The 110,151-nt window shown below is 48.6% G+C and overlaps 2 protein-coding genes and 1 pseudogene across 2 annotated transcripts; 2 read left to right on the forward strand and 1 right to left on the reverse strand.

The window, feature by feature from the left end:
* The first annotated feature begins 20,213 nt into the window (after positions 1-20,213).
* LOC129693917 (C-type mannose receptor 2-like) lies at positions 20,214-76,164 on the forward strand. Its single transcript, XM_055630650.1, has 18 exons — positions 20,214-20,285; positions 22,459-22,530; positions 25,331-25,402; positions 29,832-29,903; positions 32,694-32,765; positions 34,066-34,137; positions 36,211-36,579; positions 38,419-38,495; positions 40,771-41,263; positions 42,448-42,564; positions 45,258-45,383; positions 48,265-48,633; positions 50,499-50,600; positions 54,055-54,411; positions 57,550-57,660; positions 63,132-63,488; positions 64,653-64,772; positions 69,416-76,164. The coding sequence occupies exons 1-18, from the start codon at positions 20,273-20,275 to the stop codon at positions 69,934-69,936; spliced, it is 3,492 nt and encodes a 1,163-aa protein (XP_055486625.1). The 5' UTR covers positions 20,214-20,272; the 3' UTR covers positions 69,937-76,164.
* A 15,528-nt stretch (positions 76,165-91,692) lies between these two features.
* LOC129693915 (late histone H2B.L4-like) lies at positions 91,693-92,741 on the forward strand (annotated as a pseudogene).
* A 3,063-nt stretch (positions 92,742-95,804) lies between these two features.
* Positions 95,805-96,662, reverse strand: LOC129693916 (late histone H2B.L4-like). The gene has a single exon (XM_055630649.1). It carries the CDS (start codon positions 96,660-96,662, stop codon positions 96,285-96,287), a length of 378 nt encoding a protein of 125 aa, XP_055486624.1. The 3' UTR covers positions 95,805-96,284.
* Between the last annotated feature and the right edge of the window lie 13,489 nt (positions 96,663-110,151).

The following is a 110,151-nucleotide window of genomic DNA, read 5'->3' on the forward strand; positions in this document are numbered from 1 at the left end:
TCGCAGTCTCCTGACCTTCGTTTCCTTTAGTTTTACTTAGTTTTGTCCCCTGATGTGAGGAAGGACATTCTTGCTATTGAGGGAGTGCAGCGTAGGGTCACCAGGTTATTCCTGGGATGGCGGGACTGTCATATGCCTGAGACATAATGGAGCAGCTGGGCTCTTGTACACTCTGGGAGTTTAGAAGGATGAGGAGGGCATATTTAGAGGCATGAAATATCTTCCGGTGTTTGGGGGAGTCCAGAACCAGGGGCCACACACAGTTTAAGAATAAGGGGTAAGACATTTAGAATGGAGACGAGGAAACACTTTTTCTCACAGAGAGTTGAGAGTCTGTGGAATTCTCTGCCGCAGAAGGCGGCAAATTCCCTCGATACTTTCAAGAGAGAGCTAGATGGGGCTCTTAAAGATAGCGGAGTCATGGGATATGGGGAAAAGGCAGGAATGGGGTACTGATTGTGGATGATCAGCCATGATCACATTGAATGGTGGTGCTGGCTCGAAGGGCCGAATGGCCTACTCCTGCACCTATTGTGTATTGTCTATTTAGAGATACAGTGCCGAGTCCAGTTCGAACCAGCGTACACTAGCACTATCCTACACACACTAGTGACAATTTTTAATGTTATACACAATACACAATACAATTTATTTGTCACTTGAATCTCATAGAGGCTCAAATGAAATATTGTTTCTGCAGTCATACACACATGAAAAAAAAGACCCAAGACACAACACAATTTACACAGACATCCATCACAGCGCATCTCCTCCTTGCTGTGATGGAAGGCAAAAAAACTTATCTCTCCCCTGCACTCCCCATTCCCCTCCCGATGTCAGAGCCCAAGTCAGATCCCCCGGCGGGCGACAACAATTGTCCCGCGGTCATTAACGCTGCGCCGGGTGATGCAAGGCCGCGCTCCGGGTCTTGTTGTTGGAGCCCCCGGCGGGCGCTAGCAAAGTCCCGCTGCCGTTGAAGCCGCGCCGGGCGGTGATGTAAGGCCCCGCTCCAGGTACTCCTCGACTCCGCGACTCAGGCAGGAGAAGTCGCCGTTGCGGAAGCCCCGAAAAGCGGTCTCCCAGCAGGGACCCGCCGGCTCCCGATATCACTGTCCACCGGACCCGCGGGCTCCCGATATTACTGTTTGCCCGACCTGCGGTTGGAGCCTCCGAATCTCCGGGGGTCGGGTCACAGCCGCGCGCCACCACCGCTCCAAACTCGGCCAGCTTCGTGACGGTGAGTAAAGTCCGCAGCTCCGCGACTGGAGCCCCAGGTCGTTCCTGCTGGAGGCCGCTCCACGTTGCAGCCCCAACGACAACAGAGACCCGACAGGGGAAAGGTCGGGCTCTCCGTGCAGGGGAAAGATTTTAAAAGTCCCCCCCACCCCACACACACACACACACGCACGCACACACACACACACACGCACACACACACACATACCCCATCAAAAATAAATAAAAACTACATTAAAACGGGACAAAAAATAACAAAAAGACAGACGGACTGCAGAGGCTGCTGCGATGTGAGTCGCTCCACCCACTAGATGCCAAACCTATTAACCTACAAAGCTGGGTACAGCAATACTTTACTGGACTGTATGTCAGGAAGTGAATTTCACTGTGAATTTGCACTAATAAAAGCACCATTGGGCCATTGGGGTGACTGGTCTGTTTGTGTGAGTGAATCCTGTGAAAAGTGCAGAGCTCGAGTCTGTAATAACCTTTGAGAAAATGTCGCCCTGTTTCAACAGGACCAAAGTCACCAACCACTACACCCGTGGCCTGGACATCAACAGCAGTAAATCGATCAGAAACAGGTAAAGATTTTCCTAATCCTACATATCTGGAACGGGTGCTGCTCTGGTTAAAAGAGTTTGCAAGAGATTCAAATGCCCTTCGGCCCAACTTTCCCATGCTGACCCATTGATGCTACCTGTCGTACCACCTGTCCACATTTGGCCCATATCCCTCCAAATCTTTCCCTTCTCATTTTACTCCACAGTAATAGGGCCATGGAGTCATACAGAACGGAGACAGGCCCTTCGGCCCAACTTTCCCATGGTGCCCCATCTACGCTAGTCCCACCTGTCCGCATGTGGCCCATGTCCTTCTACGGAATGGACACAGGCCCTTCGGCCCAACTTCCCAATACTGACCAAGGTGCCCCATCTATACTAGTCCCATCTGTCTGAATGTGGCCCATATCCTTCTAATCCTTTCCTATCCATGTACCTGTCCAAATGTCTTTTCAATGTTGTTATAGTACCTTCCTCAACTACCTCCCCTGGCAGCTCATTCTAAATATGCACTGCGCTCTGTGTGAAAAAATTGCCCCTCTGGTTCTGATTAAATCTTTCCCCTCTCACCTTAAACTTGTGTCATCTGATGTTTGAATTTCCCTATGCTGGATAAAAGACATAGAAACATAGAAACATAGACAACAGGGGCAGAAGTAGGTCATTTGGCCCTTCGAGCCTGCACCGCCATTCAATATGATCATGGCTGATCATCCAACTCGGTATCCCATCCCTGCCTTCTCTCCATACCCCCTGACCCCTTTAGCCACAAGGGCCACATCTAACTCCCTCTTAAATATAGCCAATGAACTGTGGCCTCAACTACCTTCTGCAGCAGAGAATTCCACAGATTCACCACTATGTGTAAAAAATGATTTTCTCATCTCGGTCCTAAAAGGCTTCCCTCTTATCCTTAAACTGTGTGACCCCTAGTTCTGGACTGCCCCAACATCGGGAATAATCTTCCTGCATCTAGCCTGTCCAACCCCTTAAGAATTTTGTAAGTTTCTATAAGATCCCCCCTCAATCTTCTAAATTCTAGCGAGTACAAGTCGAGTCTATCCAGTCTTTCTTCATATGAAAGTCCTGCCATCCCAGGAATCAGTCTGGTGCAGTCACCCTATTTGTTCCCCTCGTTACCTTATACACTTCTGCAAGACCCCCCTGCACTCCAAGGAATAAAATCTTTGATCTAATACTCCAAGGAATGAAGTCATGGTCCAAGGCTCATGATCTTATCCATGTCTATAAAGGATTAATGTAGCTGGGGCATTTTGGTCAGTTTCTCATCCTCCTGTGATCCAATGAATTATGTCCTATCCTACCTAACTTCTCCCTTATACCTTATTTCTTTATTTTTTAAATGATTTAAATTGAATTTAAAAAAGGCTATAGCCAATTCTAGGGCGGCATGGTGGCGCAGCAGTAGAGTCGTGCCTTACAGCGCTTTCAGCACTAGGGACCCGGGTTTGATCCCAACTACGGGTGCTTGTCCGTATGGAGTTCATGACCACGTGGGTTTTCTCCGAGATCTTCGGTTCCCATCGCACTCCAAAGACGTGCAGGTTTGTAGGTTGATTGGCTTTGTATCAATGCAAACTGTCCCTAGTGTGTGTAGGGTAGTGAGGATCACTGGTCAGCATGGACCCGGTGGGCCGAAGGGCCTGTTGCCACACTGTATCTTGAAGTTAATGGATAGATTTATGGTAGAGATAGATAGATTCTCGATTAATACGGGTGTCAGGGGCTATGGGGAAAAGGCAGGAGAATGGGGTTAGGAGGGTGAGATGATTGAATGGCGGATTAGATTTGATGGGCCGAATGGCCTAATTCTGCTCCGATCACTTATGACCTTATGAACCTCAGGCCCTCGAGTCCTAGCAACATCCTCGTATATCTCTGCACTATTTCCAGCTTATTGTCAACCTTCTAATGGCAAGGTGACTAAAATTGAACACAATAATCTAAGTTTAAGAAAGAACTGCAGATGCTGGAATAATCGAAAGTAGACAGAAATGGTGGAGAAACTCAGCGGGTGAGGCAGCATCTATGGAGCGAAGGAAATAGGCGACGTTTCGGGTCGAGACCCTTCTTCAGACCGATGTGGGGGTGGGGGGGACGGGAAGAAGAAAGGAAGAGGCGGAGACAGTGGGCTGTGGGAGAGCTGGGAATGGGAGGGGAAAGAGGGAGAAAGCAGGGACTACCTGAAATTGGAGAAGTCAATGTTCATACCGCTGGGGTGTAAACTACCCAAGCGAAATATGAGGTGCTGCTCCTCCAATTTACGGTGGGACTCACTCTGGCCATGGAAGAGGCCCAGGACAGAAAGGTCGGATTGGGAATGGGAAGGGGAGTTGAAGTGCTGAGCCACCGGGAGATCAGGTTGGTTATTGTGAACCGAGCGGGGGTGTTGGGCGAAGCGATCACCAAGCCTGCGCTTGGTCTCACCGATGTAGAGCAGCCGACACCTAGAGCAGCGGATGCAATAGATGAGGTTGGAGGAGGTGCAGGTGAACCTCTGCCTCACCTGGAGCGACAGCTTGGGCCCTTGGATGGAGTGGAGGTGGGGAGGTAAAGCGACAAGTGTAGCTACAATAATCTGAGGCGGACTTGCCAAGTCGATGCCAGCTTCCTCCGATGCCCATTCCTCAAGGATTCCTTTTTAGTGTTAGTTTAGTTTAGAGATACCGCATGGTAACAGGCCCTTTGGCCCACCGAACTACTGTTCTGTTAATTCTATGCACAGAGAAGATGGTGAGCGATAAACAAAAAAGAAGGCAGGCTTCTAACTAGAGTTGCCAACGTTCCCACTCCCAAATCAGGGATAAAAGGTCAAAATACGGGACAAATTCCCGACGGCAATTCGTTGACCGACTGGGCCGTGGCTGGGTGAATGATGAGTTGTCCCGGGTGCTGGACTGGACTGTACACAAAGCCCAGCCGGCAGGGCCAGCTGTGAGGAGTTTTGGTCCGGGGGCTGCCCGCACAGTCCAGCGCCCCGTCCAACTAACGAACCGATGATCGGCCGTGAGAAGGAAGGGTGGTGGTGTCGGTGGTCAGTGAAGGTCCGGAGAACAGACAGGTGGCCGGGCTGCCGACTGACCGACCGACGGGGCCACGGGCGAGGCGCTGCTGCTGCTGCTGCTGCACTCCATGGGCTGCACTACGTCGGGACTGGTGAGGCGGGGGCCAGACGGGGCGCTCCGACCCGACAGTCCCCTCGACCCGAGTAGTAGCGGTCAAATACGGGGCAAGGGCAAAACCAATTTAGCCCAATATACAGGATGTCCCAGCTAATACGGGACAGCTGGCAACACTAGTTGTAACAGACTTTTTTCGTTTGACAGAAGCCCCCAAAACATCAACCAGTAAGCAACCAGAGACCAAATCGACTGAACCCCCAACAAAGAAAACAGGTGAGAACATCTGCATCCTATCAAGGCTGTTTTAATCAGGGAGTCATCGAGTTTTTAGTTTTAGAGATACAGCATGGAAACAGGCCCCTTGGCCTACCAAGCCCAAGCTGACCAACAATCGCCCCATACACTAGTCCTATCCTACACTCTATGGACAATTTACAAAACTCAAGGGCATGTTCAGAGTCATAGAGTCAGTATTGCATTTGACCCAACTTGCCCACACCGGCCAACGCGTCCCATCTACACTAGTCCCGCCAGCCTGCGTTCGGTCCATATCCCTCCAAACCTGTTCTATCCATGTATCTGTCAAACTGTTTCTTAAATGTTGGGATAGTCCCAGCCTCAACGACCTCCTTGTTCCATACACCCACCACCCTTTGTGTGAAAAGGCTACTCCGCGGATTGCTAATAAGTCTTCACCCCTTCACTCTAAACCGATGCCCTTTTAGGCATGCAGGTGCAGCAGGCAGTAAAGAAAGCGAATGGCATGTTGGCTTTCATAGCAAGAGGATTTGAGTATAGGAGCAGGGAGGTTCTACTGCAGTTGTACAGGGTCTTGGTGAGACCACACCTGGAGTATTGCGTACAGTTTTGGTCTCTAAATCTGAGGAAGGACATTATTGCCCTAGAGGGAGTGCAGAGAAGGTTCACCAGACTGATTCCTGGGGTGTCAGGACTGTCTTATGAAGAAAGACTTGATAGACTTGGTTTATACTCTCTAGAATTTAGGAGATTGAGAGGGGATCTTATAGAAACTTACAAAATTCTTAAGGGGTTGGACAGGCTAGATGCAGGAAGATTGTTCCTGATGTTGGGGAAGTCCAGGACAAGGGGTCACAGCTTAAGGATAAGGGGGAAATCCTTTAAAACCGAGATGAGGAGAACTTTTTTCACACAGAGAGTGGTGAATCTCTGGAACTCTCTGCCACAGAGGGTAGTTGAGGCCAGTTCTCATTAATATATTATTGTTGGCTATATTTAAGAGGGAGTTAGATGTGGCCCTTGTGGCCAAGGGGATCAGAGGGTATGGAGAGAAGGCAGGTACGGGATACTGATTTGGATGATCAGCCATGATCATATTGAATGGCGGTGCAGGCTCGAAGGGCCGAATGGCCGAGTCCAGCACCTAATTTCTATGTTTCTATGTTTCTATGATCCTCGATTCACCTACTCTTGGCAAGAGGCTCTGTGTTTCATGCTGTATCTGAGTTTCCATGCTGTATCTCTCATAATATTATTATGACTTTCAGAAGACATTTGCACAGGACTTCCGGTGGGGCTGTTGCTAGCTAACTCCGCCCACGGTCTGGCTGTTTTTTTAATTTTGTTATACAGACGGCTGTGCGGGCGCATGATGATGCACGCAACTGTCATCTAAGGCCCTAAGGGGAGTGGGCGGAGGATGATGTGAGGTGGAGATCCCAGCAGCAACTAAATGGGCCGAATGGCCTGTTTCTGTTCTGTGCTCAAAGAACAAGGTGAGAGGAAGCAATTAAACAATTGGACTGGCTTCTAAAAATATATCTCTCTTTTGGCAGTAGCCCCAAAAACGTCGACCAGCAAGGAACCGGAGACCAAACCAACCCATTCCCCAGCAAGGAAAACAGGTGAGAATATCAGCATCTATCATAGGTAGACAAAACAAGCTGGAGAAACTCAGTGGGTGAGGCAGCATCTATGGAGCGAAGGAATAGGCAACGTTTCGGGTTGCGACCCTTCTTCAGACTGATGTTGGGGGGGGGGGGAAGGGAGAAAGGAAGAGGCGGAGACAGTGGGGTGAGGGAGAGCTGGGAAGGGGAGGGGAAAGATAGAGAAATCAGGGACTACCTGAAATTGGGGAAGTCAATGTTCATACCGCTGGAATGTAAACTACCCAAGTGCATTTCTCCAATTTCAGGTAGTCCTTGCTTTCTCCCTCCTTCCCCTCCCCTTCCCAGCTCTCCCACAGCACACTGTCTCTGCCTCTTCTTTTCCTTTTCCTGCCCCCCTCCCCATAGACAATAGGTGCAGGAGTAGGCCATTCGGCCCTTCAAGCCAGCACCGCCATTCAATGTGATCATGGCTGATCATTGAATTCAATTCAATTCAATTCAATTCAATTCAATTCAACTTTAATGTCATTGCACAAATACAAGTATGGGTACAACGAAATGCAGTTCAGCATCAGTCCGTTGTAATAGTGCAATATAGGAATAAAAGTACAGAATAAGCAAACAATGTGGACAGAGAGACTGGAGAAATCTATCGGCGGGACTCCGAGTTCAGCAATGTGATTGTGTTGTTGTAGAAGCTGTTCCTCATCCTACTAGTACGAGACCTGAGGCTCCTGTACCGCCTCCCTGATGGGAGGAGGGCAAACAGTCCATGGTTGGGGTGTGAGGGGTCTTTGATGATCTTCCCGGCCCGTCTCAGACACCGTTTTCGGTGGAGGGCATCCATGGCAGGGAGCGGGGCACCGATGATGTGCTGCGCGGTTTTCACCACCCGTTGTAGTGCCTTCCTGTCCGCTATGGTGCAACTGCTGTACCATACCGTGAAGCAGGTGGTCAGGATGCTTTCGATGGTACTGCGGTAAAAGTTGGTCAGGATCTGGGGGGACAGGTGAGCTTTCTTTAGTCTCCTCAGGAAGTAAAGGCGCTGCTGCGCCTTTTTGATCAGCTTGGAGGTGTTGAGGGACCAGGACAGATCCTCCGAGATATGTACCCCGAGGAATTTGTAGTTGGAGACGCGCTCCACCTCAGTCCCGTTTATATGGATCTATGCTGCCCGTCTGATCTTCCTGGAGTCAACAATAATTTCCTTCGTCTTCTTGGAGTTGAGGACGAGGTTATTGTTGGCACACCAGGCTGTCAGGTGCTGGACCTCCTCCCTGTAGGCTGACTCGTCGTTGTCACTGATCAGCCCTACCACCGTGGTGTCGTCGGCAAACTTAATGATGGCGTTGGAGCCATTCTTAGGGATGCAGTCATGGGTGAAGAGGGAGTAGAGGAGAGGGCTGAGCACACAGCCCCAATCAGTACCTCGTTCCTGCCTTCTCCCCATATCCCCTGACTCCGCTATCTTTAAGAGCCCTATGTAGCTCTCTCTGGAAAGTATCCAGAGAACTGGCCTCCACCTGAGGCAGAGAATTCCACAGACTCACAACTCTCAGTGTGAAAAAGTGGTTCCTCATCATTGACAACTTCTCTACATTGGTGAGACCAAGAGCAGGCTTGGCGATCGTTTCGCCCAACACCTCCGCTCGGTCCGCAATAACCAGCCTGATCTCCCTGTGGCTCAGCACTTCAACTCCCCCTCCCATTCCCAATATGACCTTTCTGTCCTGGGCCTCCTCCATGGCCAGAGTGAGGCCCAGTGCAAATTAGAGGAGCAGCACCTCATATTTCGCTTGGGTAGTTTACACCCCAGCGGTATGAACATTGACTTCAGATAGCCCTTGCTTTCCCTCTCTCTCCATCCCCTTCCCCTTCCTAGTTCTCCTACTAGTCCACATCAGTTTGAAGAAGGGTCTCGACCCGAAACATCGCCTCTCCCTTCGCTCCATAGATGCTGCCTCACCCGCTGAGTTTCTCCAGCATTTTTGTCTACCTTGGATTTTTCCAGCAAAAGCTCTTAAAAACTCAGCATCTATCATGGCTGTTTTTAATGAGAGAATGATCGCGTGTTAGAGAGTAGGAGGGAGATAGATAAAGTGACCGATTGTTGGCCTTTCTCCAGAGTAGACGACTCAGGTTTAATGTGTAGGAAGGAAGGAAATGCAGATGCTGGTTTAAACCGAAGATAGACATAAAAAGCTGGAGTAACTCAGCGGGGCATCTCTTCAGTCTGAAGAAGGGTCTCGACCCGAAACGTCACCCATTCCTTCTCTCCAGAGATGCTGCCTGTCCCGCTGAGTTACTCCAGCATATTTGGACACGTGTGCGGACGTGGAGTCGAAGGACGAGAAGCTGAAGCAAGGAAGTGGAAGCCAAATAACCGAACGGAAAACGAGGCCGAAAAGCCAACTCACAGAAAGGCCGCTCTGCCGAAACGCCAAAAAACGGACATGATGTCGCCGGGCGGGGGGCGGGACTTGCCAGCGATTGTTCCAGACTCTCCGCGTCCATCACATCACTGGCCGGTGGGGGTGGGGAGTCATTTTCCCACTCAAGCCATAGGTGACTGGGCTTTTCGGGAGAGCGGCCTTTCGATGAGTTGGCTTGTAGGCGATGCAGCCTTTCGGTGAGTTGGTGTTTTGGCACAGTGGCCTTTCGGTTCGTTGGCTTTTCGGCTGTGTACGCTTTCGGTTATTTTGACTATCGTTCGGCCATTTGGCTACCACTTCTTTGCTTCGGCTTCTCGCCCGTCAGCGCCACGTCCGGGTACCGTTTGGACATAGGTTAAAATTGGGAGGAGAGAGATTTCAAAGGGGGCACTCAGCGACAAGTTTTTTCACTCGGGAGGGGATAATCCAATATCTGAAATGACCGAGTTACCGGAGGAAGATATTGGCCAGCACTGTGGCGCAGCGGTAGAGTTGCTGCCTTGCAGCGCCAGAGACCCGGGTTTGATCCTGACCGTGGGTTCTCTCTGTACGGAGTTTGCACGTTCTCCCTGTTTAATTAGGCCGTAGGGGCATCTTTGTGTTTGGTTTTTGTCACCGCGTTTTAGGAAAGATGTCGGCGAGCTGGAAAGGGGTGCAGAGAAGATTTACGAGGATGTTGCCGGGACTCAAGGACTTGAACTATAGGGAGAGGTTGAGCAGGCTGGGACTCTATTCCATGGAGCGCAGGAGGATGAAGGGTGAACTTATAGAGGTGTACAAGGTCGTGAGAGGAATAGATCGGGTTGATGAACGGGTGAAGTCTCTTGCCCAGAGTAGGGGAATCGAGAACAAGAAGTTTAAGGTGATCGGGGAAAGATTGGACATAGGTTTAATCCTCTGGTTTAATCTAAAGATTGGACATCACAAAGATTGGACTTAGGAACATGAGGGGTAACTTTTTTTACTCAAAGGATGGTGGGTCTATGGAACGAACAGCCGGAGGAGGTTGCTGAGGCAGGTACTATAATAAGATGATATTTAGACAGGTACATGGACAGGTAGAATAAAAGTACCCATGCAGGTACAGCAGGCAGTGAAGAAAGCGAATGGCATGTTGGCCTTCATAACAAGAGGCGTATAGGAGCAAAGAGGTCCTTCTGCAGTTGTACAGGGCCCTAGTGAGACCACACCTGGAGTATTGTGTGCAGTTTTGGTCCCCTAATTTGAGGAAGGACATTCTTGCTATTGAGGGAGTGCAGTGTATATTTACAAGGTTAATTCCCGGGATGGCGGGACTGTCATCTGCTGAGAGAATGGAACGGCTGGGCTTGTACACTCTGGAGCTTAGAAGGATGAGAGGACATCTCATTGAAACATATAAGATTGTTAGGGGTTTGGACACGCTAGAGCAGTGGTTCCCAACGTGGGGCGTACGCCCCACAGGGGGGCAATTTGATTTTTAAGGGGGGCAATTGAGCAATTTGGAGGTCTGGGTCCAAATTTTCGATTTTTATTTTTTTGGATTTTCCATCAGGTAGTTTATGTTTCAGATGTTATTTTGAGTAAATAATTTTTTTTGGGTAAAAAAGGTCTTTATTGTGTAGTTATTACATAATCACCGCGCCATCGCTCTTCATGCACGTCGCACGAAGCGCGCAAGGCCATGTTCTTTTGAAGCTTCTTTAAACCAAGGTATTGGCGTTTTAAGCTTCTTCAGCTGAAACGGAGTTCACTTTTTAAATGATAAGAATTATATATCACCACATGGGGGGGGGGGGGGGGGGGCAGGATTTTAGAGGTGATTAGGTTGGGCATGGCCAAAAAAAGGTTGGGAACCACTGCGCTAGAGGCAGGAAACATTCCCGATGTTGGGGGAGTCCAGAACCAGGGGCCACACAGTTTAAGAAAAAGGGGTAAGCCATTTAGAACGGAGACGAGGAAACACTTTTTCACCCAGAGAGTTGTGAGTCTGTGGAATTCTCTGCCTCAGAGGCCGGTTCTCTGGATACTTTCAAGAGAGAGCTAGATAGGGCTCTTAAAGATGGCGGAGTCAGGGGATATGGGGAGAAGGCAGGAACGGGGTACTGATTGGGGATGATCAGCCATGAATACATTGAATGGCGGTGCTGGCTCAAAGGGCCGAATGGCCTACTCCTGCACCTATTGTTTATTGTCTATTGATAGGACAGGTTTAGAGGGATATGGGCCAAATGCAGGCTGGTGGAACTAGTGTAGATGAGGCATGTTGGTCAGCATGGCCAAGTTGGGTCAAAGGGCCTGTTTCCACACTGTGTGACTAACTTTTATGCACTAAGTACAAGGTGGGAAGAACATATAAAAGAAGGCAGGCTTCTAAAATACTTGTCTCTTTGGACAGAAGCCCCCAAAACATCAACCAGTAAAGGACCAGAGACCAAACCAACCCATTCCCCGACAACAAAAACAGGTGAGGATGACTGCTTTTTATCAAGGCTGTTTAAATGCCTTCGTGGTTTTAGTTTTTGTGAAACAGGCCCTTCGGCCCATCGAGTCCATGGTGACCAAGAACCCCCGTACATTAGTTTTATCCTACACACTCGAGACAATCTACAGAAGCCTTTAAACCTCCGTACCAGCACATCAATAGACAATAGACAATAAGTGCAGGAGGAGGCCATTCGGCCCTTCGAGCCCCCACCGCCATTCAATGTGATCATGGCTGATCGTCCCCAATCAATAACCCGTGCCTGCCTTCTCCCCATATCCCTTGACTCCACCAGCCCCTAGAGCTCTATCTAACTCTCTCTTAAATCCATCCAGTGACTTGGCCTCCACTGCCCTCTGTGGCAGGGAATTCCACAAATTCACAACTCTCTGGGCGAAAAAGTTTTTTCTCACCTCAGTCTTATATGGCCTCCCCTTTATTCTAAGACTGTGTGTGGCCCCTGGTTCTGGACTCGCCCAACATTGGGAACATTTTTCCTGCATCTAGCTTGTCCAGTCCTTTTATAATTTATACGTTTCTATAAGAGAGCCCCTCATCCTTCTAAACTCCAGTGAATACAAGCCTAGTCTTTTCAATCTTTCCTCATAGAAACATAGAAACATAGAAATTAGGTGCAGGAGTAGGCCATTCGGCCCTTCGAGCCTGCACCGCCATTCAATATGATCATGGCTGATCATCCAACTCAGTATCCCGTACCTGCCTTCTCTCCATACCCCCCCTGATCCCTTTAGCCACAAGGGCCACATCTAACTCCCTCTTAAATATAGCCAATGAACTGGCCTCAACTACCCTCTGTGGCAGAGAGTTCCAGAGATTCACCACTCTCTGTGTGAAAAAAGTTCTTCTCATCTCGGTTTTAAAGGATTTCCCCCTTATCCTTAAGCTGTGACCCCTTGTCCTGGACTTCCCTAACATCGGGAACAATCTTCCTGCATCTAGCCTGTCCAACCCCTTAAGAATTTTGTAAGTTTCTATAAGATAACCTCTCAATCTCCTAAATTCTAGAGAGTATAAACCAAGTCTATCCAGTCTTTCTTCATAAGACAGTCCTGATATCTCAGGAATCAGTCTGGTGAACCGTCTCTGCACTCCCTCTATGGCAATAATGTCCTTCCTCAGATTTGGAGACAAAAACTGTACGCAATACTCCAGGTGTGGTCTCACCAAGACCCTGTACAACTGCAGTAGAACATCCCTGCTCCTATACTCAAAACCTTTTGCAATGAAAGCTAACATACCATTCGCTTTGTTTACTGCCTGCTGCACCTGCATGCCTACCTTCAATGACTGGTGTACCATGACACCCAGGTCTCGCTGCATCTCCCCCTTTCCCAATCGGCCACCATTTAGATAATAGTCTGCTTTCCCGTTTTTGCCACATATGACAGTTCCGCCATCCCAGGGATCAATCTCGTGAGCCTTTCCAAAATGGTTCTTGATTCCCCTACTCTGGGCAAGAAAATCTATGAGTCCATCCATCTGATCTATTCCCCCCCCCCCCCCCCCCCCGTGATTTAACAAGACCTGCAAGAGCATCCCTCATCCTCCTGCGCTCCAAGGAATATAGTTCCAGCCTGCTCAACTTCTCCCCATAGCTCAGATCCGAACGACATCTTCGTAAATCTTCTCTGTACCCGTGCCAGCCTGACGAAGTCTCATTTGGGCCGAAGGGTCTGTTTCCAAGCTGTGTGACTACCTTACTCTAATGTCGATGAACCAGGTGAGAGATAATCATAACATACTTTTTTTCATTTGACAGTAGCCCCCAAATCATCAACCACCAGACAGCCAGAGACCAAAGCAACACATTCCCCAGCAAAGAAAGCAGGTGAGAATGTCTGCATCTTATCAAGGCTGCTTTAATGAGAGTCAATAGACAATAGGTGCAGGAGTAGGCCATTCGGCCCTTCGAGCCAGCAGCGCCATTCAATGTGATCACGGCTGATCATCCCCAATCAGTACCCCGTTCCTGCCTTCTCCCCTTATCCCCTGACTCCGCTATCTTTAAGAGCCCTATCTAGCTCTCTCTTGAAAGTATCCAGAGAACCGGCCTTCACCGCCCTCTGAGGCAGATAATTCCACATACTCACAACTCTCTGTGTGAAAAAATGTCTCCTTGTCTCCGTTCTAAATGGCTTACCCCCTTATTCTTAAACTGTGTGTGGCCCCTGGTTCTGGACTCCCCCAACATCGGGAACATGTTTCCTACCTCTAGCGTGTCCAAACCCTTAATAATCTTATATGTTTCAATGAGATACCCTCTCAGCCTTCTAAACACCAGAGTGTACAAGCCCAGCCGCTCCATTCTCTCAGCATATGACAGTCCCGCCATCCCGGGAATTAACCTGGTGAACCTACGCTGTACTCCCGTAGTGGGGATCGAACCTGGGTCTCCGGCGCTGCGTGCGCTGTATGGCAGCAACTCTACTGTTGTCGTGGGCTCGATGGGCTGAAGGGCCTGTTTTCCTGTTATGATTCAATTAAATTATAACCCTGTGATGGACCGTTAACTATTTTTATCTCTTTAGTAGATCTTCCAAAAGCAACTGTTACCACTGTATACAGAGCGACTACACAACACACCACAAAACTGGAAACAGGTAGAGTCTGAAGAAGGGTCTCAACCCGAAACGTCACCCATTCCTCCTCTCCAGAGATGCCGCCGGTCCCACTGAGTTACTCCAGCTTTTTGTGTCAACCTTCGGTTTAAACCAGCATCTGCAGTTCCTTCCCGCACAAAGAAAGTAGAGGCTGGAAATAGAAACATAGAAACATAGAAAATGGGTGCAGGAGGAGGCCATTCAGCCCTTCGAGCCAGCACCGCCATTCATTGTGATCATGGCTGATCGTCCCCTATCAATACCCCGTGCCTGCCTTCTCCCCATATCCCTTGGTTCCACTCGCCCCTAGAGCTCTATCTAACTCTCTCTTAAATCCATCCAATGACTTGGCCTCCACTGCCCTCTGTGGCAGGGAATTCCACAAATTCACAACTCTCTGGGTGAAAAATATTTTTCTCACCTCAGTCTTAAATGGCCTCCCCTTTATTCTAAGACTGTGTGTGTGGCCCCTAGTTCTGGCCTCGCCCAACATTGGGAACATTTTTCCTGCATCTAGCTTGTCCAGTCCTTTTATAATTTTATATGCTTCTATAAGATCCGCCCCCTCGTCCTTCTAAACTCCAGTGAATACAAACCCAGTCTTTTCAATCTTTCCTCATATGACAGTCCGGCCATCCCAGGGATCAATCTCGTGAACCTACGCTGTAAAAACAGAAAAGGCTGGATGTAGATAAGAAACATTTTGCCAGGATTGAACCCGGGTCTCCGGCGCTGTTAGGCCACAACTCTATCGCTGCGCCACCGTGCCGCCCGGAGTTATACAGCATGGAAGCAGACCGGAACACCGGTGGTACAGTTGCTGCAAAATGGGTCTGTCCCACTTAGGAGATTTTTTGGGCGAATGCGGACGACTGCTGTAAAATTTTCAACATGTTGAAAATTTTTCGGCGTCAATTTTTACTGTCGTAGGTTGTCGCCAGATGTCGTAGGTGAATTCCATTAAAATTAGTCCCTGGCAGTCACCTAAAGAGTCGCCTAAGTGCGACAGGCCCATTACAGCGCTTACAGTAGCAATGTTACAAAATTTTGAGATTTTAAAAATCAAGTCTGCAATTTATCCCATCAGATAAAGCATAACAATAAGTTTAATTTGACACCAAATTCACTTTCATATCTCAAGTATTAAAAAAGTTATGGCCATTTTCATACTCGGAAATTAGCATCTTGTTCCCTATTGATTTTCAATGGACATTACAAAAAAGCTGTGATCTTGGATAGTCAAACGCCCATTTCTTAAGGAAAGATTAACATTTTTAAATAGCCTAAGTGTCCAAAGATTATTCACAGATAATTCACAATATAACATGATTTTTATATCTAATTTACATTAATTTATAGGCCAAATGGAAGGAATTTAGTGTTCAATTGCTGTAAATAAATGCCCATTTAAATCGGCTTTCTAGTGGGTTCATGTGAACGCGCTGGTTTAGAACGTTGACATCGCGCTGGATTAGTGCCCTCAAATGCCGAGAAAAATACTGCGGGCTATAAAAAGCCCAAAATGAACTACTCGCTATAGATAATTTGATATACAGGGTTATATATATGCCCCATTTAATGTAAAAATAAGGTACATACCTTTAATTGTTTGCTCTATAAAACCCTGGGGCTGCGAGAGGTTGCGGAATGAGACAGTAATTTTAAAACTATTATAACTATATTATCGAGGCCTATAAAACTAATAATACCTTTTGCGACCGGGTCTTGCAGCGATTTTTCGTTAATGATTTACTAGGCTGAACATCTGCGATTAGTACAGCCTAGTAAAAATCGCGTTTTAAACCCGCCCCCTCCCAACAGCGCCAAAATCGCGGACATGGCTGTGGGCAGATTCCCAATGACGATTCAGGTAGGTTTTGTAACATACCTACTTACAGCGCCAGAGACCCGGGTTCGATCCTGACTACGGGTGCTGTCTGTATGGAGTTTGTACGTTCTCCCCGTGACCTGCGTGGGTTTTCTCCGGGATACTCAGTTTCCTCCCACACTCTAGAGACGTGCAGGTTTGTAGGTTAATTGGTGAATGTAAAATTATAAACTGTCCTCAGTTTGTGTCCCACCTGCCCGCGTTTGGCCCATAACCCTCCGAACCTGTCCTATCCATGTACCAGTCTATCTATTCTTTAAAGATTGTGATAGAACCTGCCTCAATTACATCCTCCGGCAGCTCGTTCCATACACCCACCACCCTTTGTGTAACAAAGTTACCCCTCATGTTTCTATGAAATCTTCTCCCCCCCCACACCCCCCATCGCCCAGCTCCCCCTCACCATACACCTATGTCCTCAGGTTTTTGATTCCCCTACTCTGGGCAAGAGACTCTGTACCTCTGTGTCTCTAGCTGATCTATTCCCCTGATGATCGATGGTCGGCATGGGCTGAAGCACCTGTATGGATGCTGCATGTCTAAACTCAACTAAACTAAATCAAACTAAACCAAACTAAACTAAGCTAATACGATTCTGCTTCAGTGTTTGGTACCGAGACCATTAATAAGAACGTGTTGAACAAACGGGATCTGGGGGTCCTTGTTCATCAGTCACTGAATGCAGGTACAGCAGGCAGTGAAGAAAGCCAATGGCATGTTGGCCTTTATAGCAAGAGGAGTTGAGTACAGGAGCAAAGAGGTCCTTCTGCAGTTGTACAGAGCCCTAGTGAGACCACACCTGTTGTGTGCAGTTTTGGTCTCCAAATCTGAGGAAGGCCATTCTTGCTATTGAGGGAGTGCAGCGTAGGTTCACAAGGTTAATTCCCGGGATGGCGGGACTGTCATATGCTGAGAGAATGGAGCGGCTGGGCTTGTACACACTGGAATTTAGAAGGATGAGAGGATATCTTACTGAAACATTTCAGATTATTAAGGGATTGGACACGCTATAGGCAAGAAACGTGTTCCCGATGTTGGGGGAGTCTAGAACCAGGGGCCACAGTTTAGGAATAAGGGGTTGGCCATTTAGAACGGAGACGAGGAAAAACATTTTCACCCAGAGAGCCGCGAATCTGTGGAATTTTCTGCCTCAGAAGGCTGGGAGGCCAATTGCTTTTAAGAGAGAGCTAGATAGGGCTGTTAAAGATAGCGGAGTCAAGGGATATGGGGAGAAGGCAGGAATGGGGTACTGATTGTGGATGATCAGCCATGATCACATTGAATGGCGGTGCTGGATCGAAGGGCCAGATGGCCTACTCCTGCACCTGTTGTCTATTGTCTATTGTAAAGCATTTATAAAGACCATCCTGTAAAGAGGAAAGGAAGGCTTACAATTTCTGTGTTCTTTTACATTGGGGCAGTCTGCAGTTGTGGCATCCATTCAGTGTTACTCCACAAGTGAAAGCCAAGAGATGAACAGACTCAACTGTGGCCCACTCAGAGCCGGGTTTACCATTAGACTTCATAGGTTGAAACCAAGGGCCTCGAAATCTAGAGGCCCTCAGGCGAAGGTGTATAATATTTTTGACACTGTCATAGGCCTTTCTTACATGAGCTTTCACAACACACTATAGTCTCTAAACAACCCTTCAGTCATTTACCTTGCCCTCCATTTCAGAATAACAGTGTTTTAAGCCGATAACTCGACACTAGCACTGGCAATAAATAAATAAATAAATAAATAAGTGCGGCTTTCCAGCCCCTTATCTCATTGGCCACGCTCGGCTGCAAGTCGCTGTCAATCTGGTGGACCATCTTCCTCTAGTCGTGGGGGTGGGGGATTGGGAGGGGCCTCACAAGTGGAACAGCCTAGGGCCTCTCTTCATCTAAATCCGGCCCTGTGGCCCACTAAACCTTTGTCTCTTTTTCGCAGAGCTCCCCGAAGCGTTGGTCGACAGTGAGTGGGTGGCGGTCCCGAGCGTAGAGACGGCGAACATGTTGGGAGGAGGTAAAGACTGGACTGAAGATGGGATGGGATGTTCCCACTATTGGGAGAGTCTCGGACTAGAGGGCACAGCCTCAGAATTAAAGGACGTTCTTTTAGTAAGGAGATGAGTAGAAATGTCTTTAGTCGAAGGGAATGCGGGGAGGAAACCGAAGATCTCGGAGAAAATCCACAAAGGTCAAGGGGAGAATGCGCGAACTTCGCACAGGATGTGGGAGGAAACCAGAGTACCAGGAGTAAACTCACTCGGTTAACATGCAAACTCCACATGGACAGCACCTGAGCACCAGGTCTCTGCTGTTCATAAGTCCGTAACTTCCAGGAGCACAATTAGTCCATTCGGCCCATCAAGTCTATTCTGTTATTTAATCATGGCAGATGTATCTTTCTTTCTCAACCGCATTCTCCTGCCTTCATAATTCCACCAGTGGCAGAGTCTAGGACTAGACTCTCGAGACTCTAGACATAACCTCCGAATTAAAGGGCATTCCTTTTGGAAGAAGATGAGGAGGAATTTCTTTAGTCAAAAGGTTGTGAATCTGTGGGATTCTTTGCCACAGAAGGTAGTTGAGGCCAAGTCAGTGGATATGTTTAATGACCCTGTCCCACAGTGCAAGTTCATTCCAAGAGCTCTCCCGAGTTAAAAAAAAAAATCAAACTCGTGGCAAGCACAGAGAATAAACATAGCGGGTACGTCGGAGCTCGGGGACGTCTCTTAGTGGCTCGTAACGCTAACGGCAGGTACTCGGGAAGACTCGCTAACGGCAGGTAAGCACGGGAAGACTCGTGAAGATTTTTCAACATGTTGAAAAATGTCCACAAGAGCCCCGAGTACCGACGAGCAGCCATTACCGTAAATCTCCGAGTTCGAATCAGGTCAAACTCAGGAGAGCTCTTGGGATGAACTCGTACCATGGGACAGGGGTTTAAGGCAGAGATAGATCGATTCTTGTTCAAGAAGGAACTGCAGATGCTGGAAAATCGAAGGTACACAAAAATGCTGGAGAAACTCAGTCTGAAGAAGGGTTTCGGCCCGAAACGTTGCCTATTTCCTTCGCTCCATAGATGCTGCTGCACCCGCTGAGTTTCTCCAGCATTTTTGTGTACCTTAGATAGATTCTTGATTAGTACGGGTGTCAGAGGTTACGGGGAGAAGGCAGGAGAATGTTTTTTTTGTATCAAAAAATAATTTATTTTTTCAACACGATACAAAAACCAAACCCGTGGTGACAATACCTGCCGCCATGTTACAAAATCATCAAACAATCATGTTACAAATATTCGAATAACTACTGTACAACCCTGGTAAAGGGGGCGAGCATCTGGCTCAGGCAAAGCCGTCATGATCACATTGAATGGCGGTGCTGGATCGAAGGGCCGGATGGCCTACTCCTGCACCTGTTGTCTATTGCCTATTGTGAAGCATTTATAAAGACCATCCTGTAAAGAGGAAAGGAAGGCTTACAATTTCTGTGTTCTTTTACATTGGGGCAGTCTGCAGTTGTCGCATCCATTCAGTGTTACTCCACAAGTGAAAGCCAAGAGATGAACAGACTTATGTAGCCCACTCAGAGCCGGGTTTACCATTAGGCTTCATAGGTTGAAGCCAAGGGCCTCGAAATCTAGAGGCCCTCAGGCGAAGGTGAATAATATTTTTGACACTGTCATAGGCCTTTCTTACATGAGCAGTCACAACGCACTGTAGTCTCTAAACAACCCTTCAGTCATTTACCTTGCCCTCCATTTCAGAATAACGATGTTTTAAGCCGATAACTCGACACTAGCACTGGCAATAAATAAATAAATAAATAAGTGCGCCTTTCCAGCCCCTTATCTCATTGGCCACACTCGGCTGCAAGTCGCTGTCAATCTGGTGGACCATCTTCCTCTAGTCGTGGGGGTGGGGGATTGGGAGGGGCCTCACAAGTGGAACAGCTCTTCATCTAAATCCGGCCCTGTGGCCCACTAAACCTTTGTCTCTTTTTCTCAGAGCTCCCCGAAGCGTTGGTCGACAGTGAGTGGGTGGAGGTCCCGAGCGTAGAGACGGCGAACATGTTGGGAGGAGGTAAAGACTGGACTGAAGATGGGATGGGATGTTCCCACTATTGGGAGAGTCTCGGACTAGAGGGCACAGCCTCAGAATTAAAGGACGTTCTTTTAGTAAGGAGATGAGTAGAAATGTCTTTAGTCGGAGGGAATGCGGGGAGGAAACCGAAGATCTCGGAGAAAATCCACAAAGGTCAAGGGGAGAATGCGCAAACTTCGCACAGGATGTGGGAGGAAACCAGAGTACCAGGTGGAAACTCACTCGGTTAACATGCAAACTCCACATGGACAGCACCTGAGCACCAGGTCTCTGCTGTTCATAAGTCCGTAACTTCCAGGAGCAGAATTAGTCCATTCGGCCCATCAAGTCTATTCCGTTATTTAATCATGGCAGATGTATCTTTCCCTCTCAACCGCATTCTCCTGCCTTCATAATTCCACCAGTGGCAGAGTCTAGGACTAGACTCTCGAGACTCTAGACATAACCTCCGAATTAAAGGGCATTCCTTTTGGAAGAAGATGAGGAGGAATTTCTTCAGTCAGAAGGTCGTGAATCTGTGGGATTCTTTGCCACAGAAGGTAGCTGAGGCCAAGTCAGTGGATATGTTTAATGGCCCTGTCCCACAGTGCAAGTTCATTCCAAGAGCTCTCCCGAGTTAAAAAAAAAAATCAAACTCGTGGCAAGCACAGAGAATAAACGTAGCGGGTACGTCGGAGCTCGGGGACGTCTCTTAGTGGCTCGTAACGCTAACGGCAGGTACTCGGGAAGACTCGCTAACGGCAGGTAAGCTCGGGATGACTTGTGAAGATTTTTCAACATGTTGAAAAATGTCCACGAGAGCCCCGAGTACCTACGAGCGGCCATTACCGTAAATCACCGAGTTCGAATCAGGTCAAACTCAGGAGAGCTCTTGGGATGAACTCGTACCATGGGACAGGGGTTTAAGGCAGAGATAGATAGATTCTTGTTCAAGAAGGAACTGCAGATGCTGGAAAATCGAAGGTACACAAAAATGCTGGAGAAACTCAGTCTGAAGAAGGGTTTCGGCCCGAAACGTTGCCTATTTCCTTCGCTCCATAGATGCTGCTGCACCCGCTGAGTTTCTCCAGCATTTTTGTGTACCTTAGATAGATTCTTGATTAGTACGGGTGTCAGAGGTTACGGGGAGAAGGCAGGAGAATGTTTTTTTTGTATCAAAAAATAATTTATTTTTTCAACACGATACAAAAACCAAACCCGTGGTGACAATACCTACCGCCATGTTACAAAATCATCAAACAATCATGTTACAAATATTCGAATAACTACTGTACAACCACGGTAAAGGGGGCGAGCATCTGGCTCGGGCAAAGCCGTCTTCCGCCTGGTGCCATGACTCGCAGATGGCCAGCTTGGCCAGGCCCAGGAGCAACCCAACCAGGATATCTCCGGCCCTGCCCACTCCCTAGGTCCCGTCATCAGTCCTTCGGTCACTGACAGCAGAGCCCCTCCTCCCTCTATGGACCCCTTGGTGGAGTGGCGGTGACCCTTGCCCTCGGGACCCTGGCTGCAAGGGACGCTCCATTGGTCCCTCAGGAGAATGGCGTTAGGGGGAGAGTTGGATCAGCCATGGCAGAGTCGACTTGAAGGGCCGAATGGCCTAATTCCACTCCTATTCCTTATGACCTTAACCTTTCCCTCCTTCTGCCTTAAGGGCCTGTCCCACTAGAAAACATAGAAACCAAGAAAATAGGTGCAGGAGGAGGCCTTTCGGCCCATCGAGCCAGCACCGCCATTCATTGTGATCATGGCTGATCGTCCCCAATCAATAACCTGTTCCTGCCTTCTCCCTATATCCCTTGATTCCCCTATCCCCTAGAGCTCTATCTAACTTGTTCTTAAATCCATCCAGTGATTTGGCCTCCAATGCTCTCTGTGGCAGGGAATTACACAAATACTTACGCGACTATTTCGGCGACTGCCGGCACCCGCCATAGGTCAGCGAAAATGTTCAACGTGTTGAAAATTCGTTGGCGACCAAAAAGACACTACGACTCTTTGGGCGACTGAGGAGACGACTCACGACCATGTCGCGGGGTGAAGCCTGTATGGTCGTGAGTAGTCGCCCAAAGAGTCGTACCTTGTTTTGGTCGCCACTTGAACTTCAGCATGTTGGAAGCATGGCTTTGTGACTCTTATCTTCTTCCAACAGGTCTGATGCAAACCACTGTCGCTAACGAGCTGGGGACCTCAATACCACAACCTACGAACAAAACCGAATCAGGTATTAATGGTACACAAAATTGCTGGAGAAACTCAGCGGGTGCAGCAGCATCTATGAAGCGAAGGAAATAGGCGACGTTTCGGGCCAAAACCCTTCTTCAGACTGATGGGGGGTGGGAGGGGAGAAGGAAGGAAAAAGGGAGGAGGAGGAGCCAGAGGGCGGGGGAGGATGGGAGGAGACAGCTAGAGGGTTAAGGAAGGGGAGGAGACAGCAAGGGCTAGCAAAATTGGGAGAATTCAACATTCATGCCATCAGGATGCAAGCTGCCCAGGCGGAATATGAGGTGCTGTTCCTCCAATTTCCGGTGTTGCTCACTCTGGCAATGGAGGAGACCCAGGACAGAGAGGTCGGATTGGGAATGGGAGGGGGAGTTGAAGTGCTGAGCCACCGGGAGGTCAGGTAGGTTATTGCGGACTGAGCGGAGGTGTTCGGCGAAACGATCGCCCAACCACCGCTTAGTCTCCCCGATGTAAATCAGCTGACATCTAGAGCAGCGGATGCAGTAGATGAGGTTGGAGGAGATGCAGGTGAACCTTTGTCGCACCTGGAACGACTGCTTGGGACCTTGAATGGAGTCGAGGGGGGAGGTGAAGGGACAGGTGTTGCATCTCTTGCGGTTGCAACGGAAAGTGCCCAGGGAGGGGGTGGTACGGGAGGGAAGGGAAGAATTGACAAGGGAGTTGTGGAGGGAGCGGTCTTTGCGGAAGAGGTATTAATGGTGTTCCGTTCTGGGCACCATGCCAGAGGAAAGATGTTGTCAACGGGAAAGGGTACGGGGAAGATATACGAGGATGTTGCCAGGACTACAAGGTCTGAGCTACAGACAATAGACAATAGGTGCAGGAGTCGGCCCTTCGAGCCAGCACCGCCATTCAATGTGATCATGGCTGATTATCCCCAATCAGTACCCCGTTCCTGCCTTCTCCCCATATCCCCTGACTCCGCTATCTTTAAAAACCCTATCTAGCTCTCTCTTGAAAGCATCCATGTACCCTGCCTCCACCGCCCTCTGAGGCAGAGAATTCCACAGACTCACAACTCCCTGTGAAAAAAAGTGTTTCCTCGTCTCCAATCTAAATGGCTTACCCCTTATTCTTAAACTGTGTGGCCCCTGGTTCTGGACTCCCCCAATGCCGGGAACATGTTTCTTGCCTCTAGCGTGTCCAAGCCCTTAACAATCTTATATGTTTCAATGAGATAACCTCTCATCCTTCTAAACTCCAGACTGTACAAGCCCAGCCGCTCCATTCTCTCAGCATATGACAGTCCCGCCATCCCGGGAATTAACCTGGTGAACCTACACTGCACTCCCTCAATAGCAAGAATGTCCTTCCTCAAATTAGTTGGTGGTGCTGGCTCAAAGGGCCGAATTGCCTACTCCTGCATCTATTGTCTATTGTGTATTGTCTAAGTCGTGCGGGTTTGTAGGATAACCTACGTCAACCTACGACAGCAAAATTGTCGCCAAAAATGTTTCAACGTTAAAAATGTTGCCGTCACCCAAACAATCGCCTAAGTGGGACAGGCCACAACACTATCCTACACACACTAAGGACAATTTTACAGTTATACCCAGCCAACTAGAATGCTGTACGTCTTTGGAGTGTGGGAGGAAACTGAAGATCTCAGAGAAAACCCATGCAGGTCACAGGGAGATCGTACAAACCCCGTACAGACTGCACCCCTAGTCGGGATCGAACCCGGGTCTCTGGCGCTGTGAGGCAGCAACACTACCCGAGCCACGGAATGTCCAGTGGGTGGTCTGCCTTCAACGTTCATTCCACTGACCAATTTCAAAAGGACCACAATGAAATGAATTGCAGAGGCTAGTTGCAAAGTGCTGACATAGGTTAAAAAAAACATGTCTAATACGATCAACCAGGGTTGAATTTCCTTTTCATTAAATTTGTTTTATATAACGGCTTGAATTTAAATTCCCTAGTTGTTGTGGTGGGATTTGAACTCTCATCTCTACTTTCAGATGCTGGCTCAGAAATGTAACCCTTTGCTATCGAACCCTTGAACGAGGATGTTGGCATCTGGTTTTCTTCCCTTATTTCCCCCTCTCTCTCGGCTCCTCTGATTTGCAAGACTCTGTGAATCACTTTCCCTCCCTCTATACCGCACAGTGGCGCAGTGGTAGAGTTGCTGCCTCACAGCCCCGGAGACACGGGTTCGATCCTGACCACCGGGTGGTGTCCGTATGGAGTTTGTACTCCCCGTGGATATTCCTCTGGTTTCCTCCCAAACTCCCAAGAAACATATAAGATTATCAAGGGCTTGGACACGCTAGAGGCAGGAAACATGTTCCCGGTGTTGGGGGAGTCCAGAACCAGGGGCCACACAGTTTAAGGATAAGGGGTAAGCCATTTACAACGGAGACGAGGAAACACTTTTTCACCCAGAGAGTTGTGAGTCTGTGGAATTCTCTGCCTCAGAGGGCGGTGGAGGCCGGTTCTCTGGATACTTTCAAGAGAGAGCTACATAGGGCTCTTAAAGATAGCGGAGTCAGGGGATATGTGGAGAAGGCAGGAACGGGGTACTGATTGTGGATGATCAGCCATGATCACGTTGAATGGCAGTGCTGGCTCGAAGGGCCGAATGGCCTACTCCTGCACCGATTGTCTATTGTCTATTGTCTAAGACATGTGGTTTTGTAGGATAATTGGATTTTGTAAATTATCGCTGGTGTTGAGGATAGACCGAGTGTGAGCGGGTGATCGCTTGTCGGCATGGACTTGGTGGATCCCGGAGAAATTTGTGTCAAAATGTGAAGTAAAATACTCTACTCTTTTGACAGGTCAGCCGCCAACATCCACAGTAACTGAGACAAAGCACTTGGCTGTGAAACCGACCAACATGTCCAAGACGGGTGAGTCTGCATGACCCATAAGCAATAGGAGCAAAATTAGGTCATTCGCCCCATCTAGTCTACTCCACCATCCAATCATGGCTTATCCCGGGCTGGCGGGACTGTCATATGCTGAGAGAATGGAGCGGCTGGGCTTGTACACTCTGGCGTTTAGAAGGATGAGAGGGCATCTTATTGAAACATGTAAGATTATTAAGGGGTTGGACACGCTAGAGGCAGGAAACATGTTCCCGATGTTGGGTGGAGTCCAGAACCAGGGGCCACACAGTTTAAGAATAAGGGGTAAGCCATTTAGAACGGAGACGAGGAAACACTTTTTCTCACAGAGAGTTGTGAGTGTGGAAATCTCTGCCTCAGAGGGCGGTGGAGGCTGGTTCTCTGGATGCTTTCAAGAGAGAGCTAGATAGGGCTCTTAAAGATAGCGGAGTCAGGGGATATGGGGAGAAGGCAGGAACGGGGTACTGATTGGGGATGATCAGCCATGATCACATTGAATGGCGGTGCTGGCTCGAAGGGCTGAATGGCCTACTCCTGCACCTATTGTCTATTGTGTTTTGATCTATCTCTCCCTCCTAACCCCATTCTCCTGCCTTCTCCCCATAACCCCTGACACCCGTACTAACCAAGGATCTATCTCTGCCTTAAAAATATCCACTGACTAGGCCCCCACAGCCTTCTGTGGCAAAGAATTCCACAGATTCACCACCCGCTGACTAAAGAAATTCCTCCTCATCTCCTTCCTAAAGGAATGCCCTTTAATTCTGAGGTTATGTCCTAGACTCTGCCACTGGTGGAATTATGAATAGAAGGCAGGAGAATGGGGTTGAGGGGGAAAGATACATCAGCCATGATTGAATAACGGAATAGACTTGATGGGTCGAATGGTCTAATTCTGCCCCTGCAAGTTACGGACTTATGTACACCCTCGTACACGGACTTATGTACACCCTTAACTACGTAGGCGGCGCGACTCTCGTCAGCAGCGGCCTCTGCAGCCCGTCCGCGTTTTTATTATTTTTTGTCTATGTTTCTATGTAGTTTTTGTTATTTTTTGTTGGGGTATGTGTGTGGGGGGGTGGGGGGGGGGGTGGGAGGGAGGGGGTAACTTTTAAATCTCTCCCTGCACGGGAGACCCGACCTTTTCTGTCGGGTCTCCATTGTCGTTGGGGCTGCAACGAGGAGCGGCCTCCAACAGGAAGACCGGGGGCTCTGGTGCCGACGACTCACCTCACCGTCGCGGAGCTGGCCAAGTCCGGAGCGGGTGGAGCGGTGGTGGAGCGCTGCTGCTGCTGCTGCTGCTGCTGCTGCTGCCCGACCTCCGGAGATTCGGAGGCTGCAACTGCGGGTCTGGCGGACGGCGGCACCGGGAGCCCGCGGGTCCCTGGAGGGAGACCGCTTTTCAGGGCTCCTGCAATGGCGACTTCTCCCGCCCGAGTTGCGGGGTTGAAGAGCTCCTGGAGCGGGACCTTACAGCACCGCCCCGCGCGGCTTGGAATGGCCGCGGGACTCTGCGAGCGCACGCCGGGGGCTCTAACACCAAGAACCCGGTGTGCGACCTCGCACCACCCGGCGTGGCTTTAATGGCCACGGGACAATCGCCATCGCCAGCCGGGGGCTTTGACTTTGACTCTGACAGCGGGGGGGGAGAGTGCAGTGGAGAGATAATTTTTTTTGGCCTTCCATCACAGCGATGTGATGGATGTTTATGTAAATTATGTTGTGTCTTGCGTCTATTTGTTTGTAATGTATGGCTGCAGAAACGGCATTTTGTTTGGACCTCAAGGGGTCCAAATGACAATTAAATTGAATCTTGAATCTTGAATCTTGAACCAGAGACCTGGGTTCAATCCTGATCTCAGGTGCTGTCCATGTGGAGTTTGCATGTTATCCCTGTGAGTTTTCTCCTGGTACTCTGGTTTCCTCCCACATCCTGTGCGGAGTTTGCACGTTCTCCCCGTGACCTGCGTGGGTTTCCTCCGAGATCTTCGGTTTCCTCCCACATTCCAAAGACCTACAGGTTTGTAACTGAATTGGCTTGGTATAAATGTAAAATTGACCTTAGTGGGTGTAGGATAGTGTTAGTGTGTGGGGATCGCTGGTCGGCGTGGACTCGGTGGGCTGAGGGGCCTGTTTCCCTGCTGTATCTCTAAACTCAATCCTATCACTGGCTGACCTATCATCTACCTTATTGGAGATCCTCAGACTATCATTAATCTGAATTTACTGGACTTTATCCTGCACTAAATGCTATTTCCTTTATCCTGTATCTGTCCACTGGGGCCAGCTTGATTATAATTGTGTGTCATCTTACGCTGACTGGATAGCATGCAACAAAAAAGCTTTTCACTGTACACGTGACAATAATAATACACGAAGCTAAACCAAATGACGGGGTACCACCACTGGCCACCACTTCCCATCTCCTCCCCTGTCCGCTTTCCGCAGAGACAGCTCCCTCCGTAACACCCTGGTCAATTTGTCCCTTCCCACCCAAACTACCCGCTCCCCTGGTACATTCGCCCGCAACCGCAGGAAATGCTACACTTGTCGCTTTACCTCCCCCCTCGACTCCATCCAAGGACCCAAACAGTCTTTCCAGGTGCGGTAGAGGTTCACCTGCACCTCCTCCAACCTCATCTATTGCATCCGCTGCTCTAGGTGTTGGCTGCTCTATATCGGTGAGACCAAGCGCAGGCTTGGCGATCGCTTCGCCCAACACCTCCGCTCGGTTCGCAATAACCAACCTGATCTCCCGGTGGCTCAGCACTTCAACTCCCCCTCCCATTCCCAATCCGACCTTTTTGTCCTGGGCCTCCTCCATGGCCAGAGTGAGTCCCACCGCAAATTGGAGGAGCAGCACCTCATATTTCGCTTGGGTAGTTTACACCCCAGCGGTATGAACATTGACTTCTCCAATTTCAGGTGGTCCCTGCTTTCTCCCTCCTTCCCCTCCCCTTCCCAGCTCTCCCACAGCCCACTGTCTCCGCCTCTTCCTTTCTTCTTCCCGCACCCCCCCCCCCCACATCAATCTGAAGAAGGGTCTCGACCCGAAACGTCACCTATTCCTTCGCTCCATAGATGCTGCCTCACCCGCTGAGTTTCTCCAGCATTTTTGTCTACCTTCGATTGTTCCAGCATCTGCAGTTCCTTCTTAAGCATAAACCAAATGATGTGCCGATCAGTTAGTTCATTTATCTCTCTGGTTTAGAGATGCAGTGTGGAAAAAGCCCTTTGGCACAATGACTCCATGCCGACCACCGATCACCCGTTCACACTAGTTTTATCCAACACACTCATGACAATTTTACAGAAGCCAATTAACCTGCAAACCTGCACACGTCTGCTGAATGTGGGAGGAAACCGGAGCACCCGGAGAAAACCCACGCGTTCACGGGGAGAACGTGCAAACTCCGTAGAGACAGCTCCCGTAGTCTGGATCGATCCTGGTTCTCTGGCGCTGTGGGGCAGCAACTCTACCGCTGCGCCACCGTGCCTCTCTGTAATTGTCCCCAGTGTGTGGACTAGTAATAGAATGTGGGGGGTGGAGAGTTTGATGAGAATGTGTGGAGAATTAAAAGGCAAGATTACGCAACTGTGGCGTTGCATAGAGTTGCTGCCTCACAGCGGCAGAGACCCGGGTTCGATCCTGAATGCGGGTGAAGGAGTTTGTACGTTTTCCCCGTGACCTGCGTGGATTTTCTCCGAGATCTTCGGTTTCCTCCCACACTCCAAAGACAAACACAGGTTTGTAGGTTAATTGGCTTGGTATGAATGTTAAATTGTCCCTCGTGCGTGCAGGATAGTGTCAATGTGCGGGGATCACTGGTCGGCACGGACTCGGTGAAGGGCCTGTTTGTGCGCTGTGCCCAGAGTTTAGAAAGAGGAGGGGGGGAGGGATCTTATAGAAACATATAAAATTATAAAAGGACTGGACAAAGCTAGATGCATGAAAAATGTTCCCAATGTTGGGCGAGTCCAGAACCAGGGGCCACACACTTAGAATAAAGGGGAGGCCATTTAAGACTGAGGTGAGAAAAAACTTTTTCACCCAGAGAGTTGTGAATTTGTGGAATTCCCTGCCACAGAGGGCAGTGGAGGCCAAATCACTGGATAGATTTAAGAGAGAGTTAGATAGAGCTCTAGGGGCTAGTGGAGTCAAGGGATATGGGGAGAAGGCAGGCACGGGTTATTGATAGTGGGACGATCAGCCATGATCGCAATGAATGGCAGTGCTGGCTCGCAGGGCCGAATGGCCTCCTCTTGCACCTATTGTCTATGTTTCTATGTCTCTAGTCTGAACTAAACTAAACCAGAGTAAATGGATTTTTGGTAGCCAGTATGGACTTATTGGGCCGAATGGACTGGTTCCGTGCTGTATCTTTCTATGATCCACAAACGATCTCTTGAACCTTTCTTTTCTTTTCGACAGAGTCAGCTGGCGTTTCCATTCCCTCTGAAGAAGGTGTATCAGCTGAACAGATCAACAACCCATCAGAAACAGGTGGGAACAACAACCCCCCCCCCCTTTGAATTCATTGTCATGTGCCCCACATAGGACAATGAAATTATTGCTTTGCTTCAGCACAACACAACATAGTAGGCATGAATACAGAGCAGATCAGTGTGTCCATATACCATTATATAAATATATACACACATGAGTAAATAAACTGATCAAGTGCAAATAAACAGATAATGGGCTATTAATGTTCAGGGTTTTATTTGAGTTGAATTTAATAGCCTGATGGCTGTGGGGAAGTAGCTATTCCTGAACCTGGACGTTGCAGTCTTTAGGCTCCTGTACCTTCTACCTGAAGGCAGCGGGGAGATGAGTGTGTGGCCAGGATGGTGTGGGTCTTTGATGATACTGCCAGCCTTTTTGAGGCAGCGACTGCGATAGATCCCCTCGATGGTGGGGAGGTCAAAGCCGATGATGGACTGGGCAGTGTTTACTACTTTTTGTAGTCCTTTCCGCTACTGGGCGCTCAAGTTGCCGAACCAAGCCACGATGCAACCGGTCAGCATGCTCTCGACTGTGCACCTGTAGAAGTTAGAGAGAGTCCTCCTTGACAAACCGACTCTCCGTAATTTTCTCAGGAAGTAGAGGCGCTGATGTGCTTTCTTTATAATTGCTTCGGTGTTCTCGGACCAGGAGAGATCTTCAGAAATGTGCACGCCCAGGAATTTGAAGCTCTTGACCCTTTCAACCATTGACCCGTTGATATAAACGGGACTGTGGGTCCCCATCCTACCCCTTCCAAAGTCCACAATCAGATCCTTAGTTTTGCTGGTGTTGAGGGCCAGGTTATTAAATGTCAGGGATGTCTTAGCCTCCAGCAGAAACAAATATTTCCCAGTCTTTCAGAATGGAAATAGGTCATTTTCTCAAGCTTTTATGGGCGCAGGGGTGCCTAACAGCACCTGAGACCCAGATTTGACCCTGACCTCGGGTACTCTTTGTAAGGAGTTTGCACGTTCTCCCCGGGCCCTAGTGAGACCACACCTGGAATATTGTGTGCAATTTTGATCTCCTAATTTGAGGAAGGACATTCTTGTTATTGAGGGAGTGCGGCATAATTCCCGGGATGGCGGGACTGTCATACGCTGAGAGAATGGAGCAGCTGGGCTTGTACACTCTGGAGTTTAGAAGGATGAGAGGGCACCTTATTGAAACAAACACGATTATTAAGGGTTTGGACACGCTAGAGGCAGGAAACGTGTTCCCGATGTTGGGGGAGTCCAGAACCAGGGGCCACACAGTTTAAGAATAAGGGGTAAGCCATTTAGAACGGAGACGAGGAAACACTTTTTCACCCAGAGAGTTGTGAGTCTGTGGAATTCTCTGCCTCAGAGGGCGGTGGAGGCCGGTTCTCTGGATAATTTCAAGAGAGAGTTAGACGGGGCTCTTATAGATAGCGGAGTCAGTGGATATGGAGGTGAAGGCAGGAATGGGGTACTGATTGGGGATGATCAGCCATGATCACATTGAATGGCGGTGCTGGCTGGAAGGGCCGAATGGCCTCGTGGGTTTCCTCTGTGTGCTCCAGTTTCCTCCCACACACCAAAGACGTGTGGGTTTGTAAGTTAATTGACCTCTGTATATTGTCCCGAGTGTGTCTGATAGTACGGGTGATCGTGGGCCGAATGGCCTGTTTCCACGCTGTATCTTTAAACTAATAGAAAGCAAAAATCTTTAAACAGTTTTTCACTCTTCAGCTAAAGTCATTTAATCAACCATCATGTTAATCTCGTCTTGTTGGGAGATTGATCTAAAACTTCTGCCACAGGTGATTATGGCCATTGCCAGGATAATTGCAACTATCTCTGAAGTTGGTGGGTCTGATCAGTCAAATTCATAGAGTCATAGAGTGATACAGCGTGTAAACAGGCCAACATGTCCCAGCTACACTAGTCTCACCTGCCCATGTTTGGTCCATATCGCTCCAAACCTGTCCTATCCTTGTACCTGTCTAACTGTTTCTTAAACGTTGCAACAGTCCCAGCCTCAACTACCTCCTCTGGCAGCTTGTTCCAGACACCCACCACCCTCAGTGTGGACAATAGACAATAGACAATAGGTACAGGAGGAGGCCATTCAGCCCTTCGAGCCAGCACCGCCATTCAATGTGATCATGGCTGATCATCCACAATCAGTACCCCGTTCCTGCCTTCTCCCCATATCCCCTGACTCCGCTATTTTTAAGAGCCCTATCTAGCTCTCTCTTGAAAGCATCCAGAGAACCCGCCTCAACTGCCCTCAGAGAATTCCACAGACTCACAACTCTCTGGGTGAAAAAGTGTTTCCTCGTCTCCGTTCTAAATGGCTTACCCCTATTCTTAAACTGTGTGTGTGGCCCCTGGTTCTGGACTCCCCCAACATCGGGAACATGTTTCCTGCCTCTAGCGTGCCCAAACCCTTAACAATCTTATATATTTCAATGAGATATCCTCTCATCATTCTAAACTCCAGAGTACACAAGCCCAGCCGCTGCAGTCTCTCAGCATATGGCAGTCCTGCCATCCCGGGAATTAACCTGGTGAACCTACGCTGCACTCCCTCAATAGCAAGAATGTCCTTCCTCAAATTAGGGGGCCAAAACTGCACACAATACTCCAGGTGTGGTCTCACTAGGGCCCTGTACAACTGTAGAAGGACCGCTTTGCTCCTATACATGACTCCTCGTGTTATATTAAAAGTTACCCCTCAGTTTCCTATTAAACCTAAGACTCGTGTCCCATGAGAAAACTTAAAAATATGTCTTCCTATGAAGCTTTTCTCCTCTTTCAACAGAACTACAGCAACTATATGTGAGTGAAGAGCTGGTCAACTCACACGAACATTCGACCAACCGATCTGAAATAGGTAAGTTCCCAACCAAATACAGAAACAAGAGGCAGCACGGTGGCGCAGCGGTAGAGTTGCTGCCTCACAGCGCCAGAAACCCGGGTTCAATCCTAACTAGAGGATGCTGTCTGTACGGAGTTTGCACGTTCTCCCCGTGGGTTTTCTCCGGATGCTCCGGTTTCCTCCCACACTCCAAAGACGTGCAGCTTTGCAGGTTACTTGGCTTGGTATAATTGTAAATTGTCCCCAGTGTGTGTGTGTAGGATGATGTTGGTGTGCAGGATCGCTTGAGGGCGCGGACTCGGTGAGCCGAAGGGCCTGTTTCCGCTGCGGTAGAGTTGCTGCCTTACAGCAGCTGACACCCAGGTTTGATGCTGACCTCGGGTGCTGTTTGTAAGGAGTTTGCACGTTCTCCCCGGGCCCTAGTGAGACCACACCTGGAGTATTGTGTGCAGTTTTGGTCGCCTAATTTGAGGAAGGATATTCTTGCTATTGAGGGAGTGCAGCGTAGGTTCACCAGGTTAATTCCCGTGATGGTGGGACTATCATATGCCGATAGAATGGAGTGGCTGGGCATGTACACTCTGGAGTTTAGAAGGATGAGAGGGTATCTTATTGAAACATATAAAATTATTAAGGGTTTGGACACGCTAGAGGCAGTAAACGTGATATATTGGTGAATCTCTGGAACTCTCTGCCGCAGAGGGTAGTCGAGGCCAGTTCATTGGCTATATTTAAGAGGGAGTTAGATGTGGCCCTTGTGGCTAAGAGGATCAGAGGGTATGGAGAGAAGGCAGGTACGGGATACTGAGTTGGATGATCAGCCATGATCATATTGAATGGCGGTGCAGGCTCGAAGGGCTGAATGGCCACTCCTGCACCTAATTTCTATGTTTCTATGTTTCTATGAAACATGTTCCCGATGTTGGGGGAGTCCAGAACCATGGGCCACACAGTTTAAGAATAAGTGGTAAGCTATTTAGAACGGAGATGAGGAAACACTTTTTCACACAGAGAGTCGTGAGTCTGTGGAATTCTGTGCCTCAGAGGGCGGTGGAGGCCGGTTCTCTGGATACTTTCAAGAGAGAGCTAGAAAGGGCTCTTAAAGAAAGGGGATATGGGGAGAAGGCAGGAACGGGGTACTGATTGGGGATGATCAGCCATGATCACATTGAATGGCGGTGCTAGCTTTTAGGGCCGAATGGCCTACTCCTGTACCTATTGTCTATTGTGTATTGGGTACTCGTGCAGTAAGACTTGTGTCCCATGAGAAAACCAAAATATGTCTTCCTATGAAGCTTTTCTTCTCTTTCAACAGAACTACAGCAACTATATGTGAGTGAAGAGCTGGTCAACTCACACGAACTTTCGACCAACCGATCTGAAATAGGTAAGTTCCCAACCAAATACAGAAACAAGAGGCAGCACGGTGGCACAGCGGTAGAGTTGCTGCCTCACAGCACCTGAGATAATACACAATAGACAATAGGTGCAGGAGTAGGCCATTCGGCCCTTCGAACCAGCACCGCCATTCAATGTGAACATGGCTGATCATCCCCAATCATTACCCCGTTTCTGCCTTCTCCCCATATCCCCTGACTCCGCTATCTTTAAGATCTGGGTTCGATCCTGACTACGGGTGCTGCCTGTACGGAGTTTGCACGTTCTCCCCGTGACCGCTTATGCTCCAGTTTCCTCCCACACTCCAAAGACGCACAAGCTTCTAGGTTGTGGGGGAAGGAACTGCAGATGCTCATTTATACCAAAGATAGACACAAAAAGCTGGAGTAACTCAACGGGTCAGACAGCATCTCCGGAGAAAAGGAATTTTTGGTGACATTCTGGGTCTGAGGAAGGGTCTCGAACCGAAACGTCACCAATCCCTTTTCTTCCGAGATGTTGTCTGACCTGCTGAGTTACTCCAGCTTTTTGTGTCTATCTCAGGTCTGTAGATTAATTGGCTTCGGTAGAAATTGTAAATTGTCCCTAGTGTGGGTAGGACAGTGCTTTTGTACGGAGGTGAATGCTGGTCAGATGTTATATCTCTGGTGGATACCGGACTGATAGAGTCACAGAGTGATACAGGGTGGGAACAGGCCCTTCGGCCCAACTTGCCCACACCGGCCAACAGACTGATATCTCTTGTGTGACAAAGAACTGCAGATGCTGCATAAAATCGAAGGTAGACTCAAAATGCTGGAGTAACTCAGTGGGTGAGGCAGCATCTATGGAGGGAAGGAATGGGTGATGTTTCAGGTCGAGACCCTTCTTAAGACTGATTTTGGGGGGGCGGGAAAAAGTAGGCAGAGACAGCAGGACTAGTAGGAGGTAGACAAAAATGCTGGAGAAACTCAGCGGGTGAGGCAGCATTTATGGAGCGAAGGAATAGGTGATGTTTTGGGTCGAGACCCTTTAGACTGATGTGGATTAGTAGGATAATTGGGAACGGGAGGGGAAGGAGGGAGAAAGCAAGGGCTATTTGAAGTTAGAGAAGTCAATGTTCATACCACTGGGGTGTAAACTGCCCAAGCGGAATATGAGGTGCTGCTCCTCCAATTTGCGATGGTCCTCACTCTGGCAATGGAGGAGGCCCAGGACAGAAAGGTCGGATTGGGAATGGGAGGGTGAGTTGAAGTGTTGAGCCACCGGGAGATCAGGTTAGTTAAGGCGGACTGGCGGAGGTGTTCAGCGAAGCGATCGCCAAGCCTGCGCTTGGTCTCACCAATGTAGAGCAGCTGTCAATGATGAGGAACCACTTTTTCACACAGAGAGTGGCGAGTCTGTGGAATTCTCTGCCTCAGTGGGCGGTGGAGGCCGGTTCTCTGGATGCTTTCAAGAGAGAGCTAGATAGGGCTCTTAAAGATAGCGGAGTCAGGGGATATGGGGGAGAAGGCAGGAACGGGGTACTGATTGTGGATGATCAGCCATGATCACATTGAATGGCGGTGCTGCCTCGAAGGGCCTAATGGCCTCCTCCTGCACCTATTGTCTATTTCTAAAATGTTAAATGCAAATTGCCACATCTAATAATAATGGGGTTAAACATAATTGCCATATCTAACAGGTGGCTTGCTAACCCACCCGGTCCTCGTACAGTAAGGAGCTGCCTCATCAACCTTTTCCTTCGAAAAGTTGAGGGCGCGGTTTGGTGAGCCCGATGGGCTATGGGAACATGTTGAAAGTTCCACCGATTGGCAAAGTCTTTAAACTTTTGGCTGGTGAATTGGGGATGATCAGCCATGATCACATTGAATGGCTCGAAGGGCCGAATGGCCTACTCCTGCACCTATTGTCTACTGTCTATTTTCAGTCTGAAGGTGAGCTGGAATTCCACGTACAGAGAAGTGGCTCCTGAGCTTTTGGACGACTATCTCTGAAGAGATGGTTGGCCGAGAGTCAGTCTATTGTCTGTTGTCTATTGTCACCTGGAACTGATATCGCTTCTGTGATGTGATCTCCCGAGGTCTCAACCTGGTTTCCAAGCTGACGGGTCGGGAGTACCACTTGGTGTTGGACATGATGAGCTGGGTGGAGGCGCGCGCACACTGCCAGAGGAGTTTCACCGATCTGGCCAGCATACCCAGCCCGGAGGAAGAGGAGATGATCGAGGTCTTCGCTGCCCGAGGCACTTGGCTGTGGATCGGACTTCACAATGACGACCAGTCCCCGGACGGCTGGCGGTGGACCACGGGGGAGAGCTTCAACTACACCAACTGGGCGCCTTGGTACACGCCAGAATTCAACGCCACCGTGCCCATCTGTGTGTACATCGACATTGACCAGTGGATGGACACCCACTGCGATATCCCTCTTCCCTTCGTCTGTTACACAGGTATTGCCGCCTACGGAGAGACAGAAACACAGTAACATAGAGAAAGCCACGCAGATCTAAGGGTCCTTGTTCGTCAGTCAATGAAAGTTAAAGCCCTGTCCCACGGTACAAGTTCATTCCAAGAGCTCTCCCAAATTAAAATAAAAATCAAACTCGTGGTAAGCACGGGGAATGAACGTAGCGGGTACGTCGGAGCTCATGGACGTCTCTTAGTGGCTCATAACGCTAACGGCAGATACTCGGGAAGACTCGCTAACGGCAGGTAAGCTCGGGAAGACTCTTGAAGATTTTTCAACATGTTGACAACGTTGACAACATGTTGAAAAATCTCCACGAAAGCCCCGAGTACCGACGAGCGGCCATTACCGTAAATCTCCGAGTTCGAATCTGGGCAAACTCGGGAGAGCTCTTGGAATGAACTCAAAACGTGGGACAGGGCTTTAAGCATGCAGGTACAGCAGGCAGTGAAGAAAGCGAATGGACTGTCTCTTGGCTTTTATAACAAGAGGAGTCGAGTATAGGAGCAAAGAGGTCCATCTGCAGTTGTACAGGGCCCTAGTGGGACCACACCTGGAGTATTGTGTGCAGTTTTGGTCCCCTAATTTGAGAAGGACATTCTTGCTATTGAGGGAGTGCAGCATAGGTTTACAAAGTTAATTCCCGGGATGGCGGGACTGTCATATGCTGAGAGAATGGAGCGGCTGGGCTTGTAAACTCTGTGGAGTTTAGAAGGATGAGAGGGTATCTAATTGAAACATACAAGATTATTAAGGGTTTGGACACGCTAGAGGCAGGAAACATGTTCCCGATGTTGGGGGAGTCCAGAACCAGGGGCCACACACAGTTTAAGAATAAGGGGTAAACCATTCAGAACGGAGACGAGGAAACACTTTTTCACCTAGAGAGTTGTGAGTCTGTGGAATTCTCTGCCTCAGAGGGCGGTGGAGGCCGGTTCTCTGGATACTTTCAAGAGAGAGCTAGATAGGGCATTTAAAAATAGCGGAGTCAGGGGATATGGGGAGAAGGCAGGAACGGGGTACTGATTGGGGATGATCAGCCATGATCACATTGAATGGCGGTGCTGGCTCGAAGGGCCGAATGGCCGACTCCTGCACCTATTGTCTATTGTCTATGTGAAATAGGGCTATTCGGCCCTAAGAGCCAGCACCGCTATTCAATATGATCATGGCTGATCATCCAGAAGCAGTACCCCGTTCCTGCTTTCCCTCCCATATCCCTTGATTCCGTTAGCCCTGAGAGCCACATCCAACTTTCTCTTAAATCCATCCAGTGAATTGGCCGCCACTGCCTTCTGTGGCAGAGAATTCCACAGATTCACAACTCTCTGGGTGAAAATGTTTTTCCGCGCTGTATCTCTAAACTAAACCCAACGGCATGAAGGTTCCACAATGGTGGCGCAGTGGTAGAGTTGCTTCCTTAAACCGCAAGAGACCCGGGTTCGATCCCCACAGCTGTCGCTGTCTGTGTGGAGTTTGCACGTTCTCCCCGTGACCTGCGTGGGTTTTGTCCGAGATTTTTGGTTTCCTCCCACACTCCAAAGACGTGCAGGTTTGTAGGTTAATTGGCTTGGTGTGGTGTAAATTGTCCCTGGTGTGTGTAGGGTAATGTTAATGTGCCGGGATCGTTGGTCGGTGTGGACTAGGTGGGCCGAAGGGCTTGTTTCCGTGATGTATCTCTAAACTAAACTAAACAAAAAGCCACCCGTGGGAGAGAGGAGGAGGAGGAGGATTTGTCAAAAGGCACAGAAATATATGAATTAGGAGTCGGAATGGTCTGTATCCAAATTGAGGTGACCTGTACGATGTGCTCTTTCAACAGAACCGTCACCAAAATTGATCGACCCCGACACAAACGTAATACCTGGAACGGCTGCTAATCATTCGGAAACAGGTAATGTAAATGCGAGATAGACACAAAGGGTGGGGCAGCGGTAGTGTTGCTGCCTTACAGCGCTTGCAGCGGCGGAGGCCCGGGTTCGATCCTGACTACGGGTGCTGTCTGTAACGGAGTTTGTACGTTCTCCCCGTGACCTGTGCGGGTTTTCTCCGAGATCAGAATCGCATTTTATTCACCAAGTATGTTTTGCAACATACGAGGAATTTCATTGGTAGGGTCAGCCATACAATTAAAAGAAACAGATCACTTCAAAAAACATATTTGAACATGAACATCCACCACAGTGACTGCTACACATTCCCCACTGTGATGGAAGGCGAAATAAAGTTCGAATCCCTTCCTTTAGTTCTTCCTCGGACGTGGGCCTCGAGCCTCCGTTGACGGGACGATCTTGACTACCGTAGCCGGCGGCGTTCGGGCCCTCTGCGTCGAGGCGATCAGCTCCCGCATCAGGGGGGGATGTCAGCTCCCCCGCGCCGGGCAATCTAACCTCGTGTCGGGGCAGGTTGAGCCTTCCGCGACGCTGGAGCTCCCGGCTTGCCGCTCCCGAGACTGCGAGCCCTTGATGGTAATTCCGCGGTGGGAGCGATCCCAGGCAAGGGATCAGCTGCGATGTTAAGTCCGCGCCCCGCGGTGGGGTTCGAAGTCAGTCCGAAGTGGCTTCCAGCTCCATCGATGGTAGACAAAAATGCTGGAGAAACTCAGCGGGTGCAGCAGCATCTATGGAGCGAAGGAAATAGGCAACGTTTCGGGCCGAAACCCTTCTCGGCCATTTAGAACGGAGACGAGGAAACACTTTTTCTCACAGAGAATTGTGAGTCTGTGGAATTCTCTGCCTCAGAGTGCGGTGGAGGCAAACCCTTCTTCAGACTGATGGGGGGTGGGCGTGGGGAGAAGAAAGGAAAAAGGAGGAGGAGGAGCCCGAGGGCTGGTAGTCCGCAGAGCCCAGAGAATGTGATCCGAATATTAATCACATCTCCGGGAAGGTAGGAACTTGAAAAGAAGTTTCCCCCGATCCCCTCCCCCCTCCCCCCACATAAAACAAACTGAACATTAAAACAAAAACTTTTAACAAACTAAAAAATAACAAAAAGAGTGAAAAGAAGAACAGACTGCCGGCTGGGCAGCCATCTCCCCGGCGCCCCTGGTAGTCAAGATCTTCGGTTTCCTCCCACACTCCAAAGACGTACAGATTTGTAGGTAAATCGTCTTGGTATACTCGTGTGTGTAGGATAGTGTTCATGTGTGTGGAAAAGGGCCTGTTTCCGCGCTGTATCTCTAAAACTCAAACTCAAAACAAAATGCTGGAGTACTCAGCAGGACAGGCAGCATCTCTGGAAAGGAGGAATGGTTGATGTTTCGGTCGAGACCCTTCTTCAGTCAACCTCATCTTTCCTTAGTTTACCGCCCTCCAAGTTGTGAATATCTCAGGTAGACAAAAGTGCTGGAGGAACTCAGCGGGTGCAGCAGCATCTATGGAGCGAAGGAAATAGGCAACGTTTCAGGCCGAAACCCTTCTCCCATGTTTTCCATGTTATAGAGTGATACAGCGTGGAAACAGGCCCTTCGGCCCAACTTGCCCACACCGGCCAACACGTCTCAGCAGCACGTTTACAGTTCAGTTTATTGTCACTTTTCCTGCTTTTCCCCCATATCCCTTGATTCCATTAGCCCTAAGAGCTAAATCTAACTCTCTCTTGAAAACATCCGGTGAATTGGCCTCCACTGTTTTCTGTGACAGAGAATTCCACAGATTCACAACTCTCTGTTTATTGAACTTTTGTTTTTTTTTTCTTTTTCTTTTTTCCCCCGTTATATACAATGTTTACATATTCACATATTCTGTTGTGCTGCAGCAAGAAAGAATTTAATTGTCCCGTGCGGGCCATTTGTTGACCCTGTCCCACGGTACGAGTTCATTCACGAGCTCTCCCGAGTTTAAAAAAAAATCAAACTCGTGGTAAGCACGGAGAATGAACGTGGCGGGTACGTCGGAGCTCGGGGACGTCACTTAGCGGCTCGTAACGCTAACGGCAGGTACTCGGGAAGACTCGCTAACGGCCGGTAAGCTCGGGATGACTTGTGAAGATTTTTCAACATGTTGAAAAATGTCCACGAGAGCCCCGAGTACCGACGAGTGGCCATTACCGTAAATCTCCGAGTTCGAATCGGGGCAAACTCTGGAGAGCTCTTGGAATGAACTCGTACAGTGGGACAGTACAGGACACTCTTGATTCTTGACTCTCTGGGTGAAGAGGTTTTTCCTCATCTCAGTCCCAAATGGCCTACCGCAAACTGTGTGACCACCCTCTGGGTCGGGACTTCCCCCCAACATCGGGAATATTCCCAAGTTTCTCTTTGGCAAATGATGACATTTTTTTTCTACCGTGTTTCCTAGGCTCGTTGCAGGCGAAGGCATCTTTGGGCAGAGGATATCATCTGATCAAAGAGTTGAAGACGTGGTCCGAAGCTCGGGACTACTGTCAGAACAGATTCACGGACCTCGCCAACATCCTGAGTTGGGAGGAGTGGGAGGTGGTGACGCGTTTCGCCATCCCCAGCGTGTGGCTCTGGATCGGGCTGTACAACGACGACCATTCGTCCAACGGGTGGAAGTGGACAACAGGAGAGAAGTTTCGTTACACCAGCTGGGTGCCTTGGCATCCGCAGGAGCTCAACGTTACCTTCCCCAGCTGTGTGTACATAGACCAGGAACAGTGGGTGGACACCCAATGCGATGTCCTATTGCCCTTCATCTGTTACACAGGTATTCCAATCACAATAGAAACCGATAGGAACAGAAGTTGGACATTCGGGCCTTCAAGTCAAAAAGGCATTTGGTACATTGACCTTCATCAGTCAGTCAGAGTATCAGTCTGAAGAAGAATCTCGACCCAAAACCTTTCCTACATTTATTATATTTGTGGAAGGTAGACAAAATTGCTGGAGAAACTCAGCAGAAGTGGCAGCATCTATGGAGCGAAGGAAATAGGCAGCTTTTTGGGCCGAAACCCTTCTTCAGACTTCCATAGATGCTGCCACACCCACTGAGTTTCCCCAGCAATTTTGTCTACTTTCGATTCTCCAGCATCTGCAGTTCCTTCTTGAACAAGATATTATATTTGTGGAATTCTCTGCCACAGAGGGCAGTGGAGGCCAAATCACTGGATGGATTTAAGAGAGAGTTAGATAGAGCTCTAGGGGCTAGTGGAATCAAGGGATATGGAGAGAAGGCAGGCATGGGTTATTGATTGGGGACGATCAGCCATGATCACAATGAATGGCGGTGCTGGCTCGAAGGGCCGAATGGCCTCCTCCTGCACCTATTTTCTATGTTTCTATGTATGTGTAATCAAGGTCAAATCTCACCCCGGTCACTCCGGGAGATGTGATGAAGATGAGTCATAGACAATAGACAACAGGTGCAGGAGTAGGCCATTCGGCCCTTCGAGCCAGCACCGCGATTCAATGTGATCATGGCTGATCATTCACAATCAGTACCCCGTTCCTGCCTTTTTGGCCCACCCACTCACTCATTCATGATGGGGTTCCTACACGCAAACCAAAGATCTCTGAGAAAACCCACGCAGGTCATGGGGAGAGCGTAGAAACTTGGTACAGACAGCACCCGTAGTCGGGATCGAACCCGGATCTCCGGCGCTGCATTCGCTGTAAGGCAGTGCCACCGTGACCTCTACCGCCACTGTGCTACTCTTTGGAAACACATGGGTTTTCTCCAGGTGCTCCGGTTTCTTCCCACACTCCAAAGACGTACAGGTTTGCAGGTTAATTGTAAGTGTAAATGTAAAAAAAATTGTGTGTCGGGTGGTGTGAGTGTGCAGGGATCGCTGGTCAGTGTGGACTCGGATGGCCAAAGGGCCTGTTTGTACCCTGTATCTTTAAACTAAAAACTGAAATAAGGCTTTCAAACATGCTATCTACTCTTTATAGAGCTCCCCGCACCTTCTAGTGCTGAAGAACCAGAGGCCTGGAATTCACAGACTACCTTTATATTGGACTCGGATGAGGACTTAGACGCCTTCTTAACAAATCTATCTTCTACTGGAGGTAAGAATATATCTTCTAAGCTTTTAAAAAGCAAGGATATGCAAAAATTAGTAAACACTGCCCAGTCCATCATTGGCTTTGACCTCCCCACCATCGAGGGGATTTATCGCAGTTGCTGCCTCAAAAAGGCTGGTAGCATCATCAAAGACCCACACCATCCTGGCCACACACTCATCTCCCTGCTGCCATCAGGTAGAAGGTACAGGAGCCTGAAGACTGCAACGTCCAGGTTCAGGAATAACTACTTCCCCACAGCCATCAGGCTATTAAACTCAACTCATACAAAACTCTGAACATTAATAGCCCATTGCACATTGTCTGCTTATTTATGTGTGTATATATACAGTATATTCAATTGTATATGGACACACTGATCTGTCTGTATTCATGCCTACTATGTTCTGTTGTGCTGAAGCAAAGCAAGAATTTCATTGTCCTATCTGGGACACATGACATAAACTCTCTTGAATCTTATATCAAAGTTTTGAACCTAAGTTTTAATGGAAAGATAATACTGGAGCATTTTATTGGGATGCCGCTCATCGCAGTTTGAGACTAGCTCCATCCAAGACCACAAGAAATTGCAAGGAGTTGTGGATGCAGCCTGGACCATCACACAAACCATTCTCCCTTCCATTGACTCCATCTACACTTCACGCTGCCTCGGCAAGGCCAGCAGCATCATCAAGGACCAGTCTCACCCCGGGTCACTCCCCCTTCTCCCCTCTTCCATCAGGCAAGATTGGGGATGATCAGCCATGATCACATTGAATGGCTCGAAGGTCCGAATGGCCTACTCCTGCACCTATTGTCTATTGCAAGAGATACAGAAGTTTGAAAACGCACACCTCCAGATTCAGGGACAGTTCCTTCCCTGCTGTTATCAGGCAACTGAACCGTCCTTTCACCAAGTGGAGAGTGGTCCTGACCTCCCATTTACCTCATTGGAGACCTTCGAACTATCTGGCACCAAACGTTACACCCTTTATCCTGTCCCTATACACTGTGGACAGCTTTATTGTAATCATGTAAAGCTTTTCCGCTAACTGGATAGCGCTCAAGACAGAAGCTTTTCACTGTACCTCAGTACATATAACAATAATATACTGATATAAACTAAACTGAACTAATCTGATCTAAACTAAAGCAAAACATCTCAAGTTATTAGCTAGTCCATTATTTATTGTACTTTATATATATATTTATTGGCTTGGTAAAATTGTGTGTAGAATAATAATAATATAATAATAATAATGTTTTGTTTATAGGGACAATGCATATTAATTAACATTTTGCATGTAAATATGTGAGATTGTAGCTAATCAGCAGCTTATTTCCGTCTCTAGTCCCAGGCAAAGGTAGGTGTCTTGCCCAAGGACACAACGACAGTACACACTCCAAGCAGGATTCGAACCGACCACCTTCAGGTTGCCAGCCGAACACTTAGCCCATTGCGCCATCTGTATAAGTGTGTGGGGTTTGCTGGTTGGTGTGGACCAAATGGCCTGTTTCCTCGCTGTATCTCTAAACTCAACCAAATTAACCTGCACTTCCTTGTACTGTACCTCCATATGTGGAGTTCATTGCCACAGACGGCTGTGGAGGCCAAGTCAATGGATGTTTTTAAGGCGGAGACGGACAGATTCTCAAGAAGGGTCCCGACCCGAAACGTCACCCATTCCTTCTCTCCAGAGATGCTGCCTGTCCCGCTGAGTCACTCCAGCTTTTTGTGTCTATCTTCAGTTTAAACCAGCATCTGCAGTTCCTACCTCCACAGATTCTAGATTAGTGCGGGTGTCAGGGGTTATTCAAGATTCAAGAGAGTTTATTGTCATGTGTCCCAGATAGGACAATGAAATTCTTGCTTTGCTTCAGCACAACAGAACACAGTAGGCACACATAAATAAATAAATAAATACAGAACAGATCAGTGTGTCCATATACCATTGAATATATATGTACACACACATAAATAACCAGATCAAGTGCAATGGGCTATTAATGTTCAGAGTTTTGTTTGAGGAGTTTAATAGCCAGATGGCTGTGGGGAATAGCTATTCCTGAACCTGGATGTTGCAGATTTCAGGCTCCTGTACCTTCTACCTGAAGGTAGCGGGGAGATGAGTGTGTGGCCAGGATGGTGTGGGTCCTTGATCATGCTGCCAGCCTTTTTGAGGCAGCGACTGCGATAGATCCCCTCGATGGTGGGGAGGTCAGAGCCGATGATGGACTGGGCAGTGTTTATGACTTTTTGCATTCTTTTCCGCTCCAGGGCGCTCAAGTTGCCGAACCAAGCCACGATGCAACCAGTCAGCATGCTCTCTACTGTGCACCTGTAGAAGTTCGAGAGAGTCCTCCTTGACAAGCCGACTCTCCGTAATCTTCTCAGGAAGTAGAGGCGCTGATGAGCTTTCTTTATAATTGCATCAGTGTGCTGGGACCAGGAGAGATCTTCAGAGATGTGCACGCCCAGGAATTTGAAGCTCTTGACCCTTTCCCCCATCGACCCGTTGATATAAACGGGACTGTGGGTCCCCCTCCTACCCCTTCCAATGTCCACAATCAGTTCCTTGGGGTTGAGGGGGAAAGATAGGTCAGCCGTGATTGAATGGCGGAGTAGACTCGATCGGCTGTATGGCCTAATTCTGCTCCCAGAACCTATATACATTTTTTCTTTTAAACTCTCTCAACAGAACTGCCAGTATTATCCATCACAGATGAAGAAGCGGCTTTAATTGGGCAATTCGGGAATATGGTGGGAAGTGAAAAGATCCTAAGCCAATCTCTGCACCATAAATCCAAGTCGCCTTATATGGAAGGTAAGAATGTTCCAACCCTTTTTTTAAATTTCAAGCTTTATTCGGAATTAAAATGAACACCCCTGCAAACACTCCTCCTATTTTCTCAATTTCTAAGACAATAGACAATAGGTGCAGGAGGAGGCCATTTGGCCCTTCGAGCCAGCACCGCCATTCAATGTGATCATGGCTGATCATTCCCAATCAGTACCCCGTTCCTGCCTTCTCCCCATATCCCCCTGACTCCGCTATCTTTAAAAGCCTGATCTAGGTATCTTTTGAAAGCTTCCAGAGAACCGGCCTCCACCGCCCTCTGAGGCAGAGAATTCCACAGACTCACAACTCTCTGTGTGAAAAAGTGTTTCCTCGTCTCCGTTCTAAATGACTTGCCCCTTATTCTTAAACTGTGTGTGGCCCCTGGTTCAGGACTCCCCCAACATCGGGAACATGTTTCCTGCCTCTAGCGTGTCCAAACCCTTAATGATCTTAATGATCCCGATAAAATAAAATTTAAAAAAGTGTCCGGAGAACCGGCCTCCACCGCCCTCTGAGGCAGAGAATTCCACAGACTCACAACTGTCTGTGAAAAAAATTGCCTACTCCTGCACCTATTGTCTATTGTCTGTGATCTTGTACACCTGAGAAAGATCATCCATAATCTTCCTGCGCTCCAAGGAATAAAGAGCTACCTTAATCCTAACCCGATCCTTAATCAAAATAGATTGTCACTCTTGTGGCCCCCTGGGGTGATACACCTCCCCTTGTTTGAGGAATGTCCCCACAGGTCTCTGCCCCCCAATGCCCGGCAGCTGAAGAACCTTGGAATGTGGTCCTCCCCCTCTGAGTCTTGGTGTTGGCTGCACCGAGCTTCAGTGCGTCCCTCAGCAAGTCCTCCTGCAGTCTGGAGAGGGCCAGTTGGCAACATTCCCCGACGGACAACTCGCTCCAGTGGGAGGTCAACAAAGTTCGGTCCAGACCATCTTTCACCGAGTTGATGACCTTCCAGCCGCGCTTGATATCGTGTCCGAATGTGTCCCTGGGAACAACCTGTGTGAATCGGAGCAATGTTCGGCATGAACTGTGACAAGGACCCTTCCATCATTCTCCAGATCCCCCTTGAAATCCACGCTCTGCCAAGTGTTTGGTTTAGAGATGCCACGTGGAAACAGGCCCTTCGGCCCACCAAGTCCATGCTGGCCCTCGGTCACCCAATCGCACTAGTTGTGTGTTGACCCACATTCCAATCCAGATCCCTGCACATTGGAGGCGATTCCACAGAGGCCACTAACCTGTGAACCCACACGTCTTTGGGATGTGGGAAGAAACCCGTGCACCTGGAGGAAAACCGCGCGGTCACAGGGAGAAAATGCAAACTCCGCACAGACAGCACCCGTGGTCAGGATCGACATGACAAAGAGTTACATCAAATTCTAGCACTGTTCTTCTGAGCTGCAAGATTTCAGTGAAAGATCTTTATGTTTTCTTCTAATGGAAAGACGCAGAGTGTTGGAGTAACTTAACGGGTCCGGCAGCATCTCTGGAGAAGATGGATAGGCGACATTTTAGGGATGGTCTTAAGAAGGGTTCCGAAACCGAAACATCACCTGTTCATGTTCTCCAGAAATTCTGCCTGAGTCGCTGAGTTAATCCAGCATTCGGTGTCTTTGTACTTTAGATGTACAGGGTATAACGAGGCCCATCGTTCCCCCGAGACCAGCGATCACCCCATACATTAGCACCATCCTACACAGAGGGCAGTGGAGGCCGAGTCACTGGATGGATGTAAGAGAGAGTTAGAAAGAGCTCTAGGGGCTAGTGGAGTCAGGGGATACGGGGAGAAGGCAGGCACGGGTTATTGATTGTGGACCATCAGCCATGATCACAATGAATGGTGGTGCTGGCTCGAAGGGCTGAATGGCCTCCTCCTGCACCTATTTTCTATGTTTCCAAACACCAATTTACAATTTACAGAAGGCAATTAACCTACAAACCTGCACATCTTTGGAGTGCGGGAGGAAACCGGAGCACCCAGAAAAACCCACGTGGTCATAGGTACAAACTCCGTACAAACAGCATCCCCATTGAACCCAGGTCTCTGGCATTGTGAGGTGGTAACCCTACTGCCAGAGGGGGTGGAAATCGATATCAAAACGTGGGGGGGACCACACAATTCCTTGGTGGCCGCACACACACACACAAGGCTTCGGAGGCTTCGGTCGTGGGCCCTGTGGACGGTAACATCGGGAGCTGACCTGGTTGGTGACCGACTCCGAACTCCAGCAACAGCAGCTTCATCCGCCCCGAATCGTGGGGCTTGAATCGGCCCGTTCGTGGGGCCTTTCATCGCCCGGTGCGGCTTAAAACCGGCCAGCGGGATCTTCCATCGCCCGGCGGGGGCTTCAACATAGGGAGCCTCGGCCGCCTCGATGCAACAATTTGACCGCCGGGCGGTGGAAGTTTCCGCGGCCAATTTTAAGCCGCACCGGGCGATGAAAGGCTCCGCGAACGGGTCGATTCAAGCTCCGCTCCATGATCTTTGCTCCACCAGGACGTCTCCCTCCTCCAATCATCGCGCTGAATCATTATGTCCCCCCCTCCCCAATGGCAGCTGACCGATGTCTCTCTCGTCCAATCGGTGCCCTCGATCATCAGTCCCACCCCCATTGTCTTGCGGAAAGCAGAGATTTTTAGTAGGTTTTTCTTTCAAAGAATTTTAAAATCCGAATTACAAAACATGGAGGGGGAGGGAGGGATTGTCCCAGACCTCTTAAAACATGTGGGGTGGGGGTGGGGGTGCGGGGGTGGGGGAACGGATTTCTGCTCAAGCCTACCACTCCACCGCTGTGTCTTTTTCTCGGTCTGCCAGCACCTGCAGTTCCTTGTTTCTGTGCCCTCTTTCAAGGTCGGCCGTTGACTCAGGAAGGGGGAGACAGGGAGTACTCTGTGGTTCGGCAGGAGAAGACCTGGAAGGATGCGAGAGACCACTGCCGGAGAAACTACACCGACCTGGTGAGTTTCAGGACGCCCAGGGAGGAGGCGCTGGTCAGCTCCATGCTGGGCCAGGGGGAGTGGAAATGGATTGGCCTCCACAACGAGGAGCTGAAAAACAGTGGCTGGAAGTGGGTGAATGGAGACAATTTCACCTATTCCAACTGGGCTCTGTGGTACCAGGAGCAGTTCAGCGCCACCTCGCACGTCTGCGTCTCCACTGACCGCGAAGAGTGGTTTGGACTACAGTGCGATTTCGCCCTCTCCTTCATTTGCTACGCAGGTACGGACCACGGGACAAGCTCGCCTGCTTCACTCATTTCCAAGCGCATCTTAGACTTTAAAGGGCCCGTCCCATTTGCGCGCCATTTACTCGACCTGGCAGCATGTGGGTAGCGTGGGACGGGCGCATGGGGTGGCGTGGAGGAGTGTGAAGTATCGCGCAGCGCTCCAGGATTTCCTTCTGCACGAAATCATCGCGCGCCACCGGCCTGTCGCGTAAATGACGGCCAAAGTGGGACACCCTGGCACGGCGTAAAGTCTCACATCCAACAGCAGCAGAAGCAGGCAAGCGATCGCCGAGCTTGGCCTGGGGCTCACGGCCGTTGCGGTCCGGATCCGCCCCCCACTCCTACTCCCAGAGCGGGGGACAAGACATTGTTGCCATAGAGGAAGTACAGAGAAGGCTCACCAGACTGATTCCTGGGATGTCAGGACTTTCATATGAAGAAAGACTGGATAGACTCGGCTTGCACTCGCTAGAATTTAGAAGATTGAGGGGGGATCTTATAGAAACTTACAAAATTCTTAAGGGGTTGGACAGGCTAGATGCAGGAAGATTGTTCCCGATGTTGGGGAAGTCCAGAACTAGGGGGGTCACAGTTTAAGGATAAGGGGGAAGTTTTTTAGGACCAAGATGAGAAAATCATTTTTTACACAGAGTGGTGAATCTGTGGAATTCTCTGCCACAGAAGGTAGTTGAGGCCACAGTTCATTGGCTATATTTAAGAGGGAGTTAGATGTGGCCCTTGTGGCTAAAGGGATCAGGGGGTATGGAGAGAAGGCAGGAATGGGATACTGAGTTGGATGATCAGACATGATCATATCGAATGGCGGTGCAGGCTTGAAGGGCAGAATGGCCTCTACTCCTGCACCTATTGTCTATGTTTCTGTGTTTCTAAGACGATTGTAGATCGACACAGAAAGCTGGAGTAACTCAGCGGGACAGGCAGCATCTCTGGAGAAAAGGAATGGGAGACGTTTCGGGTCGAGTCCTGTCTTTCAGACTGAAGAAGAGTCTCGACCCGAAACATCATCCATTCCTTCCCTCCAGAGATGCTACCAGTCCCGCTGAGTTACTCCTGCATTTTGTGTCTATCTTCAAATGACGTCACGCGATCCAGAAGGCTGTGTGGACACATGATGACACGCGTAACCATCACGCGTCAGTCACTGCCGGCCTGTCGTGTAAATGACAGCCAAGTGGGACAGGCCCTTGAGACTTGCCACTTTAGACTTCAGACATACAGTGTGGAAAGAGGACCTTCGGCCCAGCGGGTCCGCTGGTACTATCCTGCACACACTAAAGACTAGGGGTGGCACGGTGGCGCAGCTCACAGCGTCAGAGACCCAGGTACGATCCTGACTATGGGTGCAGTGATCCTGAGATCGCGTGGGTTTGCTCCGGGTGCTCCGGTTTTGTCCCACACTCCAAAGACATGCAGGTTTGTAGGCCAGTTGGCGCCTGTAAATTGTCAATTCTTCTTCAGAATAATGCTTCAGACCGAGAGCCTTCTTCAGACAGGTCGAGACCTTTCTTCAGACCCTCCATCAGTCTGAAGAAGGATCTCGACCCGTCTCGACCCGAAGATCCTTCTTCAGTCGCCTATTTCCTTCGCTCCATAGATGCTGCCTCGCCCGCCGAGTTTCTCCAGCATTTCTGTCTACCTTTATTACCTGTATCCTCGTTTGCCTCAATTCACCCAGACCCATCGAGACCCTTCTTCAGGCCCGAAACGTCACCCATTCCACCTCTCCAGAGTTGCAGCCTGTCCCGCTGAGAGACTCCAGTTTTTTGTGTCTATCTTCGGTTTAAAGCAGCATCTGCAGTTCCTCCTTTCACAGAGTGATAAATCTTCTGTCTTACAGAGGTTCAGCAGGCAAGGACGCCCGAGGCCAACAGCTATCCTGCAGAACTGGGAGATAAACAACGCAAGCCGCCAGCGCAAGCCTTGTACCCAAAGCAGTCGGGTGAGAATGACTTCCAAACGACACACAGAGCAGATGCTAATAGCGAGATTGGAGGAAACTTAGAATGTCTTCCTGAGAGATCCATAGGTGCTCCACAGAGAGCATTGTATCGGGATGCATCACAGCTTGGTTGGGGAACAGCTTCGTCCAAGACCACAAGACATTGCAGACGCAGCCCAGACCATCACGCAAACTAACTTCCCATTCCTTCCCTCCAGTCAGAGAAACCTTTTGTGTCAATCTCCCTCCGATTGACTCCATCTACACCTCACGCTGCCTCCAGCAAGGCCAACAGCATCATCAAGGACCAGTCGCAGCCCGGCCACTCCCTCTTCTCCCCTCTCCCGTCGGGCAAAAGCTGTACACAATAGACAACAGGTGCAAGAGGAGGCCATTCGGCCCTTCGAGCCAGCACCGCCATTCAATGTGATCATGGCTGATCATCCGCAATCAGTACCCCGTTCCTGCATTCTCCCCATATCCCCTGACTCCGCTATCTTTAAGAGCCCTATCTAGCTCTCTCTTGAAAGCATCCAGAGAATTACCCTCTACCGCCCTCTGAGGCAGAGAATTCCACAGACTCACAACTCGCTGTGAGAGAAAGTGTTCCCTTGTCTCCGTTCTAAATGGCTTACCCCTTATTCTCAAACTGTGTGTGGCCTCTGGTTCTGGACTCCCCCAACATCGGGAACATGTGTCCTGCCTCTAGCGTGTCCAAACCCTTAATAATCTTGTATGTTTCAATAAGAAACCCTCTCATCCATCTAAACTCCAGAGTGTACAAGCCCAGCCGCTCCATTCTGTCAGCATATGACAGTCCCGCCATCCCGGGAATTAACCTGGTGAATCTACGCTGCACTCCCTCAATAGCAAGAATGTCCTTCCTCAAATTAGGGGACTAAAACTGCACACAATACTCCAGGTATTGGAGAAATGTGAAAACACACACCGTTTCTTCCCAGCTGTTATTAGACAACTGAATCAACCTTCCACTGCCAGAGAGCAGCGCTGAACTGCTATCTACCTCTTTGGTGACCCTCGGACTATCTTTAATCGGACTTTACTAGCATTACCTTGCACTAAACATTATTCCTTTATCATATGTCTATGCACCGTAAATGGGGTGATTGTAATCATGTATTGTGGTTCCCGATGACTGGTTAGCACGCAACAAAAAGCTTTTCACTTCTCACCGTACCTCGGCAAAAGTGACAATATACTAAACAACGTCTATCAGAGGAGGTTTAAAGTTTAAATTCCATTTGGGATATTTTGGAGGACCAAGAAACCAAGAACCAACCAAGAGGTTGCTCAGTCTATCGACTCTGTAGACAGAGAGTGAATGCAAATGGAGTCTGAAGTCTGGTTCAATGTCGCGTGAGGTATAAATGGAGTCAAGGGGAAGGGAGGTTGGTTTGTGCGATGGTCTGGGCTGCGTCCACAATTGGCTGCGATTTCTTGTGCTCTTGGTTCCCAAACCGCGGCTGAGATGTATCCCAATAAAATGCTTGCTGCGGCGCATCTGTAGAAGTTGGTGAGATTGTTACGGGAACTCACTTACGGTTATGAGGAGGAGATTTGAGGAGGGAGAGATAGATCAGCCACGATTGAATGGCGGAGAAGACTCGACGGGCCAAATGGCCTAATTCTGCTCCCATCACCTATGATCTTATGAAGAATGATCATCTTATGAAGGGCGGTCACGGAGGCGCAGCGGTAGAGTTGCTGCCTTACAGCGAATGCAGCGCCGGAGACCAAGGGTTCGATCCTGACCACGGGTGCTGACTGCACGGAGTTTGCACGTTCTCCACGTGATCTGTGTGGGTTTTCTCCGACATCTTCGGTTTCCTCCCGCACTCCAAAGACGTACAGGTTTGTAGTTTAATGGGCTTGGTAAATGTAAAAAAATATTGTCCCTAGTAGGTATTGGATGGTGTTAATGAATGAATGAATGAATAAGTTTATTGGCCAAGTATTCACATACAAGGAAATTGCCTTGGTGCTCCGCCAACAAGTGACAACATGACATACAGTGACGATTAAGTATGGCACATAAAACCTGAAACATTAATAATAAAACATTATCAATTAAACATGTGAACTAAATAAAATTGGGTTCGATCCCAACTACGGGTGCCGTCTCTACTGAGTTTGTATGTTCTCCCCGTGACATTCTCCGAGATCTTCGGTTTCCTCCCACACTCCAAAGACCATATAGTGGTTTGTAGGTTAATTGGCTTGGTGTAAATGTAAAAAATGTCCCGAGTGTGTTAATGTGCGGGGATCGCTGGTCGGCGCGGACCAGGTGGGCCGAAGGGCCTGTTTCCGCACTGTATCTCTAAACTGAACTCAACTAAAGTAAGAATGGTTGGGAACATGCCAAACTTCCCCAGTCTTCTAAGGAAGTGGAGGCGTTGGTGTGCTCTCTTGGTCTTTGCCTCAGCGTGGGTGAGCCAGGACAAGTTGTTGGAGGTGGCTGGTTTGGTCCTCTAATTTGAGGAAGGACATTCTTGCTATTGAGGGAGTGCAGCGTAGGTTTACAAGGTTAATTCCCGGGATGGCGGGACTGTCATACGCTGAGAGAATGGAGCAGCTGGGCTTGTGCACTCTGGAGTTTAGAAGGATGAGAGGGAATCTTATTGAAACATATAAGATTGTTAAGGGTTTGGACACGCTAGAGGCAGGAAACATGTTCCCGATGTCAAAGTCAAAGTCACGTTTACTCATCACATACACATACGAGATGTGCCGTGAATTGAAAAGTGGAATGAAATGTTGGGGGAGTCCAGAACCAGGGGCCACACAGTTTAAGAATAAGGGGCTGGCCATTTAGAACGGAGACGAGGAAACACTTTTCCACGCAGAGAGTTGTGAGTCTGTGGAATTCTCTGCCTCGGCGGTGGAGGCCGGTTCTCTGGATATTTTCAAGAGAGAGCTAGATAGGGTACTTAAAGATAGCGGAGTCAGGGGATATGGGGGGAAGGCAGGCACGGGGTACTGATTGGGGATGATCAGCCATGATCACATTGAATGGCGGTGCTGGCTCGAAGGGCCGAATGGCCTCGTCCTGCACCTATCGTCTATTGTCTATTGAATGGCGGTGCTGGCTCGAAGGGCCGAATGGCCTCCTCCTGCACCTATTGTCTATTGCCTATTGAATGGCGGTGCTGGCTCGAAGGGCCGAATGGCCTACTCCTGCACCTATTGCCTATTGTCTATTGAATGGCGGTGCTGGCTCGAAGGGCCGAATGGCCTCCTCCTGCACCTATCGTCTATTGTCTATTGAATGGCGGTGCTGGCTCGAAGGGCCGAATGGCCTCCTCCTGCACCTATCGTCTATTGTCTATTGAATGGCGGTGCTGGCTCGAAGGGCCGAATGGCCTCTTCCTGCACCTATCGTCTATGGTCTATTGTTTGAGAAGTTGTTTGACTGGCACCCGATCATTTTTCCCAGGGCATGTTCAGAGCATTGGGACGGAGGAGAGGCTGTACTTCCTGATTGAGCAGAGGAACAACTGGACAGAGGCGCGGGAATACTGCCAACGCCACTACACGGGGCTGCTGAGCATCCGCAGCAAGGAGGAGACGGAGATTTTGAGCCCGCTCCTTGCCCAGGTGAAGTGGATCGGTCTCTTCACCGGCCAACTGGGGACCTGGAGCTGGTCGAACGGTGACGTGTACCAGTATGCCAACTGGTCGCCCACCTACCCCTTCAAATACACCACCGGAGTGCCCATGTGTACCTACGCCTCCAACAAAGGCTGGGCCGAGGAGACGTGCGACACTCTCTTCCCCTTCATCTGCTACCTGGGTACGTGAGGGCACAGGTAACACGGGGGGACACGGGGCGGGTGGGAGGGTATTAGTGTGACCAGGCTATGTGTGTGTGTGTGTGTATATTTGGTTTTATTATTAATGTTCAATGTTTTATGTATCACTCTTAACTGTCACTGTATTTCATGTTGTCACTTGCGGGCAGAGCACCAAGGCAAATTCCTTGTATGTGAATACTTGGCCAATAAACTTATTCATATGTGCCTGGGCGGAAATCCCAGGGGGTAAAGAGGGTGACACGCCCCACCCCCCATGTTTAGACACCACCCCCCCATGTTTTGTAATCCGGATTTTGAAATTCGGTGAAAAAAACCCATTAAAAATCTCCGCTTTCCGCGAGACAGGGGGGGGTGGGAATTATGATCGTGGGCACCGATTGGACAAGAGGGACATCAGTCAGCAGGCAGTGGGGGAGGGGGTTGGGACATGATGATTCAGTGCGATGATTGGAGGAGGGAGGTGTTGGTCAGAGGCGGAAGTAGGGGGGTGAGACTGAAGAAAGAGCGCAGTGATTGGAGGAGGGAGATGGCCTGGTGGAGCAAAGATCATAGATAGGAGCTTGAATCGGCCCGTTCGCGGGGCCTTTCATCGCCCGGCACAACTTAAGATCGGCTGCAGGATCTTCCACTGCCCCGCGGTCAAATTGCTGCGTCAAGGTGATCGAGGCTCCCGATGTTGAAGCCCCCGCCGGGCGATGAAAGGCCCCGCGAACGGGCCGGTTCAAGCCCCACGATTCAGGAGCGGACGAAGCTGCTGTTGCTGGAGTTCGGAGTTGGTCACCAACCAGGTCAGCTCCCGATGTTACCGTCCACAGGGCCCACGGCTAAAGCCTCGCGCGCGCGTGTGTGTGTGTGTGTGTGTATGCGTGTCTATGCATGTCTATGTGGGTGTGTTTGTCTGTCTCTGTGGATGTATGTATATGTGTAGTAAAGAACTGCAGATGCTGGTTTAACTCGAAGGTAGACACAAAATGCTGGAGTAACTCAGCAGGCCAAGCAGCATCTCTGGAGAGATAGAATGGGCGACGTTTCGGGTCAAGACCCTTCTTCAGACTGATGTCAGGGGAGGGGGTGGGACAAAGATAGAATGTATTCGGAGACAGTAATGCCCCTGTCCCACTTATGAAACCTGAACGGAAACCTCTGGAGACTTTGCGCCCCACCCAGGTTTCCGTGCAGTTCCCGGAGGTTTTTGTCAGTCTCCCCACCTGCTTCCACTGCCTGCAACCTCCGGCAACCACCTGCAACCTCCGGGAAGCGCACGGAAACCTTGGGTGGGGCGCAAAGTCTCCAGAGGTTTCCGTTCAGATTTCCTAAGTGGGACAGGGGGCATAAGACTAGTGGGAGAACTGGGAAGGGGGAGGGGATGGAGAGAGAGGGAAAGCAAGGGCTATTTGAAGTTAGAGAAGTCAATGTTCATACTGCTGGGGTGTAAACTGCCCAAGTGAAATATGAGGTGCTGTTCCTCCAAATTTCATATTTTGCTTGGGTAGTTTACACCCCAGCGGTATGAACATTGACTTCTCCAACTTCAGATAGCCCTTGCTTTCCCTCTCTCTCCATCCGCTTGCCAGTTATCCCACTAGTCTTACTGTATTTGACTACATTCTATCTCTGTCCCACCCCCCTCCCCTGGCATCAGTCTGACGAAGTTCCTTCTCCCCAGAGATGCTGCCTGTCCCGCTGAGTTACTCCAGCATTATTTGTCTATCTTTGATGTATATGTGTATTTGTGTATATATGGATGTATATGTGCCTACATGTGCTTGTATGTTTGTGTGTGTGTCTGTATGTCCATGTGTGTGTGTGTGTGTGTGTCTGTGTGTATGAAAGAGTGTGCCTGTATGTATGTCTGCGTGTGTGTGTGAGTGTGTGGCTGTATGATGTATGCGTGTATGCATACATGTGTCTGCGTTTGCTGTACCGCTAAATTAAGGGCAGGAGAATGTTGTTAGGAGGGAGAGATGCGTGATTGAACGGTGCCGAACAATCGCTGCGTCTGTTTCTTCTTTGTTATTTTTAGTCTTAGTTCCTTTAGTTTGGCATTGTGTGGGGAGAACTCTTTCCCCCCGATAACGTACCGTATCTCTGTCCGCGCTGCCGTCTAACATCGAGGAGCTGGCGGCCTCTTGCCGGGGATCGACCTCGGGCACCTCCAACCGCGGGAGCCTGGGGATATAACATCGTGGGGTTCGCGGTCCCTGTTTCGGGAGCGACTTCGGGAGCCCCAGGCCACAGGATCTGCGATCGCCCCGACTGCGGACGGTTCGACTGCCCCGACCGTGGGGAGCAAAAGGAGGAATGAAGAAAATATTTTATTGTATCCATCACAGTGGGGAATAGACAATAGACAATAGGAGCAGGAGGAGGCCATTCAGCCCTTCGAGCCAGCACCACCATTCAATGTGATCATGACTGATCATCCCCAATCAGCACCCCGTTCCTGTCTTCTTCCCATATCCCCTGACTCCACTATTTTTAAGAGGCCTATCTAGCTCTCTCTTGATAGCATCCGGAGAACCGGCCTCCACCGCCCTCTGAGGCAGAGAATTGCACAGACTCACAACTCTCTGTGAGAAAAAGTGTTTCCTCATCTTCATTCTAAATGGTTCCCCCTTATTCTTAAACTGTGTGGCCCCTGGTTCTGGAATCCCCCAACATCGGGAACATGTTTCCTGCCTCTAGCGTGTCCAAACCCTTAACAATCTTATATGTTTCAATAAGATATCCTCTCATCCTTCTAAACTCCAGACAGTGTACAAGCCCAGCCGCTCCATTCTCTCAGCATATGACAGTCCCGCCATCCCGGAATTAACCTGGTGAACATACGCTTCACTCCCTCAATAGCAAGAATGTCCTTCCTCAAATTAGGGGACCAAAACTGCACACAATACTCCAGGTGTGTTGGAGCTGCTGTGGTGGATGCTTATGTTGATTTTTATGTACTTGTGTGTTTTGCGTTTTTTTTTCGTATGACTGTATGGCAAAATCAAATTATTTGTATGTAGCAAAACATACCTGGCTAATAAATTAATCCGATTAGGATTAGAGGTGCCGGGCCGATTGGCCTAATTCTGCTGCTATCCCATGACCTTGTGTTCTGCTACTCTTTACAGACATGCCCCGTCCTCGCCGTCTTCTGCCTGGGGACAACATGCTTCCACCTACTGGAGAACGCAAGGATATTACTCTGCGGGACACCATATCCGGGCGGAATTTCAGACCAAGTAAGAAACATCTGGGATAGAAACATGAAAAGTTGTGCTTTTTTGTTTTGGTTTAATTATCCGACTTTCTTTTCGGTGTATTTTTATTTAGTTGTCTGGAGGTCAGCAGCATTTGTAAGGGCTGATCATCTAAAATAGTAAGATTAAACGAGAACTTACCAGTTCGAGGTTTGATAGTTATTTTATGAGGAGTAACGTTGAGGGATTACGTGAAGAACCCCGCCAGGACGCATGCGTGTCATTCTTTAAAGCAGCGGTGTGAAATCACAGATAACAGTAATGACTGAACATAGTAAGATCAGAGAAGAGGATATCAGTTGAACTGGATGATCAATGGTGGGAGCGGAGGGCACGTAATCCCTCAACGTTACTCCTCATAAAATAATGATCAAACCTCGAACTGGTAAGTTCTCGTTTAATCTTACTATTTTACTTCGGAGTCACGTGAGTGACTACGTGAAGATTTCAAAGCTCTGTGATTTCATGCCGTGGAAACGAGTCCATGCATCACATCTGCCTTAATTGACTAAGGGAGGAATTGTGTTAACATGTTTAAACATGAATCCGACATTGAAATCCATGATAAAGTTATTAACAACAAATTATAGCCCCTATTTCATGGGGTGAAATCATATTACAGAACTTAAAATTGATTCTGCAAAAGTTCCAGGTTTAACCACTGGTTTATGGTAGAATTGTTGGAACGTTTTTTCCCTTGACCATCCTGCTGTCTCCAGGATTTGGTCCATCGGTACGTCCAACTCCATAGCTGCCGATGTAGCTGCAACCCTGGTGGAATGAGATTTGAATATGTTAGTATCCACTCCAGCTGTTGTTAAAACCTGTTTCAGCCATCTGGAAATAGTTTGAACCGACACTTTTTTGTGGGGTTGCTTGTGGCTGATTAGTAGTGCCATCTCATAGCCTCTGATATTTTTGGTGTTCTCCATATATAACAATGAATGTCTTATTTAACAGAGACGATCATCTATAGGGTAAGCCCTAAATTCTGTTCTGTTCTGTTTGACTAATTCGTGAATATGAAAAGTTATATTTCTTGTTGAAGTCATATTGTCCAGCCTTAACTTATGTAAAGACTGTACCCTTTGTGCTGTGACCAAAGGCATCAGCATAACTGTTTTATGCATCAGTTTTTGCAGGGACAGAGCTGTTGCTGAAGACCAGTTCCTTAGCAACGTTAGGACAATACTCACATCCCATATTTGAGAGTACCTGGTTCTTGGGGGATTGATATTAAAAAATTTCCCCTCATAAGTTTGGTTACCAGGGGGTGAGTCCCAACAGAATGACGCTCTGATCCTCGCCATAGATATGCTGAAATGGCACTTCTGGTGCAGTTAATGGCACTGTAACTGAGCCCCTCATCATAATGGAGACCTGCCAGGAATTCCAGAACAGACGTTTTGTTCGTCGTACAGTTGTGATGTTGTTCCTAGAACTATATTTCCCACTTCCTGATGTGGACCCGATATAGTTTCTTCGTGGACTGCCTGTGAGCCGCTGCATATGTTCATTGTTCGGTTTGTTAGTCCCAGGTCCGGAAATGGTTACTTAAGATTCTGCTGACGAACACATTTGTCCTATTACGGTAGGGAAGATTTTCCCCCCCGTTACGGGATGAACCAACAATCTGGTTATTTCCGAACGGAGAGCCATGTTTAGTTGTATTTTGCGTAATACCCGACTGATGAGGCAGAAAGGAGGGAATGCATAGAAAGACCAATCCCCCCCCCCCCCCCCCCCCCCCATCCCCCCCCCCCCCCCCCCCCCCCCCCAATGCAGCGAGAAGGCATCCATCGCTGATGCCCCAGTCTGATTCCCAAGAAACACGGATCGGCAACTGGTGATTTAGCCGAGATGTAAATCGATCAATCTCTGGTGTTTCATATCATGCTACAATATCAGCAAACACTTTGCGGTCCAACATCCATTTGATGTTTGTCATGAATTTGCGTGACCTGGTGTCTGCCACTAAATTTGAGGTTACCTGGTAGGTAACTAGCTGATATTCAAATGTTTTTCTGAATACACCATTGCCAAATTGTGTTAGCCGGATTATCACATGATACCGATTTAATTCCACTCATGTAGTTAGTATATGTCACCATGGTGGTGTTATCAATCTGTAGTCTAACATGCAGGTGATGCATTTCTGAACAGTATGATTTTAGTCCATAGAACGCACCCAACATTCCCAAGTAGTTGATGACATGTATCTGAAGCAATGATGCTTCTTGTGCATCCCATCTATATCCACAACTAGAGATGGGGTTATTAACATGCCAACCATGAACACTGGCATCAGTTTGTAGCACCACTGAATGGTTGCTGACAATGATAGGGATTGAACAATGCCCAATATTTCCCCTATCATTGTAATTCCGTGATTGCTTAGATTGGTAGCCTCATTGGTCTCTACACATGACCAATATTGATTTTAAGTGCTTATACCTTTGTCCTTGTAATTATTGGTAATACAAAGGTCAAACAGTGTGGCTGAAAAGGCCACAGTATTGCCAATTACCCTTGCTACCAGTCGAATAGGTGGTTTACTGATGTCAATGAGGTTGTTGGCCTCAGTTAAGTCTGTACCTTCCTTTGATAAGTTACCCACATGTAGACTAAGTAAAAGGTGAACCCCAAGTAGTCCTTAGTGGTGGAAGGTGTTTAGCTTAGAATTAATAACGTCTATAATCCTTCCGCATAGGCACCGTATAGTAAGCATCTTTTAATGGATGCAATTCATAAAGTAGCCTATGGAATCAATTGTTTGGCAGTAAGAAAGGTTTCCAATTTCGAATGAATTTACTGCACAATGTATTCAGGTTTGTCAGACCTGAATGATAGGCAACCACATCTTTTTGTTTTTCGTAAAGATATTGACACGAATTCCAAAGAGTCGTGTTGGGATTTCCCCATGATTCCCTAGCATCTAGCCTCTCATGTTCAGCATGCGCTTCCAGTTTTTCTTATCGTGAAGGCACGAACATTCAGTTTCGGTACATGCTGAACCAGGAAATCATTTGCACAAATTCAATTGTATATCCCTGAACACTAGGTAGAAAATAAGTGTTAGTAGTTATAGCACTCCATGCCTCCCAAGAAAATGTAATCTACACACCAATTTGTGTTATTTACACCTCCTGTATTTTGGAAGAGACCAGACCCCTCTACCTCCATGGTGACCAGTGGAAAGTTTGTTTTCTTCCTTGCAGTCGCCGTAGAGGTTGTGTCGTCGGTTTTTGGATTTGGGATTTGGGGTTACACGTCTTCCAGGAAGGCTGGTCTGGGCCAGGCCTAAAAGACCTCTATCCTGTAGCCCGGACTTTGAGCTTTCACCAGCTTCTGTGTTTCTTCCTGCTGGTGGGTGCGTGGAGGTGCTGTTGTCGTGTGTAGGAGATCCTGCCCGTTGCCACCTTTATGAGCCCCAGGGTATTAGCTTCCTTATTGAGCTCTTTTACCTGTTTTGACTTCTGTTGCCCCCAAGTAGTAATATTGGTGGTTTAATCCCTCCAGGTCTGCACAGCTCTACAAACTTAGTCTCCTGAGACTATTAATCTCATACTCCATATTGCAGAATAATGCCACAGCGTCTTAGCTAAACATCCTGCCTTCTGACTCCCGTTCCAGCCTTCCTGCACCCCCTGCACACTTGTAGTTTTGTTCGTCAAACCCCTCTTCAGGGTCAGCCCAGAATTGACCCCCCAGTACTCCCCTCTGATGAGGGAGATGCATTGTGCAGCCCTACGTAAGGTGCTGCTGTGGGTGTTTTTTATATCCCCACTGTGACTAGACTCCATCTCCCGGAGTCTGTCATGTTGGAGCTTTTGCTCCATAAGCCCCTCCAACCGTGTCCAGCGCTCACAGCCGCTGGCCGCTCGCGGCTGCTCAAAGTCGGACTCATCAGTCAACGACTCTTTTGGTTTTCTTCTTGCCTTCCCGCCCAGACGAAGTCGGGCACAGCTGTTCCCTTACGGGTGATTCCTGTCCCGCCGGCCGCTGCTGGCGTCCGCAACTCCGCGGTCTTCTCCCGCCAGCTTTGTCGCAGCTCTGGTCGACTTCTTTGCCTTGTGCATGTTTCCCCCACCTGTAGAACAGTATGGGTACAATAAAGACCGCAGCATCAGTTACATGCAGGTCCAGGCTTAAAACTTGCCGTTATGGGGGAACGTCCTTCCACCCCTCCTCCTACCGTTTCGACTTGTCAAAGTCGACGGCCCCATTCTGAATAGTCTCCCGCCCGGCCGAGGTGTTCTGGCCGGCGCGGGACCAAAAGTCGGCACAGCTGATCCCACTAACGGGGCTTGTGCCTTCAGCTGCTGCTGGCTCCCGCAACATCGCGGTCCTCCCCAGCCAGCTTCACTCGCAGCACTTGTGGACACTATTTTGTCCACCTTCCCCCCCCTGTGTAAAAACAGCGCGGGGAACAAAAACTATCGCAGAGTAAGTCACTTACCTGCAGGTCGCGGTTTCAAACTTACCGCTGCGGGGGAACGCTCCACCCCGCCTGTCGTTTCGCAAGCGTGAAAGCGATATGACACGCATGCGGCCTGGCGGGTTCTTCACGTAGTCACTCACGTGACTCCGAAGTAAAATCAGTACCCCGTTCTGGCTTTCTCCCCATATCCATAGATTTCTTTAGCCCGAAGAGTGAAATCAAACTTTTTCTTGAAAACATTCAGTGAATTGGCCTCCATTGCCTTCTGTTGCAGGGAATTCCACAAATGTACAACTCTGGGTGAAAAGGTTTTTCCTCATCTCAGTCCAAAATTGGCTACCTCTTATTCTTAAACTGTGACCCCAGGTTCTGGACTTCCCCAACACCGGGAACATTTTTCTTGCATCTAGCCTGTCCTATCCTTTAAGATTTTTATATGTTTCTATCAGATCTCCCCTCATCCTAAATTCCAGTGAATACAAGCCCGGCCGACCCATTCTTTCATCGTATGTCAGTCCTGCCTTCCCGGGAATTAACCTGATGAACATACCCTGCACTCCCTCAATCGCAAAAGTGTCCTAACTCAAATTAGGAGACAAAAAGTTTTCCAATGTTCACGGTGGCGCAGCGGTATAGTTGCCGCCTTACTCAAACTCAAATCCTCTCACAATGAAGGACTAAGATGCTCCCTAATCTATTGTTTAAGAAAGAACTGCAGATGCTGGAAAATTGAAGGTGGACAAAAATACTGGAGAAACTCAGCGGGTAAGGCAGCATCTATGGAGCGAAGGAAATAGGCGATGTTTCGGGTCGAGACCGAGTCGAGTCTGAAGAATGGTCTAGACCCAAAACATCATCTATTTCCTTCGCTCCATAGATGTTGCCTCACCCGCTGAGTTTCTCCAGCATTTTTGTCTACCCTAATCTATTGTGTTCCTCCAGCACTTTGTGTTGTTGTGTTGTTGTGTTGCTTGTTTGCGCTGACCTCTGTAAACCTTCTTCTCCTCCCAAGATCGGAACCAGACGATCTCCAGTGGGGACAGAATGTACTACTTGATCGAGGAGGAGAAGACGTGGAACAAGGCGTGGACTTACTGCCGGAACCATTACACCAACCTGGTCAGCGTGCGCAGTGCCGAGGAGGCCAGTATCGTCGCCATGCTGGTTCACGGGCCCCAGTGGATCGGACTCTACACCGACGGCATGTCCGGTTGGATGTGGACCAACGGCGACCGCTTCGGCTATGCCAAGTGGGGCTTGTGGCACCCCTACAACTTCAACAACAGCCTGCCCATGTGTGTGGCCATCTTCGACGCTGAGTGGCACGAAGCCGACTGTGACTTCCCCTTCCCCTTCATTTGCTACCGAGGTAAGAGTTCTACACACAGAGAGTTGTTAGTCTGAGGAATTCTCTGCCTCAGAGGGCGGTGGAGGCCGGCTCTCTGGATACTTTCAAGAGAGAGCTAGATAGGGCTCTTGAAGATAGCGGAGTCAGGGGATATGGGGAGAAGGTAGGAACGGGGTACTGATTTGGGATGATCAGCCGTGATCACATTGAATGGCGGTGCTGGCTCGAAGGGCCGAATGGCCTCCTCCTGCACCTATTGTCTATTGTCAATGGTCTATTGAAGGACAATGCTACAGGAGGCCATTCGGCCCCATCGCCCCTGCTTTAGACTTCAGACTTTAGAAATACAGAGCTGATTCAGCCCCTTTAAGCCCACCATGTCCGCACCGACCAGCAATGAATGTATAATTTATGGTCGCATGTGTCATGTCACAGTGAAATTCATTGCTTGATATTCAAATTCAAGGTATGCAAATAGTTGCCACCTAAAGGCACTGACAAAGATACAAAGTATTCTGCACCAGGTCCCCTTTTGTTCTCCTCCCCTCCTCTTGCTCCAGGTTCCCCTCTGCTCTCTCAATCAATGAGAAGGAGTTACTTGTGCATTTATTTAATGCAAATAACTAATTGGGGGGAAAAAAAGCAGCCAAATATCTGGTGTCATTTGTCGGCACAGAGGCGCAGTGGTAGAGTTGGTGCCTCACAGCGCCAGAGACCCCAGGTTCGATCCCGACTACGGGTGCTGTCTGCAAGGACTTTCCGCATTCTCCCCGTGATTATTTAAGAAAGAACTGCAGTTGCTGGAAAAAAAAATTGAAGGTGGACAAAAATGCTGGAGAAACGCAGCGGGTGAGGCAGCATGGATGAAGCAAAGGAAATAGGTGACGTTTCGGGTCGAGACTGCGGTCTGAAGACCCGAAAGGTCACCTAACCCTTCGCTCCATCGATGCTGCCTCACCCGCTGAGTTTCTCCAGCATTTTTGTCTGCCTCCCCCTGTGACTGCGTGGGTTTCCTCTGGGTGCACCGGTTTCCTCCGGCACTCCAATGACGTGCGGATGAATTGGCTTCTGTAAATTGTCGGGTCGAACGGGTGGGAGGGATGATCGCTGGGCTGCATGGACTCGTGGGCGGAAGGGCCCGTTTCTGCTCTGCATTTGTGAACTAACATTTCTAACTCTCGACAGATGTGAGATCCAACGGAAGAACGCCTGCTATCGCAAACGGGAACATTGGACTGCCTGTAAGAAGCGAACAATCCTACATATCGAAAGACTACTCAGATATCCTCACCGACTTTACCGTAGGTAGGAACACGTTTAATACATTACCAATTTAAAATCTCCAGAATGGCGTTGAAGAGTTCCTGACTTCACTGCCGGCTCGGAGGTAGGAAAGTGGGATAGGAGGAGGCCATTCTGCCCTGAAGCCCGATCTTCCAATCAATGGAAGCCAAACTGTGTAGTTCATCCGACCTTTCAGCTCCGTGTCGAAACAAAGCATGGAAACAGGCCCTTCGGCCCAATGAATCCATGCCGACCATTGATCGCGCTAGTTCGCACAGGTTCTATGCGATTCCACGCTGTCCATGCATCGGGGGGGGCAGTTTGCAGAGGGCCAATTCGCCGACAAGCCCGCACGTCTTCAGGGGTGCGGAAAGGAAATGGGAGCACCAGGTGGAAAGCCACGCGGTCACAGGGAGAACATGCAAATTCCGCGCTCGCACACACACATACACACACACACACACACACACACACACACACACACACACACACACACACACACACACACACACACACACACACACACACACACACACACACACACACACACACACACACACACACACACAGCACCCGAGGTCGGGATCGAACCTGGGTCTCCGGCGCTGTGCTACTGGAGATCTACCAGCTGCACCACTGTCTGACCCTTCTATTAATAAGCATCCATTCTTCCCGGATTTCCAATTTGTAGTTGACTCTGCATTGAGTTCGGCCCTGTCCCAGCGTTGGGGAAGGCCATCCAAATACATTAGGGTGGTACAGCACAAGAACAGGCCCTTCGGCCCGCAACATCTGTGCCATACATGACACCTACCTGATCTCCCGGTGGCTCAGCACTTCAACTCCCCCTCCCATTCCCAATCTGACCTTTCTGTCCTGGGCCTCCTCCATTGCCAGAGTGAGGCCCAGCACAAATTGGAGGAGCAGCACGTCATATTTTGCTTGGGTAGTTTACACCCCAGTGGTATGAACATTGACTTCTCTAACTTCAGATGGCCCTTGCTTTCCCTCTCCATCCCCTTCCCAGTTCTCCCACCAGTCTTACTGTCTCCGACTACATTCTATCTCTGTCCCACCCACTCCCCCGACATTAGTGTAAAGAAGGGTCTGGACCCGAAACGTCGCCCATTCCTTCTCTCCAGAGATGCTGCCTCACCCGCTGAGTTACTCCAGCATTTTGTGCCTACCTTCGATTTAAACCAGCGCCTGCAGTTCTTTCTTCAGAATCGATCCGGGAAGGTGGAGACAAAGGAGATGCTGGAAACTTGAGCCAAACTAAAACTGCTGGAGGAACTCAGCGGGTCAGACAGCATCTGTGGAAGGGAATGGACAGATGAGAGAAACCGCACATATTTCACTTTGGCAGCTTACAACCAAACGATCTGATATTTGGGCGGTTATGGTGGCGCAGATGTAGAGTTCGAACTTAGACATTTTTTGTGTCTATCTTCATTGACATTTCTTCTTCAGACTGATGGAGTAGAGGGGAGCTAGTTGGTAGGAAGAGGTGAGGCGAAGGGGCGATGGAGGGGGAGGTTAGAACAGGGAGAGAAGAACGTTGTCTGGTCATTTGCCTCCATAGATGCTGCCTGACTCGCTGAGTTCTTCCATCGATTTTTGTTTCCCTAAGATAGGCGCAAAATTGTGGAGGAACTCAGCGGGACAGACGGCATCTCTGGAGAGAAGGAATGGGTGACGTTTCAGGTCAAGACCCGACTGAGAGCCAATGGGGGCAGGGGGAAGGGGGAGGGGAGATAACGAGATTTGAAAGTGTAAGGTGTGAAAACGAGACATCAAAGGAGTTCCAGGATGAGAGAATGGAGTGGCTGGGCTTGTACACTCTGGAGTTTAGAAGGATGAGAGGGGATCTTATTGAAACTTATAAGATTATTAAGGGTTTGGACACGCTAGAGGCAGGAAACATGTTCCCGGTGTTGGGGGAGTCCAGAACCAGGGGCCACACAGTTTAAGAATAAGGGGCAAGCCATTTAGAACGGAGATGAGGAAACACTTTTTCTCCCAGAGAGTTGTGAGTCTCTGGAATTCTCTGCCTCAGAGGGCGGTGGAGGCCGGTTCTCTGGATACTTTCAAGAGAGAGCTAGATAGGGCTCTTAAAGATGGATATGGGGAGAAGGCAGGAACGGGGTACTGATTGGGGATGATCAGACATGATCACATGGAATGGCGGTGCTGGCACGAAGGGCCGAATGGCCTACTCCTGCACCTATTGTCTATTGTCTATTGACCGCAGTGTGCAGGATAGTGCTAGGGTGTGGGGTGATCGCTAGATGGCGCGGACTCGGTGGGCTAAAGAGCCTGCTTTCAGCTCCGTATCTCTGAACTGAATTGGCCCTCGGTAAAAAATTGTCCCAAAGCCCATGCGGGTCAGTGGGTTAAATATGTTGGGCTGGAAAATTCCCCCGGTCTGGCGCGGCAAAAACCGGGAATGTGCTGGTGGGAATGTTTGGATGACCGAAGGGGGGCCGAAGGGCCTGCTTCCGTGCTCAATGACTCCGGAGAAGGTGGTGGCTGGGGGTGGGGGGTAAATCTCAATACCTTCAGGGAATCTCACCTCCGCTCAACCCCCCCCATATGATTGACTTTCCATCAATCGTGTATAACATAACGTGTGTGGCCCCCATTATTTTTGTTTTCATCCCTTAAGAGACAAGGTTTCGTTTCAGTGAAGGTCAAAATGTGGCTGGCAATATTCCCACAGTTTTATCCTCCAATAATCCCCCCCCCCCTCTTTCAATTACTGGCTGCTTAGGGCAAGGAACAGACTAGACATGTTGTACAAGATTCAAAAGGGGATCGCAGGCAAAATCTGCAGATAGATACATAACATACTCAACAGAAAGGAGAAGAAAGAGAAATGATATGCAAATAGAAACCACATTCGCCAGCACAGTTATTTATAAGAATATCCTTGAAGGTGGAATCTCATATAGATAGGGTGGTAAAGAAAGCTTTTGGTATGCTAGCCTTTATAAATCAGAGCGTTGAGTAATGAAGCTGGGATGTAATGTTAAAATTGTACAAGGCATTGGTGAGACCAAATCTGGAGTATGGTGTACAATTTTGGTCGCCCAATTATAGGAAGGATGTCAACAAAATAGAGAGAGTACAGAATAGATTTACTAGAATGTTGCCTGGGTTTCAACAACTAAGTTACAGAGATAGGTTGAATAAGTTAGGTCTTTATTCTCTGGAGCGCAGAAGGTTAAGGGGGGACTTGATAGAGGTCTTTAAAATGATGAGAGGGATAGACAGAGTTGATGTGGACAAGCTTTTCCCTTTGAGAATAGGGAAGATTCAAACAAGAGGACATGACTTCAGAATTAAGGGACAGAAGTTTAGGGATAACATGAGGGGGAACTTCTTTACTCAGAGAGTGGTAGCGGTGTGGAATGAGCTTCCAGTGGAAGTGGTGGAGGCAGGTTCGTTGGATAGGCATATGGATGAGAAAGGGAATGGAGGGTTATGGTATGAGTGCAGGCAGGTGGGACTAAGGGAAAAAAGTTGTTCGGCACGGACTTGTAGGGCCGAGATGGCCTGTTTCCGTGCTGTAATTGTTATATGGTTATAAGAACTAATTTTTTGTAAGAACCTTAAAGGGCCTGTCCCACTTGGCCGTCATTTGCATGTAATTGACGCAACTTCATTTAAGCGTCACGACGTGTGTGTCGTGCAGGTGACGGGCGCATGGTGAGCATTTTGCGTGCATGGTGTGCATTACGTGCGCATGGTGACATAGGTAGTGACGCACGGGCGCGCTCAGTGCCCTAGGATTTTGGGATTAAAAAAATCTTCGCGCGCCAGCTGCGTGACCCGCAAATGACGCCCAAGGGAATGGAATAAACAAGACTGTTGGAATTCTCTGCCTCAGAGGGCGGTGGAGGCGGGTTCTCTGGATACTTTCAAGAGAGAGCTAGATAGGGCTCTTAAAGATAGTGGAGTCAGGGGATATGGGGAGAAGGCAGGAACCGGGTACTGATTGGGGATGATCAGCCATGATCACATTGAATGGTGGTGCTGCCTTGAAGGACCAAATGGCCTGCACCTATTGTCTATAGTCTATTAAGGGGGCACTACAAGGGCCTGTCCCACTTAGGAGACCTAAACAGCAACCTCTGGTGACCTTACCCGCCACCCAAAAACAAATCAAGGTCGAGGTGACCTGCAACCTCCTACCACCTCCCACGCAAATGTTGAAAACCTTCCTCGACTATGAAGAAAACCCACTTCGACTAGACCTGCGACTAAAAAAGGATCGATGTTTAAAACGGCAACCTATTTTTAGTCGAGGCCGGTTTTAATCACGATGAAAAAATAGCAGCAACCTAGATGAAGCCTCGATCACGCAGAAACCACTTTCCACCATTAGGGAGAGTGACCAAAACCTCCGGTGACCTCATGGAAAACTTGGGTTGTGGGCAAGGTCACCAGAGGTTGCTGTTTAGGTCTCCTATGTTGGACAGGGGCTTTAGTATGCACAACACATCTAAGTTGGCGATATGGAGAGTATTGTCCTGCTGACTACAAATTCAGAAGGCTTAAACAAAAAGCTCGCCTGCGCAGTCATTTTGCATTGATTGACCGGTTGACGGTGAATGAAGAATGGCTCGGGCCACACACCAAAGATGTGTATTTACCTTTCCAAGACAGCACGCCCCGGAGGCTGTATCACAAGGTCACCGCGGAGAAGACCTGGTCCGATGCTCGGGACTACTGCCGGGCGCAGTTTACTGACCTGCTTAGCATTCAGAGCGAGCAGGAGAGCAACGACACCCGCGCTCTCTTCGAGGAGCTGAAGCAGAGCTGGGTTGGCCTGTACAATGAGCGGCAGATGGCCGAGACCTGGGAATGGGCTGACCACAGTCGCGTCAATTACACCAGCTGGAAGGCCGGCCAACCCCATCGGTACAGCCTCCTCTCCCCCGTCTGTGTTTATGTCGAGGAAGGCCTGTGGACCGACGCCCCTTGCCGATTTCTATTGCCTTTCATTTGCTACTCAGGTAACGGGCCGGAAGCGTGGGTTTGGGGGCTGAGAGCGTGGAAGGGGTCAGGGCTTCCCAACAGGGTCTCTCACTCCTTTACAAGGTCACAAGTTATAGGAGTAGAATTAGGCCATTCAGCCCATCGAGTCCACTCCACCATTCAATCATGGCTGATCTCTGACTAATCCCATTTTCCTGCCTTCTCCCCATAACCCTTGACACCCAATGTGTCTTATCTCCGCCTTAAAAATATCCACTGACTTGGTCCCCACAGCCCTCTGTGGCAATGAGTTCCACAGATTCACCACCCTCTGACTAAAGAAGTTCCTCCTCATCTCCTTTCTAATAGAGCGCCCTTTAATTCTGAGGCTGTGACCTCTGGTCCTAGACTCTCCCACCAGTGGAAACATCCTCTCCACATCCATTCTATCCAGGCCTTTCTTTAATCTGTAAGTTTCAATGAGGTCCCCCCCTCGACCTTCTAAACTCCAGCGAGTGGAGGCCCAGTGCCATCAAACGCTCATCATATGCTAACCCACTCATTCCTGGAATCATTCTGGTAAACCTCCTCTGGACCCTCTCCAGAGCCAGCATATCCTTCCTCAGATACGAGGCCCAGATTTGACCACAGTACTCTGAATGCGGCCTGACCAGCACCTCATAGATCCTCAACATTACATCTGTGTTATTGTATTCCAATCCTCTTGATAAAAGTGCTAGCATTGAATTTGCCTTCCTTACTAACAATTCGATTTGCAAAATAACTTTGAGTCCTGCGCCAGCTCTCCCAAGTCCCTTTGCACTTCCGATTTCTGGATTCTCCCTCCATTTATAAAATAATCAACGCCTTTATTCTTAGTCGGAAAATGCATGATTGCGCGCTTTGCTAACTTGAATTCCTTCTGCCACTTCTCTGCCCATTCTCCCAACCTGTCTCGGTCTTTCTGCAGAGTCCTTGCTGCCTCTACACTGCCTGCCCATCCACCTATCTCAGCATCATCTGCAAACCTGGCCACTAAGGCTTCAATCCCCTCATCCAAACCATTAATATATAACGTGAAGAGAAGCGGCCCCACCATTGACCCTGATGACTGGCAGCCAATCTGAAAAAGCACCTTTTAGAAACATAGAAACATAGAAAATAGGTGCAGGAGTAGGCCATTCGGCCCTTCGATCCTGCACCGCCATTCAATATGATCATGGCTGATCATCCAACTCAGTATCCCGTTCCTGCCTTCTCTCCATACCCCCTGATCCCTTTAGCCACAAGGGCCACATCTAACTCCCTCTTAAATATAGCCAATGAACTGGCCTCAACTACCTTCTGCGGCAGAGAATTCCACAGATTCACCACTCTCTGTGTGAAAAAGGTTTTCCTCATCTCGGTCCTAAATGATTTCCCCCTTATCGTTAAACTGTGACCCCTTGTTCTGGACTTCCCCAACATCGGGAACAATCTTCCTGCATCTAGCCTGCCCAAGCCCTTAAGAATTTTCTAAGTTTCTATAAGATCCCCCCTCAATCTTCTAAATTCTAGCGAGTACAAGCCGAGTCTATCCAGTCTCTCTTCATATGAAAGTCCTGACATCCCAGGAATCAGTCTGGTGAACCTTCTCTGTACTCCCTCTATGGTATGAATGTCCTTCCTCAGATTAGGAGACCAAAACTGTACGCAATACTCCAGGTGTGGTCTCACCAAGACCCTGTACAACTGCAGTGGAACCTCCCTGCTCCTATACGCAAATCCTTTTGCTATGAAAGGCAACTCTGCCAACTCTTTATTGCAACTCAGCCGTCCAGCCAACCCATTATCTATGCTGGTCTCTTCTCTTGAATATCATGGGCTCTCATCTTCTCTAGCAGCCTCTAGGTACCTTATTGAAGGATTTCTGAAAATCTAGCTAAATAACATCTACAGCTCCCCTTCTGTCTGTCCTGCTATGAGCTTCCTCAAAGAACTCCAGTAGATTGGTCAGGCAACATCTGCCCTTGCTGATGTAAACCATGCTGACTTTGGTCTATTTTATCGTGAACTTCCAAGTGCTGCCTAACTTCATCCTTTATAATTAACGCTAACATCTTACCAAGGGGGAACAACTGCCATCTCCTACCCATTTCCACGGGGGATTTGTCTGTGGCTGACGCAACAAAACTGTGGACACCTTCATCATAGGAATGTCTTCCACCATCATTTTACTGGGAGCCTCCACTTAAACCCAATCTCTAGTTGTAGTGGAGGACCATCAGATTGAGAAGTTCGCTTTCCACCACCCTTATAGAGTCATAGTCATAGATGAATACAGTGTGGAAACAAGCCCTTCGGCCTAACTTGCCCACACCAGCCACCAATGTCCCAGTTACACTAGTCCCACCTGCCTGCGTTTGGTCCATATCCCTCTAAACATGTCCTATCCATGTACCTGTCCAACTGTTTCTTAAATGATGGGATAGTCCCAGCCTCAACTACCTCCTCAGGCAGCTTGTTCCATACACGCATGTGTGGAAACATTACCTCTCGGATTCCTACTAAATCGTTTCCCCTTCATCTTGAACCTATGTCCTCTGGTCCTCGATTCCCCAACTCTGGGCAAGAGACTCTGTGCATCTACCCGATCAATTCCTCTCATGATTTTGTACACCTCTATAAGATCTCCCCTCATCCTCCTGCGCTCCATGGAATAGAGACCCAGCCTACTCAACCTCTCCCTGTAGCTCACACCCTCTAGTCCTGGCAACATCCTCATAAATATTCTCTGAACCTTTCAAGCTTGACAATATCTTTCATATAACATGGTGCCCAGAACTGAGCACAATATTCTAAATGAGGTCTTACCAACGTCTTATACAACTGCAACACAATCTCCCAACTTCTATGCTCAATACCCTGACTGATGAAGGCCAATGTGCCAAAAGCCTTTTGGACCACCTTATCTACCGCTGTCTCAACCTTCATGGAACCATGCACTTGTACTAGATCCCTCTGCTCTACAACACTACCCAGTGGCCTACCATTTACTGTGTAGGTCCTGCCCTTGTTCGACGTCTCAAAATGCAACACCTCACATTTCTCCGTATTAAATTCCATCAACCATTCCACCGCCCATCTGGCCAATACTATCAGTGTCATGGAGGACCCCCATATTGGGAAGATCTCTCTCCATCATAATTTACATGGAGACTCTTCTTAATGGTCACTCTCAGTAGCGTGGAGGACCATCAGATCGAGAAGGTCCCTATCCACCATTGCTCCTCGCAACGTTGACCTTGTCGTGGTGAAGAGGCTTGCGTTACCCCATGATTCCGAGAGCGTGGGGTCGGAAGCACAAGCTTCAGGTAGGGACACCCATGGCGGTAAGGTCGAGGAAGAAGATCCAGACTAAGACTGATCCAACCTCAAGGGCGGACCATTGGGACAAAGTTATTTTGAACTCAGCGGCTGTGAGGGCGGATGAAGGCTGCAACAGATCTATCAGCTCCGGTTCCCTTGCCATCGGAATGAGTTGGTTGATTTTTGAAGGACCGTGAACTTCTTGGAGAATGCAACATCAAGTACACGCTAAACAAACACACGCACTGGCGTCTTGGTTCTGTGAGCAAAAACAACAGAACATAGACCATCATCCTCGACGATCCACCATTCTTAAGTCTCCACTTGATCACCACTACCAGGAGCACGGAAGATCTTCTCTGTTGAAAGGTCCCTCACCACAACCCTTGACTGGGAACCTCCACAATCCCCACCATTGGACCATCATGTTGAGAAGGCCCATCTCCACCACCCTTTAATGGAAGATTCATCTTCATCAAGGAGGAGCATCAGATTGAGAAGATCACTCTCTACCACACATTATTTCGAGGCACTATTCGACCACCAGCATGAGGGCTTTTTTTTAATTCAAAAAATGTATTCAATTGTTAAAGAAAATTATATTACACTACAATAAAACAAACCAGAACTGACCACCGTAACACCATACAAACAAATATCCTTAATAAACCACTATACAATCTTACACTCCTTGTCAAGGATGCGTTCAACACCCTGCGGAGCCCAGCGGTCCCGGAAGTCCCCCAGGGTGCCCGTGGACAGGGCGTATTCCCTTTCTAACCCCACCCAGGCACGGACGTAAACCCCCGGAAAAGGGGAGGGCTATCACCTTGGTGGGGTCCCTCTTCTCCACTCTCCACTTAATCACAATCGGGGAGCGTGGAGGGACTTTCTCCTTTGGATGGTCCCTAACCACAACCCTTCACCAGGAAACCTTCACAATTCCCAGCCAAACGGTAGCATTGGAGGATAATCACCTTGAGAAGTTCCCTCACCACCACCCTTGATTTGGACACTCCATTTAATCGCCACCACCAGTGGCACGGAAGACCAAACGTTGAGATACGTCCCTCTTCACAACCCTTTACGCGAGGACTCCACTTACAAGAGATACAAGATACATTTATTCATCACATGCACCAATTGGTACAGTGAAATGTGTGGTCACCCATACAGCCATAGGAATAAAAAAAGAACATAACAAACGATAGACTCCAACATAAATATCCCCACACAGCAGAATCAAAGTTTCCCACTGTGAGGGAAGGCACCAAAGTTCATTCCTCTTCCTCTGATGTTCTTTGATGTTCACCCGTGGTCGGGGCCTCCCGAGCCCTCCGCAGTCGCCCGATGTCCAGGCCCGCTCGCCGAGATGATGGAATTCCGATGTTGGAACGGGAGTACACCCTCAGCGGCTTGGAGCTTCGAATCGGCCACTCCTTACCGGAGTCCGCAGCTCCCGAAGTCCACGGGCAGCGCCGGGCGGAGACACGCACCGGCGGCTCCCGGCAAAGGGATCCCACGACTCTGCGATGCTGAAGTCAGCGCCGCCCGCGCTGGAAGCCCTTCAGCAGCAAGGAGGACCGTCATCTTGAGATGGTCGTGCTCCATTTCCCCCTGTTGGGTGACTCCACTTGGTGACCACCACCAGAGGCATGGACCATCAGATTGAGAAGATCCTGCTCCACCACTCTTGACTGGGAGACTCTACTTAATCACCCCCATCAGTAGAACGTGGAGGGCCTTCTTGGTCAAAAGGTCCCTCCACATAACCCTTTACTGGGAACCCTCACAACCCCCGCCTTCGGTAGCATGGTGGACCATTACACTGGCCCACCACCCTTGACTGAGACATTACATTACCCTATTATGCCTCCTGGCATGTAGGGCAGCAACGAAGGTCCTCCACTCAGCAGTGTTGATTCCTTCAGTTGATGTTTCCGTAACATATTTGTTTTATGAGACAGGGTTGTTAGCCCTGTGCTCAACCCCCAACCTGGAGGACCAGTGGACCGCTCATCATCTCGCCTCTCCCTTGTGACCTGTTCAGCATAGGAGATGAATCTCCCGCTGGCATAGCTCTAGGGGCCACTGAGACACACAAGCTCCCCGACCACGACAAGGTTGCAATCCAACTGAGAGACTCCACTTAATTGCAACCATCAGGAGCAATGGAGGACTATCACCTCGACAAGGTCCTGCTCCACCGCATGTGACTTGGAGACTCCACTTAATCCCCATCATCTGCAACATGGAGGACTATCAACTTGAGTTGGACCCTCTCCACCACCCATTTTTTGGGAGATCTCCACTGATGACCACCACCAGTAGCATGGAGGAGGAGGACCACCATCAGATTGAGAAGACCCTTCTCCTCCGCACTTTACTCCGAGCCTCTGCTCAATCCCCAATGCCAACTCCGTGACGACCACCTTTCAGCACAGGAAGCTCTCTCATCTGCCGGGGCATCTTTACCATAAGAAAGCCCCTCACACCCCACCTCAACAGTGGCCAAGGGCCTGTATCGCTTTCACGACCTAATTCGCGACCTTTTTTACTCGTGGACATTTTTCATCAGGCTAGAAAAAAACGCCCCGACCTACTTGATGTCATGAGTACCTACGACTAGCATCACAGTCTACCTACGACCTATCTACGACCATGCTGCGAGTATAGACCACTATCACGGCACCTTTTGTTCCTGAGGCTACCTCTGTACCCCAAGACCAGACGCCTTGGAATCTTGGCCATCACTTCTCCTTGCCTGAGGGGAACCCCTTTCCCTTTATCGGCTATACTTTATCTTCGTGATACACACATTAAGGAGAATCTGTCAACAGTTTTCTCTACATGCACCCTATCATCAATTGAAAACACTCTGGTTGAGAACCACTTCTGTTTCTTCTTAATCATGCTTTGTACATCCATCATATTGGACCAAACACAAGCGCATAGGTGATAAGAGCAGAATTAGGCCATTCGGCCCATCAACTCTACTCCGCCATTCAATCTTGGCTGATCTATCTCTCCCTCCTAACCCCATTCTCCTGCCTTCTCCCCATAACCCCTGATACGCGCACTAATCAAGAATCTATCCATCTCTGCATTAAAAAATATCCATTGACTTGGCCTCCACAGCCTTGCTTGGCAAAGGATTCCACAGATTCACCACCCGCCTGTCTACTGAAATTCCACCTCATCTCCTTCCTAAAGGGACATCCTTTAATTCTGAGGCTGTGACCTCTGGTCCTAGACTCTCCCACTAGTGGAAACGTCCTCTCCACATCCACCCTATCCAAGCCGTTCACTGTTCGGTAAGTTTCAATGCAGTCCCACTTCATCCTTCTGAACTCCAGCGAGTGTAGGCCCAGTGCCGTCAAACGTCAGAATCTAGTGGGGCGAGATCCCAGAGTGTGGAACTTGGCCACAGAGCCTAGGCAGTAGCGACACTGATATCCAGTGAGTTCCCCAGCACGTATTCCCACTGCCTCCAATGCGTCGGTTGGCAATATTCCCCGATGGACATCTACCAGCACTTTAACACATTCCAGACAGATCGAAATACAAGATGATGATCTTCCAGCAAGCACTCAATGTCTATCTCAGTTTGTGTTCAGAGGGAGCAGACCATTGATCAGAGAGCCGCACAATGCTGGAGTAACTCAGCGGGTCAGCCAGCATCTCTGACGTAGGGTCTCGACCCGTAGCATCACCCATTCCTTCTATCCAGAGATGCTGGCCTGTCCCTCTGAGTTACTCCAGCACTCTGTGTCTATCCCCGGGGAATGTGGATAGGTGACGTTTATGGTCAGGTCTCTTCTTCAGACTGATCACAGGTCTCGGGACCCTTGCAATAACTCTGGTCCCGACCCGAAACATCACCTATCTGTATTCTCCAGAGATGCCGCCTGACTCATTGAGTTACTCCCAGCACTTTGTGTCTTTCCTTGGTAAACCAGCATCTGCAGTTCCTGGTTTTTATACATCAGAGAGTCCTTGTTACCCTGCCACTCTGAGTGAAACTTCAGAAAGACATTTTCATCCTTTTCCAGATATTCCTAGAAAATAGTCTGAATTAAAATCGATTGAAAGATACGGTGTGGATAAAGGCCCTTCGGCCCACCGGGTCCGTGCCGACCAGCGATCGCCCGTACACTAGCTCTATCCTACACACTACCAGAGGCTATTGTACAGAAGCCAATTTAACCTACAAACCATGAATGTCCTTGGAATGTGAGGGGAAACCGGAGCACCCGGAGGAAACCCACGCGGTCACAGGGAGAACGTGCAAATTCCGCGCAGACAGCACCTGAGGACAGGATCGAACCCGGGTCTCTGGTGCTGTGAGGCAGCAACACTACCACTGTGCCACCGTGCCGCAAAATGTTACCAGATACTTGGCTGTCCTTCCCCCCCCCAACGCATTAAATAAATGCACGGGTAACTCCTTTTTATCGAATGAGAGTTACATCACAGAAACAGGCCCTTCGGCCCACCGATTCCACGTCGGCCATCGATCACCTGTTCGCGCTGGTTATTCCAATTTTCGTATCGTCTCTCTACAAATTCATGGAGGCCAAGCAACCTACGAACCTGCACGTCGTTGGGAGTGCGGGAGAAGACGGGAAAACCCGGAAAAATCCCACGCGGTCACGGGGAGAAGGTGCCAACTCCACACGCTCCGAGCCGCCCTTTCTGACTGAACGATGTACGACAAATGAAACGTTGAGGCGGGATTTGAAGCTGTCCAGCCAAGATCGTTCTCTTACCCAAGGGTTTTTTTTGTCATCAGGAAAGTGAGAGGTTGAATGAATATTAGGAGGCTGTTAAGTGAGATGAGGCTTGTGGTCCAATCACCGCTGTTTTGACTGGAAAATCTCTTTGTTCAATCAGATACGAGTCAAGCTCAGAAGCAATCAGCCTTCGCCCCCTTCGATTTCGATTTGCTTTCTTCAGTTGATGAGCAGAGCCAAATATCCATGCTTTCAGCAAGGAACCCCTTTGCAGGTAAGCGTATTGGACCCATAAGAGATAGGAGCAGAATTAGGCCATTCAGCCCATCGAGTCCGCTCCGCCATTCGGTCACGGCTGATCCATGTTTGCCTCTCGACCCCATTCTCCAGACTTTAGCGCAGAAACAGGCCTGTCGGCCCATCTAGCCTGCGCCACCCGCCAAACGCTGGTGCTATTGTTCACACACGAGGGAATATTTACAATTTCACCAAAGCCAATTAACCTACATACATGCCTTCCATCCAGAGGTGCTGCCTGTCCCGCTGAGTTACTCCAGCATTTTGTGACACCTCTTCTGTGTAAACCAGCATCTGCAGTTCCTTGCTCCCCAATCTCATGCCTTCTCTTCCCCTCCCCCCCCTCACTAGGGTGGTGAATCTGTGGAACTCATTGCCACAGAAGGCTGTGGAGGCCAAGCCAATGGATATTTTTAAGGCGGAGATAGATAGATTCTTGATTAGTACGGGTGTCAGTGGTTGTGGGGAGAATGGGGTTAGGAGGGAGAGATAGATCAGCCACGATTGAAGTAAACTTGATGGGCCGAATGGCCTAATTCTGCACCTATCACTTATCACCTTATGACCATTCACTCACTCATTCACTCTCACTCACTCACTCACCCACTCACATTCACTCACTCACACTCACTCACTCACTCACTCACTCACTCACTCACTCACTCACTCACTCACTCACTCACTCACTCACTCACTCACTCACTCACTCACTCACTCACACCCACACACTCACCCACTCACACTCACTCACCCACCCACCTAACTCACTCACTCACTCACTCACTCACTCACTCACTCACTCACTCTTATTCACTCACTCACTCCCACACTCACCCACTCACCCATTTACTCACTTTTATTCACTCACTCACTCACTCACTCACTCACTCACTCACTCACTCACTCACTCACTCACTCACTCACTCACTCATCCACCCACTCACTCACACTCGCTCACCCATCCACTCACTCACTCACCATCCACTCACTCACTCGTCACTCACTCACTCACTCACTCACTCACTCACTCACTCACTCACTCACTCACTCACCTCACTCACTCACTCGCACACACTCACTCACTCACTCACTCACTCACTCACTCACTCTCTCACTCACTCGCTCACCCATCCACTCACTCACTCGTCTACTCACTCACTCACTCACTCACTCACACTCACCCTCCCACTCGCTCACTCACTCCTTTCATTCCCTCACTCACTCACTCTCACTCACTCACTCACTCACTCACTTACACACTCACTCACTCTCACACTCACTCACACTCACTCAGTCACTCACTCATTCATACATTCATTCATTTACTTCCTCACTCACTCCATTCATTCATTTACTCACTCACATTAATTCACTCATTCATTCACTCACTCACTCACTCACTCACTCACTCACTCACTCACTCCCTCTCACTCACTCGCTCACTCACTCATTCATACATTCATCATTCACTCACTCACTCACCCTCCCACTCGCTCACCCACTCCTTTACTCACTCATTCCCTCAATCACTCGCTCACCCTCACCCACTCACTCACTCACTCATTCATATTCATTCATTCACTCGCTCATCCTCAATCATTAATTCATTCATCCATTCAATCATTAATTCATTCATTCAATCAATCATTCATTCATCCACTCATACACTCACTCACTCACTCATTCATTCATACATACATACAATCAAGAATGACCCGCCACCCATGTGTAGAGACCCTTCTTCAGACTGATGTCAGGGGAGGGGGGCAGTGCACAGATAGAATGTAGTCGGAGACAGTAAGACTGGTCGGAGAACTGGGAAGGGGGAGGGAATGGAGTGAGAGGGAAAGCAAGAAAGCACCTTGTCAAACCTCTCAGTGCCTTCCTCCCAAGGTCCTATGCCTGCTGCATCTTACACGAAGGACAATGTCTTCATTCGAGCTGAGAAGACCTGGATCGAAGCGCAGAACTTCTGCCGGGTTGAGCACTCGGACCTGGTCAGCATCCAGTCGCTGGAGGAGAACGCACTTGTCGCCCAGGTTCTCCAGAGCGACATGCCGGCTTGGATTGGCCTCTTCAACCGGCACCAGTCCGAATACAGCTGGATGTGGGCCAACGGCGACGAGTTCATCTACTCCAACTGGGACAACTTCTACCCGATGGACTACGCCACCATGTCCGTCTGTGTCATCATGCTGAACGGCCGCTGGAAGGACGTGCCCTGCGACTTCAAGTTCTCTTTCGTCTGCTACAGGGGTAAGGATTGAACAGCGGTAGAGTTGCTGCCTCACGACGCCAGAGACCCGGGTTCACTCCTGGCCACGGGTGCCGTCTGCACGGAGATTTGTACGCGTGGGTTTGCTCCGAGATCTTCTGTTTCCTCCCACACTCCAAAGACGTGCAGGTTAATGGGCTTGGTGTAAATGTAAATTGTCCCATTGTAGTGTTAGCATGCGGGGATGGCTGGTCGGTCTGGACTCGGTGAGCCGAAGGGCCTGTTGCACTACCCTATCTCCAGTCTATCTCCACTCTGTACCTCTACACTAAACTATGCAAGTATTTCTCCCATTACCCCCTCAAACGCCACCGTTAAATCTGGTTTATTTGCAACTCCAGATCAAGCCGGAGTCTTATGAAGAAAGACTGGATAGACTTGGTTTATACTCTCTAGAATTTAGGAGATTGAGAGAGGATCTTATAGAAACTTACAAAATTCTTAAGGGGTTGGACAGGCTAGATGCAGGAAGATTGTTTCCGATGTTGGGGAAGTCCAGGACAAGGGGTCACAGCTTAAGGATAAGGGGGAAATCCTTTAAAACCGAGATGAGGAGAACTTTTTTCCCACAGAGAGTGGTGAATCTCTGGAACTCTCTGCCACAGAGGGTAGTTGAGGCCAGTTCATTGGCTATATTTAAGAGGGAGTTAGATGTGGCCCTTGTGGCTAAGGGGATCAGAGGGTATGGAGAGAAGGCAGGTACGGGATACTGAGTTGATGATCAGCCATGATCATATTGAATGGGGGTGCAGGCTCGAAGGGCCGAATGGCCTACTCCTGCACCTAATTTCTATGTTTCTATGTTTCTATAAAAGGTTGGGGAGGAATTTTTTCTCGATCTGAAGAAGGGTCTTGACCCGAAACGTCACCCACTCCTTCTCTCCATAGATGCTGTCTGTCCCGCTGAGTTACTCCAGCATTTAGTGTCTTATCTCCATGGGTTTTCTGTTTTTATGCAATAGTTGCATTACCTTGCACCATAATTATTGCATTAGGTTGGTTTCATGGTTTACATTCATTGGTGAAATTATTGACAAAGCCATGCCTCCGACCTTAGGGCAACAAAATGCCCTAACTCAATGGTGTAACTCAACGGGTCAGTCGTCATCTCTGGATGACTAAGCTACTAATTTATGGGGTGGGGGGGGGGGGGAGAGGGGGGAAGAGGAGATACAAGTGAAATGTGGAACTTGCAGACTATAGATTGTATGAATGAGGAAAAGAAGCATTCCCCTCCGCACAGTCCATGTTAATGGCTGCAGACAGTCCAAGGAAGTTTTAAGAGAATGATCCAAGGTTTTGTGGAATTTATACATTGAGTGACTGTCCGTTTTATTTTTTTAGGTTAACCGGGCTTTTACTCCAAGAAGAGAAAAAGCATTTGGGACTCTTCAGAATTACTTGAAGTTTACTGACAATGGCCTGAGAAGGAAAATGCTCCCCCTCCACACTCAACACCCCCCCCCCCCCCAACTTCATGTGACTATTCTGCTGCCTCATATATTTGACCCTCCAACTCTTAAGAATGGAATCACCGCCTCTGCACCCATCACGTTAACATGTTTTTCCTGAGAGCAGTCCTTATCCTGCAGTGTTTTTAATGGAGAAATCCCCAATTTTAAATGATTCATCGGTGGTTGGGGGTGGAAGGTGGGCACCTTCTGCAAAGCCTTTTTGTGCGTTTTTGTTTTGCCAGACCCACTCCCCATTTTAGACAATAGACTTCTTCTTCTTCTTTCGTGTGGTGTGCACAGCCTAAAGTTGTTGGACAACTTGTTCTATTTGATCTTCCATTTGTGCACGTCGAGTTGATTGCATTTAGTCGAAACAGGGCGGACCACGCGAAGGTTGCAATCTTCCACCCCGACAATAGACAATAGGTGCAGGAGTAGGCCTATTCGGCCCTTGGAGCCAGCACCGCCATTCAATGTGATCATCCCCAATCAGTACCCTGTTCCTGCCTTCTCCCCATATCCGCTGACTCCGCTATCTTTAAGAGCCCTATTCAGCTCTCTCTTGAAAGTATCCAGAGAACCGGCCTCCACCGACCTCTGAGGCAGAGAATTCCACAGACTCACAACTTTCTGCGTGAAAAAGTGTTTCCTCGCCTCCGTTCTAAATGGCTTACCCACTTATTCTTAAACTGTGTGTGTGGCCCCGTCTTTTACCGCCTTCTTTATGTTTCGCATTCTCCGGCGTCGCCGCGATCGCTCCAGGGTTAAACCGTGGCCCCGCTGTCTACAAAATGCCCAGCCGTGGGCGAAGCGTAAAGGGACCATTCTTCTGGAGAGCGAACCGTGCGCGTCACACACGTGACCAAACTGTTGTCACACCAAATGATACATTAAAAAAAATATGTTGTACGAGACGAATCTTGTTTGCCGCTTATTTTTCCCGCCGACAGAACTGTGACGCGTGCCTGCTGAAGATATGAACATTATAGCTTTAAAAAATAATAATTTGTAAGGTAAAACTGAGTTGTGAATAAAATGGCTCATGGAGTGTGTGTGAGGTTGCTGCCTCTGTACGAATACCTGAAGGGGCTGCTCCTCAAGTTCTGGTTGCATTTTTAGTCCTGGAGGGGGGAGGACCGTTCGGAGCTGGGGGGGGGGGGGGGGGGGGTATCTCCCTGATGGTTTGATCCTGGGCCTGGCCAAGATGCCCATTCACGGATCCCATCCCACCCGTCCCAACCCCCCAAGATGGTTATGAAGCTCGTACAATTACTTTGGTGGGGTAGGGATGGAGAGAGAGGGGATGCAAGGATTACTTGAACTTCGAGAAGTCAATGTTTATACCGCTGGGTTAGAAGCTGCCCAAGCAAAATATGAGGTGCTGTTTCTCCAATTTGCATTTGGCCTCAGTCTGACAATGGAGGAGGCCCAGGACAGAAAGGTCAGTGTGGGAATGGGAGGAGGAGTTCAAGTTTTTGGCAAACCCCATCCCTCCCCCACCCAAGTCGTCGTACTCGCTTCAAAGTCGTCTTGTTGAGTCTCATTATCTGCAGCTCATCTGCCTATATCTCTCGTTTCCCTTTCCCCTGAATCTCAGCCTGAAGAAGGGCCATGATTCGAAACATCGCCCATTCAGATGCTGGTTGACTCGCTGAGTTACTCCAACTTTTTGTGTTTATCTTCGGTTTAAACCAGCATCTGCAGTTCCTACCGACACATAACCGACAAAGCTGCACAAAGTCTTTGGAATGTGGCAGGAAACTGGAGCTCTCAAAGGAAAAACACGCGGTCACTGGGAGAACGTCCAAACTCCATACAGACATCACCCATAGCCCAGTCAGGGTATTGAGTGTTGAAGTTGGGAGGTGACGTTGCAGTTGTATAAGACGTTGGTGAGACCGCATTCAGAATTTTGTGTTCAGTTCTGGGCACCATGTTATAGGAAATATATTGTCAAGCTTGAAAGGGTTCAGAGAAGATTTACGAGGATGTTGCCAGGACTAGAGGGTGTGAGCTACAGGGAGAGTAGGCTGGGTCTCTATTCCATGGAGCACAGGAGGATGAGGGGTGATCTTATAAATGTCTGCTTTCAGAAATGAAGGATAGTTTGATGGTGACGTTCCATACTGAGACTGTCATGTGTGTGTGCATGTGTATGGAATGAGAGAGAGGGTAGCTGATAGAGTAGGGGAGAGCTGCATGGGTGTGTGTGTGTGAGTGAGAGAGAGATAATGAGTGGGGCTGAGACAGCAGGGAAGAGCTGCAGATGTGTGTGTGTGTGTGTGTGTGTGCGCATGTGTATGGAATGAGAGAGAGGGTAGCTGATAGAGTAGGGGAGAGCTGCATGTCTGTGTGTGAGTGAGAGAGAGATAATGAGTGGGGCTGAGACAGCAGGGAAGAGCTGCAGATGTGTGTGTGTGTGTGTGTGTGTGTGTGTGTGTGCGTGCGTGCGTGCGTGCGTGCGTGTGTGCGTGCGTGCGTGTGTGTGTGTGTGTGTGTGTGTGTGTGTGTGTGTGTGTGCATGTACGTGTGTGTGTGTGTGTGTGTGTATGCATGTACATGTGTGTGTGTGTGTGCTCAGTAAGACTTTGATTCCCATATACAGGGTAACACATTCCAAATGTGATTGGCCCAACACTAGGAGGTTTGAGGAGGGTAGTAACAGACCACAAAGGATGGAGAGTTGGCAGATGAAATATAATGCAGAAACGAGAAGTGATGTCCTTTGATCGCCAACTTCGACTAAGTAGCATGTTTGCATACATACCTGACACTACAACAGCATGTCGAGGGGGTGGTAAGTGAGGCATTTGGATTCATAAATAAAGGCACACAGCATAACAGTGAAAATAATTGTAAGGGTTCAAAGCATTAGTTAGACAGCATGCAATTCTGGGGACCAAAAATTTGAAGGATGTGAATATTACCACGAAGATGCACAAAAAATGTATTCGCTGGAATTGTTCCAGGGAACAAATTGAGAAACTAGTTTGTTGCTTTGGAGTGACGTCGAGGGTAGATTTGGGAGAGATGTTTGGATGACTGGTTTAGAGGAATTAGAACGAAGGTGTTGCCACCAGTTCATGACTTCTAGGAGCAGATTTAGGCCATTTTGGTGCATAAAATCTACTCCGCCATGCAATCACGGCCGATTTATCTTTCCCTCTAACCCCATTCTTAAGGTCATAAGTGATAGGAGTAGAATTAGGCATTCGGCCCATCATTCTCCTGCCTTCGCACCATAACCCTGACACCCTTCCTAATCAAGAGCCTGTCAATTTCCACAAGAATACCCATTGACTTTCCAATAACCCTTTCTGGCTTAAGCCCTCCCTTCACCGCCTTCAGTTTAAATTCCATTTGGAATATTTTGGAGGACCAAGAAACCAAGAACCAAGACTTGGCCTCCACAGCGGTCTGCAACCATAGATTCACCAGCCTCTAATTAAATAAATTCCTCCTCATCTGCTTACTAGAGATGTTTATTTTAATTCTGAGGCTATGGCCGCTGCTCCGAGACTCTTCCACTAGTGGAAACATCCCCTCCACATTCACTCTATCCAGGCCATTCATTATTCGTCCAGTTTCAAGTGGCTTAAAGAGTGATGGAAATGCACTGTTTAAGAAGGAACTGCAGATGCTGGAAAAATCGACGGTAGACAAAAATGCTGGAGAAACTCAGCGGGCAAGATGGAAACGAACGAATAATTTTCAGCATGGGAAAGTTAGGAAAAAAACTCTTTTAATCTTCAAATAAGTATTATGATCTAGATAAATGTGAGGTGCAACACCTTGGCAGGACAATCAAAATAGGACGTACATGGTAAATGGTAGGGAATTGAAGAATACAGTTGAACAGAGGGATCTGGGAATAACCGTGCATAGTTCCTTGAAGGTGGAATCTCATATAGATAGGGTGGTAAAGAAAGCTTTTGATATGTTAGCCTTTATAAATCAGAGCATTGAGTATAGAAGCTGGGATGTAATGTTAAAATTGTACAAGGCATTGGTGAGACCAATTCTGGAGTATGGTGTACAATTTTGGTCGCCCAATTATAGGAAGGATGTCAACAAAATAGAGAGAGTACAGAGGAGATTTACTAGAATGTTGCCTGGGTTTCAACAACTAAGTTACAGAGAAAGGTCCTGACAACTCCGACCCCCGACGCATGTGGCAAGGCATCCAGGCCATCACGGACTACAGACCCTCCAACATCACCCCCACATCCAGCGACGCCTCCTTCCTTGAGGAGCTTAACCACTTCTATGGCCGCTTCGACAGGGACAATCTAGAGACAGCCATCAAGGCTGTGCTACCTGCTGATCACCAACCCCTCACATTCACCCCCTACGACGTGTACGTGGCACTGAGTAGGACTAATGCACGTAAGGCTGCTGGCCCTGACGGCATCCCCGGGCGCGTGCTCAGTGCCTGTGCTGCGCAGCTGACAGACGTCTGGACTGACATCTTCAACCTGTCACTTGCCCAAGCAGTTGTCCCCACTTGCCTTAAAGCCACCTCCATCGTGCCAGTGCCAAAACACTCCACTGCGGCAAGCCTCAACGACTTCCGCCCAGTTGCACTTACCCCCATCATCACCAAGTGCTTCGAGAGGCTGGTCCTGGCACACCTCAAAAGCTGCCTACCCCCCACACTGGATCCCTATCAGTTTGCCTACCGCAAGAACAGGAGTACGGAGGATGCCATCTCAACGGCACTTCACTCCGCCCTCTCCCACCTTGACAACAGAGACACTTATGTAAGAATGCTGTTCATCGATTACAGCTCAGCATTCAACACCATTATTCCATCAAAACTGATCACCAAACTCGGTAACCTGGGCATCGACCCCTCCCTCTGCAACTGGATACTGGACTTTCTAACCAACAGACCCCAGTCTGTGAGGTTAGACAAGCACACCTCTTCAACCCTCACCCTGAACACCGGCGTTCCTCAGGGCTGTGTGCTGAGCCCCCTCCTCTACTCCCTCTTCACCTATGACTGCACACCTGTACATGGTACTAACACCATCATCAAGTATGCAGATGATACAACGGTGATTGGCCTCATCAGCAACAACGATGAGCTGGCCTACAGGGAGGAGGTCCAGCACTTAGCAGCATGGTGCGCTGACAACAACCTGGCCCTTAACTCCAAGAAGACCAAGGAGCTCATTGTAGACTTCAGGAAGTCCAGAGGCGGCACGCACACCCCCATCCACATTAACGGGACAGAGGTGGAACGTGTTTCTAGCTTCAGGTTCCTGGGAGTCAACATCTCCGATGACCTCTCTTGGACCCACAATACCTCTACTCTGATCAAGAAGGCTCATCAGCGTCTCTTCTTCCTGAGGAGACTGAAGAAGGTCCATCTGTCTCCTCAGATCCTGGTGAACTTCTACCGCTGCACCATCGAGAGCATCCTTACCAACTGCATCACAGTATGGTATGGCAACTGCTCTGTCTCCGACCGGAAGGCACTGCAGAGGGTGGTGAAAATTGCCCAACGCATCACCGGTTCCACGCTCCCCTCCATTGAGTCTGTCCAAAGCAAGCATTGTCTGCGGAGGGCGCTCAGCATCGCCAAGGACTGCTCTCACCCCAACCATGGACTGTTTACCCTCCTACCATCCGGGAGGCGCTACAGGTCTCTCCGTTGCCGAACCAGCAGGTCGAGGAACAGCTTCTTTCCGGCGGCTGTCACTCTACTAAACAACGTACCTCGGTGACTGCCAATCACTCGGTGACTGCCGGACACTTATTATTTATTTTTTATTCAAATCGTTTGCTATGTCGCTCTTCAAGGGAGATGCTAAATGCATTTCGTTGTCTCTGTACTGTACACTGACAATGACAATTAAAATTAAAATTGAATCTGAATCTGAATCTGAAGGTTGAATAAGTTGGGTCTTTATTCTCTGGAGCGCAGAAGGTTAAGGGGGGACTTGATAGAGGTCTTTAAAATGATGAGAGGGATAGACAGAGTTGATGTGGACAAGCTTTTCCCTTTGAGAATAGGGAAGATTCAAACAAGAGGACATGACTTCAGAATTAAGGGACAGAAGTTTAGGGGTAACATAAGGGGGAACGTCTTTACTCAGAGAGTGGTAGCGGTGTGGAATGAGCTCCCAGTGGAAGTGGTGGAGGCAGGTTCGTTGGTATCATTTAAAAATAAATTGGATAGGCATATGGATGAGAAGGGGATGGAGGGTTATGGTATGAGTGCAGGCAGGCGGGACTAAGGGAAAAAAGTTGTTCGGCACGGACTTGTGGGGCCGAGATGGCCCGTTTCCGTGCTGTAATTGTTATATGGTTATTAATTCTCTGTTAGCAACTAAATCGACCAGTGGTTGCAAAACCGGAATTAATTTGAGATCAAATAACGGTCTGTTCTTTATTTTGCTACATTTGCCGCCTCTAATTTCGATCGCAGAGGAATCTAATGACCAGCTTGTTCAGATACGCTATCAAACCCCAGCCTACTTCCAATATATTTTATACTATGAACTTGGTATATAAAATTATTGATTAAATATTTTAAATTATTCAGCAACCGCTGGCTGCACCATAAATCACACCCGGGTCGAAAGTGGGCAATGTAATTTAAAATACTAATTGAAACTTCTAAGGCTAAGTTTTGATTGAACAATCATGTGAAAATAAGAGTCAAGAGTCAAGAGAATTTATTGTCATGTGTCCCACTTAGGACAATGAAATTCTTGCTTTGCTTCAGCACAACAGAATATTGTAGGCAGGAATAGGCTTTTCACTTGAAAGGATAGGCTCCAATGTTAAATCAAAACTCAAAGCTTAGTTTAGATTTTGAAGAGCTAATTAAACATGTGAAGAAATGTGCACTGTGGGTTAGCGGGACGATGTAAGGGCGACACGGTGGCACAGCAATAGAGTTACTGCCTCACAGTGCTAGAAACCCGGGTGCCATCCTGACTACAGATGCTGTCTGTACAGAGTTTGTGTATTCTCCCCTTGACTTGTGCAGGGTTTCCTCCGGGCGCTCCGGTTTCCTCCCACACTCCAAAGGCGTGAGGGTTTGTAGTTTAACATAGAAACATAGAAAATAGGTGCAGGAGTAGGCCATTCGGCCCTTCGAGCCTGCACCGCCATTCAATATGATCATGGCTGATCATCCAACTCAGTATCCCGTTCCTGCCTTCTCTCCATACCCCCTGATAACTTTAGCCACAAAGGCCACATCTAACTCCCTCTTAAATATAGCCAACGAACTGGCCTCAACTACCTTCTGTGGCAGAGAGTTCCAGAGATTCACCACTCTCTGTGTGAAAAATTCTTTCCTCATCTCGGTCCTAAAAGATTTCCCCCTTATCCTTAAACTGTGACCCCTTGTTCTGGACTTCCCCAACATCGGGAACAATCTTCCTGCATCTAGCCTGTCCAACCCCTCTAGAATTTTGTAAGTTTCTATAAGATCCCCCCTCAATCTTCTAAATTCTAGCGAGTACAAGCCGAGTCTATCCAGTCTTTCTTCATATGAAAGTCCTGACATCCCAGGAATCAGTCTGGTGAACCTTCTCTGTACTCCCTACATGGTAAGAATGTCTTTCCTCAGATTAGGAGACCAAAACAGTACGCAATACTCCAGGTGTGGTCTCACCAAGACCCTGTACAACTGTATACTCAAATCCTTCTGCTATAAATGCTAACATACCAAAAGGATTTAAGTTCTAGTTTAATTGGCTTCGGTAAAAAAAATGCAAATTGTCACCAGTGTGTGCAGGATAGTGTTAGTGTGCTGGTCAGGGCAGACTCGGTGGGTCAAACGGAATGTTTCCGCGCTGTATCTCCAAACTGAACTATAAAAGCAGATTGGAATTGTTTTAATCGGGGAAGGGCGACACTTGAGCGGTGATCTAACGGGAGAAGGGAGACAAATGCACCTCCTGGCTTCTCAGACGGTGGGCTGGGTCGGGATCCCGTGGGTGGTCTCCACTCTGCTCGCCTGCAGCTCGGCGCGTTCATTCCCTGCCAAAAGTATGTAAGGAAGTGCAGACGCTGGTTTAAACCGAAGACAGACAGAAAAGACTGGAGTAACTCGGCGGGACAGGCAGCATATTTGCGAAGAAGTAATATGTGCCTCGACCCGAAATGTCTCCTATTTCCTTTTCCCCAGAGATGCTGTCTGACCCGCTGAGTTACTCCAGCTTTTCGTGTCTACCGTGAAGACGAGGGGTTTGCAGACGAGGTGCTTAATCCTCCCGACTTCTCTTGGGTGTGTAGGGTCGGAGGGACGGGATCCTGTTTGCTCTTGCTCTCCGCTCTCCTCGCCTGGGTCTCCGCGCTCTTCGTACAACCATTGGGACACTGCCCAGTCCATCATCGGCTCTGACCTTCCCACCATTGAGGGGATCTATCGCAGTCGCCGCCTCAAAAAGGCTGGCAGCATCATTAAGGACCCACACCATCTTGGCCACACACTCACCTCTCCGCTGCTATCAGGTGGAAGGTACAGGAGCCTGAAATCTGCAACAACCAGGTTCAGGAATAACTGCTTCCCCACAGCCATCAGTCTATTAAACACAACTTCAAACTTTGAACTATAACAGCCTATTGCACTTTATCTTTATGTTTATGATGTGTGTGTATATATATATGGACACACTGATCTGATCTGCATTTATGACTGCAATATCCTGTTGTGCTGCATCAATGCAAGAATTCCATTGTTTTTAACAGGTAGGAAAGTATGCATGTCTTGCATTAATAACACATACCGGAAGTTACGGATGTCCTCCAGATGGATTTAGCGGCTCCGTGCGTCAAGCCCTATGACCCAGTGACCTTACGTGCAACCAAATATTATAGAGGAGCTCCTCTATAATCTTTGCGTGCAACCCACTCATGAAACACAACATCAAACAAACTTTGAACTACAACAGCCTTTGGACTTTATCTTTATGTTTATGATGTGTGTGTGTATATATATATGGACACACTGATCTGATCTGCATATATGACTGCAATATCCTATGACTGCAATTGTGCTGCATCAATGCTAGAATTCCATACAATTTAAAGCTTGAAAAACGTAGGTTCTCTCTCAAAGGCTCTACCAAGACATTCCTAGATACATGGAACCCTTTCTTGGAACTTGTTAACTCTCTCAACTTGTCCCCGGACTCGGAAGAGGACTGAGTGCTCTCCACCATTGTTCTGCTCTACTGCAGCTGCTCTCCCCTTAACCCCCACCCCTCCCCACACTTATTTATTTAATTACTTACTTATTTACTGTTATTAGTGACCCCCTTTTTTTCCTTTTTTTTGTACTTTTTGTTGTGGGTTGAAGGTGGGTAAGGGTAAGGGCTTTGAGGGTCGCTTACATACTGTTGCACAATTATGCCTTGACTGTCACTGTCTGTTATCATTGGACGTATGCAAATTGTTGTGAAATTCAAATAAACATTTTTAATCAAACAAACATATATAACAGCCTTTGGACTTTATCTTTATGTTTATGATGTGTGTGTGTATATATATATATATATATATATATATATGGACATACTGATCTGGTCTGCATTTATGACTGCAATATCCTCGTGCTGCATTAATGCAAGAATTCCATTGGCCTATCTGGGACAAAACTCTCTTGAATCTTGACGCGGGAAAGGGCAACCCGGAAGTCAGCGGGCCCCGTGATTGGCTATTTCCAGGGGACACCGCGTTGGACCGACGGGCTGGGAGCCAATAGGAAAGGGGCGGCGGCTGATTCCTCATTTGCATAAGGCAGTGTATATCAGGGGGCGAGCGGCGACGGGCGGCCGCAGTCGGGTGAAGGAACGAAGCGAGCAGGCGATCGCGGTGAAGGATGCCCGAGAATGTGAGCAAGGTGATCGCCAAGAAAGGGGCCAAAGAAGGCGGCTTCCATGCCGCACTCGAAGGGCGCGAAGAGGCGGCGCCGGGTCCGCAGGGAGAGCTACGGCATCTACGTGTACAAGGTGCTGAAGCAGGTGCACCCGGACACGGGCATCTCCTCCAAGGCCATGAGCATCATGAACTCCTTCGTCAACGACGTCTTCGAGCGGATCGCCTGCGAGGCGCTGCGCCTGGTGCACTACAGCGGGCGGCACACTATGTCGTCGCGGGAGATCCAGACGGCCGTGCGGCTGCTGGTGCCCGGGGAGCTGGCCAAGCACGCAGTCTCCGAGGGCACCAAGGCCGTCACCAAGTACACCAGCTGCAAATGAGACACACCCGCTGGCAACCTGCCCTCCACCCACCCACACACCCATCAAAGGCTCTTTTCAGGGCCACCTCCACATTGTCCGCTTGGAGTTTCGCCTTCAACAGGTTGCATAAACAGCCCCTGCTATTTCGCTTGGGCACTTACACTTTGTCGACTTGGAGCTGCGCCTTTCATAGGTTGCATAAACAGCTCCTGGTATATGGTCTGATGAAGGGTCTCGACCCGAAACGTCTCCAATATCAATCAATCAATATTCTTGCCATAGAGGGAGTACAGAGAAGGTTCACCAGACTGATTCCTGGGATGTCAGGACTTTCATATGAACAATGACTGGATAGACTCGGTTTGTACTCGCTAGAATTTAGAAGATTGAGGGGGAATCTTATAGAAACTTACAAAATTCTTAAGGGGTTGGACAGGCTAGATGCAGGAAGATTGTTCCCGATGTTGGGGAAGTCCAGAACAAGGGGTCACAGTTTAAGGATAAGGGGGAAATCTTTTAGGACCGAGATGAGGAAAACATTTTTTACACAGAGAGTGGTGAATCTCTGGAACTCTCTGTCACAGAAGGTAGTTGAGGCCAGTTCATTGGCTATATTTAAGAGGGAGTTAGATGTGGCCCTTGTTGCTAAAGGGATCAGGGGGTATGGAGAGAAAGCAGGGACAGGATACTGAGTTGGATGATCAGCCATGATCATATTGAATGGCGGTGCAGGCTCGAAGGGCCGAATGGCCTACTCCTGCACCTATTTTATATGTTTCTAATATCAGTTTTATTTGTCAATGCGCATAAAGTGCAAGTGAAATGAATTTGACTGCAGCGGTACAATGAAAAAGAACACAATAATTTTTTCTTTAACACAAACATCCACGACAACACTCATCACTGTAATGGAAGGCACAAAATATGGCCAGTCCTGCTCCATTTGGCCAGACCTCAGAAAAACTGAGATGTTTCAGTGGTCAGTAAGACTTGTACAACGAGATCTGTACTTTTCACTGCGAAAAAATAACAATGTGGTGAGGATTAAATTAAGTCTGAAGAAGGGTCTCGACCTGAAACGTCACCTATTCCCTTCGCTCCATAGATGCTGCCTCACCCGCTGAGTTTCTCCAGCATTTTTGTCTACCTTCGATTTTTTCCAGCATCTGCAGTTCCTTTTGTAAACAACTGCAAATTTCGCTTGGGCACTTCCATTTTGTAAGCTTGAAGCTTCGCTTACAGAGGGCTTTGAACTCCTCAACCGTACTAAAATCGACGGGAGTGGAGTTGGGTGCAAAATGGTCAACAGCTTCCAATAATAAACAGATATTTTTATTAGGGAAGAGATAAGACTTTTTGCCTTCCATCACAGCGAGGAGGTGTTTGGAGATTCACTGTGATGGATCCTAGCAGCATGATGCGCTGACACAACCTGGCCCTTAAGTCCAAGAAGACCAAGGAGCTCATTATAGACTTCAGGAAGTCTAGGGGCGGCACGCACATCCCCATCCACATTAACGGGATGGAGGTGGAACGTGTTTCCAGCTTCAGGTTCCTGGGGGTCAACATCTCCGATGACCTCTCTTGGACCCACAATACCTCAACTGGTCAAGAAGGCTCACCAGCGTCTCTTCTTCCTGAGGAGACTGAAGAAGGTCCGTCTGTCTCCTCAGATTCTGGTGAACTTCTACCGCTGCATCATCGAGAGCATCCTTACCAACTGTATCACAGTATGGTATGGTAACTGCTCTGACTCCGACCGGAAGGCATTGCAGAGGGTGGTGAAAATTGCCCAACGCATCATCGGTTCCTCACTCCCCTCCATTGAGTCTGTCCAAAGCAAGTGTTGTCTGCGGAGGGCGCTCAGCATCGCCAAGGACTGCTCTCACCCCAACCATGGACTGTTTACCCTCCTACCATCCGGGAGGCGCTACAGATCTCTCCGTTGCCGGACCAGCAGGTCCAGGAACAGCTTCTTCCCTGCGGCTGTCACTCTACTCAACACTGTACCTCGGTGACTGCCAATCACCCCCCCACACTCCTCCCACAGGAAAAACACTATGACTTTATACATGTAAATAGATTTATTTGTTGATATTATATTCTATGTCGCTCTTCCAGGGAGATGCTAACTTACGTAAGAATGCTGTTCATCGATTACAGCTCAGCATTCAACACCATTATACCATCAAAACTGATCACCAAACTCGGTAACCTGGGCATCGACCCCTCCCTCTGCAACTGGATACTGGACTTTCTAACCAACAGACCCCAGTCTGTGAGGTTAGACAAGCACACCTCTTCAACCCTCACCCTGAACACCGGCGTTCCACAGGGCTGTGTGCTGAGCCCCCTCCTCTACTCCCTCTTCACCTATGACTGCACACCTGTACATGGTACTAACACCATCATCAAGTATGCAGATGATACGACGGTGATTGGCCTCATCAGCAACAACGATGAGCTGGCCTACAGGGAGGAGGTCCAGCACTTAGCAGCATGGTGCGCTGACAACAACCTGGCCCTTAACTCCAAGAAGACCAAGGAGCTCATTGTAGAGTTCAGGAAGTCCAGAGGCGGCACGCACACCCCCATCCACATTAACGGGACGGAGGTGGAACGTGTTTCTAGCTTCAGGTTCCTGGGAGTCAACATCTCCGATGACCTCTCTTGGACCCACAATACCTCTACTCTGATCAAGAAGGCTCATCAACGTCTCTTCTTCCTGAGGAGACTGAAGAAGGTCCATCTGTCTCCTCAGATCCTGGTGAATTTCTACCGCTGCACCATCAAGAGCATCCTTACCAACTGCATCATAGTATGGTATGGCAACTGCTCCGTCTCCGACCGAAAAGCACTGCAGAGGGTGGTAAAAATTGCCCAACTCATCACCGGTTCCTCACTCCCCTCCATTGAGTCTGTCCAAAGCAAGTGTTGTCTGCGGAGGGCGCCCCCCCCCCCCCACCCCACACACTCCTCCTACAGGAAAAACACTATGACTGTATGCATGTAAATAGATTTATTTATTGAAATCATATTCTATGTCGCTCTCCCAGGGAGATGCTAACTGCATTTCGTTGTCTCTGTATTGTACACTGACAATGACAATTAAAGTTGAATCTGGATGTTTGTGTTAAACTGTGTTCTGTTTTTTTGCTGTTATGACTGCAGGGAACGACATTTCGTTCAAGCATTTGTTTGGTTGAATGAGAAAAAAACGGATTCTATTCTATGTAGGATAGGTTAGATTTAACTGTACCCCAGAAAAAACAGAGATGTTTCAGTGGTCAGTAAGACTTGTATAATGAGATCAGTCCCATTCAGTACGTTCACTAGGCAACTCGGAGCTACCTAATCCCAACCAGATCCGTACTTTTCACTCCACAAAATAACAATGTGGAGAGGATTAAATTAAATCTGAATAAGGGTCTCGACCCGAAACATCACATATTCATTCTCTACATAGATGCTGAGTTTCTCCAGCATTTTTGTAGGAGTCAGGGGATATGGGGAGAAGGCAGGAACGGGGTACTGATTGTGAATAGACGGGTAGTTAAAAGTGTTGGAGAAACTCAGCGGGTGAGGCAGGAACTAAGGAGCGAAGGAAATAAGCAACGTTTCGGGCCTAAACCCTTCTTCAGACTGTGGATGATCATCCATGATCACATTGAATGTCGGTTCTTGGTTTCTTGGTCCTCCAAAATATTCCAAATTCCAAATGGAATTTAAACTGGAGGTGGTGGAGGGAGGGCTTAAGCCAAAAAGGGTTATTGGGAAGAAAGAGCTACTTTAAATTTAGTTGCATCTGGTTGGGTAACTATAGTTGGGTGGAGATTATTCCATGCTTTAATTGTCGGGGGAAGAACGAATTGCTGTACACATCTGTCTTTGTAGCTGGGATCACAAATTGGATCGAATGCCCTGGTCTGCTCCTAATTGGTTTGGATTTGGTGTAGGTCTTGTAGTCTATGTCGAGCTGACCATTTAACACCCCAGATAATTCAGAAGTTTGAGTCACTCACTTCTCTCATAGGTGTTAGTAACAAATAGAGCTGGCTCGAAGGGCCGAGTGGCCTACTCCTACACCTATTGTCTCCATTCCCGTCATTTTCGATCCGATCGAGGAGCTTATAGCCCCTGTAAGCGAAACTCCAAGCGGACAATGTGGAGGTGGCCCTGAAAAGAGCCTTTGTTGGGTGTGTGGGTGGGTGTGTGGAGGGCAGGTTGCCAGCGGGTGTGTCTCATTTGCAGCTGGTGTACTTGGTGACGGCCTTGGTGCCCTCGGAGACTGCGTGCTTGGCCAGCTCCCCGGGCACCAGCAGCCGCACGGCCGTCTGGATCTCCCGCGACGACATAGTGTGCCGCCCGCTGTAGTGCACCAGGCGCAGCGCCTCGCAGGCGATCCGCTCGAAGACGTCGTTGACGAAGGAGTTCATGATGCTCATGGCCTTGGAGGAGATGCCCGTGTCCGGGTGCACCTGCTTCAACACCTTGTACACGTAGATGCCGTAGCTCTCCCTGCGGACCCGGCGCCGCCTCTTCGCGCCCTTCGAGTGCGACATGGAAGCCGCCTTCTTGGCCCCTTTCTTGGCGATCACCTTGCTCACATTCTCGGGCATCCTTCACCGCGATCGCCTGCTCGCTTCGTTCCTTCACCCGACTGCGGCCGCCCCCGTCCCCGCTCGCCCCCTGATATACACTGCCTTATGCAAATGAGGAATCAGCCGCCGCCCCTTTCCTATTGGCTCCCAGCCCGTCGGACCCACGCGGTGTCCCCTGGAAATAGCCAATCACGAGGCCCGCTGACTTCCGGGTTGCCCTTTCCCGCGTCAAGATTCAAGAGAGTTTTGTCCCAGATAGGATGATGGAATTCTTGCATTAATGCAGCACAAGAGGATATTGCAGTCATAAATGCAGATCAGATCAGTATGTCCATATATATATATTTACACACACATCATAAACATAAAGATAAAGTCCAAAGGCTGTTATAGTTCAGAGTTTGTTTGATTTAAATCTTTTTGTTTGAATTTCAGAACAATTTGCATACATACAATGATCACAGACTGACAGTCAAGGCATAATTTTGCAACAGTATGTAAGCGACCCTCAAAGCCCTTACCCTTACCCACCTTCAACCCGCCCGAATCAGGTCGGAACCAAAGGGGGACAAACTACACTCACATACATACACATCTACACAAATATGGTAAGATGAGCGGAACAAAAAGTACTAAAAAAAAAGGGAAAAAAAGGGGGTCACTAATAACAGTAAATAAGCAAGTAATTAAATAATTAATGTGGGGAGGGGGGGGGGGGGGTTAAGGGGAAAGGAGCTGCAGTAGAGCAGAACAATGGTGGAGAGCTCTCATTTCCTCTTCCGAGTTCGGGGACAAGTTGAGAGAGTAAACAAGTTCCAAGAAAGGGTTCCATGTATCTAGGAATGTCTTGGTAGAGCCTTTGAGAGACAACCTACGTTTTTCAAGCTTTAAATTGTAAAGCACCTCCTTAATCCGGCGGGTGTGTGTCGGGGGACAGGTGAGCCTCCAGTTAAGCAAGATCAGTCTCCGGGCTAACAAGGTTGTAAAAGCTAGAACCCGTTTCACCGCAACAGAGAGGTTGTTGGTGGGAGGGGTACCGAAAATGGCTGACAGTGCGTTTGCAGGAATAGTCTGGCCATAGGCTCTGCTTATCAAGTCGAAAGCACCCCTCCAAAAGGCTGCTAGCTTAGGGCAGGACCAAAACATATGGCTATGGTTGGCAGGGGATTGATTCCATCTGTTGCAGGTGTCCCTAACAGCGGGGTAAATTCTAGATAATCTTGCATTTGTGTAGTGGACTTTGTGAAGGACTTTGCATTGGATTAGGCCATGACGGGCACATATGGAGAAAGATTGGATCAAATCCAAGGCAGAGTCCCATTGCTGGTCTGTTAGTTTCGTATTCAGCTCACCCTCCCACGCAGCTTTTAATGAGGTATGAGGTTTCAATATAACCAACCCTAACAAGTTATACAAAACAGAGATGCATTTCTTCCAGTTGGGATCTAGAGCTAAGATGGTATCGGTCAGGGTTTCGGGGGGGGGGGGGGCGATTTGGGAAATGGATGAATGTCTTCTTCACAAAATCCCAAATCTGGAAAAAACGAAAAAGGTGGGAGTTTGGGAGGCTATAGTTGGACGAGAGCTCAGCAAAAGACGAAAAGATGCCATCCTTGTATAGGTTTTTGATACTACTGATACCGTTGCTATGCCAGGTTTTGAATGCGTGGTCTGTACTTGAAGGTTTAAAGATGTGGTTTTTAAGCAGTGGGGTCAAGATGGAAGGGTCTTGTAAACCAAAGTTTTTCCTGAGTTGACTCCATATCTTGAGCGAGAGGGACGCAATTGGGCCTGCACCCACAGATGTTATAGGAAGGGGGAGTTGGGAGCATAGGACAGACCGCAACGGGAGATGTGAACTCGCCTTTTCCATGTGTACCCAGGTCGGTAGGTGGTCGCAATCATCATTCATCCAATACAGGAGTTTTTGCAAGTTAGCTGCCCAATAGTATCGCCTAAAGTCAGGAAGTGCCAAACCGCCGTCACTCTTAGGAGACTGCAGTATCGCCTTTCGGATTCTAGCCGGTTTGCTACCCCATAAAAATTTAGATATTGTCCTTTCTAATTTATCAAAAAAAGATTTAGTGATAAGTATAGGGACGTGCTGGAAAAGACACAGGAATTTGGGTAGGACGACCATCTTGACCAGATTTATCCGGCCCACGAGGGATAGCGGTAAAACTGACCAGCGGTCAAAATCTCTTTCAGCTTTCTCAACCAGAGGCAGAAAGTTTGTGCGGAACATATCAGATAAGGGTGTTGTGATAAAGACGCCGAGGTAGCGAAACCCGTCCTCTGCCCATTTGAATGAGGTTAAAGAGCGAGGGAGCTGCTTAGCCAATGAGTTAATCGGTAATAGCTCACTCTTTTGGTAATTAAGTTTATAACCAGAATACGCGCCAAACCGTTCTAAAATATTCGTAATCACAGGGAGAGAGCTGACTGGATTCGAGATGTACAGGAGCAGGTCATCCGCATACAATGAGACTTTATGAGTTGTGTCGAACCGTGTAATACCTTTAAAGCCCTTCTCTGAGCGTAACCAGACCGCCAAGGGTTCTATCGCGACAGCAAACAGAAGTGGTGATAACGGGCAACCCTGTCTGGTACCTCTCTGAAGGGGGAAGTGGGGCGACAGTGTGTCGTTTGTTTGTACTGAGGCCACCGGGGACGAGTATAATAGACTGACCCAAAGAATAAAACTGTTACCGAGGCCAAACTCCCCTCCAGTTTTGACCCGTTCCAGTTTGCTTATCGGCCGAACCGCTCCACAGAGGATGCTATCTCTTCTGCAGTCCACCTGAGCCTACAACACCTGGAGGAGAGGAACACCCACGTGCGGATGCTGTTTGTTGATTTCAGCTCAGCATTTAATACGATAATCCCCCAGCATCTGGTGAGCAAACTGGCACCCTTAGGATTCAATAACAGACTATGCAACTGGATCCTGGATTTTCTTTCTGAAAGACCACAGTCTGTGCGGGTGGGGAAGAACACCTCCTCGGTCATCACATTGAGCACCGGCTCCCCTCAGGGCTGTGTCCTGAGTCCGCTGCTCTTTACATTGATGACACATGACTGTGTCGCCAGGTCCACTACTAACCATATCATCAAATACGCGGATGACACAACAGTAGTGGGCCTCATCCGCAATAACGACGACCAGGCATATAGAGAGGAGGTGGAACAGCTGGTGAATTGGTGCAGCAGGAACAACCTTCTCCTAAATGTGAACAAAACCAAGGAGATTGTCGTCGATTTCAGAAGGAAAATTCAGCCCAGTCACACTCCACTTTGCATCAACAACTCAGCAGTGGAGCAGGTGAAAAGCATCAAGTTCCTGGGGGTGCATATAACGGACACCTTAAACTGGTCCACAAACATTACATCTCTGGCAAAACTGGCACAGCAGCGGTTGTACTTCCTCCGCAGGTTGAGAAGTTTACACCTCCACCCTCCCATACTCGCCACTTTCTACAGAAGCACAATTGAGTCGGTCCTGACCAGCTGCATCTCCACGTGGTGCAGCAGCTGTACAGCTGCGGACTGGAAGTGCCTTCAGAGAGTGGTGAGGACAGCGGAAAAAATCACTGGGACTTCTCTTCCTTCCATCATGGACATGGGGTACAAGCGCTGTCTGAGTAGAGCTAAGGGCATTATCAGAGCCCCCACACACCCACAATTTGGACTGTTCGTACTGCTTAACTCTGGGAGGAGGTACCGCAGCATGAAGAGCGGGACAACCAGGTTCTGCAACAGCTTCATCCCCCAGGCCATAAGATTACTGAACAATCAAAAAAAAACCGAGGCTAGAACTTTTTAAATATCGTCACTTTTAAAAACTTTTTACTATATATTTATTTTACAGAACCATGCGCATGACGCATTTTTATGGACGCACCTGGAACTTTTAACTTTTAACTGATTTTGGAGAGTAAAATGCAACAAAATTTTGTTCAAGGTGCACTGTGTCTAGGTGTATATCTGAATGACAATAAAGTTTTCATGCATTCATTCATTCATTCATTCATTCATTCATTCATTCAATCATTCACCTGTCCATCGCCTCATATAGGTACCTCCACTCGATCCTGCCGAAAGCTTTTTCGGCGTCGAGGGAGAGCACTATCTCCGGGGTCTCACTACTCGGTGAATGGATGATGTTAAGGAGATGACTAATATTGTGGGAAGACTGTCGGCCTGGTATGAACCCTGTTTGGTCTAACGAGATAATAGAGGGCATCACTCGTTGAAGACGGAGCGCAAGGGCTTTAGAGAGGATTTTGAGGTCCACATTCAGGAGTGAAATTGGTCTATAGTTACTACAAAGCAGGGGATCTTTCTCCTTTTTAAGAATTAGGGAGATAGTAGCCCACGACAAGGTGGGCGGTAGGCGATGATGTAAAAACGCCTCATTGTACATATCTCTCAGGACTGGTGCGAGGAGAGCAGAGAAAGCTTTGTAATATTCTACAGTGAAGCCGTCAGGGCCGGGTGACTTTGCGCTTTGCAGCGATGTGATGGCTGCTTGGACCTCAGCAACAGTTATGGGACCACCCAAGTCTCTTGTGGCTTCATCGTCAATTCGGGGAAACGTCAAACTACTGAGCATGTCACCTGCAGTGGGAGGACAATCGGAAACGTATAGTTCAGCGTAGAATTTAGCAAATGCTTCATTAATTCTAAGAGGATCAGTATGAATCTCCCCTAAACTGGATCTAATGGCTGGAATTAGCCGTGAAGTCGCCTCGGTTCTGGCCTGATGGGCCAAAAGCTTCCCAGCTTTATCCCCAGATTCAAAAAAGTGTTGCCTAGATTTAAGCAGTCGTAGCTTGGCTTTATTAGTAGACGTGAGGTCAAAGTCTGTTTGTAACCCAAGGCGTTCTCTATAAAGGTTAGGGTCTGGGTCAGATACATATTCGTCATCAATGTCCTTTATTTTTTGTAACGGGTCTGCCGTTTGGGACGTCTCGGTTCTTTTCAGGTTGGAGACAAAAGAGATAAGTTGGCCCCTAATATAGGCTTTTGAAGCTTCCCAGAGTATACCTCTTTCTAAGTCCGGCGAGTCATTCAGCTCAAAGTATAAGGTGATTTGGGAGTGCAAGAATTGCATGTAGTGAGCCTCTGCTAATAATGAGGAGTTGAACCTCCACTGTTTAAAGGGGTTAGTTCGTTTACGAAAGCGGAGATCGAGGGAGGTTGCAGCGTGACCTGATATTACGATGCTATGATACTTGCTGGATTTGATTTTGGAGAACAGTCTGTTATCTAAGAGAAAGAAGTCTATACGGGTATAGGTATGGTGCACGTGGGGAAAAATGAAAATAATTTAGTCGGGAATGTAAATCTCCATGGGTCTGTGAGCCCAAGTTGTTTGGCAAACGCATGCAGAGTCTGATTTAGTTAAAGTAGAGGCTTTGTTCGAAGATCTGTCCAGTATAGGGTCTTGGACCAGATTAAAATCTCCGCCCACAATGACATGGTGATTTTCAATATTTGGGAGAGATGTAAAAAATTTGGTTATCATCCAACTCAATATCCCGTCCCTGCCTTCTCTCCATACCCCCTGATCCCTTTAGCCACAAGGGCCACATCTAACTCCCTCTTAAATACAGCCAATGTACTGTGGCCTCAACTACCTTCTGTGGCAGAGAATAGTAAGATTAAACGAGAACTTACCAGTTTGAAGTTTGATCTGTATTTTATGAGGAGGAACGTTGAGGGAATACATGAAAGAAGCCCGCTACAGCGCATGCGTGTCATCCTTCAAAGCAGCGGTGTGAGGTCACAGATACCCTATATTGACCTAAAATAGCAAGATTATCAAAGAGATACCAGTTTAAGATATGACCCTATGAGGGTGGGAGCGGAGGGCATGTATTCCCTCAACGTTCCTCCTCATAAAATACAGATCAAACTTCAAACTGGTAAGTTCTCGTTTAATCTTACTATTTTACTTCGGAGTCACGTGAGGGACTCCATGAAAGATTTCAAAGCTCTGTGACCTCATGCCGTGGAAACGAGTCCATGCTTCACAACTGCCTTGGTAGTTAGAGAGAAATTGTTAATTATATTCAAAGCATTCATACCAATTATTTAATGGAAATGATAAATAATATCGAATTAATTCAAATCATAACCCTGTATTCTTCAGGGATAAATTATCATACAGAACTTAAAATTGTTCCCCGAAAAAAACGTTCCCATACTGCTAACTGGTTTGTTAACATTTCTGAAACGTATTCTCCAACAACCATCCTGCAATCCTGAGGATTTGGTCCATGGATACATCAAGGCGTTTTGCTGCAGATGTAGCTGCAGCCCTGGTGGGGTGAGAATTAAATGTGTTATTGTCCACTCCCGCCTATCATATCCCATATTTCAGCCACCGCGAAATGGTCTGAGTTACACTCTATGGTACAGTATCTTATAGCTGATTAAACACCAATTCCTTGCCTCTGATAGCCTTTTTCCCTTACTGTATAACAAAACCGTACTTTACTATACAGAGGCATTTGTCCTCCGGGTAGGCCATCAATTCTATGACCTGCCCCGCTAATCCTGGCCTATTTTGTTTAATAATACGGTCCTGGATCACACCCCCAATCTTCGTGCCGCAATAGTGAAGCCATCCAGTCTTACTTTTAGCAATAACTGGAGCTTATGCACTGTGACTAGCGCTATCAGCATTACCATTTCTAGTTAGTTATCCAGATTTAATGCTGTAGCCGGCGACCAATTCCTTAGCAAGATCAAAGCCACACTTACATTCCAAATATAGTTGTATCTTATTTTTTGGTGGCTTGGTGTTAACATATCCTCTAAAATTTTTTAACTGCCAGAGGATGTGATCCCACAGACTGTCTTACTGTTTCTTGCCATTAATGACTTGACAATGCACTTTCGGCACTATTCACAGTGCTGAAACCCAGTCCTCCATATTGCAGGCTGGTAAGCAACTGTAGCACCCCCGGAACATCCTTATTTCTGTGGTCCAGAAAGTTATCATGGCAGTAATTAGTCCATTTTAATATGACCTAAATACTGTTATTGAGTAGACCTTCTTCGTGCTGCTGTGATCATGTCCACAGTTCTTTTGATAGCCCCATGTCCCGTAGCGGTGTTTTAGAGTCTACAACCTACTAAATCAATATTTTCTATGACATGGATAGCTATCCTCTGTTACTGGATGCACCAGCAACTTAGGACTACGTCTACCGTTATACATAGTTCCAGCACCATGTCCTGTACCCTGGAAAACCATAGTTGGGTAAGCCAATCAGGTACTAAGACATCCCCGATGCCGATTCCTGTTGAATGTCCCTTCGTACCCCAAATTTATAAAATAGACAAGGAGGTAATACATAAATGAAAAAACCCTCCCCTAGTGCAGTGAAACAGCATCTGTAGCTTCTGCCTCAGGATCTGGTATCAATGATACATACCTCGGTAACTGGTGATTTAACCCCGGATGCAATTCTAATATCCGGCCTTACCTACTTTACTGATTTTAGCAAATACCATCTATCCAACATCCATTTAGTAATTCCAATAATTTTTCGTGGCCTGGTGTCTGCCACTGATTTAGTATCCCTGGTAGATACGTAGCCCATAACCAAATATTCCTTTGGACACACCATTCCCAAGTTTAATTTGCCAATTCATCACAAGCTGGTGATATCTTTCCACCCATATGACTTAAATATGCCATCACCGAGGTATTATCTATCTACCATCTACCATGCTGCAGTTTCATTCCTGAGCAATAAGATTTTAGCCCATGAAATGCACTTAACATTTCTAACCCTTAGTGTTATGTAGGTTAGCTTCTTATATATTCCATCTCCCCCATAGCTAGAGATGGTATCAGTTGTACCATAACCAATTGCACTGGCATCTGTTTGTAATAGCACAGCCGAGTTGACCTCTGTGGCTTTCCATATTAGTAAGTCATTAACATATTAAATGTGTTAATGGTGTCAATTTTGACTTAAGTGGATGGACAATGCATCCCAGCTGCACAAACAATTGATTAGTGGCAACCACTGCCTATCCTAAGTTATTCCCACAATAAGGATATCATCCAACTATACCATAATTCTATGATTTTGGTGTTGCAGCAGTCCCAACACTGGTTTAAAATTTTTCCCCCAGTTTGATATTGAATAGCAAGGATCTTAAATTAATACTTCCCATAGACTAGCCTGCTGCACACTAAATCTTAGCACTGCTAAACATATCCATTTTTAAAATGAATATATTGCACAACATTGTGAAGTATTGATAATCCATAATAATACGGCATCCCCCATCTTTCTTATTTCTAATAAAGATGTTTGAGACAAATCCTGTTGTTCAGGTTTAGTTTATTTCATACCAGCATGTATATCTATCCGGTTATGTACTGGAGGGTTTTGTTCGTGTAGAACTCTATCAGATATCCCTTAAAACTGCTAAGGATATATCTGTCCATGGATATATTACACCAAGCATCAACATGAAGTTGCAATATCCCCCCAACTTCCGTGCTCCCTATTAATACTGGAGCCCCAAATTCACCTACCTCCATGGTTATTGGTGGTAACCAAGTTATTTTCCTTGGTTTCATATGCGGTTGTGGAGAGCCTAAAGGTTAATGTTAGTTTGCATCTCCACAGTGGTCGTCCCGGCCAAACCCTAAACAGGACGCTGCTGCTGGGTACCTCTGCCCAATTCTTTGTAGTATAATTACAAAAACACACTACCTCTCTTAGGATGCACATAAGGTTAATGTCTTCCCCACGTCTGCAAATGCACCTGTAATAATGGCTACATTGAGAGCACCACAATATTCCCGGGGTATAGAACCCTTGCCAACACTTCAGCAAAATATTAGCTTGAAGTTAATGGGTGGACTCACAGTCCTTCAATACTCACAGCCATCCTTCTCAAAATCATTCTCCGTGAGTTCTGCTGGCAGTACTGCTCATCATGTTCGGCAGGTTGTTTTCCCCCCCTTCAATAGGGGACAGTGGCTCCATCACCTGCTCAGGCTTTACCCCGTCAGACCTTCGATACCCTCCTCAGAGGCGTCTGACATTTCATGCAGCCCATATGGGAAACTGCTGTGGGACTTATATTATTTGCCCACTGTGGCTACCTCCAATCCCGGAGCCTGCCACTATGGAGAAATTTACTCCAGCAAACCGCTCCAGCCGACTTACATGCTCTCGGGCACTAGTCGTCGCGGGTGCTTAATATATGGGACCGCTCCTGCCGACCTTGGTGCTCTCGGGCACTAGTCGCACGCGGTATATCCCACAGCCCGTCCCCATGCCTACGGGCACTGGACCATTCCCCCTGGTCCTGGTACTCATGGGCACCTCTACCCATTTAGGGTGAAGTTTGGCACTCGCTCCCTTCTGGGAGATGCTGGTGCCGACATTTATTGCTGCCTGCTGCTTGTCATTAAACAACAGCAAACTCTGTGTTGGCAGCCCTTCAGCTCTATACTGACATCCGTAGCTGGCTGCCTGCTGTTCAGCTCACACCAGTAACGACCTGTGGCTGTGCCCTGACGTCCTTAGCTGGCTGCCTGCTGTTCAGCAACACACCAGTCTCTTCAGAATACAGCAGGCACGTCTGGAAAAAAGCACCAAAAAGGTAAGGGAAATTTGTTCTTACCTGTACTGGTTTTCAGCCTGCCGTTTTCGGAGGAACGTCCTTCCTCCCGCAGCCCCACGGACCCCGTAGCGCAGGTCCATGGGCTGCTGTCCCCGATGTCAGCTCTCTCTCTCCCGGGTGGTGCAGCTGCTTCAATCAGCTGCGGAGCCCCTAGCGACTGCATCTAAAAATAGACCCGACTTGGTCTAGAAACTCCCTCGGCCGTGTAGCCTTGTTTCCCGCCCGGCAACAGTCAATCTTGCCGGTGCGGGGAGCGACGTCGGGCACAGCTCTTCTGTGCTAAAAATAGCCGTTTGGGAATCCCCTCCAGAGGATTCGCGCTAACTGCTGCTGCTGGTTCTGGCTGCACTATTTCTGCAGTCTCTTCTCCAGCTCCTGCAGCTTCTTGTATTTCCTACCTGCAAGGTAAGTGGAAAAATTTTTGCAGTCTCTTACCTGCTTCTTTGCATTTCTCTCTAGGGAGACGTCCTCTCCCACGTCTGACTCGTTGAATGCGTGTATGCGATATGACACGCATGCGCTGTAGCGGGCTTCTTTCATGGAGTCCCTCACGTGACTCCGAAGTAAAATTCCACAGATTCACCACTCTGTGTGAAAACTGATTTTCTCATCTCGGTCCTTAAAGATTTCCCTCTTATCCTTAAACTGTGACCCCTTGTTCTGGACTTCCGCAACATCGGGAACAATCTTCCTGCATCTAGCCTGTCCAACCCCTTAAGAATTTTGTTAGTTTCTATAAACCTCGCTGCCTCGGCAAGGCCAGCAGCCCAGACCATCACACACACAAACCAACCTTCCTTCCATCGACTCCATCTACACCTCACGCTGCCTCGGCAAGGCCAGCAGCATCATCAAGGACTAGTCTCACCCCAGGTCACTCCCTCTTCTCTCCTCTCCGATCGGACAAGAGGTACAGAAGTGTGAAAACTAACGCACACCTCCAGATTCAGGGACAGTTTCTTCCCGGCTGTTATCAGGCAACTGAACTGTCCTCTCACCAACTAGAGAGCGGCCCTGACCTCCCATCTACTTCTTTAGAGACCCTTGGACTATCTTTAATTGCTGTAAACCAGACTTTATCTTGCATTAAGAAATGTTATTCCCTTTATCCTGTATCTGTACACTGTGGACGACTTTATTGTAAGCTGTGTTGTTTAGTTCAGCTTAGTTTAGAGATACAGCGTGGAAACAGGCGCTTCCGCCCACTGGGTCCGTGCCGACCAGCGATCCCCGCACACGTACTCCATCTCCAACTCCCACTAGTGACATTTTTTACATTTACATCAAGCCAATGAACCTACAAACCTACACGCCTTTGGATTGCGGGAGGAAACCGAAGATCTCGGGGAAAACCAAGGCAGGTCACGGGTAGAACGTGCAAACTCCATACAGACAGCTGTTTTTTGGGGAGTCCTGTAATCCTGAGAGGGGGAAGAGGCTGGGTGGGATCAATGAATCCTGGGCACCAGTTTGGACTGCAAGAATACTGGACAGGCACGGCTCATGAGAATAGCTTCCTGAATGTAAGCATGCAGGTACAGCAGGCAGTGAAGAAAGCGACAGGCATGTTGGCTTTTACAACAAGAGGAGTTGAGTATAGGAGCAAAGAGGTCCTTCTGCAGTTGTACAGGGCCCTAGTGAGACCACACCTGGAGTATTGTGTGCAGTTTTGGTCTTCAAATTTGAGGAAGGACATTCTTGCTATTGAGGGAGTGCACCGTAGGTTCACCAGGTTAATTCCCGGGATGGCGGGACTGTCATATGCTGATAAAATGGAGCGGCTGGGCTTGTACACTCTGGAGATTAGAAGGATGAGAGGATATCTCATTGAAACATAAGATTATTCAGGATTTGGACACGCTAGAGGCAGAAAACATGTTCCCGATTTTGGGGGAGTCCAGGACCAGGGGCCACAGTTTTAGAATAAGGGGTCAGCCATTTAGAACGGAGATGAAGAAAAACCTTTTCACACAGAGAGTTGTGAGTCTGTGGAATTCGCTGCCTCAGGGTGGTGGAGCCGGTTCTCTGGATACTTTCAAGAGAGAGTTTGATAAAGCTCTTAAAGATAGCGGAGTCAGGGGATATGGGGAGAAGGCAGGAACGGGGTACTGATTGGGGATGATCAGCCATGATCGCATTGAATGGCGGTGCTGACTCGATGGGCGGAATGGCCTACTCCTGCACCTATTGTCTAACAGGTTTAAGGTGAGAGGGGAATCGGAGCAGGTAACATTTTCATGCAAAGGGTGGTGGGTGTACGGAACAAGGTGCCAGAGGAGGTCGATGATGGAGACACTATCCCAACGTTTAGGAAACATTTGGACAGGTACGTGGATAGGACAGGTTTGGAGGGATATGGAACAAATGCAGGCAGGTGGGACCAGTGTAGATGGGACATGTTGGCCGGTGTGGGCAAGTTGGGCTGAAGGGCCTGTTTCCACACTGTATCACTCTATGACTAGTGTAGATGGGACATGTTGGCCGGTGTGGGCAAGTTGGGCTGAAGGGACTGTTTCCACACTGAATCACTCTATGACTAGTGTAGATGGGGCATGTTGGCCGGTGTCGGCAAGTTGGGCTGAAGGGCCTGTTTCCACACTGTATCACTCTGTGACTAGTGTAGATGGGACATGTTGGCCGGTGTGGGCAAGTTGGGCCGAAGGGCCTGTTTCCACACTGTATCAGTCTGCGACTAGTGTAGATGGGACATGTTGGCCGGTGTGGGCAAGTTGGGCCGAAGGGCCTGTTTCCACACTGTATCTATCACTCTATGACTAGAGTGTGGACTTTGGAAAATGGCCCCTCTTATTTACAGGATCAGTAGACTGTTTCTGTACACTTGCTGACCTGAGGTACAGTAATACACTAACTGGACTGTTAGTGATCAAAAATATAATTGCCGTGTGTAACATTTCACACCTGTGACAATAAAAGTGCGAATGAGATTCCGATGACTGCGTGCGTGTGCAATTAGTAAACAACAAAAACATGAGGGAGACCAGGGGGAGAGGAGAGAGAAAGGGGGTCTGGCCCACCGCACCCTTGAGCACTTACAAGATAGACCACTCCTCCGAAATCCAATGGACTGAGGTGTAGTACGTAACGGAGCGCCACGGCCGCCATTTGTTTATGCAAAACGCGACATCTTTGGTAGCGGGGACAGACTCCACAGTTATACAATCTGCTCTTACATCAGGTCGCAGGGAAGAGCAAAGATACTAGAGGCTCCTCTAGTTAGATGAGGTGAGAAGAGGAGGAGTGAAATGTAAAGCCAGAGGGAGGGAGAGATGGGTGGGAGGGATGGGGCGTGATGGGGGGGTGGATAACAGGGAAATAGGGGTCTTGGAGATGGGAGATGTGGCCCTTGTGGCTAAAGGGATCAGGGGGTACGGAGAGAAGGCAGGGATGGGATACTGAGTTGGATGATCAGCTATGATCATATTGAATGATGGTGCAGGCTCGAAGGGCCGAATGGCCTCAACTCCTGCACCTATTTTCTATGTTTCTATGAGATAAGTGGGTTGAAGAGGGGAAAGGAGCAGGGTGACTGGGGAGGGGTGGGAGATGATGACAGAAATGTGTGCTCTCAAATTTCCAGTCATCACCCCATCCCACCCCTCCCTCTCTTTCCCCTGTCCTTCCCCCGACAAAATCTGTATGAGCATCTGATCTTCTAGAGGTGCATTGATCATAAAGAGGTGTATAAAATCATGAGAGGAATAGGTCGTGTAGACGCACAGAGTCTCTTGCCCAGAGTAGGGCAATCGAGGACCAGAGGACATAGGTTCAAGGGGAAAGGGAAAAGATTGAATAGGAATCTGAGGGATCTACAGGCGCGACTGTC

This window comes from Leucoraja erinacea, unplaced genomic scaffold (genome assembly GCF_028641065.1).
Source record: "Leucoraja erinacea ecotype New England unplaced genomic scaffold, Leri_hhj_1 Leri_476S, whole genome shotgun sequence".
Classification (NCBI taxonomy): domain Eukaryota; kingdom Metazoa; phylum Chordata; class Chondrichthyes; order Rajiformes; family Rajidae; genus Leucoraja; species Leucoraja erinaceus.

Coding starts and splice junctions, on each gene's coding strand:
- LOC129693917 (XM_055630650.1), top strand. Junction 50,601..54,054: donor CTTGTACCCAAAGCAGTCGG/GTGAGAATGACT, acceptor CATTTTTCCCAG/GGCATGTTCAGAGCATTGGG. Junction 57,661..63,131: donor CGGGCGGAATTTCAGACCAA/GTAAGAAACATC, acceptor TCTCCTCCCAAG/ATCGGAACCAGACGATCTCC.
- LOC129693916 (XM_055630649.1), bottom strand. CDS start 96,662: ATGCCCGAGAATGTGAGCAAGGTGATCGCCAAGAAAGGGGCCAAGAAG.